This window comes from Triturus cristatus, chromosome 6 (genome assembly GCF_964204655.1).
Source record: "Triturus cristatus chromosome 6, aTriCri1.1, whole genome shotgun sequence".
Classification (NCBI taxonomy): domain Eukaryota; kingdom Metazoa; phylum Chordata; class Amphibia; order Caudata; family Salamandridae; genus Triturus; species Triturus cristatus.
Window position 1 is genome coordinate 1932598951 of NC_140589.1, and position 144179 is coordinate 1932743129.

Below are 144179 nucleotides of genomic sequence, written 5' to 3' on the forward strand. Positions count from 1 at the left end.
CCATGTTGACCAGGTAGGTGACGGGGCTCTTTCTCTCTTCCACCTTGAAGGGCCCGGTCCATTTGTCCTGGAGAGCACAGGGGTCAACGGGCGACATGACCCAGACCTGCTGGCCTGGCTCAAACTCGATGGAGGAGGCGTTCTGGTCATACCAGCGTTTAATTTCCTCCTGCCTGGCCTCGAGGTTGGCTTCGGCCAGTTCCCTGAATTTCCGGGTTTGATTCCGCAGGGTCAGGAGGTACCGGTAGACATCGGGAGGAGCATCCTGGACGGTAGTCTCCCAGCCTTCCTTGACCAGGCTGAGGGGGCCTCGGACCGGGTGTCCGTACAAGAGTTTGAAGGGGCTGAACCCCAGAGACTTCTGCGGGACCTCCCGATAGGCAAACAGGAGGCAGGGCAGCAGGACGTCCCATTTGCATCTCAGGGGCTCCTCCAGGCCCTTGATCATTCCTTTCAATGTCCGGTTAAATCGTTCGACTAGTCCGTTCCCCTGGGGGTGGTACGGGGTGGTGAACTTGTAGGTGACCCCGCATTGTTGCCACAGGGACCGCATATACTTTGAGATGAAGTTCGTGCCTCGGTCGCTCACGACCTCCCGGGGGAAACCCACTCTGGAGAAGATTCCCATCAAGGCCCGGCCCACCACGGGGGCCGTCACTGTTCGGAGAGGGATGGCCTCAGGGTATCGGGTGGCGTGATTGACCAGGACGAGGATGAAGCGATGTCCTTGGGAGGTTCGGGGGTCCAGGGGCCCCACGATGTCGATCCCCACTCGCTCGAACGGGGTATTTACTATTGGAAAGGGCTGGAGAGGGGCTTTGACCCTTCCCCCACTCTTCCCGCTGGCTTGGCAGGTCGGGCAGGTTCGGCAATGATTGTCCACATCCTTCCGCAGTAGAAGTGGGTCACCAGGCGGCTGTAGGTTTTGTCTTGCCCCAGGTGCCCGGCGAGGGGCACATCATGCGCCAGATTGAGGAGGAAGTCTCTGAATCGGAGGGGGACCACCAGCACTCGGCTGGCCCCCAGTTCTGCGGTCTTCTGCTCGCTGTAGAGGAGGTCATTGTCCCAATAGACCCAGTTGGTCCCCGTTTGATCTCCGGTGGCCTGGGCGGCTGCTTGCCTTCGGGTCCCTTCGAGGGAGGGGCAGGTCTTCTGTTCTTGGCGGAACTGCTCCCTTGTGGGGCCACCTTCTTGGCGCCATTGGGCGAGTTCGGGGAGGTCGCCGAGTGCGGAGACCTCGTCCGGGGTGAGTTCTGGCGGCCCGGACTCAGCGTCGGCTTCTTCGATGGCGGGAGGTGGCGGTTCGGCCCACTCCGGCTCCTCGGGGGGAGCAGCTATGCTCGGCCGGATGGCCCGGACGGTCTTGGACTGGGTGGTTGCGCAGACCCACTCGGGCAGTCCCAGCATCCCCAGATGCTCTCGGCGCTCGACTTGGGCCCAGGGGGACTTTTCCAGGTCGTTCCCCAGGAGGCAGTCTACGTTATAATCATAGGTTGGATACGGTTTGTGTATATCCATTGTCTCTGGCTGTAAAACGCTTGAGTTTATGGTCTCCAGTTACAACGTTCCTTGATTGTTATGCTAAAATTTCACATGCTCGCAAGGTTTCGGAACAAGCGGTTTTAAAACCTCAACATTCTATTTCTTTCCCTCCATTGTCAACATTACCTGTATAGATTTAATGATTATGCTGTTGCGTTTTAGATAAATGACCAGATGCGTTTTGTATTTTCATGCATCTTTTTTTCTATTGTTAAACTACTCATTCATGTATATTTATGCTTTCATAACATAGTTCATATGTATCATTATTGTACTTCCTTCTCTTTTCCCTTTCCCTTTTACTTGAATAAACTTTTTACTTTTTTCAAACTTAAAAAATGAAGGGAAAACATGGCCTTTGAGGGGTTACTGCTATCTTTGATTGTAGAGCCAAAGTAGTCCACCCTGGACTTCCGTATTAGCTTGTGATAAGCCTACTGGTTGTGCTTTTAGCATCTGGATCATAGGCGTGTCTCCTAGCACGTTCTAACAACTTGCAGTTTTTTCCCACAAGGGTCAGGGATTCATTAAACCAAGAGTTTGACAGAGTTCTTTTCCTGTGGGTAAGCTTAGCGGGGATACAGCTATCAAAGGGGTGAGGAAGTCAATAATGGAAAAGATCATTTGCTGCTTCTATGTTGGGGCAGCTGGGGTTTTTGAGCTAACAATGTCGCTAAAATGGTCCTCATCTAGTTTGTGCAATGGATTTTTCACCGTAGGATGAGGGTAAAACTGCTGTGGATATCCTTGCTAGCGGAGGGACATAGAGTTAAGGAAATGGTCTGACCAGGCCATAGGAAGAGGAGCAAGGACCTTCATTGAGGGTAAGTTGGAGAATACAGGGTCTAACAAATGCCCTGCTAGATGAGTGGAGCTGGGAACTCATTACAACATCTGGCATGCTGCCAGGTCCACTAAAAAGTTGTCAATCTCCTTGCTGTGCCAATCTTCCAAATGGAGGTTAAGGTCCCCCAAGGAAAATTGGCAGATTTGCTAGCCAATATGGCAACCAGGTTAGACAACGCTTCCCTAAAAGTTCATTGGGCCTGGAGGTTGATAGATTAACAAGCTGGAAACAGTGAAATTGCAGTTGAGGGTGATTTTAAAGAGGGAAAAACGTGAGTTTGTTATCCAGTCTGCGCATTTGCAAAATTAGGAAAACATGTAAAACAAATTGACAGCTTTTGATAATTTTCGGCAAAGTAACATCTCCTACTGAGATTTCGGGAGGGCTATTATGCCCTCCCTGCTTTTTTGGTTTTTTTTTAACCTTTAAAATAAACCATTCGTGTGAGGGTGATACTGAGTAGTGAACTAGTAGCTCGCACCACATTTACCCACATAGACTAATTTCATGCCTGCATGCCTAAACGCTATCAGAACACCTGTTTAGGAAACCCAACACTGGCAAAGATGCCATAAAGTGCCTTTGCTAATGCAGGCACCTGTTTTATATTTTGAGCTGTAGAGGTTTAAAGGGACAATGTCACTTCTACCCAAGGTCTTGGAACTCCGAGTCGTTTAAAATTTTAGCTTGACCCTCCCCGCCCCCCATTAAATTAAAAAATGGAGGAATAAAATTATTCATTTAAAAACTATGTAGTTTCTCGCAAATTTATTCCCAACACTTTTGAAGTATCCCTGAAACAATAATCATCGGAGTTATAATGCTCTGTCGATGCATCAAAGTATTAAATGCTCAAAAATAGACTAGAATGAAAACAAAAAGGGTGTTACAGTCGCTTAATACCATGCTAAATACAAAAAGAATGAAAAGCAACTAATTTTACAAAGTTTACACTTTTCATTTTCAAGTTCAGGTGGGCTTTTGTGTCCAGTGTCATGGAACTCTGAGGGTAAAATTTCAGCTTGCCCCCCTTATGGAGGTCAACATTTTTTAAATGATCAAATCATTAAAAAATGTTATGGATGCAATGGCAGTGTCCTGAATGCTCCCCAAATTAATTTGAACACGTTTGGGGTATCCCTGATGGAAAAAAAATATTACATTCCCTCTTCATCTGTGCTTTGAAGTGATGAAACGTAACAAAAAGGTAAAAATTAAGAACGTATGCAAAAGTGACCTAATAACATGGTTAACAAAATGTATATCTCAACAAAATGTATGTCTCCAAAAATGTTTACATCCTTTGATAAAGGTACTTTTTCATGCACCACTAGTGAGATGGGTCAAGTGTAAAGCATCATTGGTGATGGGTGCAAGAAGCTCACTCTTCCCCAAAAATAAAATTGAGACTAATCACTTCAGACCAGTGCGTTTTACAGACTAGTCCGGATTCAGTCAATGTTATTCTCTTCCATTACAGTTTATAGTACACCGACTATTACTGGATGAAGGGAAATAATCTAAATTTATCTTGCAAGAGGTTCAGGAGTTACTAAGCAAAGGGGCAATGCAGAAGGTCCCAATCCAAGTTTCCTCAGCAACCTATTTCTTATAAAGAAGGCAGATGAGGGTTTTTGAACTATAATAAATCTCAAATTTCTGAAGAAAGTTTTGTATAGTGTGAGGAACTGATTTTGTTTTATGACCTGGCTGGAGGACATATCATGGAATACTCTCTCATAAACAGTCTCATCTGTATTACCTTTGCGCAGCCCTGGGTAGCTGTGGCTTCAAGCAGCAACTCTCACTGTTATAGGTTTGTGATCTTTCAAAGAAAACCGATGAACACAATATAATTCAAAGACAGTTGTTGTTTTTCAAAGTAGAGATACAAATTTAGTACAAGAACTTGAAAAAATTAACTTGTTGGGGTCTCAACTTTGAGTCACAGGATTTTTTTCTTCAAAATGTATGAATAAATCATGAATATTTTCACCGGGAACTTTGGCTGTAGAAGGCCTGTTCTTTAAGCACACAAAAAAGACAAATTATAGCATCAGTAAATGGTGCTGTGTGATTCTAAGTGAATTATGTTAATAGAGATGATTACATGTTTGGTTATTTTAGATATATGCAAAGTGCATAAAATCTAGAACTTTCAGTGGCCTAACACTGGAACAGTAGCTTCCAAAATGTATATGAATATTAGAGCATGCAAAACACAACAACTCCAAGGTGGTCTAAATTTATGACAGATGACTGTATACGAAAGTTAAAGGAATACATTTCACTTGGCATACCTTTGCTGTCTCTCTAAGTGGTTGTCTGCAATGTATAGTATCTTGTTTCAAGCATCTGCAAACAAACACAGATGGTAAGAATGCTACATGATCTAAATAAATTCCCTATTCAGGTCCCAGGTGCAACTCCTCCCACCCAGCTGCATGTAGATCTCTCTATTCAGCCCTGTGCTGACTCACCCTGTCTCCTGGAATCCCCCAGCCCTGTCACTCAAATTCCAGACAAGGAATACACAACCTAGCAGAGGCAGGCTTGGATGTTAGACAAACCACCTACTTTCTAAAAGTGGTATATTAAAACACAGGATGTTAAAACCAAGTTCAGGCATACTAAACACAAATGTATACCATGTTCCCTGAATCAGTTAGATTATAAGATGTAATAATCAAACTGCCCATTCTGGCCTCTGGGGAACAGGTAGCCTTGCAATAGTGAAAAATGAAAATGGCTGTAATTCACTATTAGGACTTGCCACACACACCAGGGCATGTCCTACCTTTATACTTACAATGCACCCTGCCCTTGGGCCTACCATAGGGGTGTCTGATATGAAGAAAAGATGAGGTTTAGGGACTGACAAGTGGGTGCACTTGCCCAGTCAGCATGGCAGTACCAAACTGCACACAGGCTCTGTGATGGCAAGCCTTAGACACACTTTACAGGCTGCTTCTGTGGGTGGCACAACCAGTGCTGCAAGCCCACTAGCAGCATTCAGATTACCAGCCCTGGTCGCTTCTGGTGCACTGTACTAGGGTCTGACAGGTAAACCAAACCAGCCAATCATGGAATCACTAATCCATACATCAATTTTCCATAGGGAGCACTTGCACTGTGGCACTGGATAGCAGTGGCACAGTGCCCAAAGCATCTAACACCAGCAAAAACACATGAGGCAACAGCAAAAAATTGAAGGGAGCCCCACGCCAAGATGCCAGGTCTAACACAGCACATATATTTTCCACTCATCATTTGATAATGCTTTTTTGCCGGGGAGTTGAATGAGCAATGCAAGGCTCTCTTCGGCATCCGTACAGTCTTTTAGTTGCTCTCTCAAACACTCATCTAGCTTGCTGACTTGTTACTGCATGTGAAACCTGCTCGTTATACTATAAATTAAAGTATTTTATATAAATTTATTAGTTATAAACAATGTTAAAGCCATCTCTTTGGATGCCAAATAATCCCCATCCATTGTAAACTTGTACACGACTGACTAATAGTAATCTGGGAATTCAAAACGGCACGGCCAGCATTGCAATAATACCTTCATGAAATCAATTAAGATCGTTTGAAGGGTTGTGTATATTGGATCCCCCTTTAACCATACAAAAAAATGTTCAATTGTTGATGCTGTCCTCTTTTTCATTAATATGTCAGGTCTCACCTTTGTAAAATATTGAGCAAACCACTGCAAGGAAAAGAAACAGTAATGAGGTCAGAGAGCAGGCATGCAGATGCATCAGGGGTCACATTCTGTAGTATTTACACAAGAGGAATGCTACTCAAATAAGCAGACTTTAAAGCAACATCCGGATGTGATGGCATTATCAAAATTGGTAGTACTGGGTGAATAAACAAAACATTTTTGTGGCTGCGCAAAAAATATGTATTGGGTATTAAAGGAATACCTGTTCATAACTTAAACAAAAGGAGGCCATCTGCTGGGCAGCAGCTTTGTGTTCCTTCACTGCAACAATCATGAAGTAGGCTCCCTCCTAATCGTGCTACGGTCTTCGTTCACGCCATTCATTAACCTGCAAAATTGTATGGTATGTATAATAATCTATTATAGTTTAAATATATTTTAAATGTACTTAATTTAGGAATTAAACATTAAGGGGCTGATCGTCAGTTCAGTGGTCCATGAGACTGCCGAATCCGTGATGACAGTTCAAGAACCAGCGGACTGGCGGTCTGCCCACCGTATACCAAATTAGTAGTTTAGACCCCCACTGGACCGCTGCAACTGGTAGGGATCCCACAGTGGTGGCACATCGGTCAGAGGCAGCAATATGTTGGTGTTGCCACTGCTGCACCCTCAAGCATCTTACGAGTTGCCTTACCAAGGCTGTAAGCCAGTGATTGAAAGGCTGGAGTTGAGGCAACAAAGCAAGGCCCTACAGGGCCCCCTTGTGGCTCTGGGCCTGGGAGGCCGGTTCCTGCATGGTGCCATGCAGGAATGAGCTGCGGCAGTATCTGTCTAAGGCATACCTATGGGCTTTTAGAAAGGCACGGCCGTGATACCACTCCAGCACCACCTGCCCACCAAGAATTACAATTCTAATCCGGCAGGTGGTAGGGGTACAGCTTTGGCAGTCTTCTGCGAGGCGCTGCCATGGAGGCACGCGGGACGACTACCAATGTCGTAATCAGGCCCTTAATATTTATACAGTGTTTATGCAGAGTGCTCATGAAGGCTTCAACGTAGATGCATTATTTGATTCCGGTTAGTGTCCTTGTTTACATACCTGAAAATATTCCACAAAAGTCTCTGCACATGCTTAAGAGAAATAGTACTTCTAAACCATACAATACCACAAGTGTATCCTGAAAGGATAATTCCTGATTGGCATTCAGCTTTTCAATCACTTTGAGGAAGTCTTTTTTTGTCTTGTCTGAAATCATTAAGCAGTGCCCAGGGGTGGTCTTTTCTGCTGTAAACTCCTTATATCCGTATTGTAGTCGGCCTCTTTTTTTTTTCCCCTTGGTCAGTTGGATTGAATAGTGAAATGTTTCATTAAACAAATGGTTCATAAATATGAGTATCTGAGATGCATGTGGGGCAAATAGATTTTGGTCATTTGAACTCACGGTTGATATAATTCTGCAGCTTTTTCCTCTTCTCTCAAATGTCCAGTCTGTGTTTTCATTGGGTGTTCAAGGAAGTCTCAAAATAAGGGATATAATTGAGTGATAAAGCATGAAGTGGGCAGCTGCAACAGTTAATAACACACAGGCTTCTTCAGATGACGGCACAACATGCACGGATGAATGAGTGTTCCTCACAAAGGTGAAGTCATGTGCTAGTAAAATAGAGAACATATATAAATTATAAAGTTTCAGGGTTAAACATTGTGTGACTTCATGTAACGCAGTAGATATGAAAATTGATTTGGCGATGCTAATGATGGCAAACTAATAATGAAAACAAAAAATATATATTTATTTTACTTGCATAAGAACTTGATCAACAGGCTTTCCAACAACAAAACCCCCATTTGTTTCCAGCATATTGATGACCGTATTTCTGGTATCTTCATTGAAAAGGAGCTTGAGATTATCATAAGAGTGTATTCTTCCATTTAGTAGATGAGCAATCATTGATTCTCTTGCCTCCTATACAACTGTTTGCAATCTCTTCAGGAGTGCTTTTCTTCATGCAAACTCTGGCCAGGCAAACTGACAACTGCTCACGATTTTGATAGCACTTTGTGCAAACCCACGGAATGTGATTCACTTTCCGGGAATGAAAACAGAAATTCCATGTAATGAGAATAAGACATTGTAGGACAAAATGTATTTCAGTATCCCTGTTATATGCTACAAAAACACTAATTCAATGCATACAAATATCACACATTGCAAAGAAAGCATATTACCTCAGAAGAGAATCCATTATAAAGGTTTTAACCCATTCGCCGCGGCAGGAATTCCGCCGCGGCGCTGGGGGGGGGGGGGTTTGGAGGCAGCGCGGTGGCGCTGTGCTCGTGACGGAACCGCTCCGTCAGGAGCCACGGTTGAGCTGTGCTCATGACGGAGTAGTTTCATCACGTCTCCGCCCACTGCGCTAATCGCCCGCACAGGTGGGGAATTAGCGCCGCGTGGGCGGAGCGGCGGCCAACGGCCGCAGCATGACGGAACCACTCCGTCATGAGCACAGCGCAACCGTGGCTCATGACGGAGTCGTTCCGTCATGAGCGGGGAAGGGGTTAAGGAAGAAAGGCATCTGGGTAGCACTAAACAATCCTGACCACCTGTATGCCCCTATACTCAGCAGAGCTCAAATACAGGATTTTAGTGGAAAAGGGCCTGTTACTTATACAGACATTCAGGGGGTGAAACATTACTTGCAAGGACAGTATTGGCTAATGTAGAGTAGGGTTACACCTCCCTAGTGTCAGCTCCTCCCACTAGCTGCCAGCTCAGACTGGGCAGATGGGAGCAAAGTCACACATCATTAGGGTCAGCTCCTCCTAGTTCACACCTCCCATGTATCAACTCCTCCTCCCAGCTCAGGTTATACAAATAGAATACATTTCTCACCTGCCTGAAGGAAAGTCTCACACCTTCATTGCAAGAACAGAGATGTGCTAAAGACATCCTTTGCAGTTTTAAAACAGCAAGTTTAAAATTTGTGGTTGTGTAATAAGAAAACTAACAAACCTGAATTTCAGTCGCAATTTTAAAAGATGCAAATATTTTCCTAATTTTGTTCCAGAAATTTCCATATGCGTTAGTGTTAAAGATATTTATACCACATAGCTGTAACCCAGAGGTGTCCTGGCGCTAGTTACATCTCCCTTGGCAAACAATGGAAGAAGTTTATTGGGGAAAGAGCCAGGTCTTTAAGCAAGGTGGTTTGTGATATTTCTTAATTGAAACGGCAGGTCGTTCCAGGCTTTGGCCGCACCGTATGTGAAACTTCTGCCTCCCCATCGCACTTCTTTTATGCGTGGAAATGAAAATTAACTAGGGTGGATTGATCTCCTCTACATTCTGAAAGTTAAATTAAGTTTCTAGCTTATGTGGTTCTTGAGATATGAATTTATTGTATGGTGTACTTTGGAGACTTTTTGCCTGAATTTAAAACATTTCAAATCTATACCTAGAGTATTTCAGTATCAGTGACACAGGCACATAAGTTAATTTTCATTAGATAGACCAATCTTAATAACCTCTTTTGCAGTAAAATATTTACTTTAAAAAATGCCAACTTGAATATTTTAAGCTGCTCTATCTGCCGTTTCTGCCAGGGCTTGCATTAGGTGTGAACTCCTCCCACAAGTAATAATTCCCCAACTCAGGATATGCAAATATGAGACACACATCTCCTAGAGTGCAGAGTGGTGTAGCCAATTGAATCACTGGAAGCAAGTCACCACCCACCTGGGTCTGCATAAATGCCAGGCTTATTCTACAGTAAAATGCAGTACTTCCTCATCTCTGAAGAGTACTGGCAGACGGGTGTTCAGAACAATTTGGTGCTTCCGAGATCTCCACTATCCAGTCTTGAAGCATGTATTTTTCTATGGGATATGTTTATAATGTGAAGTACAGGGAGCTATTGCAAAGATTTTCACCAATACACTTCCTTTGTGCAATGCCATCTATCACTGTCTAAGATGTAGGTAAGACATCCCTCTAGCAGGGTGCACCATACCACAGGTGTGGACATCTCTGCAGGTGGAGATATGACCCCACATTATTTAAGTCTAGTCTTAGATATTGTAACTGCCAGGGAGGTCACAGAGTTCATGGGCTGGAAACTCAACTCAATTTCCTCAGCACCATGAAGCCTTTTTTGAACCCAGGAGTGTTTACTACCAAACTACCCTCAATAAAGCCACACCAATGCCAGTTTAAGATGTATTGAAACATGTACTTGGAGGGTACCTCAGAGGTGCATCTCTGAAACCTAGCAGCCCTGGAGTGGTCAGAAGGGCTTTAGGCAGCCTGCCAACATGTTTCTGAACCTCTGAATCAAAGTACATGATGGGCAGAGATGTCACACTTCTCCCCAGAAGGGTTCAGTGCTCGAGCGGAAAGCTTCAAAGGCCTGCAGCCTCTGTAATGCAGCCTCCAACGTCTGCTGCTAGCAGCAAATGTCAGCCCCGGTTTACACCCTGGCTTTAGGCTCGAAAACCGGCATGAAAACCTAGCGGGATTGGCCAACTCCAGCCCTAAGGTGGGGAGGTGAGGTAAAGCACATCTTTCTGCCACTTCAATCTTGAAGATGGGGACACCCATCCAATTAGGGCTGGGACTATTCCCCCTCCCACAGGAGGGCGGCATAATTGAGGGTGTATTCACCCCAGGTAAGGTGCCCATCGACCATACCTGCTACTCCCCTATAACTACCCTAAATTTAGTATTTAGGTGGATCCCCCAACCTAGAAACTAGTTTCTGCTGACTAAGGTAGAGAAAGGACAAACGATGCATGCAGAAGAATACTGAAGATGCCTACTGACTTGGCCCTAGCCCTACCAGCCAGTCTGCAGCCCTCAAGAATCCTGCAAAGAAAGTACACCTGTCTGGCAGTCAGCAACCTCCAGAAACCCTGAGAGGACTGCCTACCTCTGAAGACCAGCACTCCCGAGGCTAGCGGTTCTTTCAACAAAGCAAAGCAAACCACACCAAAGACTATGGTGACCTCTGGACCCGCCAACCTTGACCACTCTGCACTTAATGCCTCTGGCCCATATCCAGGTGGCCCACCAATCCAGAACAGGTACCCCAGTGATTCTGACCTCAAATCAAATATTAGCTGACCCGTCCTGAACTCCACGATGTCACCTCCAGACTGAATCTAGCAAATCCCTGAATGAGACTAGCGAGAACGATCCGATGTCAAGCACCCATGCACCCAAAGCCCCTGGGCCTTGGTGAGAACAGACTGTGCTTCTACGATCCTCAGAACCTCAACTTACCTCTGCTGTTGCTGGCTTCCTCTGTGACAAATAGGCTACAGCCGTCAAACAGGAGGCTGCAAATTGATTCTGAGATCCACCAAAAAGATCTGTGTTGTGCTGGTCGAACATTCACGGTACTGCTATCGCAGTTGGAGAATCTTAAAACATTGAGAAAGGAAGAAGTGCAGAGTAAGTGTTTTGGTCTTTAAATAATCTTATAATGAGGGTGTAGAATTATAATTTTACATAACACTCAAGTACTGCTTTTTTTTATCTGCAGAACACTTTACAAGACTAACGCCGACAGAACGCCAAATCAACCATTTCTACAAGAAGATGGAATTGAGCAAGAACTTTCCAGGTGTACACGATATCATTGAAGTTTGGATTCCTACTGCAACTAGAAAATGGGACATAAGCAATAGCATCTTTGGTGGAGCATCAATCTTGGAGAGGCTTCATGTCACAACTGATGCCATGAAGAAAAAGTCATCACACTTGTGCCTTCAAGAAAGGAGAGATTATTTGTGATTACCATGGAATGGTAATAACTGCAGAGGACGGGAATCGAATGATGCAAGAGTCACAAGAAGAGACGGGATACTTATTCTTTCAGGAACCCTAAGAATTGTGTGAAGATGGAAAAACACAGCCCTGCATGTGTCACCCAAATATGAAAACAATAGGATGGCAATATATCATTCAAGGAAAAAGTGCAGCATTAAGCCTAATCTGGTAACACTAGTTGTATTTGGCAGTATTCAAAATGTAATCATTTTCACTTCATTGAGAGATATTAATATGGAAGAAGAGCTCTTATTTGATTATGGCGTTTCCAGGTAATCTTTTAAGGGAGAAGGAGCAGACTTGAGGTGTTTAGATAAATGAGCAAATAAAGATTAGGAAGCTCAGATCTGACGCATTGAAGGCGTTTATAACCTTATCAAAGTAACCACCATTAAAACAATTCATTTTAGATACAATCTATATCCTTTTAATTGTTCTTCCCTGACCACATCAAGAGCTCTCAGATCTCTGGTTGAGCCCACCCAGAAGACCATATCCGGGTGAGGAGTCCCGTGATGAAGCATGCCATGATGGAAATGTGGGAGAGGGCTCCTTTAAAACCCATGACAGTGTGTGGGTCCCTGTGGACATCAGGAACCCATATTATTCCTTAGGCGATATAGCAGCAGTATCTGAGACCCAATTCCAGCGTCCAACTACCTGTTTTAGTAATATTGTGACATTTTTAGGTGTACAGGGGACTGTCAATTCATTTACAGAAGGCTATGCAGCTCACAGTCAGGTAAGATTACAGGTTTTTCCCCTTGGCTGAAGGTGAAAACAAATCTTCATATAGTACGAAAGGTGCATAAACCTATTTAGAGTCTCAGATCTAAGCTTTCTAACAAGTGTATGTAGGTCCTGTGTACCCACAAAGTGACTCAGATATCCAGGGAGAGCTATTCACAAATTTAGCAAAACTTGGCAAAAACATATTTTTTGGCAGCTTTTGCAAATTTTTGGTATCCACCCTCATGACCCCTTTTGGGTCCCTGTGGATATCAGGAACCTATATTTAACCTCGGATGATATAGCAGCAGGGCCTGCCTCAAAATTGTAGCCTTTTGAACACTTTTGAAATTTCCCTGAAGCAAAAAATGCCTAATTCCCAATGCATCCTTGGTGCATCAATGTGTTCAAAAATGCTAAAAAAAAGATCCAAATGAAACAACAGTGTTGCAGTGGCCTAATGGCATTCTAAGCAGGTAATGAATGAACAGTTGTATAAATAAAGTTGAAATCCTAAATTTCAAGTTCAGCTTGACCCTCCTCTCCCCCCCCATGTAGGTAAAACATTTTAATAATACAAAATGTTAAAAGTATATAGGTGCAATTTCAGTGTCCTGAATGCTATGTAGGAGCAATTGTAGTGTGCGGTGTACCTCCAAAATAAATTTCTAACATTTAAGTCTCCCTGAAGCAGAAAATGACTAAGTCCCAAAACATCATTGGTGCATCAAAGTGTTAAACGCTCAAAAATGGTTTGAAAACAACAAGTTACAGTGGCCTAATAACATCCTAATCACTCAATGAAAGAAACAGAATGAATAGTTTCACACAAAGCCGAGCATTTGAATTTTGAATTTCATGAGGACAAGGTCACTTCTCTGTGAGGTTCTGGAACTCTGAGAGGTGTAAAAGAGCAATGCATCAAAATCATTAAACTACACGGGTGCAAGTGCAGTGTCCTGAATACGCCCCAAATGCATTTCCAGCACTTTTGAACTGTCCCTCATCACAAAAATCATCAATTTCCCAATCCATCCAAACGCTTCAAAATGCCATAAAATGGTCAAATATTGGGGGGAAAAAAGCATGCAACAACAGCGTAATAACATCCTTAACAAAGTATATCTCCATTTATTTTGAAATCCTTTAATAAAAGTTGCTTTTTCATGCATCACTGGTGATGCACACCAAATCTGCGATACAGCACTGGTGATGCACACCAAATCTGCGATACAGCACTGGTGATGCACACCAACTCTGCGATACAGCACTGGTGAAGCACACCAAATCTGTGATACAGCCCTGGTGATGCACACCCAATCTGCGATGCATCACTGGTGATGCACACCAAATCTGTGATTCAGCACTGGTGCTGCACACCCAATCTGCGATGCATCACTGGTGATGCACACCAACTCTGCGATACAGCACTGGTGCTGCACACCCAATCTGCGATACAGCACTGGTGATGCACACCCAATCTGCGATACAGCACTGGTGATGCACACCAAATCTGCGATACAGCACTGGTGATGCACACCCAATCTGCGATACAGCACTGGTGAAGCACACCCAATCTGCGATACAGCACTGGTGCTGCACACCAAATCTGCGATACAGCACTGGTGATGCACACCCAATCTGCGATACAGCACTGGTGATGCACACCCAATCTGCGATACAGCACTGGTGATGCACACCAAATCTGTGATTCAGCACTGGTGAAGTCTACATGAAGCCGAAAAAGAAAAACATACTTCGAGGGTACACTTAATTTGTACCTTTTTTCCTATAAGCCACAAACATCAGAATTGGTAAAATAAAGTGTACATACGTTAGCTACAATCTGCAATTCAAATTATTTACCTTATACGCTTCAAGAATTAAAGGGCACATTCTACTATGTATTGTATCCTATTCTTTTCAATGGGGTGACCTGATGGCCGGAAATTGAAAATCGCCTCGTATGGATTCCACTTCCATTTTGTGTACCTTGTGTGTGGGCCACATGCATTTAAATTGGCACACTGTAGCAGGCTATGCTATAGAATGTGAGTTTATGGTACCGGGCAACGGCGGACACAGAGACCGCACTACCTTCTGTTGTTCCCTTATTAATACTTAGTCATCAAAAGTGGAAAATGCGTGCACAAAAACAAACTCCAGCACTTGCCGTTGAAGAGTGCTAACTGCTTATGCAGACAAATGAAGAAACAGGTTGGTGGAGTGGTGCACTGCTCATTAAAACCTTGATAATAGTCAAAGAGTCAAATAAGCCTTAATAGGTGATAAGTTCCTTTTATTTTCAAAGAAGATTAGCCAGCCAACGCGTTTCGTTCAAAAATGAACTTCTTCAGGGCAAAATAAAGGCGCTCTTGTCACAATGGGTTCGAAAACACCTAGGTCTAGGTGGGCACAGGATCGCGCACGGGCCACCTTGATAAGGGCCTGAGTGCGTTATGTGCTGTACGCCGGAATAACAAGGACTCGTTCCTTCAGGAGAAATCAGAGTGGGTGCCTATGCTATAGAATGTGTTGCAGTTGCAAATTAAGCTCTATCTTGTATGAATCATGAATTATGACACAATATATGTGACACTTTTCCAAAACTGGAGGCAACATTCTAAAAATATGAATGGAATTAGTGAATGATTTGTACTGCTTCTAAACAAGACATATGCATACAAATAGACACGGAACAGTGGAATGGTGTCAGCATTATGCTCCCCCTTGATTTCTGGCTCCATATTGTATGGTTTTAGAATTATAGGCAAAAACATAGTGTTTTTCAACCTACCTGAAGCCGAAAAAGAAAAACCTACCTTGAGGGCACACCTATTTTGCACCTTTTTCCTATAAGCCACAAACATCAGAATTGGTCAAATAAAGTGTACATACCTTAGCTACAATCTGCAATTCAAATTAAGGCTTTACCTTATACGCTTCAAGTATTATAGGACACATTCTACTATGTATTGTATCCTATCCATTTCAACGGAGTGATCAGATGGCCGGGAATTGAAAATCGCCTCGGATGGATTCAACTTCTATTTTGTGTACCTTCTGTGTAGGCCACATGCATTTAAATTAGCACACTGTAGTAGGCTATGCTATAGAATGTGTTGCAGTTGCAAATTAAGCTCTATCTAGTATGGATCAATACCTTATACGCTTCGAATATTATAGGACACATTCTACTATGTATTGTATCCTATCCATTTCAATGGAGTGACCAGATGGCCTCCAGGGGTGACTTTTTGAAGTTTTGGGGTTTAAGGGGGCAAAGTCACTTCTTCCACCCAGCCCAAGGTGCTCAAAATCGGGTACAATATCAAGTTTTTCCCTTGGCTGGAAGCTGGAAAAAAAAACTTCAGATAATACCAAAGGTAGATAGATCACATGAAAGCATCAGACCTGACCTTTCTAAGAAGTGTATTTACATCTTGTGCACTCAAACAGTGTCTCTGATATCCAGTCTGAGCTATTTGACAAATTAGCAAACCTCGCTAGAAGTGCTCACTGTTAGCGAGTTTTGCTAATTTTCAGTACCAACCCTAATGACTATTTGCAGGGTGGGTGCTAGGACGGCCAGGGGCTGTCTGACGCACATGCCCACCATGACGTCAGACGGCTCCCAGCCGTCCGCCGCACGCAATGGGTTAAAGTACAGAGAATAGAACATCCACAATATCTTTGATGTAGTAAACCATCCTTAAAACTCTAAAAACTGTGGGGCTCATTACGATGATGGGTAGACTTGGCCCGCCTGCCACCATAGTGGTAATTGGGACCGGCGGCCAGACATGTGGCAGTCCCACCACTGCAATTAGTATACACCCTCCATACTGGCGGGCGCATCGTTGGCCTTTAACATTGTGGGTGGTGCTGCTGGCTGCAGCACCTTCCGCAATGTGAAAGGTGCTTGCACCTTATTTCCCTGCACCACTTGGCAGGCACCATGCGGTGCCTGCCACTTGGTGCAAGGAAATGCAGGGGGGTGCCATGGGTATCCCCAAGTGTAGCAACACCACCCCCCCCAAGGTTGGACCACAACGATCCCCCAAACCTAATCCCTGCCGGGCCAGCTGTGGCGATCCTCCCGCCATTGTAATGAGCCCCTAAGCCTTCTGTGAATTGTCCTTAATCAATGCAGGGTGGCACCTGGCCTCTGTGGGCTTTTGTTGATAGAACATAGTCATAAGTAAGATCACAACTGATCTGAATAGTTTGCAACGCAACAAATAAAATTACGTATCTCAGCTTTTCATCTCTTTCAAAAGTCTCAAGAACTGGTTTGGCGTTAAATTTCTCTTTTGATGTCCGCACTAGCTTTCCAGGAGTTTCCAGTAAGGGGTGATGACATGAGCATGGACTGTTTGTGGCATCCATGCAATACCGTTCCTTCCGATAATTGGTAAAAAAAATAAGCTGTTCATTTATTTTTTTAGGCAGCTCATTTAACTTCTGTATTCCTTCTGTTGCAGATATTAGCTCCCCATGAAAATCGCAGACCACCTCTCCTTTTTGAAATCTGCGTAATGCAACGGCCTTCCTTCTACCTTCTTCATCAACAACAGAAACTCCACTCCACCGTTGGTGACTCAGACATGAGTTAATTTGTTTATCACCCATTGGTGATGTGCTTTCTGTCATTGGTTTCCAATTCTGGATTAGCTCTGCAACTTCTGGTAGATTCTTTCTCCATTACATTTTATTATAAAACTTTAGTACACATTTTTCTCTTGGTTGCCTTCGCGGGAACTGTTCTGTGATTGAAAGAAACAAAATAAATTATCAGTTTCTAAAATTTTAACTTTTTAATATATTTCAGCATATCTAAATGTTTACTTATTGTTTCCACCTTTCTTAAAAGTTGCTGTTTCAGTCTCCACTTACCATATGCAAGCCGCTCGTGATCACCAACCAGTGCAATTCGGTCTTTTTTACCTGGTGGATTCCCATTCAGTGTCACAGGAAATTCTTTTTCAAAATGTATGAATACATCATGATTTTTTTTCACCAGGTTCTTTGGATGTAGAAGGCCCATTATGCTGTGCCCTTTAAGTACATAAAAAAGACAAAGTTAAGCATTAGTAAATGGTTCTGTGTTATAGAAAGTGAATATTTTTCATTTTGCATATATGCAAAGTGCATAAAATCTATAACTGTCAATAGCCTAAGACTGAAACAGTAGCTTACAAAATGTATCTGTAAATTAGACCATGCAAAACACATACGATCTACAAGGTGGTCATAATTTATGACAGATGATTGCATACGAAAAACAAAGCAGCACATTCTACGTAGCATACCTTTGCCGTCTCTTATCAAGTGGTTGTCTGCAATGTATAGTATTATCTTGTTTCAAGCATCTGCAAACAAACACAGATAGTAAGAATGGTTAACAAATGTTCAAAATATATGTCTAAATACAATAAATAGTTGCATTCAAAGCTGAAGGATTATGAGTAAAGTAACTGTTTTCTAAAAAATCAGTGAGATGAAAAACAATGACCTATTCTATTCTATTACCACTTCCGTAAGATTCCAGGTTTTTCCCCGTGAAAATAACATTCTTATAGTCCATAAGGTCTACAAACCCCTTCACAGTATTAGATCTGAGCTTTCTAACAAGTATATTTAGGTCCTGGGTACTCACAAAGTGACTGTGATATCCATTCTGAGCTATTTGGAAAATTAGCAAATTTTGTCAAACATTTTTTGACAATTTTTGCTAATTTTCAGTATCAACCCTCATGACTGTTTTCAGGTCCCTGTAGCCACCAGGACCCCATAATATATCTCAGATGATATAACAAGAGTGGCTAGGGCTCATTTCCAGCCTCCAGGTACATGTCTGACTCCTATTTGTGACATTTCAAGGTGTTTGGTGTCAAACTCATTTTTTCCATTATAGGCCATAGAGCTCAGAGTAACATCACATTTCTAGTTCTGGACCCAAGGTCCCCATAGTATACCTCAGATGACATACTAAGAGTGTCTAAGACCCATTTCTGGCCTCCAGGGATGACTTTTTGAAGTTTTGTGGTTTAAGGGGGCAAAGTCACTTTTTTCACCCAGCCCAAGGTGCTCATAATCTGGTACGATATCAGGTTTTTCCCTTTGCTGAAAGCTGAAAAAAAACTTCAGATATTACCAAAGGTACATAGATCACATGAAAACATCAGATCTGAGCTTTCTAACAAGTATATTTAGGTCCTGGGTACTCACAAAGTGACCATTCTGAGCTATTTGGAAAATTAGAAAATCTTGTCAAACACTTTTTTTTACAATTTTTGCTAATTTTTGGTATCCAGGCTCATGACAGTTTGTGGGTCCTTGTGGACATCAGGAACCCACATTATACCTCAGGTGATATACCAGCAATGTCGGAGACCCAATTCTAGCATCCAGCCACCTGTTTTAGTGATATTTGTCATATTTGTAGGTGTTCAGGGAACAGAGTCACTTCTTCTACAGAAGGCTATGGTGCTGCTCCATGTGCTCCAAGAGGTCAAAAAAATATTTAATACAAAATAATTTCAAAAGTATATAGGTACAATTGCAGTGTCTGGAATGCTATATAGGTGCACTTACAGTGTCCTGTGTACCTCCAAAATGAATTTCTAACACTTTTGAAGTGTACCTGAGGCAAAAAATGGCTAAGTCCCAAAACATCATTGAAAATAATTGAGTGTTACAGTGGCCTAATTACATTATAAACACACAATGAATGAAACAAAATGAATAGTCTCAACAATATTTTGGGGGGGGACAAGGTCACAGTTGTGTCTGAGGTCGTAGAACTCTGAGCTGTGTAAAAATTCAGCTTAAGGGCCCTCCCCATGGAGGTCAAAAATGTTAATCAAAATCATTTAAAAACTATATAGGTGTAATTGCAGCTTTCTGAATGGTATATAAATGCATTTGCACTGTTCTGTGTATTTCCAAAATGAATTTCTAACACATTTGAAGTCTCCATGAAAGGAAAAATTACTAAGTCCAAATACATCATTGGTGCATCATAGTGTCCAAAAACGGTCAAAATTGGGTTAAAATGAAAAATCAAAGTGCTACAGTGGCCCAATAGCATGCTAAACATATAATGAATGATATAGAATTAATAGTTTTACAAAAACATTGAAAATTGTTATTTTAAATTTCAGGGGGACAAGGTCACGGAAGTCATGGAACTCCGAGCCGTGTAAAATTTCAGCTTTTCCCCCTTATAGAGGTCAAAAATGTTATTACATCAAAATCATTTAAAAACAATATAGGTGTAATAGCAGTGTCCTGAATGCTATATAACTGCATTTGCACTGTTCTGTGTACCTCCAAAATGAATTTCTAACACTTTTGAAGTCTCCTGAAGCGAAAAATGACTATGTCCAAATACATCATTGTTGCATCAAAGTGTTCTAAAACGGTCAAAAATGGATTGGAATGAAAATAAATGAGTGTTAAAGTGGCCTTAGAGCATTATAAACACACAATGAATGAAACAGAATGAATAGCTTTACAAATAAAGATGAAAATTAGCATTTTCAATTTCAGGGGGACAAGGTCACTTTTGTGTACGAGGTCATGGAACTCCGAGTGGCGTAAAATTTCCGCTTGCCTCCCTTATGGAGGTTAAAATTTGTAATACTTCATAATCATTTTAAAACTATCTAGGTGTGATTGCAGTGTTCTGAATAGGTCCCAAATGTATTTTCAGCACTTTTGAATCATCCCTCATCACAAAAATCATCAATTTCCCAACTCATCACCAGTGCTTCAAAGTGTCATAAAATGCTCAAAAATGGTGGAAAATGGGAAAAAAGCATGGAACAGGTGCTTAACATCCTAAACAAAATGTATATCTCCATTTAGTTTTAAATCATTTAATAATAGAGTTACTTTTTCATGGACCACTAGTGATGCACACTAAATCTGAGACGCAGCACTGGTGATGCACACCAAACCTGCGATACAACACTGGTGTTGCATGGGAGAAGCTCATTTGTATCACCTTTGCACAACCCTGGGTAGCTGCGGGTTCAAGCAGCAAGGCTTGACAAAGGAACGCAGTGTAACGCATTCAACAGCACCAAACAACCAAGTAAGTCACACACCAATTTATAATACAGTAGACATGGGGCGTTTGTGGCAGCCATGCAGTAAAGACTCCCCAACTCTGTAAAAAGCAAGTCCTCTCTTTTCCAGTTCTTTAATCTGAAGTCCTTCCACTACAGATCTAAGCTCACCATTAGAATCGGACACAATCTCTTCTGTTTGAAATATGCCATTTGCAGTGACTTTCCTTCATCAATAACAGACTCCACTCCCCCATTAACTATGTGTACACGATTTAATGTGTTTATCAGCTGTTTGTTCGTAATGTGATTTCTGTGATGGGCTTCCAGCTCTGGATCATATCCTGTACATCTGCAGCATTCCTTATCTATTTGTTTTTATTTGAAAGCCTTAGTACCCTCTTTTCTGTTGATTGCCTTTGTGGAAAATGTTCTGAGATTTAAAGAAATACAATTATTTTTATTTCTAAAAAGTAACCTTGTCGAACCATTTCCCTATATGTTCACTTGTTGTTTCCTAATTTCGTATATATTGCTGTTTCATTCACTGCTTCTCATATGCTTGACAATCATGAACCCCAGCCACTGTAGTTTGTTCTTCTGTGCTCAGTGGGTTTCCAGTCAATGATAATAAATTCTTTTTCAATACTCGTAAGCAAACAATGCACATTTTTGCTGGACACTTTTGATGCAGGCTGCGCCTTTAGCAGTGCCATTTAAATAAAAAAAAAAAAGAAATATTGGCACAAGCGTATTACTATAGTGTTGTGTGGTTTAAAGTGAAATGATTTTGAAAGAGCATTCACATGTCTTGTTGTTGTAATTATGCTACATGCTTGAACATCCATAGGTGTCAGTAGCCTATTTCTAAAGCAGTAGCTTAAAAATGTATATGTAAATTAAAGAAGACAAATGTTCAATTCTTTGTGATCTTTAGTTGCTCATAACTTTAGGACAGATAATTGTATTTAAAAGATTGAGACACATTACATAGCGTACCTTTAACATCTCTTTAGATGCTGCTGCAATATGCATGGCCGGCTCTTGCTTCAAGCCTCTGCCATTGAACACAACCAATAATAGTTTGCGATTGTTTGAAATGGCTCTCTACATACAATAATTACTTGTCATTAAAGTATAAATATTATGGGTGTGGTTTTCTAAAGGTCAGATGGCAAAACAATTGTCTCACCATTTGCTTTCCATGGGTACGTTCATCTAGCAGTTTGGCTGCAGCACAGATATTTTCCAATCCTCATTCAATAATACTTTTCAGCAGTGGGAGTTGAATGTGCCATTTAAATTCACAAAAAGGCTCTTTTTAGCGTCAGTGCTGTCTTCTTTTTTTTTGTGTGCTGTCTCAAACTCGTCTAGCTTCCTGACTCGTAACTGAAGGGATATTGTACCTGTAAGAATTAACATGTGAATCCTGCTGGACATACTGTGAATATTCAAATATTTCTTCAAGGTATCATATGGATCGTGTGCTGATACCATTGTCAACAGAAGAAACACTACGGTCGTGTCTTTGAATATCAAATAACCCTCATCCAATGTAAACTAGTAGAGCTAAGAATATAAATGTAATCACTATTTAATGATACAAAATGTATCAAACGACTGCAGGAAAAGGACCTGGGTGTGTTATGATAGGCTGGGGGAGGGGCTTATCATGGAATACACGCACAAAAACTGTCTTGAGACCTGTCATGCTAGTCTTGATCACCTTTGCAGAACCTTGGTTAGCTGTGGCTTCAAGCAGCAAGGCTCGACAAAGGAACTTACTATAAAGCATTCAACAGCACCAAACCACAATAGGAGTCACACACCATGAAAAATCTATAAACAATCAGAATATTTTTAGACACTATGAGGAAAATCCACCAGAGTTTTTCGTAGATAGTTTTTTGAAGATATAAATTATTTTAAATGCAACCACAAACAAGCATTCGTCAACGAGTTTGGAAACCTTTGGAAAGTTTTAAAGAGTTAGTTCACAATCTGTAGCCGTGTTGGGTCAGCAAATCTGGCAGGATGGTGGTCTATGGGTCCAGAAAGGATACTTTGGGCAGTTAACTCATCGCTACAGCATTTTTACATCAAGTTCCAAACTTTTACAGGGCAAGCACCATAGACTATAAGAGTGGTCCTGGTGCATCGATTATAGGAGAAAACAAAAGATGCTCAGGAATGCCACAGTTGACGTGCTGTCGACAGGAGTGCATTTGTGGTAAGTTCTTGGTCCATGAGTGGTGTGGGGAGACTTTGGCCAAAGAGGTTGGGGTCCACGAAGTCCTCTTGGTTGCAGCAGTTGGCCAGCCAATGCTGGGTGTTAGAAATGGCGATTTATGGTTGGCTAGGGCTTGCGCCAAAGCCAGGCGGAAACCACCACTCTAGTCAGGGCTGGGGAGTTACACGCCAAAGATAACCCCTGCTCACCCCCTTGGTAGCTTGGCACGAGCAGTCAGGCTTATCCCGGAGGCAATGTGTAAAGTGTTTGCGCGCGCACACAACAACAACACCCAAGGCCCACCACAAAGGAAACTCCACACAAGGATATATAAAAATAGCCTTTGTATTATACCAAAACACATTAGATACTATTCACACAATTTACACTGTACCAACTGGCACTGGGCAGAATTTTACAAGGGATTATATGTACAGGGGACAGGGCCACATGGACCACTGTCAGGAATTAGCACTTTTAGAACTTAGCACTTAGAACATAGGATATAAAATTATTGTAGCACAAAATAACACATGTAGCACACAACCAGTAACTACTGGTAACAGGCAAGTACCACCTACGCAACCCTAACCACCTTAGGAGAATGTCACGCAGGGAACCAGGACCTCACTAGCACCACCTGTACTAGGGAGAATAACGACCTAAGTATCACAATACCTGTAGGGGTAGAAACACATTACACATGATGCATCACAACACATTCAGAGGTGTAGGTTGGGAACAATAGCGCAAAACTCACATTAGCCACCACCTGTGGCAGTCCCTAGGCCAACTGGCTTCGTAGGGGCTAGGACGCCCTGTGTCTCAATGTCGGGGGCCTAAACGGAGCAGCTGCCCACGAAGTGCTGGGCAGCTGTAGAACAATGGGGGGGGCAACGCTGGAGCCTTGCAGGCTCTGGCCAACTGACTGTCCCCTGAGCCCCTCTGGGCTCTAAACACAGGACTGGCCCCTTGGAGCCTCGCTGGGCTCAAACAACAAGAAATGCCCCCCTAGAGCCTCCGTGGCTCTGAACTACAATTATGCCCTGGGGCAACGTTGGAGCCTCGTGGGCTCTAAACAAACAATGCGCCGTCGTTGGAGTACCTCTGGACTCTGAGCAACAAATAATGCCCCCGGGGTTGGAGTCCCGCTCGGGGGCTCTGGACAGCTACTTCTGGCCTCGGGTGGAGCGCACTAGCGCTCTAGGATACTAACGCTTTTCCGGGGGCGAAAGGGCGCTCTCTTCAGTGCTGCCCCCGTCGGAGCAGCCTGCAACTGCGGCGCCGCTGTGGTGGACAGGGGGCAGAGACTACTACCACGTGGAGTCCCGCTTACCTGGGACTCCCGCGTTGTCTCCGCCTGGTCTCCTCGCCGGCGTCTTCCCCGATGCCGGTCTCCTCAGCCTGCAGTTCGACTTCCGTTTCGGGACGAGGCCCCACCCACGTCCCAACGAGAACTGCCTGACTTCCTGGATGCCACGGCGGTGATTTCAGTACGGCGGCAATGAGGGGTAGACCCCCTCTTCTTTAAACAGACGAGCGGGGTGGCCACCCGCTATGGGCGGCAATGTCCCTGGCAGGGTGGGCACCTGCCAGGGGGGCTTCAGGATCGGCCAAGAACGGGGCAAAACCGGGTGGGCACCGGCTTTCAGAAATAAAGCGCTCCTGGTGCTAAGGGTAAAGGTGAAAGCGCTCTCTGCGCTAAAGGCAAGTCCAGCGGTCCAGGCGCTGGAGGCTTCAGAAAAGCACCAAGTAAAGCGCTCCTCAATGCTGGGGTCCCAAATAAAGCGCTCCTAGCGCTATAAGTCAAATAAAAGCACTTCCAGGTGCTTTAGGGGAGAATATAAAAGTCCAGCAAAGTTCTCCTCTGTATGCAGCAAGGCAGGGGGGGGGCAAGGTTGGACCCAGAGCCAGCTCACTGGGCCTCCAGGCAGGGAGGTAGTCCAAGTGGCGGTCCTCTGGTCCAGCAACAGCAGTAGCCCCCCTCAGGCAGGATCCTGGAAGAGAACACATTCATGGGGTCACAGCCCCTTTTTATACATAGCTTTCCTTTGTCTCAAGGTGCAGGGAAGGGGCGAACCAGTTACAACTGGTTCCTGAGCACTTTGTTTTGCCCAGCCCCTCTCCCTATTCACAGGACAGGCCAGGGTCATCAGTCACACCACAGGGGGCGGAGCCAGCATTGTGTGGGGAGAGCCCAACCTTATTCAGGTCCTAGGTGTACTCCTCCCACCTATCTGGCTGCTGATCTTCCTATTCACCACTGGGTGACTCCTCCTGACTCTGGGGATTCCCTAGCCCGTCACATGACTTCAGCCAGCCAGTCACATGACAGGCAGTCACTGCACATTTATGCCAGCGTCTAGTAGTGGCGCTTTCACACTAGCTACATGGACACCGCACACATCATCGCGCAGCATTTAATCACACGAGTCCACACATACCAAACTCGCACCTGTACTTTCCACGCATCAGGAACTACCAGGGACACATACATTCCCCCATGCATTCCTATGGGAGGGCAGGCCTATCTCACCAAATACACTCAGAGTGCCCACGCACTTTACTCTGGGACACAGGGAAAGTGCGCAGAAACCAAAAATCACTACCACCAGGTCACCAGTAAAAGCAAAAAGTTTAGGGGTGAACCTGCCAGAAGGGCCAAGTCCAACACAACCCCCTTCCAGCCAAAAACGCAGGGCAGACCAATCACCACCGTGATGGACTTCCCTGCTTTGGACGATAGAACACGGACGCGGGCCCGCAACTGCAGGGACACCCTCCGGTTCTACGCCGCGGTGAACCCATGGGATTCCTTCTAAAACCACTGTCCGGACCAACTGGGCTACCCCACTGGTACTCCCAAGCTGTCCGCGGCCAAGACCAGGCCCTAGGCCACCCATGTGCCACCGGTCCTTGCCTAATCACGGAGTGGGGGGGTAGTAACCCCTGGCACATATCGGCCATTCTCCACTCTTCCTGTCTGCAAGACAGGACTAGACTGCCACTGGTTCTCCAGCCTAGGGTCTACAACCTCAGGCGGACCAGGAGTCTCAGGGAAGGCTCTCCTCCCTCTACCTCTACTCCTAGGGTTCCTCCTCCTCTGGCGAGGGGTACACCTAGAACGCGATTCCAACCCAGGGTTTAACCCCTCAGGTTGCACCGGGGTCAGAGGTGGGCTCTCCCACCCTCTGCACCCCCTTCCAGAGCCCTGCTCCCTACCAACTGGGGTGGTACCTCTGGAAGAAGAAGAACCGGTCGGGACGCTGGTTACAGACGTCCCACCCTTCAGGTCAGGCTGATCCTGAACCTGGCCCTCCAACCTCCGGTCTAGAACCTTTGGTGGAATAATCGCCTGGTACTCCAGGACTTCGGGGGATTTACACTCCATCCCCCTGAGGCTAACAAACGACACATGTCGTGTGACTGTCTGTCTGGCGCGGATCTCCCGTCCCCTGTCCACCTGACAGTGCGCAGAGATCCCCCTGAACAGAAGTGGTGTCACCATTGTCACTACACGGGATCCTAGCCCAACTGGGTTGTCCCTGACCCACTGGCTCTTCCACTGGGGAACTCATCCCCCAATCACTCCTCACGCTGGACTCCTGTACCCTCCCTACCGGAGTGGCACTGCCAGACTCTAGAACCACAGGAGCCCTGTTTACAGGTGCTCCAGGTCCTCTACTCACTAAGAGATCTTCCTCAAGTGGAGTAACAGGACAGCCTAGGTCCCCAACTTGGTGTTCCCTCATGAAACCATCCAAGTCCTGAGGCAGGGTTTCGTGCGTCTGGGGACCCTCGGTCACCCACTTACTCTTGCTCCACTGAGCCAGGCAGTAAGCCCCTACACCCTCCTCTCTATCCTGGGACCTAGCTGGGCTACACTGAGCCTCTTCCACCACGCTGGGCTGGAAGATACCTGAACCACTACTTTTGGAGTCACTCCCTAATGACTCTAGAGAACCTCTAGCACTTTCCCAGCGCTCTGCTTCCTCTGCAAGCTACCAAGGACAAAAAGAGTCGTACCTCAGCAGGTGTTGGCGCAACCCGGAAGAACAAATACTGAGCATCTGCTCTTTGGTAATCATCTTGAGCGCTCCATCCAAATCTTCTTCCGGGTTAACCCTCAGCCACTCCACCAGTGCATCATGACAGTCATCCACAAACAACCCCCACGACTGGTGACAGTTTCCTACTGCCCCTGAATTTTAACCTTAACTCCTCCTCCTGGGGAACAGGTACCCGACTGGGAGAACTGGGACTGTGATTTCCTACACTGAAAGCTATATAGCTGCCACCACTGGACTCAACCCTCCCTGGGGAGCCCACCCCCCAGAGCTACTTTGCCTCTGGTGGAGGCCCTCTCAGCCTCATCTATCCTCTCCTGCGCCGAGACCCTCTCAGTCTCTAGCTGTTGGTTCTTGACCTCCAGCTGCGCCATAGCCTGGGCATGCTCTAACCTGAGCTTTTCTAACGCCAGCTGGTGTTCCCTTTCTTTCCTCCTATCTTCCCACTCCTCTGGGGACAGGGAAAGGGATGAGGCGCTGCCTCCTACGCTGGACCCAGCAAGGGACTCACTACCTATGGGGTATTCACTCTCTACTGGCGTCCAGGTACTTTCATCTTCTTCCTCCTCTTCTTCCTCCTCAGGGCTCCCCACAGACCCACCACCCTCCAGGTGTGAGGCCCGGGCCCTTTCCATACTGCGCTCAAGATCCCTTTGATCCTTTTGCCATAGGATCAGGCTGCTTCTAAGCGCGGACTGAGTGTCTGACTCATCCACCCCTATGTCTCTCTCTTCACAGAACCTTACCAACTCCAACATACTGTACCCAAACAGATCACAGGAATCAAAAGCAGGCTCCATTTTGGCGGACGTTCTTGAGAAAAGATTACACAGGGAACCTAGGGTCTAAGCTTAACACAGGAGTACACAATTCACAAAAAGGATTCAGCAAGCTCTCTATCCCAGAGAACTCACACTTACTTGCCTAGTGCCACACACCATTCATCCACACACAACCCTCCCCTCGGACTGGTAAGGCAGTTTCTACCACCCCTGATTCCTCAACCTGACCACAAGTGACACAGGTTCCAACTCTGGGCGCAGGGCGGGGAACAAATGTACTGGACACTATATTATGCTGCCACCACTGGATCCCACCCTTACTGGTGAATCCAGAAACACATTTCCACAGAAATGACACTTAAGAACAAACGTAGCACAATAATCCCTATACCATGTGACTATCTAAATGCAGAGTTTTTGGTGCGGCCAATTGCTGCTTCAGTACAGCGCAAACGCAAGTCCTAATCCCACCGCTGATCACCAATGTTAGAAATGGCGATTTCTGGTTGGCTAGGGCTTGCGCCAAAGCCAGGCAGAAACCACCACTCTAGTCAGGGCTGGGGAGTTACACGCCAAAGATAACCCCTGCTCACCCCCTTGAGCAGGGGTTATCGGGACGGCCTTTTCGCTGCGGGCACCGGAGCTCGGGGTGGGTTCCCGTTGACTTCCGTTTCGGGACGAGGCCCCGCCCATGTCCTAACGAGAACTGCCTGACATCCTGGATGCCGCGGCGGTGATTTCAGTACGGCGGCAATGAGGGTGTAAGAGTTGGCAGAAACAGCGCGACACAGGCGTGGTAGTCTTATGATTGTTCAATGGGGAATAGTCAAAGGTCTCGGTGTAACAATAAAGAAATGTCAAAGTCAGGCATCAAAAGAACCCATAACGAAAGGGGGTGAGTCTTGTTCTTCTTCCTCCAGGGGGATAGGTTCTCCCTCTTTGAAGATGCTCGCCTTGTCCCCTCGACCAGGAATCACTCGTCCGGCGTTATGAGGGTAGAACAGAAATAGAAAGGAGACCGATTAGGAATATACAGGTCTTGTTTTGCTTAAGGGAAAGGGAGTGCGGGATGTCACCATCTATCGATTCTTGTTTTGTGAAGGGAGAGGGTCCACCACCTCAAAAGGATATTTGTAGAGGGAGAGAGTGAGAGAAACGCGCAGAGGTCAGGATTCCCTACCGGGCAGCCCCACTCCTCCCTCGGCTCTATGATCGACCCGCCTCCCGGTACCCAGCAAACGCTGCCGTACCTGTTCGAGCCACCGTCCTCTGGGACCATGGCAGGGCGCTTCACCGGATCGTTGGCCTCCAGGCTCCTCTGTACTCTCATCCTCCGGGGTCCTCGACACCACTGGATTCTTCGCGTCCTCGTCTCCTCTCCGTTGTTCGTCTCGGCGTTCTCCTTCCTCCTTCCCGCTGTAGACTACCTCTTCCTTGGCGGCCGGTCTTTTTACGTCAGATGACGCGATGGTGCTCCACCCCCGGGGGCGGAGTCCGTAGTCTTCCGTCTGTTCCTGAAAGGGCCAGTACCCGGAAGGGGGGGAACTATGATGATGCCGTCCAAAGCTTGGCAGGGTCCGGCGACTGAAAGGTGGAAACATCGGTGAGTGGGGGAGGAGAAGGTAACATCGGTGTCTCAGAACCCGGACCCTGACAGAGGGGTAGGCTCCCTCTTCTTTAAACATACGAGCGGGGTGGGCACCCGCTATGGGCGGCAATGTCCCTGGCAGGGTGGGCACCTGCCAGGGGGGCTTCAGGATCGGCCAAGAACGGGGCAAAGGCCGGGTGGGCACTGGCTTTCAGAAATAAAGCGCTCCTGGCGCTAAGGGTAAAGGTGAAAGCGCTCTCTGCGCTGAAGGCAAGTCCAGCGCTTCCAGGCGCTGGAGGCTTCAGCAAAGAACCAAGTAAAGTGCTCCTCGACGCTGGGGTCCCAAATAAAGCGCTCCTAGCGCTATAAGTCAAATAAAAGCACTTCCAGGCGCTTTAGGGGAGAATATAAAAGTCCAGCAAAGTTCTCCCCTGTATGCAGCAAGGCAGGGGGGTGGCAAGGCTGGACCCAGAGCCAGCTCACTGGGCCTCCAGGCAGGGAGGTAGTCCAAGTGGTGGTCCTCTTGTCCAGCAACAGCAGCAGCAGCCCCCCCTCAGGCAGGATCCTGGAAGAGAACACATTCATGGGGTCACAGCCCCTTTTTATACATAGCTTTCCTTTGTCTCAAGATGCAGGGAAGGGGCGATCGAGTTACAACTGGTTCCTGAGCACTTTGTTTTGCTCAGCCCCTCTCCCTATTCACAGGACAGGCCAGGGTCATCAGTCGCACCACAGGGGGCGGAGCCAGCATTGTGTGGGGAAAGCCCAGCCCTATTCAGGTCCTAGGTGTGCTCCTCACACCCATCTGGCTGCTGGTCTTCCTATTCACCACTGGGTGACTCCTCCTGACTCTGGGGATTTCCTAGCCCGTCACATGACTTCAGCCAGCCAATCACGTGACAGGCAGTCACTGAAAATGTATGCCAGCGTCTAGAAGTGGCGCTTCCACACTAGCTACATGGACACCGCACACATCATCGCGCAGCATTTAATCACACAAGTCCGCACATACCAAACTCGCACCTGCACTCCCCACGCATCAGGAACTACCAGGGACACATGCATTCCCCCATGTATTCCTATGGGAGGGCAGGCGTATCTCACCACATGCACTCAGAGTGCGCACGCACTTTACTCTGGGACACAGGGAAAGTGCGCAGAAACCAAAAATCACTACCACCAGGTCACCAGTAAAAGCAAAAAGTTTAGGGGTGAACCTGCCAGAAGGGCCAAGTCCAACACAACCCCCTTCCAGCCAAAAACGCAGGGCAGACCAATCACCACCGTGATGGACTTCCCTGCATTGGGAGATGGAACACGGACGCGGGCCCGCAACTGCAGGGACACCCTCCGGTTCTACGCCACGGTGAACCCATGGGATTCCTTCTAAAACCACTGTCCGGACCAACTGGGCTACCCCAATGGTACTCCCAAGCTGTCCGCGGCCAAGACCAGGCCCTAGGCCACCCATGTGCCACCGGTCCTTGGAAAGTGCGCAGAAACCAAAAATCACTACCACCAGGTCACCAGTAAAAGCAAAAAGTTTAGGGGTGAACCTGCCAGAAGGGCCAAGTCCAACACTGGGCTACTGGTCTCCTTGTACCATGGTCAGGGCAAAGTCCTTTGGCAGGTACTAGTATCCCTCTTGGGGGATGAATCCAGATTGACAGCTCTTCCAGCTTGGGTGCAACTTTTGGTCATTGTGGATTGGTCACTTTGTGTGCCCAGCAGCAGGTAGTGGCAAAACATCTGCGGTGACTACCAACTTGCCTGTTTCAGTTTCTTTAACTCAAGTCCCTGGAGCTGGTTCCAGGGGATCAGCCGACTGATCCTTGGAGTCACTGTTATGGTTTTGAGGCCCAGGAATCCACTTTTGCCTGGGTCAGGAGCTGCAGGCACAGTCCAAACCTGACTAGCGCAAACTGCAGCAGGTGTAGTCCTTCCAACAGTGCAGCCTCGCCTTGTGCAGTTTTAAGGGCAGCAGGCCGGTCCTTCTTTGGTCTTTTCTTCGAATCCAGAGTAATCTGATGTGCAGGGTGCCATAATTATCTCAGGAAAATGCCTGGAACGTACTGTCGTCATTAGCCAATGGGCTCCTGGGTCCCCCTCCTTTCTGGTGACATGTCTCCTGCAGTGTGTGGAATCTGGCTATCTTAGGGTACACTATTCAAGCCACTCTCAAAATGTTGTGGCCCGTCATTAGCTTGGTAGCCTACCCTAGAGCTGAGGCTACTTTTGGGGATGGGTATTCCCTCTCTGTCCCTGTCTAAAATGTGTCTGCATGAACAAAAGGCATCCTTCTGTGTTGTCACAGGTGACCTTCAAACGTGACTTCCCCTATGCAGCTCGCTTTTTGGGCTAACACTACGAGTGGCATTCCTGGGCGAGGAGTTAACACCTCACTCTGCAGCAACTGCCTTTTGTCCCTTAGCCTGGGAGTCATTCACACATCTCTCCAGGCAGGCAGAAAGTTGTCTGGCGCCTTTCTGAGGCCACTGGACTAGCTGGGCAAAGAGTGGCAACTTGCTAAAAGTTGCAAAACCTTAAATATGACAGTACCCTCAACCTGGGCATGAGTTCAAGTTCAACACACAAGTTAAAGGGTAGGAGGAAAAACGCCTTACTTTGACCTCCTATAAACACTTAAACACATCTAGAAGGGGGGCTTTGCATTTGAAGCTGCTGTGATCTAGGGGTGACAAAACACACCGGGGTGTTAAAACTGCCCTCACCCACAGAAATCTGTGGCATGCTTCATCATAGGGCTGCTAACACACAGACCAGACCAAAGCTGGAGGTGGAGCAATAGGGGAGGGGAAGACAATACAATACATAAAGAAACAGTGTGGGATCAAGTGTAAATGATGCAGAGAAACAATTTAAAATGGAGCAAGGGAATTTCAAATGTATACTTTAATAATGGATTCACTGATCAGAGTAAAAGGTCATTAATGGACCCATTGATGATGGTATGATAGGCTATGATGAACCCACTACCCCTCCACTCTACAAACTTTCGACATGTTTCATCCAGCTACCGTAATTACCCTGGCTTTCATCAGGACTAACAAAGATCCCATAGGTACTACCCCTACCGCTTCACTTCTATGGTAGAGTGTAGACACACGAATGAGTGAATACTCTGACAAAATCGAAGAGTAACTTGCTCTCCGTGGGATACCTGTAATAAAATCAACAAAACCTATATCAAACATACAGTGCCCTCTGTGAAAAAAATGTCAAAGGTGGTTTTGACCAACCCGATCAAAACAGCGATTCCAATTGGCGTCACAATATTAAAAAGACCACTAGTGCGAGTTGTAAGGCCTTGCGCCCCATTTGATGAGGATAGACTTCCCATTTGAGTGCTCAATACACACTTGTTCCTTGCATTAATAGTACCCAAAGAAGGCATCTGTGCTAAACGAAAGACAGTCATTAATTCGGCAAATCTTACTGAGTTTATTAAAATCAATGCTTGAATTGGCAGGGGAGCGAGGACAGCTCCATATAGTCACACACTTTTGGGATACGGAGATAAAAGAGGAGGAAATCCAATAGTTAACTACGTAATGAGTAGAAAAATTGGACCTGCCTCGGGGCCAATGCGGTAGTGTGCTCTGCTAAACCTAATCCCTGAGTAGGCATAGGGACTTGGTGTACCTTCTGTAGCGATAGCACAAAGTGCTTCCTCCACCCTCGGGGCGGCATTGGAGAGAAAGACTTACTTTGTCAAGGAGAGCTGTTGCAGACAAATTGTCTCTCCCGGCGCTGTGCAGTTGCAATGTGCGGTTGAAGCCGGTGATATCCATCCCTGGCCTGGTCCGCGTCATCACATGATAGACGTGCGCAACCGGTGGTTCGTTAGAGGCAGAGAGAAAGTTGCAGCGCTGACCACCTATCCCATATTGGGTGTAGGTTGTGTCAGGGTGCAGGTGCGTTTATCAAGGTGCAGGTGCGTGTATCAAGCTCATGGAAAAGTATATCTCATGCATGACACCATCAAAATAGATAATGTGCGCGTGCAGTGCCTGTCCGGTGTGCCCATATTACAAATATTCCTCATACCTGGTGTATGTTTGCTAGTCACTACCTTGGTGGGAAAAACATGCTATAATAAGTATATGCTAAAATAACGTGTGTGCAGCAACCAGATTATAATTGTAGTGACCTGTAACGTCCTGGCTTTCTCGGGGTTGGGACAAACAGACGACGGACCAGAGAAATGGAAGTTTAAGGATGATTTAATAAACAGATAAAGAACTACAGACAACAAAGAATACCGGTACTGGAATCACCAGTTAAAGTACGATACCCATTCACAGCTCTTTTAACCGTCCTCCGCATGCACACCGGGCACGGTATGCTCCAACGGAGGGCACAGTGCTAAGCAGTGGCCGACAATGCCACTCGACCGCTGTGAAGGGTAGTTCCAAGGTTGTGGAATCTACGGGGGGGCAGGTGGGAGTCACCCGGCCGGGCTCTCTACCACCTGGGAACAGCCGCTCTACCAGTATCCCCCAGAGTACTGCCACAACACAAAGACGCTGGGAACACCTCCTAGTGTGCATCTCTTGTATCCGGGTTTAAGTGATGATACCCAAGGTGGCGCAGAGAATGGATGGGAGCAGCCGCTCTACCTATACCAGTTCTCCTACGAGTGTTGATGGCTAAGACGCGGAAACACCTCCTGGATAGCGTCTTAGCTCTAAGCGTGTGTGTGAGAAGTTGGCCTGGTATATGATGTTCACTAGTTAAAGTGACCACCTTGTACCATGCCAAGCAACCCTTATGGTGTGGTTGTAAGTCAACCTTTTCGGACTAGCTGCCCTAGTGGTAGCGTAGGCTAAGCAGTCTTTGAGGCTAAACTCGTTAAAGGGTGTTAAGCAGGCTGTTTTACCAAATGTAACCCCCCTTTATACCAATGAAAGGACACCACACAGATATATATTCAAAATATATATGTATTTATTTCTCAAAGTATCCCCTAGACTCTTTATGAGCACAGGAGCACAAATCGTTAAACAAGACAACGTTATAATATACAGAAGTTGCACTTTATATGGATGGGCCCTGGTGGCCACTCATACCACTATTTTAGTATATGGTTTAAGTACCACGAACAGGAAAGGGAAAAGGCCTAGGGCCTCTAGAATCGCTGGGCCTACAAGGAGCTAACTTCAGTTAGTGACCAGGAGGTCCACGGGTCGCGTGTGCAGTGAGGAAAGTTACACGCGGGCTCCCATAGGTTTTCATTTGGTGCGTAAAAGTTTAAAAGTTACTGCAGAAAGGGTCTTCTGGATGGACTACGAGCCTAAGATTCAAAACATAGACACTAGAGATGTTTCTCTACACTTGGGCACCGGAGTACCAGCTTTACCTCACCCACAGGAAGCGGGTGCATAGGTCTCGAAGTGCGTCGGGTTTCTTCTATCGATTCAATGGAGCCTGATGACAAAGATGCTGCAGGCGGCCGGTCCAGAAGAGATGCGGTGGATCCAAGAGTGGATCGGAGTTGTAGAAGACCTGAAAGCAGAGGGGACAGTGTTCACAGTCACTAGCCAGTGACCGGCGTGGCACCAGGTAGGTACCATGCGATGTCGGGTGCAAACAGGTGAAGAGGTGTAGCTTGTCTCTGCAGCCACGTGGTCCCTGAAGGTCGACGACGTCCAGGAGTCGGTTCACGAGCTGTCCCATGCAGGCTCTCGCTGTCGGCGGTATCGGCGACTCGAAAGAAGCAAACAAGCCTTGGCAAAGGCAGGAGTCGTGGAAAGAGGAAAGCTGATTGTTCTGACCAGCAAGGTCATAGGGGCTGCTCTTTTGGAGAGCAGCTAGGGCCAGTCTGGAGCAAACAGACCAGCGTCGTTGATTTCAAAATAGGTCGCCAAAATGGCCACTAGCCAACGGGCAGGCGCGTCGAGATGCAAAGTGCAGAGGGGCCCCACGCAGATCGTGGAGATGCTGGAGGGCTCACCTTTGGTGCAGATGTTTCTCGGATGTTGGGCTTCTCAGGACCCAAAGCACAACTTGGAGGGAACCTCTGTCGTCGCGCTTGCAGCTTGTCGTCGGTCTTTCAAGATGGCTGGCTCCACGTGTCTCGGTGCCTTCACGGGTTCCTTCTTTTCAGGGACTGTGGATCGGGCGGTGAGAGGTCTGAAGGTCCAGGTCTTGTCGGGCTCTGGGCTCGGGCTCCGGCAGGAGGCGGCGGCAAAGCAGACGTTGAATAGCTGGTTGGTGCTTGCGTTAGCAAGATGGTCACTCCCTTACCATAGGGGAGATTTCCTTCTGTCCTCTATACAGCAGAGCGTCAAAGTTCCCGTCTTCTTTATTTCAAGTTGATTCCAGGATGTCTGAAGTCTTTGGACACAGCTCCTACCTTTAAGCGGATTCTAGGGGCCGGACTACCTGCTAGGTCCCTCCCTAAGGGTGGGACCAGGAAGGGGGGTGGTTACACCCCCAATCCTTTGTCCAGCTCGCCCCAGGTCCGGGGCTGGTGTGCCCCAGGACCGGTTTGAACTGGCATATGCACCGAGGCTCCTTGTGAGCCTCAGGCATGTCTGATTCCTTTCAAGCCCTACCTGACCAATACACAAAATCCTGTCTGGGGTGGTGCACGCACCTCCCCTGGCAGGAAACCCTTTGTCCACACCTCCCAAGCTGGAAGGACTCCCAGCAGCAGGAGGGCAGACTTGTGTCTGTGGTGGCAGCATCCATTTTGTGGAGCTGAGGCTATGTCTGATTTTACCCGGGTTTCAGGTACTGTACATGTCGTGTCCCTCTACAAGGGTGGAATGCTAACCCCGTCGCCAGAATTGGTGAGGGGTTAGTATTCCAATTTGTATGACACCTTACTCGACATGTTTTGATAAAGCCAAACCAAAGATAGCATTTAACCGCGAGGTTCATAATGCACTTAAGAGTATATGGTATGACGATATCTGGAAACGGTAGAAGGAAGTTGTTCCGACCACTGCAGACAGGCTCAGCTCATGCCAGAGCACCATCTCACATGGAACCAAGCACTCTGCCCTCAGGATTGTCAAGGCCTGCCATAGGAGTGACTTATAGGTTACCAGGTGTCCCATTTAAGGTTAGGTATAGGTATACTACACCTAAGTAAGAGGTGGTTACACCAACTTACCCCAGCTGAATGATCAGCCAGTTGTGTCAAATTGCTAGGCCAGACCAGGGGTGGCATAATACATGCTTCAGCCCCTGGTAGGCCTTAGATACACCAATGCCCTGTGTACCTAGTGTACACTGATACAGGGGCTCACAGGGTGATCCAATTCCAATAGGTTATGCACCTAGGGTGCACAGTGTCAATTTAGTAGAGAGAACAGCAGGCTGGGGGTCTGATAAGCAGGCCCACAGCCTCAATATGTCAAAAACCAGTGAAGCAAAAAGCAAAAATTTGGGGTGACCATAGGATAGCAGACCCTACTCTCCTACACAACCCCCCCCAAACGCAGGGACATTAAACTAGCCTTGACCAGTCTCGTCTTCATGTCCTAAGTGGAAGTACCTGGAGAGACCATCTGCATTCCCATGGTCTGTACCTGGCCGGTGCTCCACTGTAAAGTCCATCCCCTGTAGGGAAATGGACCACCTAAGCAGTTTGGGGTTTTCACCCTTCATCTGATTTAGCCACAAGAGGGGCTTATGGTCGGTCTGAATCTTTAAGTGAGTGCCAAACAAGTATGGCCTCAGCTTCTTCAGGGCCCACACCACAGCAAAGGCCTCCCTCTCAATAGCTGACCAATTCTTCTCTCTGGGGGTCAACCTTCTGCTAATAAAAGTAATGGGTTGGTCTTGACCATCTACATTAAGTTGTGACAGCACAGCTCCCACACCCAACTCGGAAGCATCTGTTTGGACAATAAACTCTTTGGAGTAGTCAGGACTTTTCAGGATAGGTGCAGAGCACATGGCCTTCAGGTCATCAAATGCCTTCTTTCAGCTTACTGTCCACTGAACCTTTTTGGGCATCTTCTTGGATGTCAGATCATTAAGGGGAGTCACAATGGACCCATAGTTCTTAACAAACTTCCTGTAGTACCCAGTCAAGCCCAAGAAAGCTCGAACTTGAGTCTGGGTGGTTGGAGGGGACCAGTCCTTGATGGATTGTATCTTACTCTCCAGTGGTTGAACTTGGCCTCCACCTACAAGGTAGCCCAAATACACAACCTTACTCTGCCCTATCTGGCACTTAGTAGCCTTGATAGTGAGGCCTGCCTTTTGCAGAGCCTCGAGTACTTTCTTCAGGTGGATCAGGTGATCCTCCCAGGTGGAGCTAAAGACAGCAATGTCATCAAGATATGCTGCACAAAAGTCATCCAACCCAGTAAGGACTTGATTCACCAACCTTTGGAAGGTGGCAGGTGCATTCTTCAGACCAAAGGGCATCACCAAAAATTGATAATGCCCACCTGGGGTTGAGAATGCCGTTTTGGCCTTGGACTCCTCAGCTAACCTGATTTGCCAATAGCCAGCTGTCAAATCAAATGTGCTCAAAAACTTAGCAGAAGCCAGTTTATCTATGAGCTCATCTGCCCTTGGAATAGGATGTGCATCTGTCCAAGTGACAGCATTGAGTCCTCTGTAATCCACACAGAACCTCATCTCTCTCTTGCCATCTTTGGTGTGAGGTTTGGGGACCAGAACCACTGGGCTAGCCCAGGGGCTCTCTGAGGGTTCAATGACACCCAATTCCAGCATTTTGTGTACCTCAGCCTTTATACAGTCCCTGACGTGGTCAGGTTGTCTGTAAAGTTTGTTCTTTACAGGAAGACTGTCACCAGTGTCCACCACATGGGTACACCAGTCAGTTTGACTAGGTATCAATGAAAACGTGTTGAAATGATTGTAGAACCTGTCTACATTCAATCTGCTGATGCTCAGTGAGGTTGCCTCCAAGGGTCACTGCTTCAACTGAGCCATCTTCAGGGTTCTGAGACAACAGGTCTGGGAGAGGGTCACTCTCTTCCTCCTGTCCCTCATCTGTAGCCATGAGCAAGCCCATGTCTGCCCTGTCAACATATGCTTTTAACCTGTTAACATGGAGTACCCTGTGGGGACTCCTGGGAGTTCCTAGGTCCACCAAGTAGGTAACCTCTCCCTTCTTTTCCAGGATTGTATGGGGTCCAGACCATTTGTCTTGGAGTGCTGCTGGGGCCACTGGCTCCAACACCCATACCTTCTGTCCTGGCTGAAACTCAACCAAGACAGCCTTTTGGTCATGCCAAGCTTTCTGTAAGGCCTGGCTTGCCTCAAGGTTTTTGGATGCCTTCTCCATATACTCAGCCATCCTGGAGCGGAGACCAAGTACATAGTCCACTATGTCTTGTTTAGGCTTTTTGAGAGGTAACTCCCATCCTTCCTTCACTAAACACAGTGGGCCTCTTACAGGGTGCCCAAACAACAATTCAAAGGGGCTGTAGCCAACCCCCTTTTGTGGGACCTCTCTGTAAGCAAACAGAAGGCAGGGTAGAAGGATGTCCCATCTTCGCCTGAGCTTTTCAGGTAATCCTTTGATCATACCCTTTAGGGTCTTGTTGAATCTCTCAACAAGCCCATTGCATTGTGGGTGATAAGGAGTGGTGAACATGTAGTTGACACCACATTCCTTCCGCATAGCTGTCAAGTATCCTGACATGAAGTTGGCACCTCTGTCAGAAACCACCTCCTTAGGAAACCCCACTCTAGAGAATACTCCCAGCAGGGCCCTGGCCACAACAGGAGCTGTAGTGGTCCTAAGGGGAATTGCCTCTGGATACCTGGTGGCATGATCCACTACACCAGTATAAATCTGTGCCCAGATGCAGTGGGAGGATCCATGGGACCCACTATATCTATTCCCACTCTTTCAAAGGGGACCCCCACCACAGGTAGTGGTATTAGGGGGGCCTTTGTTGTGCCACCTGATTTGCCACTGGCTTGGCAGGTTACACAGGAGCGACAAAACTCCTTGGTATCTTCATTCATGTGAGGCCAGTGAAAGTGAGGGACAAGCCTGTCCCAGGTCTTGTTCTGGCCTAAGTGTCCTGCTAGAGGAATATCATGGGCCAAGGTAAGAAGGAAGCCCCTAAATAACAGAGGTATAACCAACCTCCTGGTTGCACCAGGTTTTGGGTCTCTAGCCTCTGAATAAAGGAGCCCATCATCCCAATACACTTTATGGGTACCTTGAGCATTCCCAGCAACCTCAGCAGCAGCCAGCTGTCTGAGGGGTTCAAGAGATGGACAGGTTAACTGAGCCTGCCCCAAGTCAGCCCTGGAAGGTCCCCCTGTCCCCAGAAACTCAACCTGATCAGGTTCATGCTCTTCAGGGACAGTTCCTTCAGGGTTCTCTAGATCATCTTCCTGGGAAGGCTTATCATCACTTGGAGGCAGGGGGGAAGGCACAGCCTTAACCCTCCTGTTCTTCTTCTTGGTAGATGCTTGGTCCATTGTTCCAGGATCCAAGACCTGTGGTTCAGTAAGGCACTTTTTGGCCTGTGACCTGGTCACAGCAAGGACATGTGGTGATATACCTAACATCTCTGCATGTGTCCTGTACTCCACTTCTGACCATAGAGAACTCTCTAGGTCATTGCCCAACAAACATTCTACTGGGAGGTCTGCACTAACCACAACCCTTTTGAGGCCAGTTACCCCTCCCCATGAGAAGTTAACAACTGCCACACTATGTGAAGTAGTGGCATTGCTGGCATTGGTCACCAGGTAGTTCTCACCTGGTATGTACTGTCCAGGGTCCACAAAGCCTGGTGTCACCATAGTGACACTGGCACATGTGTCCCTGTAGGCTTGAGCCACTTTTGTATTAATCAATGGAGTCTGTCTGTACTTGCCCAGATTACTGGGGCTCACAGTCAGGGACAAATCCATGTCCCCATCACAGATCAAGACTGCCTGTGTCAGGGTTCTGTCCAAGTCAGAATCTCCTTCAGTTCCCATAGTGATTCCCACTACACCCTTTGTCTGGGGACCAACACTGCTAACAGTAGTACTGGGAGCAGGTGCCTTAGGGGCAACAGTGTTGGGGGCTTCACCCTTCTTACAATCACTAGTCCAGTGAGTTGTATTCTTGCAAGATTTGCACCAGGGTTTCTTTGGACCTTCTTTCTTCTTCCCTTTAGGCTGGGACCCACCCTCGTTGGTACTAGTTTGGAGCCCTGTTGAAGACTTCCGGTCTTTAGATTTCTGATCTCCACCCTTTTGGTCTGTTTTCTTCTGATCACCCCCTTGGCCCTGGTTCTGGTTCTTTTGCTTAACCCTGGTTCTGACCCATTTGTCTGCCTTCTTTCCCAATTCTTGGGGAGAGGTCAGATCTGAGTCAACCAAGTGTTGATGCAGTTGCTGGTTCTGACAGTTATTTAAAATCTGTTCTCTCATCATCAAATTGTACAATCCTGTATAATCAGATACCTTACTTCCCAGCAACCAACCTTCCAAAGCCTTAGTGACACATTCAGTGTATTCAGACCAGTCCTGAGTCTGTGTCTTCTGGGTGTCTCTGAACATTAACCTGTACTGTTCAGTGGTTAAGCCTAACCCATCAACTAGGACACTTCAGGGCTCTGTAGTTTCTGACATCCTCCTCCCTAACAGTGAGGAGTCTATCTCTGCCTCTTCCTTCAAAGGAGAGCCATAAGATTGCTGCCCACTGGTCTTCAGGAACCTGCTGCACTTTGCAGAATCTCTCAAGAGCAGTCATCCATTTGTGGATGTCCTCCCCACTTTTGTAGGGGGGCACAACCTTGGACAGGTTCCTATTATCAAAGACCCTATCTTTGTCCTTAGGGACAATGCTGCCACCAGTGGGTATAGACCCACTCTCTCTAGGTTGCCTAGCCTTACTCAGTTTCTCTTCCATCAGAGCTACTTCTAGCTCCTGTCTCCTGATTCTCAGCTGAGCTTCCTGCATTCTGGCCTCATGTTCCCTCCTCTGAGGGGTGGTCATCCTTCTTCTGGAGTGACCTTGAGAGCCTCTAGAGGCATGAGAAGCATTAGATTCACCTGAGTGATTCCTTTGCCTCCCAAGCCCCTGGTTAAGTCCACTAGGCAGATCCAATGGGATGATCCCATTGTGAGTCCCCAATAGCCTTAGGTTAGCTGGGCCACGTATAACACTTGGCACTGGGCTAGTTCTCCCTTCATCCCCACTAACATCTGTATCCCTATCACTTTCATCCTCTGTAGTATGAATCTCATCTAAGGGGTGACTATTGGAAAGGGGTACCTCAGTAGCATCTTCAGAAGGGGGGCCTCCTGTTCCAGTCCCTAAGGGGCCTAACTGGGAGGCTTTCTTGAGAGCTTTCTGATCTTCATCAGCTTGCAAAAGCTCTCTGAGTTCAGCAGAGGTAGGGTTCTTGGGCTGTTTAAGGCCCCTGATGTTTGCCAACTGCCTAAGCTCATTTTGGTTTAGGGTAGGAAAGATGGATGGTGCCCTCTGGGGGTCACTCTCAACAGAGATGGGTACATTGGACCCCTCTGCCCCAGCCATTGCTCTTAAGTGTGGGTGGAAGTGTTGCAACTACCTACACTTGGGGTTTCCTACTAAACCTATCTAGTAGTTGTAGTCAGGGTGTGCTACTCCCTTTGCTCTACAACAACTAAGTTCAGTAGAAATTAAGTATATCTATCTTGTTTTATATGTACCTACAGGTACCTATGTGATCTTTCAATTGGTAACCAAGAGATTACAATGGTAAAACACAGCAAGCTCAAATCCCACCGCTGCTCACCAATGTGAGAAGTTGGCCTGGTATATGATGTTCACTAGTTAAAGTGACCACCTTGTACCATGCCAAGCAACCCTTATGGTGTGGTTGTAAGTCAACCTTTTCGGACTAGCTGCCCTAGTGGTAGCGTAGGCTAAGCAGTCTTTGAGGCTAAACTCGTTAAAGCGTGTTAAGCAGGCTGTTTTACCAAATGTAACCCCCCTTTATACCAATGAAAGGACACCACACAGATATATATTCAAAATATATATGTATTTATTTCTCAAAGTATCCCCTAGACTCTTTATGAGCACAGGAGCACAAATCGTTAAACAAGACAACGTTATAATATACAGAAGTTGCACTTTATATGGATGGGCCCTGGTGGCCACTCATACCACTATTTTAGTATATGGTTTAAGTACCACGAACAGGAAAGGGAAAAGGCCTAGGGCCTCTAGAATCGCTGGGCCTACAAGGAGCTAACTTCAGTTAGTGACCAGGAGGTCCACGGGTCGCGTGTGCAGTGAGGAAAGTTACACGCGGGCTCCCATAGGTTTTCATTTGGTGCGTAAAAGTTTAAAAGTTACTGCAGAAAGGGTCTTCTGGATGGACTACGAGCCTAAGATTCAAAACATAGACACTAGAGATGTTTCTCTACACTTGGGCACCGGAGTACCAGCTTTACCTCACCCACAGGAAGCGGGTGCATAGGTCTCGAAGTGCGTCGGGTTTCTTCTATCGATTCAATGGAGCCTGATGACAAAGATGCTGCAGGCGGCCGGTCCAGAAGAGATGCGGTGGATCCAAGAGTGGATCGGAGTTGTAGAAGACCTGAAAGCAGAGGGGACAGTGTTCACAGTCACTAGCCAGTGACCGGCGTGGCACCAGGTAGGTACCATGCGATGTCGGGTGCAAACAGGTGAAGAGGTGTAGCTTGTCTCTGCAGCCACGTGGTCCCTGAAGGTCGACGACGTCCAGGAGTCGGTTCACGAGCTGTCCCATGCAGGCTCTCGCTGTCGGCGGTATCGGCGACTCGAAAGAAGCAAACAAGCCTTGGCAAAGGCAGGAGTCGTGGAAAGAGGAAAGCTGATTGTTCTGACCAGCAAGGTCAGAGGGGCTGCTCTTTTGGAGAGCAGCTAGGGCCAGTCTGGAGCAAACAGACCAGCGTCGTTGATTTCAAAATAGGTCGCCAAAATGGCCACTAGCCAACGGGCAGGCGCGTCGAGATGCAAAGTGCAGAGGGGCCCCACGCAGATCGTAGAGATGCTGGAGGGCTCACCTTTGGTGCAGATGCTTCTCGGATGTTGGGCTTCTCAGGACCCAAAGCACAACTTGGAAGGAGCCTCTGTCGTCGCGCTTGCAGCTTATCGTCGGTCTTTCAAGAGGGCTGGCTGCACGTGTCTCGGTGCCTCCACGGGTTTCTTCTTTTCAGGGACTGTGGATCAGGTGGTGAGAGGTCTGGAGGTCTGGAGGTCCAGGTCTTGTCGGGCTCTGGGCTCGGGCTCCGGCAGGAGGCGGCGGCAAAGCAGACGTTGAATAGCTGGTTGGTGCTTGCGTTAGCAAGATGGTCACTCCCTGACCATAGGGGAGATTTCCTTCTGTCCTCTGTGCAGCAGAGCGTCAAAGTTCCCGTCTTCTTCTTTATTTCAAGTTGATTCCAGGATGTCTGAAGTCTTTGGACACAGCTCCTACCTTTAAGCGGATTCTAGGGGCCGGACTACCTGCTAGGTCCCTCCCTAAGGGTGGGACCAGGAAGGGGGGTGGTTACACCCCCAATCCTTTGTCCAGCTCGCCCCAGGTCCGGGGCTGGTGTGCCCCAGGACCGGTTTGAACTGGCATATGCACCGAGGCTCCTTGTGAGCCTCAGGCATGTCTGATTCCTTTCAAGCCCTACCTGACCAATACACAAAATCCTGTCTGGGGTGGTGCACGCACCTCCCCTGGCAGGAAACCCTTTGTCCACACCTCCCAAGCTGGAAGGACTCCCAGCAGCAGGAGGGCAGACTTGTGTCTGTGGTGGCAGCATCCATTTTGTGGAGCTGAGGCTATGTCTGATTTTACCCGGGTTTCAGGTTCTGTACATGTCGTGTCCCTCTAGAAGGGTGGAATGATAACCCCGTCACCAGAATTGGTGAGGGGTTAGTATTCCAATTCGTATGACACCTTACTCGACATGTTTTGATAAAGCCAAACCAAAGATAGCATTTAACCGCGAGGTTCATAATGCACTTGAGTATATGGTATGACGATATCTGGAAACGGTAGAAGGAAGTTGTTCCGACCACTGCAGACAGGCTCAGCTCATGCCAGAGCACCATCTCACATGGAACCAAGCACTCTGCCTTCAGGAATGTCAAGGCCTGCCATAGGAGTGACTTATAGGTTACCAGGTGTCCCATTTAAGGTTAGGTATAGGTATACTACACCTAAGTAAGAGGTGGTTACACCAACTTACCCCAGCTGAGTGATCAGCCAGTTATGTCAAATTGCTAGGCCAGGCCAGGGGTGGCATAATACATGCTTCAGCCCCTGGTAGGCCTTAGATACACCAATGCCCTGGGTACCTAGTGTACACTGGTACAGGGGCTCACAGGGTGATCCAATTCCAATAGGTTATGCACCTAGGGTGCACAGTGTCAATTTAGTAGAGAGAACAGCAGGCTGGGGGTCTGATTAGCAGGCCCACAGCCTCAATATGTCAAAAACCAGTGAAGCGAAAAGCAAAAATTTGGGGTGACCATAGGATAGCAGACCCTACTCCTACAGTGTGTTTACCCAAGAAACGAGGGTTGGGAGCTTCGGCTCGCACCAACCACGTTTTCTCCAAATTGTCAGGCCGTTGGGAGCTTCGGCTCTACCAACGGGACTTGTGCCCAATGACGTTGAATACGGCTCTCAGAACGGGACAGGACACGGGCAGGAAGCACACGCCAGCACCTCTCCTCAGCTCCTTAGAATGTTCCTTCCGCCGCTCAACTCACCAACGGGTCCGTGTACCTCAACCAGGTACTCCTGCAAAGATCAGAATATCCGACGCCGAGTCCCAGTGATCTTCTCCTTAAGTAGTACTCTCGGCGTTGTATAACCATGACTCTTGAGTTGCATAACATGAAAACTAGGCGTTACCCTTGGTGTTATGTAACCAGAACTCTTGAGTTGCATAAGGCAATTGTTGCCGGAGGGCATTCTGGGAGTTGTAGTCCGCTCTCCTCCAAGCGCACCAGGTTCACGGAAGTGGCATCGTGGGAGGGAATCCATGTGCGGGAGGGGATTCCTGACAGTACATCCCCCTCCCATCAGCGCCCCCCATCAGGACCAGCACATGAAGGATATCGACGATGGAACAACGATACCAGACGAGGAGCGTGAACCCCCGCCGCAGGTTCCCATGACTGCTCCTCGGGTCCGTACCCCTTCCATGCCACCAGATACCATAGTTTGCCCCTGCGCCACTTGGAATCCAAGATACCGGCCACCTCGTACTCCACCTCCGAATCCACAGTCACCGACACCGGCGTACGAGGCCTCACCGTGTTCGCGGGTTTCAAGAGGGAAACATGGAACACGGGATGGATCCGCAGGGACTGGGGCAGGCACACTTTCACGTTCACCGGGCTGATGCATCGAAGGATCCTATATGGGCCCATGAAGCGGGGATGGAACACGCTACCTTTCTTGAATCTCATGTGCCGTGTAGAGACCCAGACGTAATCTCCAGGTTTGTAGACCGGTCCAGGCCTTCTCCTCCTATCAGAAAAGGCTTTATACGTGGCTTTAGCCCCCTCCAGGGCAACTCGAGAACTCATCAAGGCCTCCTTGATGCGGGCCACCCTCTTGGCTGTTGTCGGCAATCTGTCTTCCCTGACCGGGTGCTGAAACGGCAAGAACCGGGGATGATGGCCATAGTTACTATAAAAAGGGGAGGCCTTGGTGGAACAATGTGTGGCGTTGTATGCGATTTCCGCGATCCAAAGGAGGTCCACCCACTCATCCTTCCCTTGCTCTACAAAACAACGTAGATATTGTTTTGAGCGACTGGTTCAGGCGCTCCGTCTGGCCGTCAGTCTGCGGGTGATAACTCGTGGACATGGCAGATTTGACGTGTAACGCCGAACACCAAGTTTTCCAGAAGTGCGACGTGAACTGAGACCCCCTGTCCGACACGATCACGTTGGGTAGGCCATGTAGTCTCACTACATTCTTCAATAACAACGATGCCAGCTCTCCTGCTGAAGGTACCTGTTTGCAAGCGAGGAAGTGCCCCATCTTCGTGAGATAGTCCACCACCACCAGTATGGCCGTCTTTCCTTGATCCTTAGGTAGCCCGACAATGAAGTCTAAGGATATGTTTTCCCAGGGTTTGGTCGGTGTAGGAAGGGGTTGGAGGAGTCCTTGCAATCTTCTGTGGTCCGATTTCATGGATGCGCAAACGGTACATGATGAACACCAATTCCGAACGTCTGTTCTCATGGCAGGCCACCAGAACTGCCGTCCTAGGCTCGCTACCGTCTTTTCGACACCCAGATGGCCGGCACAGGGAGACACGTGGCACCAGGTGAAGGCCTGTTTTCGAAGCCTAGGCGTGGGTAACAACATACATCGTCCTTTCACCGGAATCCCGTCCTTCATTTGCCACTCCTAGTGACTGTGAAGCCACCTCCGCCACATGAAGTTATGGGTCTCCTTCTGGACACCCCTGAGGAACATCTGTGGTTGAATCACCCCTATCACAACTCCTGGAGGGATGATGGAATGTTCGGCAACTGGCTGCGGATCCCTGGCGTTCGATTGCCTCGAAAGCGCGTCCGCTTTCCTGTTCTCCGTACCGGGTCGGTATGTGATGTGGAAATTGAAACCGGAGAAAAAGATCATCCACCTCATTTGACGGGGAGACAAATGCCGCGCCGCTGTCAGAAACTGGAGGTTTCTGTGGTCCGTATACACTGTAACCACGTGTCTGGCCCCCATTAACAAATGCCTCCACTCAACAAATGCGTCCTTTATTGCGAGTAGTTCCTTCTCCGCAATATGGTAATTGCAATCCGCGTCGTTGAATTTACGAGACATGTACGCCACAGGATGGAGCAAACCCAACACCTCATTCCTCTGAGATAGAATGGCACCCAGCGCCACATCAGAGGCGTCCGCTTCTACCACATAGGGTAATTCCGGATTCGAGTGAGCTAGCACCGGGGCGTTGCTGAAGGCCTTCTTGAGGGCCATAAATGCTTTTTGTGCTTCCGGTCCCCACACGAACTCCTGAGACTTCCTTAGTAGTTGCGTGATCGGGGCAAGCAAGCCAGAAAACCCCTCAATAAAACGCCTATAAAAGTTGGCGAAGCCTATGAAGCTCTGGACTTCCTTTACTCCTTGGGGCACCGGCCACTCCTCCACCGCTCTGATCTTGCGTTCCGCCATCTCCTGTCCGTTGGGGCTCAGCATCACCCCAAGGAATTCCACTGATGTGACGTGGAAGTCACATTTGCTGAGTTTGCAGTATAGCATGTTTTCCCTCAGTTTTTTGAGAACCGCGGATACGTGCTGTACGTGTTCTTCCTCTGAGTTGGAGTAGATGAGTATGTCGTCTATGTAAACGACCACGTAGATATCCAATACCTCCCAGAACACCTCATTGAGGAAGTATTGGAAGGCGGCAGGGGCATTGCATAGTCCAAACGGCATGACGAGGTACTCAAAGAGCCCGAACCTGGTCTTAAAGGCGGTTTTCCATTCGTCGCCGTCCCTCATGCGCACAAGATGGTATGCCACCTTGAGATCAAACTTTGTGTATATTTGGGCCTTTTTTACCTGTTCCAGGAGAACGCTTATGAGAGGCAGGGGGTACCGGTTTTTTATGGTTATCGCGTTCAAGGCCCTGAAGTCCACGCAGGCCCTCAATTCGCCATTCGCCATTCGCTTTCGGAATGAAAAAGAGAGGCGATGCGGCAGGGGATTTCGACGGCCTGATGAACCCCAGCCCTAGTAACTTATCCAAATATCCCCGTAGATGTACGTTTTCGGGTTCTGTGAGCGCATACAGTCTGCCGCTGGGAACGCTAGCCCCCGGAACCAGGTCGATTTGGCAGTCGAACGGTCTATGTGGAGGGAGCACCTCCGCTCGGATTTCATCGAAGACGTCCCCGAAACTGTGATACACTCTGGGCAGCTTTACGCCCTTTTCTGCTGCCGTGGCGACCGTGTGACCTTCGCCTACCTCACCTTCGTGGGGGTCCTGCCGCATGCCGCACCATTGTTCACAAAACGGGGAAGTCATCTCAATGTGATGCGTAGGCCAATCCACCATTGGGTTATGTTTTTGGAGCCAGGGTAGACCCAATATGACCCCGTACTGCGGGGCTCTGATTATGCTAAAATCGATACGTTCGTTATGCAGTTTTCCGAACCTCACCGGTATTTCTCCTGTGTGCTGTCCGATAGGTCCGGTCACCAGACTTCTCCCATCCACTGCATACACCTCCTCTGGTATCTGTTTGGGAAGGAGAGTGAGACCCAGTCTCCGTGCTTCATTGTAGTCCATGAACATGCCCGTGGCTCCTGATCAATCATGGCTACCACAGGTATCCACTGGTCCTGCACTCCTACGTGTAAGGTAATAAACAAATGTCTTCGCCCTTCTTGATTCGGGCTCAACATGGAAGGGATGTGGGTGTGACTCCAAGATGCCCCTTCCCTAGACCCGGAGTCCCTCAGTTTTCCGCCGGTGCGTCCACCACTGCTGTCACCGTTTTGTTTGCTCGGTATCGTGAGGTTTTTGGCTTGGCTGGACACTCGCGTACATAGTGCCCCTTTTTTCCGCAGTAAAGGCAAAGGTCTTGCTTGCGGCGTGATTCTTTTTCAGTGGCTGTAAGGCTCGCCCTTATAGCTCCTATGTCCATGGGTTCCGTCCTGGTGGAGGAGTTGGTCTCAGGGCCACCCATCGAAACATACGATGGCAGCGCTTTCCCTTTCCTCTTGTGATCGCCCTTTCTTTCGTTCAATCTATGGTCCAGCCGTAGCACCAGGTTGATCAAGCCCTCACATGTCTTGGGTTGGGGGTCGATTTGTGCTACCACATCTTTGAGCTCTTCGCTCAAGCCCTGGTGAAACAGTGCGGTTTGTTTGGCTATGGGCCACTTGGTTTCGGCCACTAGCCTTCGAAAAGCATTAAGGTACTGCACCAGATCATTGTTGCTTTGCCTCAGCTCCAACATCTCTTGATCGGCAGTACACGAGTCTGCCCTTCGATCAAACACCTTCAAGAATTCCTCGTGGAAGGCTCCCCAATCACATAGGATAGGGTCGTCCCTGCTCACCAGTGGGACTGCCCAGTGCGCCGCGTTCCCAGCAAGATACGAGATCAGAAAGGCCACTCTGGCTTGGCTGGTAGGAAAGGCCTTTGGTTTGCAGGACAGATGCAGTGCTACTTGAGTGAGGAATACCTGCACTGTGTTGGGGTCTCTGGTGTACCTCTCTGGTGTTGCCAAAGGAAAGGCTACGGGCATCTATACCACAACCGCAGGAGCTGTGGCCGCGTGAGAGGCACCCTCCTGTAGCGGATCGTTCTGCAGAGCGTCCATTCTAGCCTTAACGTCTGCTGTTTCCTGTCTGGAAGCGGTGAGCTCGATTCGCATCGCGGCTAAGACGGCCATCACATCCTCAATCGTGGCCATGTCGTTCGCCCAACCAGGAGATGGTTATGGAAGAGGTCGGATATTATGTAACGTCCTGGCTTTCTCGGGGTTGGGACAAACAGACGACAGACCAGAGAAATGGAAGTTTAAGGATGATTTAATAAACAGATAAACAACTACAGACAACAAAGAATACCGGTACTGGAATCACCAGTTAAAGTACGATACCCATTCACAGCTCTTCTAACCGTCCTCCGCATGCACACCGGGCCCGGTATGCTCCAACGGAGGGCACAGTGCTAAGCAGTGGCCGACAATGCCACTGGACCGCTGTGAAGGGTAGTTCCAAGGTTGTGGAATCTACGGGGGGGCACGTGGGAGTCACCCGGCCGGGCTCTCTACCACCTGGGAACAGCCGCTCTACCAGTATCCCCCAGAGTACTGCCACAACACAAAGACGCTGGGAACACCTCCTAGTGTGCGTCTCTTGTATCCGGGTTTAAGTGATGATACCCAAGGTGGCGCAGAGAATGGATGGGAGCAGCCGCTCTACCTATCCCAGTTCTCCTACGAGTGTCGATGGCTAAGACGCGGAAACACCTCCTGGATAGCGTCTTAGCTCTAAGCGTGTGTTTACCCAAGGAACGAGGGTTGGGAGCTTCGGCTCGCACCAACCTCGTTTTCTCCAAATTGTCAGGCCGTTGGGAGCTTCGTCTCTACCAACGGGACTTGTGCCCAATGACGTTGAATACGGCTCTCAGAACGGGACAGGAAACGGGCAGGAAGCACACGCCAGCACCTCTCCTCCGCTCCTTAGAATGTTCCTTCCTCCGCTCAACTCACCAACGGGTCCGTGTACCTCAACCAGGTACTCCTGCAAAGATCAGAATATCCGACGCCGAGTCCCAGTGATCTTCTCCTTAAGTAGTACTCTCGGCGTTGTATAACCATGACTCTTGAGTTGCATAACATGAACACTAGGCGTTACCCTTGGTGTTATGTAACCAGAACTCTTGAGTTGCATAAGGCAATTGTTGCCGGAGGGCATTCTGGGAGTTGTAGTCCGCTCTCCTCCAAGCGCACCAGGTTCACGGAAGTGGCATCGTGGGAGGGAATCCACGTGCGGGAGGGGATTCCTGACATGACCAAAAACAAGAAATGATTGGTCCCTAGACTGGTACCGGCTCGTGCTGCATCTATAGGGTAGTGTCTGTCTACACATACAGTGGCCAATACTGAGTACATGTATGCTCCAAGAGGAAACAAAGTCCCAAGCAAAAAATAGGGCCCGACTCAAATGTGGTCCAGACGGGTGAAATGACTGAGAGGGACAGGGGGCCGAATCTGACTCCACATAAATGAGGTGATCCCAGATCCCTATGTGTATTGGATGTCATAAATAGTCCCCAACGTTCAAGGCTGCTCAGGGAGAGAAACCGGTGGCCCGAAGGTGTCTCCTAAGTTATTCAGTGCATTCCAAGGAATGTCATCGTTTAGGCCCTCAATGTGGCTGCAAACCCCATTTATCCAGTTTTGCTCCCTAATGAAGTGTTTTCTGGGTTACGGGCAGTGGCAGTGATATTGGGCTCATCCAGGACTGTCCAGAAAATTCTCAGCCATGTTTTTTTACTCCTTGTAGTGAGTTGTCAGGTGGGTAGTTGTCCTTTGGCATCTGATAGTGGATCTGAGTTCCATTATTCTATCCACAACACCAAACTCCCATAGTTTCGCTATGGCACTGTTCCACCCTCTCATAGGTAAGCCGTATTGGATTCCATCTCATATTACAATGCTCATTCAAACCGCCCACACATTTACCAGAGACGCAGGAACTGTCCCACCGGAAGGCTAACCCTCAATGACTTAGGGTGGAAGCTCTCAAAGAGGAGGAGACTTCCTGTCTGTGGAACACTCTAGTTTGTAGGCGTCCTTCGCTGGGGAAAATCACCAAGTCAAAAAAGGGGAAGCTCCCTGTAGTGATGGTAGATGTTAAATGTAAAGGGGGGTTTCCTGTTGTTCAACCACTCCAAGAAGTCTTGTATGGACTTTGCATTCCTCTCCAAGATCAAAAGGACGTCATCAATGTAGCTCCTCCACAAATTGATGTTTCTCCAGGAACTAGGGGGGGCGAAGACGTATTGGTCTTCATAAGCCGCTACATAGCCCCACAAGACTTGGGACAAAATTGCTCCCCCTGGAAGCCCCATGGGTTTGGAGATGGTATGTGCCCTGGAACGTAAAAAAGTTTACACAGTGCTATCTCTGCCAAGGTGTAAAATGAATGGTCTCTGGGTGTAGAATTCCGAGTCGAGGGTAAAAAGCATCTCCTCCACCACGCGTAGTCTCTCTCTTTGGGGTATGTTCACGTACAGTGACTCTACATCTAAACCCACCAGGAACTCTTTCTCTGGATCAAAAATCAGGTCCTTCAATAGGTGCAGTACATCGGTGGTGTACTTACGGTAGGCTGTGCTGCTTTGTACTAATGTCTTCAGGAAGAAATCAGAATTGTGAGAGGGGTTCCAATAGCCGCCTATGCCCGATACTATGGGTCTTCCTGGCGGAGGTCTTGTGCACCTTGGGAAGGGTGTAGAAGTATGGCGTCACCGGATCTTCTTGGCACAAGAATCTCCCTTCTTTTTCAGTGATCCATCCGTTATTCACCGCTTCCTCTGCCATGGAGGCTATCATTTTTGATGTCCGCAGTGGGATCCTTGTGAAGCAGGCTGTAATTTCTTTCATCTGAAAGGAGCCTCAGGCACTCTGCCTCATAAGTGATCTTCTGAAACACGATGGCTCCCCCTTGTCCTGCTGGTTTTATCACGATATTTTGGTTGTTCCTTAGTTCTTCCAGAGCCTCTTTTTCTTGTCTGGTCGGATTCTTGTAAGGGGAGGTTTCTTGTCCTGCAAGGGTTTCCACTTCATGGATGACTGCTCATTCAAATGTTTCCACTTCAATAGGAAGGGTACCAGTGGGGCATGTGAATTTGGATTTAGGGCGAAAAGTGGTGTCCCCTTTTGGCTCAGTGTTCTCCGACCTGTTTTCAAAGAAGACCCTGAGACTAATGTTGCGGAAGAAACCTGCCAGTTCCTGGTGGATCCTAAACACATCTAGGGTATTCGTCGGAACAAACCCAAGCCCCTTGTTGAGTGCTTCCTTGAGGACCTGTCAGGGCAGTGCTGGTTAGGTTCATTACTAGGGTGTTTACTGCTCGTCCCCGGTGATGGGTCGCTCTCCACGCTCCAGGTCACCCTCTGCTCCGGGTCCTCCCATTGTACACCTGTCGTTCCCTTCTGCTTGCCCATTCCTCTCCCTCGGCCTCTCCCTAAAAAAGGATTCGACATCTGAGAAAACTGTGCTGTCTGGCCTCCCTGTATCACTGGGAATTGATACGTGGGTGGCCACCCAAAGTTTTGACCAGAGAAGTTGGGGTACATAGGGTTAAGCAGGGGTGTGGACCTCCAAAGAAACCCCTTCCTCTACCTCTTCTACTTGGCTTTCTCACATAGACAGAACTAGCACAAGCAGTGGAGAGTGGAGGGGCAGGGTGTTAATCACAGCCTACCATGCCATGATCCACGGGTCCGTTAATGACCTTTTACTCTGATCAGGGAATCCATTATTAAAGTATACATTTGGAATTCCCGTGGTCAGTTTTAAATTTTCTTTGCAGCATTTCTTCTTGATCCCACACTGTTTCTTTATTGTCTTCCCTTCCCCTATTGCTCCATCTCCAGCGTTGGTCTGCGCAGAGGTGTGTTCGCAGCCCTATGATGAAGCATGCGTCCGATTTCTGTGGGTGAGGGCCGTTTTAACACCCCTGTGTTTTTTTCACCCCCTAGATCACAGCGATTTCAAGTGCGAAGCCCCCCTTCTACATATGTGTGTGTGTGTGTGTGTACATGAGTTCGAGTTCTGTACTACAATTAATTTGATACCTTGTGATATTGATATTGAATTTGATACCATGCTTTAGCCAATGGGGCTACTTACTTTTCCCAGCAAAACATTTTAAAAGTGTTTTTATTAAGAAATGTGAAAAATATAGGTCCTAACAAACTATAGCTCCCTGCCATAGGGCTCCATAGGCCTTCCTTAGGGGCAACTTACATATGCGGTTGAGTGATGGCTTTGTCATTCCTTTTTAAATATCTCAGTCGAACTGGCAGTGCAAACACTGCACTTCCTGTCTGTAGTGGCAAGCTGGGAGCCATGTGGACCTTTGTCACGCTCAGTGCTGCAGCCCTGGGTGGACCCTCTGCCCTGCATGCTCTGGGTACCGTGCACTAGGGACGTATAAGTAAGCCAGCATTTATGAATTGGGTATAGCCAATTTGACATACACTATGTAAGGGTATGAGCACTAGCATTAAGGTCTGGTCAGCTGTACTCCGTGCACTCTGAGTCGAAGAACCAGCAGCATGATGTGGGGATGAGCATTAATGAAGGCATTTCCGTACAAATAGACATTTAAAGAGAGAGGGAACGCATTGCTTAAGAGATTCCCATCTAAAAGACCATTGGATAATACAGAGATCTCATGGATGCTGATCTTTCCACTCCCATTCACCGGTCTCATTCTCTGCAATGCATTTTTCAGGCCGCAAATTTCAATTTCTCTCATTACCCTTTGACCCTTTCTGAGCACCATATTGTTCTCCAAACTGCTGGAACCAGTAATAGCTATGTTATGGCTTCATGGGGTATGCTTTGTAATCTACTCAGCAGGGCTAATTATAACAGATACTGTATCCTGATTGGGGGAAGGTACATGAGCTCACTGCTGAGCTAGAAAGCTGACCTTCATATTACTGGTCATATTTTTTCTTCCATGTTTGTTGTCTGTTTTTTTTTTTGCTGCTAAATTTTGAATTAAGAAGTCATAATCATCGCCTCTGATTCTTTAATAGAATCCAAACTTCATTTCACAATAGTGGGGAGAGTTGCATTAATGTGTACACTAAAGACTGTACCGGTCTTTGCGGTGGAGAGGGCCCACCGTACTCTGGGAGCGCGGCCACCGGTGGGGGCTCTTCCACGGCCTATATTGGCGAGAATCTTGAACTATCAGGATCGGGATGTGGCGCTGAGGCAGGCTCGTACGATGGGCACAATCACACACCAGGGCAACCAAGTCACCTTCTACCCGGATTTCACCCCAGGCGGTGCAGGCTGCTAGAAGAGAATTCTTACCGGCAAAGAAGATCCTATTGCAGGCACAGATACCATACTCTCTGCTCTACCCTGCCAAACTCAGTTTCCTATGACGGCTCGGCTCATTTTTTCACGGACACCAAATCAGCCTTGAAATTTGCCAAACATGTGGGTGGCAAGCTGAACAAGAAATGTCCAGGTCCAGCTGTGGCAGAGGAACGGCAGCTAAGTGATAATGACTAAATAATAGACATTTGTATTCTTTATGTAACGTGTGTTCTTTTTTCCCCCTACACAAATGCTCGTAATTCCACAAACTTACTTTCTGTGTATTTAGGTTCCAGAAGTCTATGTTCCGCTTTTCTATGTCACACACAAGTGCATTGAATTTTCTTATTGTTCTAATAATTGGTAATGGTTCATAACGCCATAGATTATAGATATCAGCTGCGCTCACACCTTATGCCTTTTTAACCTAGCGGGGTGAGACGGTTAAAGTGGGATAGATGATCGTAACCACATGATGAGAGATGGTTAAAGTGAATGTCGCCTTAAGACCACATGCTTTGTTTGGATAGATGCAGTATCTCGGCCACCCTGCTACGGTGGGGAAGTATGCCGGTACTCATACGTCCCCATGGAAAGTTTCCCTGAAACATTCAGTTTCGAGTTTTTTTTTGGGGGGGGGGGAATTGCTTCAACCTGATTGGGGGGTTGATGTGGGTGGGGGGTGGTTGTTTTTGGTGTGTTTGTTGGTGTGTGGCTGTCGATTGCTAGGACTGATTCAGGACGCAAAGACAGAACTATTTGTCTGATGGGGGGGGGGTGATGCACATGCACCTTTGCTGACGATCACAAGACTACGGTAAATTGTTTAACATGGAACATTAGAGACCTTAATGACAGTAAGAAGTCAAGGTTGGTCCATGCGTATCTCGCACTCCACAATGTCGACATATGCTTATTGCAGGAGACTCATCTCCGATCCCAGCACTCGACAAAACTCACATAGGCGTTGGGGCTCTTCATATGTGTCAGTATACTCTAATTTCTCTAGGGGAGTAGCTGTGCTGGTGCGGCGAGGCATAGATTGGAGGGAAAGAGACTTATGCTGACCCTGATGGCCGTTATGTCATACTCCTGGGCTATTTGGGGGGAACTTTACTGACAGTTGTAGCACTATATGGCCCCCAACACTGACTCCCTGGGGTCTTTCAGGACGTCTGGGCTAAAGTTAGGGCCACGGTCTGTACCACGTCCATCTGAGGTGGAATCTTCAATGCCATTATTCACGATGACGTAGACAGGCAAGGCACAGCTAGGACACATCACCCTGTGGCTAGCAGGGTATTAAATGCCCTGTTGGACGAAGGTGATATGGTGGACATATGGAGGCTTTGCAACCCACTGACTAAAGAGGGCACATGCTTCTCAGAACACCATTGTGCCTGGTCTAGGTTGGACAATTGGTTGATGTTGAAAGATGTGGCCAGCTGGGTGGAGGACGTTAAGCATCTGTCGAACTCTATCGGACCACTCACCATGCCTGCTGACCCTCTCCCTGCCCAACACTACAAGGAAGGCATTTTCTTGGAGGCTGCCCCCACAGGCGCTTTTAGATGAGGCATTCAAAGAACAAATATGCACTGAAATTATGGACTACTTCACACTTAACACGGGGTCCGTCGACACGGAGGCCTCACTATGGGAAGCGTTTAAAGCGGTCATTAGGGGTCAATGTATCTCGACAGGCGGGCGTCCTCAAGGCCATTAGAACAACTTTGTGCAGTATTGAGACACAAATTAAAGATTTGGAGGCGCGCATACAAGTGGATGGGGAAGCCGCCCTTTTGGCTGAGTTGAAGGTCAAGCTGCTGGAATATGAAGAGGAAGCACAAAGGAAGGTAAAGTTTCTGGGGAAATATGCAGAGGCCCGGAGGTACGAAGAAGGAGACAGACCGGGGAGAACACTGGCTGATATGCTTCGTGCCTCCCGCTCTGCAGCTTTTGTCCCGGAAATCATAAGTCCAGAGGGTGACGTTGTCAGGGGCTCCTCAGATTTCACATGAGTTTTCATTATTTTATGCAAATCTCTACACAGCCACAAAAACTGCTTGTCCGGAGGGTATGCAGGAATTCCTGGATTCAGTGGTGCTGGTGTGGTTTAATGATAGACACAGAGAATATATGCACCTACTGTTCTCAGTGGACGATGTTAAAGATGTTATTAATAGCCTGCCTTTGGATAAGGCCCCCGGTTCAGATGGTCTGACGACCGCATTTTACAAAACATACGTTGAACTGGCGCCCAAACTCCTTGCTGTGGATGGGGAGGCGCATGAAACGGGTATTCTGCCTCAGTCAATGCGTGAAGCTATCATTATCCCCTTACTCAAGCCAGGCAAGCCAGAAACCGAATTAGACTCATATAGACCACTGTCACGTATTAATTTAGACGTTAAAATCTTGGCAAAACTGATAGCGAATAGGCTGCAACCTTTTCTTCCAATGATGGCGCTACTGGCTCAATCGGGTTTCATACCTGGCAGATCCACATCTCACAACCTTAGGACGGTGTTTTCAGTCTTACATTATCTGTACCCTGCAGCGGTGGTATTCCTGGATGCTACAAAGGTATTCGACTCGCTTGAATGGCCATACCTCTTCCGAATTTTTGCACAAATGGGCATTGGCCCCCTGTTCATTAAATGGATACAATTGCTATACACTGAGCCATTGGCTAGGGTGCGAGTGAATGGTATGATCTCCGCCCCGTTCCATATAACACGAGGCACTAGGCAGGGATGCCCGTTGTCCCCTTTACTATTTGCTATTGCGATGGAGCCATTGGCAGCTCGCATCAGGCAACACCATACCGACAAAGGCATAGGATTTGGAGCTAGGAGTCTTTTGATTTAGCTGTATGCCAATGATATTACGTTGTATATTCTGCTTCCAATCTGGATGTAGTGCTAAGGGAACTCATCAAATTTGGGGGTCTCTCGGGAGTAAACATTAACTGGTCTAAATCTGTGATATTTCCACTCACCGACAATACTAAGGCAGTTACCTCGGAGGTACCGTTGCAATGGGTAACTGATACTGTGAAATACTTAGGAATTTGGATAAGCACAAATTTACAAGACTTATGGAATTTAAATTATGGTAAAGCCATTGCCTGGCTGGAGGACAAGGTGAACCTGTGGACTAAACTTAAACTTGGCCTCAAGGGTCTTGTGACCACAGTGACTGTCACTGTCACTCTTGGATGCTGAGACCCCAATGTCAAAATTTCCAGGCGTAAGGACCTCCTCCTGACAAATTTCTAGAACTTGATACTCCTCCTCACCGACCACCACAAACTCCCCAAGTTCCCATGGCAAATCATTTTTACGGTGGGGCAATATTATTAAACGGTGTTTAGCAAATTAAAGGTTTGTGGGTGACTGTGGTTCGGAGTCACAGGCTTACTACAGAGTTCAAACAAAAAGGCTCCAAAAAACAATGCTCAAAAATACATAGTACTTTTCCTAAACAAAACATAATTTGACAAAACTTGATCACACATTTCTGAACTAATGTGATGGGTTTGCCTGTTTTTCTCCAGAGAGATGGTCAGTCTATGGATGTATTTTTGCTACTGCCATCCTCTGGTTGTGTTCCACCTCAAGTTTTGAACGGCACTTCGTCTTTTAATACTGGCAATGCTGAGAACCCAATCTTGCATAAATATGATGTACTAAAAGGCAGAATAGTCTTGACTGAAATTTTTGACAAACATGAATGTCCTTCAGACATTTTTAGCCGAAAATTCCCCCAATGAGATTTTGCTGAATTGCATCTGGAGAACGCGATCTCTCTGGACCTCAATTAGGTCTCCCTGAAGGTGCAGTGGGAGATGAGTACCTGCATCCACTAGAAACGTTTGGAAGACCCAGTCATGATCAATGTCCTCAGGAAAGTACTTTTCTAAACAGTCCCTGAGAGAAGTCAAGTGATTTCTTATGCAGCACTTTCAAGTTCATATCCTGTGTCCTCAACAGCTTCTGATGAACATGGGAATGCCTCCATCAGGCCACATTGGATTGGTCTTTTCCACAACTGTTATGTTATGTTATGTTACTGGGTCTTGTAAAGCGCCTGGTTACACTAAAGCAGTGTGTCCCCGCGCTGCGGTGGGGTAGCAAGAGCAGATACTGAGGTCTATGTGTGGGGGAACAGGAGAGTCTTAAGCTTCTTCCTAAAGATACCTTCAACTGGTTCCAGTCGGAGGCACGCCGGTAGTTTATTCCAGGATTGGGCCACCAGAAGTCGAAAAGAGCGGCCTCCCATCCTGGCTCTTTTTATCATGGGAACACAGACTAGACCCAGTCCCTCTGATCGGAGGCGACGGGTGGGGGTGTAGGGAGTGAGAAGCTTACGCAGGTAGGCAGGAGCGGTCCCCTGCATAATGCGGTAGCATACACAAAGTGCTTTAAAGCGTGTTCGTTCCCGGATAGGGAGCCAGTGAAGGGAGGCAAGAGCCGGCTTAGAGGGAGCTCTCCTAGGGCGCTTCAGGACTAGACGGGCCTCTGCGTTCTGAACGCATTGGAGTCTCTGCAAGCACTTTTCTGTAGCCCCCAGAAGGAGAACATTCCCATAATCAAGACGGGAAGTTACAAGTGCGTGGATCATGGTCTTCCTGGCCGCAGTGGGAAGAATGTCGAGGGTTTTCCTGAGCCTTTTAAGAACTCCATAACGTGCCAGCAACCCGTCTGGTGTGATAGTCAAACGAGAGGTGGGTGTCAGTCCAAACTCCGAGGTTTTTTGCCTGGGCACACGGTATAGGAGTAGGGCCCAAATCTTGTGGCCACCACGCAGACGACCAGACAGAAGAGGCTTTCCCCACAATCAGCACTTCGGTCTTGTTGCCGTTGAGTTTTAAACAATTAGTATCCATCCAGGCTGCAAGTTCTTGGAGGCACGCCACCAGGTTGGGAGCTGCCAATTGTTGGTCTTGAGTCAGGGACACAACCAGCTGGGTGTCATTGGCATAGGACACCGCTCCGACCCCAAAACCTTCAGCAATCTCAGCCAAGGGAGCTGCGTACAGATTAAACAGGGTGGGGCTTAGGATTGAGCCCTGAGGGACTCCCTGCTGCAGTGCCATCACTTTAGAATAGAAATTCCCCTGCCTCACCTGGAAGCTGCGATTGTTCAAAAACGAAGTGAGCCAGCCCAAGGCCTTCCCGGATGCACCTCCCCTCTTCAGACGATCAATCAGTATCTTATGGGCCACAGTGTCAAAGGCCGCGCTGAGGTCGAGCAGAATCAGGGCAACAGTCTGACCCGCGTCCACAAATTGCCGGATGGTCTCAGTGGCCAGGAGGAGGGCGGACTCTGTCGAATGACATGAGCGGAAGCCCGACTGGGTGGGATGAAGAAGATGGAATTTCTCAATGTGTGCCGTGAGCTGCTGGTTGACCACTTTCTCTGCAATCTTGGCAAAGTAGGGAAGAAGAGAGATGGGTCGTAGGTTCTCGAGGCGCTCAAGGCCTAATTGCGTTTTTTTCGGGAGGGGGAGAACAACTGCCTCCTTCCAGCAGTTAGGAACGGTGCTGGTCTCAAATGAGATCTCCAAGAGATACCTGATGAAGGGTTCCAGAGCTTCTAAGCATCCCTCAAGTTTTTTCGGGGAGGCCAAGTCTTTGGGAGAGCCTGATTTTACACTCCGACAGATTTTGATCAAAATTTCAGGGGAAGGAATTAAGAAATTCTCAAGCCTTTCCTCCTGTGCTACAATTATATGGCGAGATGTAGCCCATCTGTCTTGGTCAGCTAGAGTCACAGCAGGGAAGGAGGATGTTAGACCTGGCACCTTGGCGTGAGTCTCCCTTCCACTTTTTGCTGATGTGCCTCATTGTGTTTTGTTGGTGTTAGCTGCTCAGAGCACTGTGACACTGCTGATCAGTGCCACAGTGCAAGTGCTCCCTTTTAAAAATGTATACATTGATTGGTGTCCATGATTGGTTCATTTGGTTTACTGTCAGCCCCTAGTAAAGTGCACCAGGAGTGCCAGGGCTTGTAAATACAAATGCTGCTGGTGGGCTTGCAGCACTGGTTGTGCCACCCACAGAAGCGGCCTAGTAAAATGTGTCTAGGATCTGCCACTGCAGAACCTGCGCGCAGTCTGGTACTGTCGCGCTGACTGCGCAAGTGCACCCACTTGCCAGTCCCTAAACCTTCCCTTAACTACATATTAGTCACCCCTCTGGTAGGCCCAAGGGCAGGGTGCATTGTAGGCATAAGGTAGGACATGCCCTGATGTGTGTGGCATGTCTTAATAGTGAATTACAGCCATTTTCGTTTTTCACTATTGAAGGCTACCTGCTCTCCATAGGCCAGAATGGGCTGCTGGAATTACTACACCCTGTAATCCCAGTGGACTCATAGAGCATGGTAGAAAGTCATGTTTAGTATGCCTGAACTCAGAATAATAAAATACTTCTTTTAGTAAAGTTTATTTTAATATCCTGTGTTTGTAAATACTACTTTTAGAAAGTTAGTATTTACTGATCTGGCCATTCAGTCCGCCTCTGCGCTGTGTGTGTGTGTGTTCTGCCTAGCAACAGTAAGGAGCAGGGCTGGGGAATTCCAGGAGACAGGTTGGCTGCCAGGTGGTGGGTAGGGAGATTACACTAGGATGGGTGGGAGGAGTACACCCTGACTCTTGAATAGACCTGTGCTCTGCCAGCACAAAACCGGCGCCGCCCCCTGTGGAGCGGCTGATGTCTCTGCCCTGCTGCTGAAAGGAAAGTGCAGAGTCACCACAACAAAGTGCTCCAAAAACTGGACTGAGCCAGGCCCAGGCCCCCTGGCGCTAAAGAACAAAAGAATTGGTGTATAAAAGTAGGAGCCTGGCTCCTAAGAAATCAGATCCTGTTTGCGCCAAGAAGAAACGCTGCCTGAAGGAGAAGGACCTGGAGAAGCTGAAGGAGGAATACTGTCTCTCTGCCTGAGAGACTGGCCTGCAGTGGGTGCCTGTCTGCTGGAAGGAGAAAGAAAGCCTGAAGAAAAAGACTTGAACTCCACTTGTGCCTTTGCAAACACTCTCCAAGGGCTTGCGTGTGAACTTGCCCCCTGATCTGCGCCCCAGGAACAGTGGGCGCTACTTTCCCAGAAGAAGAGGAGCTGCTGGAGGTGGCCTTGAACGCTGGCCCCCGAGTACCTGTGTGCCCCCCCTCTATCTGAGCACCGCGACTGCCGCCCACCGGGGCTGCTGTGAGCACCGTAAAGGCCTGACTGGCCCAAGCCCAGCAAGCAACTGCCCCCCGAGCCGTAGCTCGCACAGCGAAGAAGAAACTGACCAGGCTCCAAGCGCCGAGCCTCTGCGACCCCCGGGTGTGGAGGCCCCTGTGAGGACCTGCGACGCACAGAGCAACTCCTGAACTCAGCCGACAGCGCGACGCGCTGACAAAGTGCCTCCGAGGCTGCCCTCGACTTCTGACCCCGTGGGTAGGTGTGTCGCCGCGGAAGAGTGCCCCCACGAAGCATCCAGGTCCACGGAGGAGCCGGGACCCAGACGCGACGTGGGACACTCGTGTGCAACCACTGCAGACCGCAGCGAACATTTGCCCCCAATGAACAGAGTATTTCGCGCCCTATGCGTGCTTGACGCGCAGCCTACTGCCAGCCCAGTATCGGAAGCGGGTCTGCTCTCACCTTGAGCTTCGCCGCCCTGAACTGCCCAGTGAGGCCGTTCGCCTCTCACCTGCCTGCTGGTGCTCCTAGTGAACCGGCTCAGCCTCACAAAGTCACCCGGGAAGGAAGGGTCGATCACCCTGCACGGACCGTGCCTTCCGTGAAGCCCGCAGCAGCGCTCACGCGAGTAGCGTGAGCTTTGGCCTGCGTACGTTCGACGCGCCCTCTCCAGAGTACGGCCCGTGTGGTTCAAGGCCGGTAGTTGTGCGTCTCACGCGAGAAGCGTGGGAAACGGCACGGCGGCTGAAAAATAGCGGTAAGAAGCAGCTGAAAGCACTACAAAGCGTAGGAATACTCTAAAGACTTCCTTTGAAACCCAAGTGTGGCCTTTTAAGATCTATGGACTGCCCTTAAGCCTACAAAAGTAACTGGAACATAATATTGCCAAGTGAACTGTATTTATGCAACCTGCCTGAAAGAAGACCTTTTATATAAAGAATCATATTTTTGATAAATACAGCCTTGTATCTTTGTGTGGTGGGGAGGTGATTGTTGTGTGGGACAATTTGAACGCTTAACCTAGATGCCCTCTGGAAATTTAGCCTGACTGCTCGCGCCACGTTACCTAGAGGGTGAGCAGGGGTTATTTTTAAAGAGGTGATCCTTTGCCCTGACTTGGAGGAAAGGGTCCCTGCTTGTCGCAAGTGCATACCTGCGCCAAACAGAGACCCCGGATTCTAACAGAGGAGTATATTGTTATTACTTTCTCAGAGAAGAATTCCGCTATTTGGTTACAGCGGTCGGCTGAACCTACGACTGGCGGTGCTATAGAGTCTATAGAGGAAATCTCTCTATAGACCTTGAATAATTCTCCGGTGGAATTTTCCGCAGATCTGATTCTTTCTTGGTAATATTCAGCCTTGATTTTCCTGATAAGCCTATGATAGGCTTTTAGCGATGTTCTGTATTCATTTCTCCCTTGCATAGAGAAGTTCTTCCTCCATACTCGTTCCATGCGTTTACACTCAGCTTTAGCAATTTTCAGGACATTATTGAACCAAGGGGCAGATATTTTGGTTCTGGCTGGTGTTTTACATGCCCAGGGGGCAGTTATATTAAGAGCTTCTTCTATCCTCTTGTCCAATTCAAGACAGGCATTATCGGCATCCTTACCCCCGGGCGGGCCCCCCTTTAGAAGGGCACTCTTAAACCTGCCTGGGGAAAAGCCAGCCCATTTCCGACAGACTATACCCTCGTGTGAGTATTCTATCACCTTCGGGATGGAGGTCCGGAGCATGAAAGGGACTAGATAATGGTCCGTCCAGATCATAGGCAGGGGGGTGCTCACCATCACCTCCTCCCAGTTGGTAAAAATAGGGTCAAGCAGATGGCCCTTCTGATGGGTGGGGCCTGTGACATTAAGTTGAAATTGTAGTGTCACTAATTCTTGGTGCAAAGCTTGTGCCATTGTGCAGCTGGCGTCCTCAAAATGTAAATTGAGATCGCCCAGCAGAATGAACTTGTTATAGCGAAGCGCAGGTAGGGTGAGGTAGTCAACCAAGCTAGAAACAAACCTGGATGAGTACCCCGGAGGCCTATATGCCAGGAGGCCTTTAATAGTACACTTGTCATCAATCATGATCGTAAACAGACCGGCCTCGCAGTCAGTAATGGTAATATGCTCAAGCTTGCACTGAATGTCGTGTTTAAAGATTATAGCGACGCCACCTCCCCTACCGGAGTCCCTGTCAATATGGTTGATAGAGTACCCTACTGGCAATGTTTCGAGGAGTTCAGGAGCAGAATCCTCGTCCAGCCAGGTTTCGGTGAGGAACATAATGTCGACCTTATTGTCAATCAGGAGGTCGTGGATCTCTAATCTATGCTTCTTAAGAGAGCGGCAGTTAAGAAGACCGCAGGTTAGAGTGGGCGGGCCCGTCTTTATTTCAGGCATGGTATTAAATTTAAAGGGACAATGATTACAGGCTCTAGTTAGGCCATTAGCGTACATAGAATGAGTGCAAGTATCAGCAGTTTGGGGGCGAAGAGCAAAGAGGCTGTGACTGGTGTAGTACAATTCCCTGTTAAAACTACCAGGGGACTGGCCCCGGGCCCCGTACGGCCGCGGACGGGCGCAGACGGGCTTGCCTTTGGCGCGCCGGCCCGCTGCGCGCGTCCGCTGCGCGGGCGCCGGAGCATGCGCATTAAGGCTTCCTCAGAGGCCGACTGTCACCCGGAAGTGTCTTGTCCTGACCTTCTCCGCCCTCCGCGCAACGGTACTAGTTACCGCGTCGGACCAGGGCAGGAAGGAGGAATAAGGAACAAGGCACAAGAAACCCCAGGTGAGCTGCCAACAGTTTAAAAGTTTAATAGTTCTTTTAAAAATACAGTATTACAGTTTACAAGTTAAAATTAATGGACTCTTAATAAAAGCAAAGGCTCAGCTCACACTCCCAGCGTAATTCACCGTGTATCTGCCAAGCGGCTCAGGGTACTGCCACTGCCCTGTTCACTCCAGCTTCTTCTTGAAAGCAGATATTTTTTTTGCACATTATGAAAGATGTACTTTAAGCTCCTTGCAAAGACAAATTCAAGGAATTTAATTTATTTAAGATGTCTGTTCTGATTTGTATGTATCCAAATATAGAAGGAATTGCTGTAATTCATTTCTCAATTCAAAAATACCATCCAGAACCTTCCCTCTGGATAACCATCGGACTTTTGTATGGAAAAGAAAAAATTATGTTCAGCTCCCAATTCTGCACACACAATTGCAAACAGACCTCTAGTGGGGTGAGCCTTTATGAAATTAACAAATTTTCACAGCACAATCCAACACATCCCCAAGTTCTCTATCCATGTTTCAGACTGCAAGGGCTTCCCGGCGTATCATACAGTGGTTCCATAGAATACGAGGAGCCACTTTTAACACTACATGGAAGGAGCACCATCCGTAGAGATCCCAACCTAGTTGTCCCATTTTAAGCCATTGGAGCACAGGAAGTCATTGAATGTCAAACAGGGTTGATGCTGTTGCTTGTCCCTTGATTGGTTTACAGAATAACAAATCTTCCAATATTAGTTTTGTGGCAGTATCTGACATAAGCAATTAAATGAGCTTCCTTAGCTAAGTCAGTCGCTTCATCCAATTGCAAAGCAAACCAACTCGATTTCAAGTGTGCAAGAAGTAGTCTGTGGATATCCTCTGACATGTCGGATTCGGTGGCAAATTGTTGTGTCGGAGAGTGATACCATTTTCAACTTCTCTGCCGCTTTTTCACCAAGCATTGTCTTGGCCACATCAAGCATTGCTGGAAAAATCTTTTTCCCCATCTGTAAAAGACTTTTTTTGTTTTTGGCAATGTGGTACGCCACTTTGTAAGATGCTTTCAAGGCATTTGTTGATGTGAAGACCACGTTTTTCACAGTCTCTTTTTGGTGGATGATGTCTTCCAGCTTTCTGGCAAAATAATCTGTATTCTTTCCTACCTGCGACACATGTTTAGTTTCCATGTGGTGCTTTCATTGGTTTGGTTGCAGACTCTCGTTAACCAAGGTCATGCCACAAACCTCACACTGGCTTTATTTCACCATTTCTGGTGATATAGGTGAATCCAAGGTCCAGGTAGGAGGCATCATACTTCCTAATTTTTACAGCTCTTTTCACATCTGTTTCGGCCTTTTGTTTGAGTGACCTACCATCTTTTGGCAGCAGGAAACGAGCCATGTCAAATGTGTTTGACCTATGATACAAAATTCCAAAGTCCAATATCAATGATTACCACAGACTTGCTGCTGCATGCAGTTTGGTAGTCATTTTTTAGGAAAAATCTTTGCAATTTCACAAGAAACATAAAAAATCTTATCCTATCTAAAATGCGAACATCAGGTTCCTTCCACATGCTTAAAACAGAAATGGCAGCTGGTCCTGGCTTCCATTACGTGAGCTGGCGTTGTGGGACATTACCAAGGTTCCCTTTCCCCTGAGTGCACACACATTGATAGCAATAGGTGACATGGGTGGACAACATGTTTAAAATCCACCGCCGACTTGTTAATGAGATAACAAATCTGCCGTTTGTGCCCAAGTTGATTATTGTAGTGCTCTCTATATAGGCTAGTCCAACTCCTGATCTCCTGACACTTTCAAGAAAGGTAAAAGGACTACAAGGTTGTTGTCCGTGTCATAATTGATCTCAGAAGGAAGACCACTGAGATCCAGTAAAAGAAAGCCTTGTGGTGCTGACTTAGAAACCCTGCCAGACAAGTGTAGGCTGTTGTGGCAGACTCTATTCACTTTCTTGTCTTTGCTCTTATATTCTATCTCCTTCCTTGCATTTAAACTCTTTCACATCTTTCTTTCTCTTGAAGGAATGAATGTTTATACATGCATTCTGCCATTTTGTTAGACCTTCTGGTTCATCCCATTTGCCCCAAAATCACTTAAAATGCATTGGACTGTAAGACCACAGGGGGCTCTATGTTTTTGTTTTGCTTTTGCCAGCAGCACACTAGGGTCTGCTGAAGTGGGGATGTACCAAGAGGCCACTCACACACATAACAAGATGACTTATGTGCAGCACAGTTTACATTCAGTGGTCATGAAGACTTCGCTGCTGTATTCTGATGAGGATTATCTAGCAATCACAAAAAGCCCACTCAGAGTATGCACTCTCTCCCTCCCTGGAAATCCCCATTTCCTTGACAGGTTGGTGTCTGACCTTCCTCTCCTTCGGGACAGCCTGAGATGAAAGCTTGCAAAACTTATCTCCACCCTTGTTAGGTACCTACTATGCAAACTAGAGACCCCCAAATCTGTGACAAATAGGGACCCTTGTGTCTAGTAAGGGGCTACACTCCTAAAGTAACCCTGCTCACCCCCTTGGTTGCTTGGCATGAGCAGGCAGGTTTATCTCGGAGGCAGTGTGTAAAGCATTTGTGAACACATACAGTAATACAGTGACAACACTACAAATGGACACCACAAAGGTTGTATTATAAAAATAGGTATTTTTATATAGACTTAGACTTAACACAAGACCAAACAACACAAATCTACAATACTCTACTCAAAAATAGTCTCTCAAATATTATAAAATAGCTCAGTTCTCTCAAGTTGTAAATGCAACACTTTACTCTCCATGTACCTTAGATGTGTAGCGCAAAGAAAACAAAAGGGTTGCAGGGAAGGTGATGTGTCTGTTATTTACACGCTGGGGAGTGGATGCGTCGGTTCCTTACTGCTGCGCAGGGGAGTTGATGCTCGCTTCCTTACTGTGTGGGGAGTTGATGCGTTGGCTTATTACTGCTCTCCGGTGCGATGCGACAGCTGGCACCTCGATGCGATACTCTTCTCCGGTGCGATGCAACAAAATGGCGTCTTGGTTGCGATGCAACAACGTTGGTGTGATGTGTGCGCGCCCGCCGGCCGTGCGGCAACTCGATTACCTATTGGAGTTGAGACAGGCCCTGCGACGCCTTTCTCCGGTGATGCGACGATGACCTCTGTGGCAGCGTCCTGCTTCTCTGGTGATGTGCCGCGCTTCGGTCGATGCGATGATGACAGCGGTGGCTCGCTTCCTCGGCGATGCGATGACAGCGGGTGCGGCGGTGACATGCTTCTCATCGTTGCGTCGCGCTTCCAGCTCCCAGCGACAAGCAGTCTCTCAGAAGGAACAGCACAACAGCAGGCACTTCAATTCCCGGCAAGGGAATTCAGGGGGGAGCCGGTTGGTGAAGTCTTGTATCCCTGAGACTTCAGGCAGGAGGAAAGCTCGTGGAGATTCTTCTTCAAGGTGATAGAAAGCACACTCAGTCCTTTTCTCCTCTTTGGTAATGAAGCAACCACTGCAGACCAACCACCAAACACATAGCACAGGGGTAGTCTCTGCCTTCAGCTTCCTGGTTCTTCTCCTCAGCAAAGGTTTGTCTTGATTCCCAGAAGTGATCTAAAGTTCTTGGGTCTGGGTCCCAATATTTATACTCCTTTTCTCTTTGTTCTCTGAAGGCAGAGGCCTTTGCCTAGTTCAAACCAGTTCTGGTCAGTCATGGAGCAATTTGTTGACCTGTTTCCTACTTTCCTTTCACAGTGCAGGGCAGGGACATCAGACACACCACAGGAGGTGGAGCCAGCATTGTGGAGGGAAGGCCCAGCCCTAATCAGGTCCCAGGTGCAACCCTTCCCACCCATCTAGATGGAGATCTCTCTATTCAGCCCTGTGCTGACTCACCCTGTCTCTGGGAATTCCCCAGCCCCCGGGAATTCCCCAGCCCCTGTCACACAAACTCCAGACAAGGAATAGATAGCCTATCAAAGGCAGGTTTGGATGGTTAAACAAGAAAATGCCTACTTTCTAAAAGTATAGAAAATAGCAGCTCAGTGTGCACTCGTTTAAACTGAATTGTCAATTCCTCGATACTTAAACAAAATATCAAATAACGATACTCATCAATGTGTGCACCAGGTAGGTGGCACTGCCAGCCACCTGACTTGAACAAAAAATTGGGGATTCTAGAACAATGTCTAGAGATACCGAGTGCACTACCAAATGCCCGAAAGAGGCGTACTCACATGTAGCGATTTGTCAACAACAAATTTTCAAAACATTAGTGCAAAATATTGTCCAATTGAAACCAATTATTTGTGAAACGCAACACTGTAAAGAGAGGACACAATAATCCAAATAATTCAAAAAAAGTTCAGGAAAAGTTGAAGTCTTCTGCCTTTATTCTTGGTGTGTGCAGATAGCTTCTCATGCACGATAAACAGAACGTTGCTTGTAGTCAGCAAGGATGCATTCTGAAACCTTCACATAATAACAGAAAATCCCAATGCATTTCGGGTTATAGATTGAGCCCTTCATCAGGGGTATCTACGGATATAAACAATAATCATATGTGATTTGCAAATACGAGAACATGCCTTCAATGATGAACTTTACTTATTGTGGACTCGACAGGAGCCAGGGATTGATATATTATGAACATTCCATCAATTTAAGAGAGGAAGAAAGAATCCTCCGTGAAACAAACACAAGTAAAGTCCCACTACCACAAAGAAGCTCAAAAGTCGAAAAAAATCAACACCCGTGTGGACATAGAAGGTCTGATTTAGTATAGATCAACAGCAGCTGGGGAGCGTGCTTATCGTCCCGCAACCAAGATGGGACTAAGAGATTGTACAGGTCACGACTCGTTTATAGCTAGCAAATACATGGTGATAAAAATCACCAGCACCTAGGAGGCGTACCTTAGAATTACTGAAGTACGTGGGTTTCAGAGTTAAAAACACTGAATCGATCCACAAAAAGTGGGGTATTATCAGGACTATCCTTGACATGAATTGTCTGAAACAAAAAGAAACTACCTTAATGTCAGATGCCGATCACCAAAACCAGCTATGGCAAATATGCAACATTGTTCCCTTACCAGCAAGCGCCCAAAACGTAACGTCAACGTTAAGTGTATATAACGCCCGTCTTTGTGCCACAAAGAATATTTAACACTGGTATCTGTATCAAAAAAAATAGAAATGGAGAACCGTTTGCCTCAGAAATAAGGTATCTAACCGACTGATTTTACAATACAAGAATGCTTAAAAAATATATAACGCGCTTACCCACAAGATTGGGAAATATAGGCCCCTCCACGACCAAACACGCCGAGTTACTGGCTCGAACATCATTACGTGGCCACGGCTTGGTTTAAAAAAACTGGGAAACTAACATAGAGACAGGACTTAGCTGCTGTAATGCGCAACGGTGAACCTCAAAAGCAAGCTGTGGCAGCAGCCGCCATGTTAAAACGGGAGGACCATCACCACAGAAAAAGCGCAAGAAATCAGGAAACATCGTTCTCGAAACAAAGTTAGAATGAAAGGAAATGAGGATGCCTACAGAGAAAACAGTAGATGAACTATTTAACATGAAGATGTATAACAATATTAACATTGATACAGAATGTAACATTTATGAACAATGCTATGTCACAATGGAGTGAGCAATAAACAACTACTCACTTAATGATGTACATAATGCGCATTAGGAACCAACCACAGGGGATCATTTTCCAAAAAACATGCCAGTTCGAACTTATCATTTAACCCCTTTGGAAGTAAAGTTTGGAAAAACCAAATCCAGTGGGATTCACGATGAGACAGAAACTTTGTCATGTCCCTATCTAAACGTGGTTCGACTTTTTCAAGAACGCAGAATCTTAACTGCGCAATAGAGTGCTTCATCTCTGACCAGTGCGATGCTAATGGTGAACTAATGGTTTTGGTACGTATTCTACTCTTGTGCTCAGTTATGCGAATACGTAAAACCCCCTCAGTTTTCCCCACATCATACATATCGCACGGACATTTAATCAAGTAAATCACATGATGACTGTTACAATTTGCATCAAAATTCAACACTATCTTTTTTCCAGTCCACGGATGGGTAACAAATCTGCCACTTATAACATTGTTACAGTGTGAACAATTCGAACATTTTGTCATGCCTTTAAAAACTATTTCAGAACCAGCTGTGGTGCGATTCAAAATTTCTTTTAAGTTATTGGATCTTTTGTGAGCAAATAAGGGTAGTTCTGAAAAAATTCCTTTGAAATCAGATTCTGTTTGCAACAAGTCCCATCTATGTAAAATACTTTTTTTAACTGAATCAGAGTTAATAGAAAGAGTCGATACAAATACTTCACGGTTAGGTCCTTGTGGTTTATCTTGCTTTCGTAGTAAAGCCTCACGACTTTTCGTCGATCTAGTTTCGGCTTCATCAGTCACTTTCAAGGGGTAACCCCTCGCTAAAAATTTATTTCTAGAGACTTGAATAGTCTGCACGCATGACTCCGGGTTAGACAAGATACGTCTAATCCTTAGAAATTGTGAAAACGGAAGGTGTCTTTTCAATGACAAATGGGTGAAAGCTGTGGTATTGCAGGGCATTGTTGCGATCAGTGGGTTTTTTAAATACAGATGTCTCAATGGTATCTTCCAATCTGTTTAGTACACCATCTAGATAAGCAATGCTCTGAGGATGAATAGAATGAGTCAACTGAATCCTCGGGTTAATCTCATTCAGTTTATGAATTTGCAATTCAAGTTCACATCGTGTACCATGCCAAACAATTAGGATGTCGTCAATGTAGCGACGATATAAAATGAGCCTTGACGACCAAAGTGGATCAGAAAGAATGTTCTCAGATTCGAATTTGAGCATGAAGATGTTGGCATAGCTGGGCGCTCCAGAAAAGCCCATGGATGTACCGTTAGCTTGAAGATAAAATTGCCCCTTCCATTGGAAGTAGCTGTGGTACAAACAGAAATGCAAAAGTTCAACTAAAAACAGCTTGTGAGCCCTAATGGGATCATGCCTCAATAAGGCCCATTCAATGGCATCAATGCCCTCTTCGTGGGGAATCGAAGTGTACAGTGCCACAACGTCAATTGTACACAATAGGATCTCTGATTTAGGAATCTTGACATCATTCAACATATTAAGTAAGTGAGTGGTGTCTTGGAGATACGATGGACTTGACTGCACAATTGGCTGAAGGAAGGTATCAAGATACCGTCCTAATGGATCATGTAGCGACCCGCATCCAGAAACAATCGGTCTCAACGGGGGGTCAGTGACGTTCTTGTGAATTTTAGGTAACATGTATAGGGAAGGTCTACGGGGAAATCGTGTATATAGAAACTCCCTAGTTTTATTACTAATCCAAAGCATGTCAACAGCATGCTGTAGAATAGAGTCAAGTAAAGATGAAAACGAGCCCATTGGGTCTTCAGTTAACGGGATGTAAGTGGAGGAGTCTTGTAACATTAAAAGAACTTTTTGTTCATAATGATTCAAATCCATTACAACTAACGCCCCGCCTTTATCAGCCTTAGTGAAGTGTAGAGTGGTATTGTGTTTCAAAGAATCCAATGCCAATATTTCGCCTTTGGATAAGTTCAACGATTTGGGCTTGAAAGATAAACTTTCTGAGGAAAACGGTTCTCCATTTCTATTTTTTCCGATACAGATACCAGTGTTAAATATTCTTTGTGGCACAAAGACGGGCGTTGTATACACTTAACGTTGACGTTGCGTTTTGGGCGCTTGCTGGTAAGGGAACAATGTTGCATATTTGCCATAGCTGGTTTTGGTGATCGGCATCTGATATGAAGGTAGTTTCTTTTTGTTTCAGACAATTCATGTCAAGGATAGTCCTGATAATACCCCACTTTTTGTGGATCGATTCAGTGTTTTTAACTCTGAAACCCACGTACTTCAGTAATTCTATGGTACGCCTCCTAGGTGCTGGTGATTTTTATCAGCATGTATTTGCTAGCTCTAAACGAGTGGTGACCTGTACAATCTCTTAGTCCCATCTTGGTTGCGGGACAATAAGCACACTCCCCAGCTGCTGTTGATTTATACTAAATCGGACCTTCTATGTCCACACGGGTGTTGATTTTTTTCGAATTTTGAGCTTCTTTGTGGTAGTGGGAGTTTACTTGTGTTTGTTTCACAGTGGATTCTTTCTTCCTCTCTTAAATTGATGGAATGTTCATAATATATCAATCCCTGGCTCCTGTCGAGTCCACAATAAGTAAAGTTCCTCATTGAAGGCATGTTCTCGTATTTGCAAATCACATATGATTATTGTTTATATCCGTAGATACCTCTGATGAAGGGCTCAATCTATAACCCGAAATGCATTGGGATTTTCTGTTATTATGTGAAGCTTTCATAATGTATCATTGCTGACTACAAGCAACGTTCTGTTTATCGTGCATGAGAAGCTATCTGCACACACCAAGAATAAAGGCAGAAGACTTCAACTTTTCCTGAACTTTTTTTGAATTATTTGGATTATTGTATCCTCTCTTTACAGTGTTGCATTTCACAAATAATTGGTTTCAATTGGACAATATTTTGCACTAATGTTTGGAAAATTTGTTGTTGACAAATCGCTACATGTGAGTACGCCCCTTTCGGGCATTTCGTAGTGCACTGGGTATCTCTAGACATTGTTATAGAATCCACAATTTTTTGTACTTTCTAAAAGTGGCATTTTCAAACACAGAATGTTAAAACCAACTTCACTAAAAGATGTATTTTATCATTCTGAGTTCAGGCATACTAAACTCAAATTTCTACCATGTTCCCTGAGTCAGTTAGGATTATAAAATGTAATAATCAAACTGCCCATTCTGGCCTATGGAGAACAGGTAGCCTTGCAATAGTGATTTACAGCCATTTTCCGTTTTTCACTATTAGGACATGCCACACACACCAGGGCATGTCCTGCCTTTTACCTACAATGCACCCTCCCCTTGGGCCTACCATAGGGGTGACTAATATGTATAAAAGGGAAGGTTTAGGGATTGGCATGGGGTGCACTTGCCCAGTCAGCATGGCAGTACCAGACTGCACACAAGCTCTGCAATGGCAGAACAGAGACACACTTTACAAGCTGCTCCGGTGTGTGGCACAATCAGTGCTGCAAGTCCACCAGCAGCATTGGTTACAAACCCTGGGCACACACAGTGCACTGTACTAGGGTCTGACAAGTAAACCAATCAAGCCAATCATGGAGTCACTAATCCATACATCAATTTACCATAGAGAGCACTTGCACTATGGCACTGAACAGCAGTGACACAGTGCCCAAAGCATCTATAACCAGTAAAAACACATGAGGCAACAGCAAAAAATGGAAGGGAGACCCACGCCAATGGTGTCAGGTCTAAACCTTTGTCACCTATAGTTAGGATTTCTAAACCTGGCACCCAGCTTGACATTCTCTAGCTTCCTGTCAGTGCCACCAAGTGTCGCCTCCCCTCTCACTCATCACTGGAGCTCACTGAGCTTTAAGGGATATAGTATAAAGGGGACAATGGCGTTTACTGCGTGAGTGCAGCATATATGAGATCTTAAAAAGGGGCCCTTATTTGGAAAGCGGGGCTGTTTTTAAACTGTAATTGAGCGGTATGTGTTTTGTGTTAGAATTCAAGCTTCAGGTTAGAGCCTTAATGCATGATCAACGACTGTTAGTTCACAGAGCTTATAATTTTGTGACGGCCCCTAACTCTCAGAGGCCATCTCCCCCGTCAGCCAATGCTTGGCTTACTGTTCCTGACAAATGACCACGCCCCCTCCTTGTTCCGATCGAGATCCTGTTTCTTGTGGTATTGCTTCCTGCTTGCAGTCTTCGTCTCCCTATCTTGATACGCCTTGAAGACTTTAGCTAAAGTCCCCTGGAATCCTGCTTCATTTGGTTTCCTTGTGTTGGCGATTGGTGTTTTTCACAGCTTCTCCGCTCCATCCCTATCGGAGCCGGACAGCACGCCATGCCGCCTTTCCTCTTGAGGATCCCCAGCTGGGAAGCGTGTGCATGACTGTTCTACTCCTTTCTCCTAACCGGAGCCGGCCAGCACGCCATGCCGCATTCACTTTCTCTCCCTGCCTGAAAGCGTGTGCGCTGCTGATCCGCTCCTTCCACCTCCTGAGCCGGCCAGTGCCCCACGTCTTGAAATTCCCTTTTAGTTTATTTTAAAATAATTGCTGCTCCGCTCAACCTCTATCATTGGAGCCGGCTAGCATGCTGAAATTAAAGGCGCCTTAAGTTACCTCTCACACCTTTTCAATCCTTTTGGGATCCCACTCTTAAACACCTTGTTATTCCCCAAGTAGCCTTGTATGAGTGTGGATGTGAGTGTCATTACCTCGTCCCTTAAGTGCTCACTCTCCCAGTAGTCACCTCAGACTTCTCTCCAGGCTTATCATTGATATCAACTATTGCCTGTCACTTTCCATGAGATACTGAGACATTCCAGCTGGTAAGTGGACTATATTTAACTGGAATTGACATGCATTAATGTTCTAAGACTAGTTATTAGTTCATTGATAGTAACCAGTAAGACCTGTTTGTATTTTTTATCTTTTAGCACTCTGTCTATCCAGTTCCACACTACAACGTTACCTGTTGCCACATCTGGGGAAGAGTGGTGGTCACTCTATGATTTATTCCCCTCACTTTTTGGCGAGCAATTTCCTGTGAGTGAGTTACTATATATTCCTCCGGGGGTTGTTGTCTAGAAGTGTTTGGCCCAGCATCTTTGCTCCTGTGGAACCTCTCTTGGATCAGGCTGGGATTTAGGTTTCAGTCGTGACATTTTGCAAGGTATGGTAGACTGCATGCATTTGTGCTTCATGCAGACAATATTTGTGGTAATAGCACATAAATCAAGACCACTGACCTGACCTGCAACCCCTTTGGGCTTGACCAGCCTGCCCTATAGGCAGGGCTACTAAAATTATGAGGTAAAAGAGGACCGAATTATGCCACGGTTTTAAACTTGTGAGGCAGAGCGGTAGAGGTATTTTGCAAGGTCTGGTAGACTACATGCACTTGTGCATCCTGCAGACAATATTTGTGGTAATAGCACAAAAATGAAGAGTAAAAACAGCCCACCAGACTGTAAAACAAGTCCGCATGCATCAAGACAAAGCACACACGCTGACCTGACTGGCCTCCCCTGAGGGCACTGCCAGACTGCCCTATAGGAAGGGCTACTAAAATTATGAAGCAAGGGAGGACCAAATTTTACAGCAGGGTCGACTAAATTGTGTGGTAAGAAAATGTAAATAAAGCAATATGATGCGCAAATTTTGGGATACTACTGCTTTATTATTATTTTGACATTTCTCTATACACGGTAACAATGGCCAAAGGTTTCACCTCATCAGTACCAGTTTATAATTAAAATACAGCAATGAACAACAAAGATGTCAACTCAACCTTTGTAACGGGCCTTCCACTCTGCAAGAATATGTGTAGCCACATTAGAAGCTCCCCTGGCTGGGAGAAGTAGGGGGTCCCGTAAAACCCTGGAAGTCTTGTGCAGAGTTAAACAGTCCATGCACGCCTCTTTCATCCCACCCCCTCCCATCCATCCCTCCCATCCATCCCTCTGATCTGTCACTTAAAGTATGTCTGGCCCTGTCTCTCAATACCTAATAATCACACACAGGTCGGGCATTGTCTGTCCAGGCTCTTCACCTTCAGTCCATCAATGTCATGCCCCTGCCCACCCAGGCCCCCACCAAGCACACTGCCTTTCTGTCAGCCGCATAACGTGTATTTGTAAAGCACAAGTATCACCCAAGCTAGGGTCTCAAGGCGTTGAATAACAGATGTTTGTTCTTAACCAACTCAATGGTACTCATTTTATCAACCTGAGGTGGATGAAAGGCTAAGTGGGCCTGCCAGGATTTGAACCTGTGACCATGAGGTCGAACACAGACCCCTACAGTGGATGCATTAGTCTACTTAGCCACCAGACCCGGCTTGATAGCTGCACCATTTCAAAAGGGGGCAGAGCACCTGCAGCCTGCACCACAGGAGCACTGCCCCAACCCTGCCTCAGACAAAAAGGAAAAGGCACACTCTAGCCCTCAGAGCTAGAGTCCGAGTGCACACAACACATGATCTCTGGTTGGTTTCTACAACATACAGCTCCCGAGATATATCACTTTAAATCCATTTTTGGGAGTGGAACAATAAACCAGTACTCGCTTCTCCAAATTCAATTGCCACCGCGTCATCTCAGGGCACAAGTGCCCTGTGAAATAAAAGTTTGAACTGCTACAAGCTGTGTCCACCCTAGACTGCAGCTACCAATAAATACAGCCACTAACCACCCCATCCCAGGTGACCTTATTGTCTGGATATATTAACTCTACGTTAGTAGGGTGCAACCCCAAGTAACAGAACCTCTCGAAACAGCAGCTGAGAAAGTAGGGTAAGGCAGACCTTCCACAGCAATCCTGCTGTATCCTGAGAGGTTTGGAAAAACAAACCTTGGTAAAGAACAGGGACTCCCCATCAAAAGAGAATCTCCCATTCAATTGCCACCACTAATGAAAAACTGATGGCGAGAGTTTACAGGAGGCTGCCCACTTAACAGGATTGGCATATTGTGTCCCCTCCCCAGCTGCTTGGTCAAGTTGGTGATACAGGGGGGACAAAAGGCCTCAGATGAGGCAAGAAGAAAGTTTAACAAAGGACATCAGCCAAAGGTAATTTATCAGAGTTGCTCATTTTCCAGTGAGCTGCAGGTTGAGGAAATTGTAATCATGTGACAGTGCCACCATTTACAGAACAAAGGCAGGTAAACAGATGCCATTCACCTCTGCATACTAAGGCAAACCCCATTGTCAAAATCATCCATCCTTCATGTTTAGGGCCTAGCATGGTGCACATGAAGTCATAGTCAATAGACTTGTTTTGAAGGAGACTGCTAGGTTAGTAGGAATTGGCAAAATCATATTTACTGAAATATTTTCCCCTTATCACCTACAAATGTTGCTAATCTGAAATTATTTTTCCTGAAACAAAATCCAAAAGCAAGTCGCTGTTCCCCTCTGATGTGATTTCTAGTAGACCTAGTAGCTGATGTAGCACTGGCAGTAGTGAAATTAGTAGTAGCAGTCAGAGCAGTTGGAGAAGTAGGAATAGTTGCCTTGCGGGTAATCGTATTATTATCATTAATAAGTGTGCCGAGAAATAGTAATATGCCATCAAAGTATCCCCAGAGGACAATACAAAAATGCAAAAAACTGGGCCAGAATTAAAGGTCATGGAAAAAAGTGAAATAATTGTGCTAAGATTTAAAGTAAACATTTGCCGAGAAGCGAAGTTATATCAATGTAGAAGGGAAATGTTAAGCCAAATTCTACAACACATGCTAGGAAAAAAAAGAGGCAAATATTTTTTGCGACCCTTTTGACCTTTTATCTACACTTTTAAAGGGGATGTCTGGGGGGCCCATTTCTCCCCCTCTCAGGAGGCGCACTGACAGTGCCCGCGAAGCAGGCACGTTTGCCTGTTCGCCCCCGGGGCACTTTCTGTAATACGACCTCTGGCCTTCTAAGGTTTTTTGGGGCCTTCTAAGGTTTTTTGGGGCCTTCTAAGGTTTTTTGGGGCCTTCTAAGGTCTAGCATGGGAATGTGCTCTCTCAGGAGAAAGGACTGGTCATAAAGGCTGAACCTGGTTCCCCAGTTCGAAATTCGACAGCTTTGGCCAGAGTGCCACATCCTTTCCCCCACTGAACACCATACTGCCTGTGAGAAGTTGGCCTGGCATATGCTGTCCACTAGTTATAGGGGACACCTTGCACCAGTCCAATTCGACTAAGGTGATAGGTTGAAAGACAACCTTTAAAGAAAGCTATCCTAGTGGTAGCTGTGGAAAGCAGCCTTCAGGCTAAGTCTTGAAGGAGTGTTAAGCTTATTGTTTTACCATGGATAACCTCTTGAATAACCAAAAGAAAGAGTAGCCCACACAGGTATATATTCAAAATATATGTATTTATTCTAAGAACAAATCCCGCTAGTCTCTTTATGAGGCTGGAGGTAAAGATACAATTCAATGAAGCATTTATAGTTACAATAAATAGCACTGGAATCACAGGGCCCCGGGGGGGGACCAAACCATATATTAAAGTGGTATAAGAACCACAACAGTTCTTCAGACAGTGCCTAGGGCACTTAGGATCGCTGGCCCCTTACGAAACCACCCAAGGTAGTGAGGAAGGCGACCCACGGGGAGCGTGTGCAGTAGTGAAACTAAGGCCGGGTTCCCCGTTAAACCCTATGGGAAATGTCGCGGTTGGAAAATGCAGGAATCTAGACACTTCAAGCAAGAGTTCGAGTTCAGGAGTTTTAAGTTAAGCTCTTGGAGGTCCCACACCCATGATAGTACCGAGGTATCACTGTTACCTGCCCCAGGGAAGCCGGGTGCATGGGTTGTTTTCGGTGTCGCATCGATGTCTCGTTTTCTATGAAAAACGTGAAGAACTGCTGCTGGTGAGAAGCATCGTCGATGTCATGCAGGTTGAGGATGAAGATCTTGAAGGAGAGGACCTGAAAGCAGAGGGGACAGTCTGGGTCACTAGCCAGTGACCAGGGGCCTCAGGAGAGAGAGAGCCCTTGAATGTCGGGTGCTTCCAGGTCAAAGAAGGGCAGCTTGGATCAGCAGCCACGGGGTCCAGGAGGCGTCAAGGAAAGCCAGCTGCTGGAGGGCGACTGTCCCACAAAGAATGAAGGCCGCTGCAGTGTTAGTGTCCGGATTGGATCCACTAAGCCTTGGCAACCGCAACCCACGCATGGATAAAGAAACAGCTACGGTGCAGACCCACAAGGTTTGAACGAGGTCTCCAGTGAGGAGACTGAAGAGCAGGCCTTGAGCAACCAGGAGAGCTCGTTAAAGTGAAGATTGACCTTTGCCAGAGCCCACCAGTCGAGAGACAAGGGACCGCGGGAGGCAGCAATTTGGCGTGTGTAAAGATGTGCCCACGGGTCACCGGAGCAGGCTGGGGCATCGATCTTGGGCACAGATGATGCTGAGAGGTTGGCTCACAGATGGGCCAAAGCACAACTTCCCCACTTGCCGGGTTCGTGTGCTGGGCAAGAGGTGGCCGGTGTCCTGGGGGTATTGGGTATCTCGGCACCCACGGGGTACACGGTGCTCAGCCTTGCTGTGCACACTCACTGGCCTCTGGGATGCTTGGGAACCCACCTCAGGGTAGGCAGAATTCTTCGATGTCCGTAGGAGCAGCAGAGTGCCAACCGGGTCACTTGCAGTGTTTCAGGTACCTGCCAAGCAGGGGGGGTAACTCCTTTACCCCAAGGGAGATTTCTTCCGTCAGCTGAGCGGCAGCTCATCGAAGTTTCAAGTCTTTGAAGCAAAGTTCTCGTTCAAGATTAATCTGAGGCTCTGGGGACCCCACACCCACCTTTATCCAGTGATTAGGGGAGTGACAACCAGGGCCCTCCAATGGGAGTTCAGGCAGGAAAGGGTGGCTACACCCTCTCCCCTTTGCTTCAGACGGGTTCAGGGGCATCCTGTCCCCTGCCATGGCATGAAACACACAGTGTATGCAGAAGTAGGCACTGGAGGAGCCTATGTGCAAGTTTGAAAGGAATCCTAAAGTTCACCCACCCAGCTCCAATCCACATAGTCTGTCTGGGGAGGTGAGGGCACCTCCCTGCAACAGGATCCCTATTGTCCAGCTGCCGTGGCTGGAGTTCTGCCCAGCAACAGGCAGCCAGAATTGTGTGGGTGGCGGGTAGCATCCATTTTGTACTACGTGTGGTCTTTTAAATTGGTGTTTGAATCAACCGCTTTTACCATATCACCCCCCTAGCAGGGTGGAATCATGCCCTCCCTCCAATGGCTGGATTGGGGGTGTGATTCCAAGATGTTTGACACCAAACACGACATGGTTCTGTGCAGTCATTCTTAAGTTAGCATTCTACTGCGATTGATTTATAATGCGCTTAAGAGTATATGGTATGGCTGCACTACAAACAACCTCGCAATCGTTTTACGAAAGTTGCAGAGGGGCCCTACTCACGTAGGGGTTCCCCCTCACACATCTCAGCACCCTGCCTTGTAGGATTAGCAAGGCCTGCCTTAGGGGTGATTTATGAGGATATATGTGTTGTATTTAGGTGGGATACAGGATACCTACATCCTTGGAAGGGGTGCTAGCGCCACCTTACCCAGACTACAGTAGTGGTCTGGTGGTGTCAGTTTGTATGGCTGTCCCAGGGGTGGCACATTGAGTGCTTCAGCCCCTGGTAGGCCTAGGGTACCATCTACAAGGGGCTCATAGGGTGTCCTTAGTTTCAAATTGGTATGTACCTATGGTACTCACATCGGTTTAGAGAGGAAGCAGATAGGCTGGGGTCCTGGATAGCAGGGCCACAGCCTGGCTAGAGTCAAACAGTCAAAACATCAGCAAAAAGTTGGGGGCAACTTTGCAGTCAATGCCAATCTCCTACATGATCCCCCCACCCCCCAAACGCAGGGACATTAAACTAACCTTGACCAGTTGAGTCTTCATGTTCTAAGTGGAAATATCTGGAGAGGCCATCTGCATTGGCATGGTTGCTCCCAGGTCTATGTTCCACTGTATAGTCCATCCCCTGTAGGGAAATGGACCACCTGAGTAGTTTGGGGTTTTCACCCTTTATCTGTTTTAGCCATAGGAGGGGCTTATGGTCGGTTTGAACAATGAAGTGAGTGCCAAACAAGTATGGCCTCAGCTTCTTCAAGGCCCAGACCACAGCAAATGCCTCCCTCTCTATAGCTGACCAACGTTTCTCTCTGGGGGTCAACCTTCTGCTAATAAAAGTTACTGGTTGATCCTGGCCCTCTTCATTCAGTTGTGATAATACAGCACCTACCCCCACCTCAGATGCATCAGTTTGAACTATGAATTCTTTGGAGTAGTTGGGGCTTTGGAGCACTGGAGCAGAGCACATGGCCTGTTTTAGGTCATCAAAAGCTTTCTGACAGCTGACAGTCCACTGAACTTTCTTGGGCATCCTCTTAGAGGTTGTCATTTAAGGGGGTCACAATGGATCCATATCCCTTTACAAAAGGGAAAGCTCGGACCTGAGTCTGGGTGGTGGGAGCAACCCAGTCCATGATGGTCTGGATTTTGCTCTGTAGTGGTTGAACCTGGCCTCCACCTACAAGGTGGCCCAGGTACACAACCTGACTCTGCCCTATCTGGCACTTGGTAGCCTTGATAGTGAGTCCTGCCTTTTGCAGGGCTTCCAAAACTTTCCTTAGGTGGATCAGGTGATCCTCCCAGGTGGAGCTGAAGACAGCAATATCATCTAGATATGCTGCACTAAAGTCATCCAGGCCTGTGAGGACTTGGTTCACCAACCTTTTGAAAAGTGGCAGGTGCATTTTTCAAACCAAAGGGCATTACAATAAATTGATAATGCGCACCAGGGGTTGAAAATGCTGTTTTGGCTTTTGCAGATTCAGCTAACCTTATCTGCCAGTAGCCAGCTGTCAGATCAAATGTGCTCAGATATTTGGCTGAGGCCAATTTATCTATGAGCTCATCTGCTCTGGGAATGGGATGTGCATCAGTCCTAGTGACTGCATTGAGTCCTCTGTAGTCTACACAAAACCTCATCTCTTTCTTGCCACCCTGGGTGTGAGGTTTGGGTACCAGGACTACTGGGCTAGTATCTGAGGGCTCAATAACTCCCAATTCCAACATCTTTTGGGCTTCTTTCCTTATGCAGTCCCTGACATGGTCAGGTTGCCTGTAGATCTTATTCTTCACAGGCAGACTGTCACCAGTGTTCACTTCATGAGTGCACCAGGTGGTCTGACTTGGAGTCAGTGAAAACATACGTCTGAATGACTGGAGAACTTGTCTGCAGTCAGACTGTTGCTGGGCAGTGAGGCTGCCTGCCAAGGCTACACCATCTACTGACCCATCATCAGGGTTGTGAGAGCAGGTCTGGGAGAGGGTCACTCTCCTCCTCCTGTCTTTATCAGTTGCCATGAGGAAGCCCATGTCAGCCCTGTCCACATATGGTTTCAGTCTGTTTACGTGAAGTACCCTGTGGGGACTTCTGGGAGTGCCAAGGTCCACCAAGTAGGTGACCTCTCCCTTCGGTTCCAATATGGTATGGGGTCCACTCCATTTGTCTTGGAGGGCTGCTGGGGCCACTGGCTCCAACACCCATACCTTCTGTCCTGGCTGGTACACCACCAGTACAGCCTTTTGGTCATGCTAGGCTTTCTGTAATTCCTGACTTGCCTCAAGGTTTTTTGTCGCCTTCTTCATGTACTCAGCCATCCTGGAGCGGAGACTAAGTACATAGTCCACAATATCCTGTTTAGGGGGTTTGAGAGATAACTACCACCCCTCCTTCACTAGACAGAGTGGCCCTCTGACAAGGTGGCCAAACAAAAGTTCAAAAGGGCTGTAACCAACCCCCTTCTGTGGCACCTCCCTGTATGCAAAGAGAAGGCAGGACAGAAGAACATCCCATTTTCGCCTGAGCTTTTCTGGGAGTCCTTTGATCATATTCTTTAGGGTCTTGTTAAATCTTTCAACAAGCCCATTGCATTGAGGATGATAAGGGGTGGTGAACCTTTGAACTATTGTATGAATCATGAATTATGACACAATGTATGTGACACATTTTCCCAAAACTGGAAGCAACATTCTAAAAATATGAATCGAATTAGTGAATGATTTGTACTGCTTCTAAATATACCACATGCATGATAATTGACACAACAGTGGAATGGTGTCAGCATTATGCTCCCCTTTGAATTATGGTTCCATATTGTATGGTTTTAGAATTATAGGCAAAAACATAGTGTTTTTCAACCTACCTGAAGCCGAAAAAGAAAAACATACCTCGAGGTCATACCTAATTTGCACCTTTTTCCTATAAGCCACAAACATCAGAATTGGTCAAATAAAGTGTACATACCTTAGCTACAATCTGCAATTCAAATTAAGGCTTTACCTTATACGCTTCGAGTATTATAGGACACATTCTACTATGTATTGTATCCTATCCATTTCAATGGAGTGACCAGATGGCCTCCAGGGGTGACTTTTTGAAGTTTTGGGGTTTAAGGGGGCAAAGTCACTTCTTCCACCCAGCCCAAGGTGCTCAAAATCGGGTACAATATCAAGTTTTTCCCTTGGCTGGAAGCTGGAAAAAAAACTTCAGATAATACCAAAGGTAGATAGATCACATGAAAGCATCAGACCTGACCTTTCTAAGAAGTGTATTTATATCTTGTGCACTCAAACAGTGTCTCTGATATCCAGTCTGAGCTATTTGACAAATTAGCAAAACTCGCTAGAAGTGCTCACTATTAGCGAGTTTTGTTAATTTTCAGTACCAACCCTAATGACTGTTTGCAGGGTGGGTGCTAGGACGGCCAGGAGCTGTCTGACACACATGCCCACCAGGACGTCAGACGGCTCCCAGCCGTCCGTCGCACGCAATGGGTTAAAGAACAGAGAATAGAATATCCACAATATTTTTGATGCAGTTAACCATCCTTAAAACTCTAAAAACTGTGGGCTCATTACGATGATGGGTAGACTTGGTCCGCCTGCCACCATAGTGGTGATTGGGACCGGCTGCCAGACATGTGGCAGTCCCACCACTGCAATTAGTATACACCCTCCATACTGGCGGGCGCATCGTTGGCCTTTAACATTGTGGGTGGTGCTGCTGGCTGCAGCACCTTCCGCAATGTGAAAGGTGCTTGCACCTTATTTCCTGCACCACTTGGCAGGCACCATGCGGTGCCTGCCACTTGGTGCAAGGAAATGCAGGGGGGTGCCATGGGTATCCCCCAGTGTAGCAACACCCCCCCCCCAAGGTTGGACCACAACGATCCCCCAAACCCAATCCCTGCCGGGCCAGCTGTGGCGATCCTCCCGCCATTGTAATGAGCCCCTAAGCCTTCTGTGAATTGTCCTTAATCAATGCAGGGTGGCACCTGGCCTCTGTGGGCTTTTGTTGATAGAACATAGTCATAAGTAAGATCACAACTGATCTGAATAGTTTGCAACGCAACAAATAAAATAACGTATCTCAGCTTTTCATTTCTATCGAAGGTCTCAAGAACTGGTTTGACGTTAAATTTATTTTTTGATGTCCGCACTAGCTTTCCAGGAGTTTCCAGTAAGGGGTGACATGAGCATGGACTGTTTGTGGCATCCATGCAATACCGTTCCTTCCGATAGTTGGTAAAAAAAACATAAGCTGTTCATTTTTTTTTTTTAGGCAGCTCATTTAACTTCTGTATTCCTTCTGTTGCAGATATCCGCTCCCCATGAAAATCGCAGACCACCTCTCCTTTTTGAAATATGCATGATGCAACGGCCTTCCTTCTACCTTCTTCATCAACAACAGAAACTCCACTCCACCGTTGGTGACTCAGACATGAGTTAATTTGTTTATCACCCATTGGTGATGTGCTTTCTGTCATTGGTTTCCAATTCTGGATTAGCTCTGCAACTTCTGGTACATTCTTTCTCCATTGCATTTTATTATAAAACTTTAGTACACATTTTTCTTTTGGTTGCCTTCGCGGGAACTGTTCTGTGATTGAAAGAAACAAAATAAATTATCAGTTTCTAAAATTTTAACTTTTCAATATATTTCAGCATATCTAAATGTTTACTTACTCATTGTTACCTCCTTTCTTAGAAGTTGCTGTTTCAGTCTCCACTTATCATATGCAAGCCGCTCGTGATCACCAACCAGTGCAATTCGGTCTTTTTTACCTGGTGGATTCCCATTCAGTGTCACAGGAAATTCTTTTTCAAAATGTATGAATACATCATGATTTTTTTCACCAGGTACTTTGGATGTAGAAGGCCCATTATGCCGTGCCCTTTAAGTACATAAAGACAAAGTTAAGCATTAGTAAATGGTTCTGTGTTATAGAAAGTGAGTATTTTTCATTTTGCATATATGCAAAGTGCATAAAATCTATAACTGTCAGTAGCCTAATACTGAAACAGTAGCTTACAAAATGTATCTGTAAATTAGACCATGCAAAACACATACGATCTACAAGGTGGTCATAATTTATGACAGATGATTGCATACGAAAAACAAAGCAGCACATTCTACGTAGCATACCTTTGCCGTCTCTTATCCAGTGGTTGTCTGCAATGTATAGTATTATCTTTTTTCAAGCATCTGCAAACAAACACAGATAGTAAGAATGGTTAACAAATGTTCAAAATATGTCTAAATACAATAAATAGTTGCATTAAAAGCATAAGGATTATGAGTAAAGTAACTGTTTTCTAAAAATCAGTGAGATGAAAAACAATGACCTATTCTATTACCACTTCCGTAAGATTCCAGGTTTTTCCCCATGGCTGGAAGTGAAAAAAACCTTCTTATAGTCCAAAGGTCCACAAACCCCTTCAAAGTATTAGATCTGAGCTTTCTAACAAGTATATTTAGGTCCTGGGTACTCACAAAGTCACTGTGATATCCATTCTGAGCTATTTGGAAAATTAGCAAATTTTGTCAAACATTTTTTGACAATTTTTGCTAATTTTCAGTATCAACCCTCATGACTGTTTTCAGGTCCCTGTAGCCACCAGGACCCCATAATATATCTCAGGTGATATAACAAGAGTGGCTAGGGCTCATTTCCAGCCTCCAGGTACATGTCTGACTCCTATTTCTGACATTTCGAGGTGTTTTGTGTCAAACTTATTTTTTCCATTAAGGGCCATATAGCTCAGTCACATCACATTTCTAGTTCTAGACCCAAGGACCCCACAGTATACCTCAGATGGAATCACTGACACAATATCGAAAGACAAAAAATCGACCTACAAATATATCGATACAAAATAATCGATCACATTATTATCGACATCATATACTTATTTAAAACATTACAAAAATATCGAACACACAATTTCGAACTACATAAATATAGGTACACAAAATATCGGCAACACAAATATCGAAATCCTAAAATATCGATGCTCAATAATATACATATACTTCATAACAAAATATCGTAAACTAAAATATCGACCACTAAAATATCTCCATTTTACTAATATCGACTATATAACATTTAATGAAAACCTAAAATCAAACTACATAAACACCAAATAATGTCTTTTATCTCTACACAAAATTATTATTAAACAATTAAGGGGCCGATTACGATCCTGGAAAAACCCGGTACAAACCGTGGGTCGGAGCTTTTTCTCCGTCCGACTCGTACCGGGTTGTAAAACTTTACAAACATGCAATTACGATTCGTTCGGAAACACCATTCCCGTACGATTCGGAAAAAAGACCAACCGACAGAAAAATACATACAAATGTGATCTGGGACACCGCGGACGTGACGTCCGGACGGAGTTAGGCATGTTTTTACGTACCAGCAATTACGATTCGCACCGACTGCAGTCCGGATGGGAAAATTTTTACGGCACCTAAAAAGTGCCGGAAAAGCTAAGTACGCAGCGATGCGAGCTGATTAGGGGGCCCGGTACGCGCCGTACCCCCCCCCCGCCCCCCGTATGTACGGAGCGTACCCCCGTACCCCCCCGTATGTACGGAGCGTACCCCCGTACCCCCCAGCCCCCCGTATGTACGGAGCGTACCCCCACCCCCGTATGTACGGTGTGGACCCCCAGCGCTACGCGCTGGGGGTCCGCACCGTACATATGGGGGTGGGGGTGGGGGTACGCTCCATACATACGGGGGGCTGGGGGGTACGCTCCGTACATATGGGGGTGGGGGTACGCTCCGTACATACGGGGGGCTGGGGGGTACGCTCCGTACATATGGGGTGGGGGTGGGGGTACGCTCCGTACATACGGGGGGCTGGGGGGTACGCTCCGTACATATGGGGGTGGGGGTACGCTCCGTACATACGGGGGGCTGGGGGGTACGCTCCGTACATATGGGGGTGGGGGTACGCTCCGTACATACGGGGGGCTGGGGGTACGGCGCGCCCATCCGCGGGGGGGGCTGGGGGTACGGCGCGAACATACGGGGGACGGGGGGGGAGTACGGCGCGTACCAGGCACTTGTTTGGACATCTCCATGGTTGCTATGGGAGTTCGCTCCGGACGGTCTTTTTTCCATACAGTTGTACAATCGGACGGATGGGACGGATCGTAATTGCGCATTGGGACTTCAGTTTTCCCATTTGTACGTAAAAATGTCCGGGGACGTGTCGGAGACTTTTCCCGACCCGAGGACGTGTGGGGGAATTTTCCCAATGCGATTTGTAGGGACTTTTTCCCATACGAATCGTAATTGGCAGTTTGTACGGCGCTTTTACCATTTGTAAGGAAAAAAGTCCAGATTCAATTCGGTTGGGGAAATTTTTTCCAGGATCCTAATCGGCACCTATATATTTACTACATTTAAAAATGGATTTAAATAATTAACTCTTTACTAAAACATTATTAACAACATTCCTACATTAAACAACTATATTATTAAATTATACTTTATCAATTCATGCATCCAATACATAATATAATGTTTAGAAAAATACATATAGAATAATACACCACAAAACCACTAATTAGCGTTTTCCTTATTAGGAAACTAACTACCAGAAAAAAAAAAAAAAAATTCGAACTAACCAATAAAAACACTCCGAATTCAAACTGACCAATAAAACACATATTACAACATCCAAAGCACTATAAAAAGAAGTTCAACTTCATTCACAGTCCAAAACCAAAAAAACGAAATTGAATGAAGAGGAAAATCGACTGGATTGCAACTACAGATATAAGAAAATCAACATACAGGAAATGTTTAAAACTATCAAAAGTAAGTTAACTATATTATTCTCATGAAGACTCAAATAGAATAAATTGTAATTACAATATACATACACTATAAATAAATTAATGTCTTCTTTCTATTTCATGTTTTCACTACAGGAAACTCCAAAAGAAACTAAGAAAATACAGAACAGCACCAAAAAAGATACAACTAAAAAGTAAGTATTTCACAACCAAAAATCAACTAATAGATTAAAATACCACCCTAATTAAATCCCAATTGCAAATCCCCTAACCATTCCCTATAAAAATATAGAAACAATTATTACAACACATTTCCTTTTCTTTTCCAGACAAAGAAAATACTAGAGGAAAATCCCACAAATAAAGAATCAGGAGCATTCTACTCAAACACATCAAAACCAACGTTGTAAGTATATAGTAACTAAATCTTGTTTTTTTCTACTGAAAATTAATATAACATCATATATAATAACTATAATATATATTTTTCATAGATAAAGCTACATCAAAATGACTGAAGGAGCTGAATTCATAACAAGCCAGAAGGGAAAAATGTTACTATGCTATATGGGGTACACTTACACACAGGAAAAAGTGTATGGTTTAAAAGTTAACTGGAAATGCACTAAATACTACTCTAATAAGTGCTATGGGCGTGCTACAACACGACAAACAACAGTACTATACACTAGAGAACATAACCACCCACCAAACATTACTGAAATCGAAGTCAGATCTGCTTTAGAAACTATAAAGGAAGCTAGCACAAGTTCTCAAAAACCTACCAGTGTAATTTTAAAAGAGCAGCTTCCCAAAATTCCTAAAACTGCTACTACACAAATGCCATCTGTAACTTCACTCAAAAGAACTATTGCACGTACTAAAAAAACCACTACTACTTCAACCCCAATTCCTCACACATACAGTGAAGTTATTCTAAGTCCAGAACAAAGTATAACTTTCAACAAAGAACCATTTGTCATTTTTGATAATAAAAACAATGACAAAAGAATAATAATATTTGGAACAGCTAAAAATCTCTGTAAACTACAAGAATCACATAACTGGATGATGGATGGGACTTTTACCATATGTCCCAAACCATTTTTCCAACTATATACAATACATGTCATATATCACAATTGCAATATACCATTAATTTACACATTATTACCAAACAAACATAACTCCACATACACTGAACTATTAAATATAATAAAACAAAAAACAAATGACTTTTCCCCACAAAAAATAATCCTAGATTTTGAACATGCAATGATTAATTCTATATTAAAAACACACCCCCATACCTCCATACAAGGCTGTTACTATCATTTTAATCAATGCCTATGGAGACACATGCAAAAATCAGCCCTAAGCATTGAATATGCAACTAATTCATCTTTTGCATATCAAATAAAAAAACTCATAGCACTAGCTTATGTACCTGACACAGACGTAACAGAACATTACAACATTTTAATAGACAGCGCCTTCTACAAACAAAATGAAGAAAAACTAAGTTCACTATTGGACTATTTCGAAGATACATGGGTCGGCAGACTACATAGATCTGGCCACAGAAGAAACCCTAAATTCTTAATTCCCTGGTGGAACGTATACAGAAGCACCTTAAATGGAGAATCCAAAACTAATAACGCAGTTGAAGGATGGCATAACGCCTTCCTACAATCAACAGGCAGAACAAAACCAACACTAGAAAGATTTATATCATGCCTACAAAAAGAACAGAGTTATCAAGAGTTCCGAATGGAACAATCCATAACTCAGCTAACTCCAAAAACCTCAAAACAAACTAAACAAATGTATAAATATCTAGAGCAACAAGTAAAATTGTACCCTACTACCAAAGGCCTAGAATACCTAAACATCATAGCTAAAACACTTCTTTAAAGTACAAATACAAATAAATGACTAATTACCCATTTTCAATAATATCAAACACATAAAATATATGTATCTTATTACAAAAATAATTACTGTGTGTAACATATTTATACATATTGTCAAAAATATATTAACACACATTAATAATATTTGTAATAAAATAAAAATGAACAATAATATTAAACAATACCCACCCACAAGAAATAATAATAAATTAACTTACCACGTTTATTCCAAAGTCTGAAAAATCCATTTCCTGCTTACACAATCCAAACATTAAAAAAATGGTTCCCAAAAAAAAATGCAAAAATACAACTGGCGATTAAATCCATAAGCCATTCACCAAATATCCTTCGAAAATCCATGAAAAACCCGAAAATAGCTAAAAATATTAAAAAACGATCCATGAAAACCGAAACATTTAAAGTAGTGTAAAAACCATATTGTTCAATAAAACGAACACACACTTCTTTAAAAAAAAAAAAGAGTCCATCCGAAACGAATAACCTAGAAAAGAAATAGTAAAAACAAAGCAACTGACATTCCCACCCACATAAAACAACACATAAACACGTACTAACAATAATACTAGATTTAAAACACTTCTAAATATACATTAAACACCTTAAACCTAACTTTCGAAACATGCCTACACATCGTTAAAAACACGTAAAAACACAACACGCAACTCTAACACATAACATTTCCAAATATAACTAATATATGTACAGCTACACTAAACATTATCTAACTAGGCTCAAAAGTAAATTTAAAACCATCTAAAACACATAAAACAAACCTTACCTTTCACGACGCGAAGTAACTCCCAACCGCGAGCTTCCCTTCAAACCAAATGACCCAAAACAACATTACCCGGTTACAAAATAGAGTGTCCAAAACATAATAAAACATTTAACTATACTAAAAAGCCCTAAATAAATCAGGTAAAACAGTAAATTCACACACAAATATTTTATATTATTTAGTAAAAATATACCTATTTTTTTAATTTACCTACAAATTGTCAACAAATGTTCCTAATTTGTAAAATTATATTAATAAATATTTTAAAATTTAAAATATTTATTATTATAATTTCTAAAAAGATAATACTACAGAACAATGTATGAAAAATTGTTAAATTTTTTTTTGCATAAATGCTAAAATTTTATTTATGTTAAAAAGATGTTTGTTTCGAAAACATTGTAAAAATAATTAATATTAATATTTTACATATTAATATTAATAAAAAAGGTATAACATGTTTGTACTACAAATATTAAAATGTTTATATATGAAAATATTTGTTAAAAGTTTTGTATAAAGATTTACAAAACCTATTGCTATGTTAATTTTAATTTAAAACACTACATTGTACAACATTATTAATAATCTTTATAATTTACTTAAAAATGTTTGAAAATATACTTAATGTACATAAAATTTGTTCTGACCTATATTCAATATGTTTGAATGTAATTACAATGTAAATAATACTATTTCTGAATGATCTTACTCAAATGAATAAACAATAACAAATTTAAAAAACTACAATAAAAACCATGTTCTTGTCTTATGAATTGTGTTTCTCTGATTATTAATATTAATCTTCTATTATGAATATTTAACATATAGAATAATTATTTTATAAAAAATTACAAATCAATCAATATTATAAAATTACAGAATGCCATTACCCATTATTCCAATACAAAATATTCATATATTTTTCCTAATAATAATATTAAATATTCCAAACATATCAAATTAAAAGGTTACATGTATATATTATCCTAAACTATAAATATAGAATTAATTACTACAAATCCAATATATAAACATACAATACAAATAATATTCACTTAAATATATTTTTATAACTACTATATCAATGTAATTTAATTAAATTAAATACCAGACAGATTAGAGTAGTTGCTGGACACTGACCATAAACAATTTACTATTCCCACTCCACTCTATAATAAATAAAAGTAGATGCTTGACACTGACCATAAATAATTTACTATTCCCACTCCAGTCTATAATAAATTAGAGTAGGTGCTGGACACTAACCATAAATAATTTACTATTCCCACTCCAGTATATAAAAAATTAGAGTAGGTGCTGGACAGTGACCATAAATAATTTACTATTCCCACTCCAGTCTATAATAAATTAGAGTAGGTGCTGGACACTAACCATAAATAATTTACTATTCCCACTCCAGTCTATAATAAATTAGAGTAGGTGCTGGACACTGACCATCAATAATTTACTATTCCCACTCCAGTCTATAATAAAATAGAGTAGGTGCTGGACACTAACCATAAAAAATTTACTATTCCCACTCCAGTCTATAATAAATTAGAGTATGTGCTGGACACTGACCATAAATAATTTACTATTCCCACTCCAGTCTATAAAAAATTAGAGTAGGTGCTGGACAGTGACCATAAATAATTTACTATTCCCACTCCAGTCTATAATAAATTAGAGTAGGTGCTGGACACTGACCATAACTAATTTACTATTCCCACTCCAGTCTATAATAAATTAGAGTAGGTGCTGGACAGTGACCATAAATAATTTACTATTCCCACTCCAGTCTATAAAAAATTACAGTAGGTGCTGGACAGTGACCATAAATAATTTACTATTCCCACTCCAGTCTATAATAAATTAGAGTAGGTGCTGGACAGTGACCATAAATAATTTACTATTCCCACTCCAGTCTATAAAAAATTACAGTAGGTGCTGGACAGTGACCATAAATAATTTACTATTCCCACTCCAGTCTATAATAAATTAGAGTAGGTGCTGGACAGTGACCATAAATAATTTACTATTCCCACTCCAGTCTATAAAAAATTACAGTAGGTGCTGGACAGTGACCATAAATAATTTACTATTCCCACTCCAGTCTATAATAAATTAGAGTAGGTGCTGGACACTAACCATAACTAATTTACTATTCCCACTCCAGTCTATAATAAATTAGAGTAGGTGCTGTACACTGACCATAACTAATTTACTATTCCCACTCCAGTCTATAATAAATTAGAGTAGGTGCTGGACACTGACCATAAATAATTTACTATTCCCACTCCAGTCTATAATAAATTAGAGTAGGTGCTGGACACTAACCATAAAAAATTTACTATTCCCACTCCAGTCTACAATAAATTAGAGTATGTGCTGGACACTGACCATAACTAATTTACTATTCCCACTCCAGTCTATAATAAATTAGAGTAGGTGCTGGACACTGACCATAAATAATTTACTATTCCCACTCCAGTCTATAATACATTTGAGTAGGTGCTGGACAGTGACCATAAATAATTTACTATTCCCACTCCAGTCTATAAAAAATTACAGTAGGTGCTGGACAGTGACCATAAATAATTTACTATTCCCACTCCAATCTATATTGAATTAGGATTACTATATATGTTAGATTTTTTCAAACAATTACTAATTTGTAAACACTACCCACCCTTATCCCCTATAAATCCTACATCACTCTTATTAAATGAATTATCTTCTTAAAATTGTTAAATGTTAATTAAAATAACATTTCTAAATGGAAATAATTTTTTATGAATAATAAAATTTTGATATATTTATAAAACACTCCCCACCCTTATCCCCTATAACCCCAAAATACCACTTATGAAATTTTTTTTATTATTAAAAATATTAAAATTTACTTTTATTAAGAAATTAGAACTTTGCATTATATTTTTCAAAAATAAAATATTACATATATTTTGAATGCACTCCCCACCCTTATCCCCTATAACCCCCAATTCCCACTTATGAAATTTATTGTATTAGTAATTTATTTAATTTTAATTTTTAAACTCAAAAATTAAATTTCCAATTTTTTTTTATAAAATATTAAATATTTCTCAAAAACACTCCCCACCCTTATCCCCTATAACCCCAAAATCCCACTTATTAAATGTATTTTATTAGTAAAATGTTTAATTGTAAATTTTAATACAAAATTTTAAATGTAAATTTTTTTGAATTCAATATTAAATAATAAATATATATCTAAAACACTCCCCAGCCTTATCCCCTTTAACCCCAAAATCCCACGTATTACATTTATTTTCTTATTACAATTTTCACATGTAAAATTTTAAAACTAATTTGAAATGTTTTTATTTCTAAATATAATATTTCAAAATTTATATCATAAATTATTAAATTTTATTACTAAAATTTTTAATTTTAAATTTTCATACCAAATTTGAATTTTTTTTTTTAAATTAAATATTAAATATTAAATATATATCTAATACACTCCCCACCCTTATCCCCTATAACCCCAAAATCCCACTGATTACATTTATTTTATTATTACAATTTTCACATTTAAAATTTAAAAACACATTTGAATTTTTTTATTTTTTTTTAAATATAATATTTCTAAATTTATATCCTAAAATATTAAATTTAATATTTATTTCCAAAACACTCCCCACCCTTAACCCCTATATACACAACATCCCACTAACAATATTTTTTTTCATTATTAAAATTTAAATATTACTATTTTGTTCAAAATTTAAATTCAAATTATACAAATATTTATTAAAATATTTTATTTCTAATATATATTTTTAAAACACTCCCCACCCTTATCCCCTATAAACCCAACATCCCGCTCCTAAAATTATATATCCAAATTTAAAAAATTATATTAATAATAGTTAAATAATTATATCCTAAAATATTAAATATAATATTTATTTCCAAAATACTCCCCACCCTTAACCCCTATATACACAACATCCCACTAAAAAATTTTTTTTTCACAATTAAATTTTAAATAATTGAATTTTGTTCAAAATTTAAATTTAAATTCTACAAAAATTTATTAAAATATTTTATTTCAAATATATTTTTTTAAAACACTCCCCACCCTTATCCCCTATAAACCCAACATCCCGCTCCTAAAATTATATATCAAAATTTAAAAAATTATATTAATAGAAAGAAAATTGTTATTTTTAATACACTTAAATAAACATTTGCTGACACTTCTAAACAATAATTTTTTACAAATCACAAAGTGACTTAATACTATACTTTTTCGATATTTTTACTACACGATATTATGTCTTTCGATATACTATACCTCGATATTTTACTACACATCACAATCTCGACATTTTTTACATCGATATTGTTGACAGAGATATATTGTTCCATCGATATTTTGACTTCGATATTTCTGTATATCGATATTACATTTCCGATATTTTGTCTACTCACCCCTCAGATGACATACCAAGAGTGTCTAAGACCCATTTCTGGCCTCCAGGGATGACTTTTTGAAGTTTTTGGGTTTAAGGGGCAAAGTCACTTCTTTCACCCAGCCCAAGGTGTTCAAAATCCCCTTGGCTGGAAGCTGAAAAAAAACTTGAGATAATACCAAAGGTACATAGATCACATGAAAACATCAGATCTGAGCCTTCTAACAAGTATGTTTAGGTCCTGGGTACTCACAAAGTGACCGTGGTATCCATTCTGAGCTATTTGGAAAATTAGCAAATCTTGTCAAACGCTTTTTTGGACAATTTTTGCAAGTTTTTGGTATCAACTCTCATGACAGGTTGTGGGTCCTTGTGGACATCAGGAACCCACATTATACCTCAGGTGATATACCAGCAATGTCTGAGACCCAATTCTAGCATCCAGCCACCTGTTTTAGTGATATTCGTCATATGTTTAGGTGTTCAGGGAACAGAGTCACTTCTTCTACAGAAGGCTATGGTGCTGCTCCATGTGCTCCAAGAGGTCAAAAAAATATTTAATACAAAATCATTTCAAAACTATATAGGTACAATTGCAGTGTCTGGAATGCTATATAGGTGCACTTACAGTGTCCTGTGTACCTCCAAAATGAATTTCTAAGACTTTTGAAGTGTACCTGAGCCAAAAAATGGCTAAGACCCAAAACATCATTGATGCACCAAAGTGTTAAATGCTAAAAAATGGATGAAAATGGAAATAATTGAGTGTTACAGTGGCCTAATTACATTATAAACACACAATGAATGAAACAAAATTAATAGTCTCAAAAATATTTTGGGGGGGGGACAAGGTCACAGTTGTGTCCGAGGTCGTGGAACTCTGAGCTGGGTAAAAGTTCAGCTTAAGAGCCCTCCCCATGGAGGTCGAAAATGTTAATACATCAAAATCATTTAAAAAGTATATAGGTGTAATTGCAGCTTTCTGAATGGTATATAAATGCATTTGCACTGTTCTGTGTATTTCCAAAATGAATTTCTAACACTTTTGAAGTCTCCATGAAAGCGAAAAAGGACTACGTCCAAATTCATAATTGGTGCATCATAGTGTCCAAAAACGGTCAAAATTGGGTTAAAATGAAAAAAACAAAGTGCTACAGTGGCCCAATAGCATGTTAAACATATAATGAATGATATAGAATTAATAGTTTTACAAAAACATTGAAAATTGTTATTTTAAATTTCAGGGGGACAAGGTCACGGAAGTCCGAGCCGTGTAAAATTTCAGCTTTCCCCCCTTATGGAGGTCAAAAATGTTATTGCATCAAAAACAATATAGGTGTAATAGCAGTGTCCTGAATGCTATATAACTGTATTTGCACTGTTCTGTGTACCTCCAAAATGAATTCCTAACACTTTTGAAGTCTCCTGAAGCGAAAAACGACTACGTCCAAATACATCATTGGTGCATCAAAGTGCTCTAAAACGGTCAAAAATGGATTGGAATGAAAATAAATGAGTGTTAAAGTGGCCTTAGAGCATTATAAACACACAATGAATGAAACAGAATGAATAGCTTTACAAATAAAGATGAAAATTAGCATTTTAAATTTCAGGGGCACAAGGTCACTTTTGTGTCCGAGGTGATGGAACTCCGAGTGGGGTAAAATTTCAGCTTGCCTCCCTCATGGAGGTTAAAATTGTTAATACTTCAAAATCATTTTAAAACTATATAGGTGTGATTGCAGTGTTCTGAATAGTTCCCAAATGTATTTTCAGCACTTTTGAATCATCCCTCATCACAAAAATCATCAATTTCTCAACTCATCACCAGTGCTTCAAAGTGTCATAAAATACTCAAAAATGGTGGAAAATGGAAAAAAAAGCATGGTGCTTAATAACATCCTAAACAAAATGTATATCTCCATTTAGTTTTAAATCATTTAATAATAGTTACTTTTTCATGCATCACTAGTGATGCACACTAAATCTGAGACGCAACACTGGTGATGCACACCAAATCTGCGATACAACACTGGTGATGCATGGGAGAAGCTCATTTGTATCACCATTTCACAACCCTGGGTAGCTGCGGCTTCAAGCAGCAAGGCTTGACAAAGGAACGCAGTGTAAAGCATTCAGCAGCACCAAACAACCAAGTAAGTCACACACCAATTTATAATACAGTATACATGGGGCGTTTGTGGCAGCCATGCAGTAAAGACTCCCCAACTCTTTGTAAAAAGCAAGTCCTCTTTTCCAGTTCTTTAATCTGAAGTCCTTCCACTACAGATCTAAGCTCACCATTAGAATCAGACACACTCTCTTCTGTTTGAAATATGCCATTTGCAGTGACTTTCCTTCATCAATAACAGACTCCACTCCACCATTAACTATGTGTACATGATTTAATGTGTTTATCAGCTGTTAGTTCGTAATGTGATTTCTGTGATGGGCTTCCAGCTCTGGATCATATCCTGTACATCTGCAGCATTCCTTATCTATTTGTTTTTATTTGAAAGCCTTAGTACCCTCTTTTCTGTTGATTGCCTTTGTGGAAAATATTCCGAGATTTAAAGAAATAAAATTATTTTTATTTCTAAAAAGTAAACTTGTCAAACCATTTCCCTATATGTTCACTTGTTGTTTCCTAATTTCGTATAAATTGCTGTTTCATTCACTGCTTCTCATATGCTTGACAATCATGAACCCCAACCATTAGTTTGTTCTTCTGTGCTCAGTGGGTTTCTAGTCAATGATAATAGAAATTCTTTTTCAATACTCGTGAGCAAACAAAGCACATTTTTGCTGGACACTTTTGATGCAGGCTGCGCCTTTTGCAGTGCCATTTAAATAAAAAAAAAAAAAAAAAATATTGGCACAAGTGTATTACTATAGTGTTGTGTGGTTTAAAGTGAAATGATTTTGTTATTGTAATTATGCTACATGCTTGAACATCTATAGGTGTCAGTCGCCTATTTCTAAAGCAGTAGCTTAAAAATGTATATGTAAATTAAAGAACACAAATGTTTAATTCTTTGTGATCTTTAGTTGCTCATAACTTTAGGACAGATAATTGTATTTAAAAGATTGAGACACGTTACATAGCGTACCTTTAACATCTCTTTAGATGCTGCTGCAATATGCATGGCAGGCTCTTGCTGCAAGCCTCTGCCAATGAACACAACCAATAATAATAGTTTGTGATTGTTTGAAATGGCGCTCTGCATACAATAATTACTTGTCATTAAAGCATAAATATTATGGGTATGGTTTTCTAAAGGTCAGATGGCAAAACAATAGCCTCACCTTTTGCTTTCCATGGGTACGTTCATCTAGCAGTTTGGCTGCAGCACAGATATTTTCCAATCATCATTCAATAATACTTTTCAGCAGTGGGAGTTGAATGTGCCATTTAAATTCACAAAGGCTCTTTTTAGCGTCCGTGCAGTCTTCTTCTTCTTCTTCTTTTTTTTTTTTTTTTTTTTTGTGTGCTGTCTCAAACTCGTCTAGCTTCCTGACTCGTAACTGAAGGGATATTGTACCTGTAAGAATTAACATGTGAATCCTGCTGGACATACTGTGAATATTCAAATATTTCTTCAAGGTATCATATGGATCGTGTGCTGATACCATTGTCAACAGAAGAAACACTACGGTCGTGTCTTTGAATATCAAATAACCCTCATCCAATGTAAACTAGTAGAGCTAAGAATATAAATTTAATCACTATTTAATGATACAAAATGTATCAAACGACTGCAGGAAAAGGACCTGGGTGTGTTATGATAAGCTGGGGGAGGGGCTTATCATGGAATACACGCACCAAAACTGTCTTGAGACCTGTCATGCTAGTCTTGATCACCTTTGCAGAACCTTGGTTAGCTGTGGCTTCAAGCAGCAAGGCTTGACAAAGGAACTTACTATAAAGCATTCAACTGCACCAAACCACAATAAGAGTCACACACCATGAAAAATCTATAAACAATCAGAATATTTTTAGACACTATGAGGAAAATCCACCAGAGTTTTTCGTAGATAGTTTTTTGAAGATATAAATTATTTTAAATGCAACCACAAACAAGCATTCGTCAACGAGTTTAAAACTTTCCAAAGGTTTCCAAAGAGTTAGTTCACCATCTGTAGCCCGGCTTGGGTCAGCAAATCTGGCAGGATGGTGGTCTATGGGTCCAGAAAGGATACTTTGGGCAGTTAACTCATCGCTACAGCATTTTTACATCAAGTTCCAAACTTTTACAGGGCAAGCACCATAGACTATAAGAGTGGTCCTGATGCATCGATTATAGGAGAAAACAAAAGATGCTCAGGAATGCCACAGTTGATGTGCTGTCGACAGGAGTGCATTTGTGGTAAGTTCTTGGTCCATGAGTGGTGTGGGGAGACTTTGGCCAAAGAGGTTGGGGTCCACGAAGTCCTCTTGGTTGCAGCAGTTGGCCAGCCAATGCTGGGTGTTAGAAATGGCGATTTCTGGTTGGCTAGGGCTTGCGCCAAAGCCAGGCAGAAACCACCACTCTAGTCAGAGCTGGGGTGTTACACGCCAAAGATAACCCCTGCTCACCCCCTTGGTAACTTGGCACAAGCAGTCAGGCTTATCCCGGAGGCAATGTGTAAAGTGTTTGCGTGCGCACACAGCAACAACACCCAAGGCCCACCACAAAGGAAACTCCACACAAGGTTATATAAAAATAGCCTTTGTATTATACCAAAACACATTAGATACTATTCACACAATTTACATTGTACCAACTGGCACTGGGCAGAATTTCCAAGGGATTATATGTACAGGGGACAGGGCCACATGGACCACTGTCAGGAATTAGCACTTTTAGAACTTAGCACTTAGAACATAGGATATAAAATTATTGTAGCACAAAATAACACCTGTTACTGGTTGTGTGCTACATGTAAGTACCACCTACGCAACCCAAACCACCTTAGGAGAATGTCACGCAGGGAACCAGGACCTCACTAGCACCACCTGTACTAGGGAGAATAACCACCTAAGTATCACAATACCTGTAGGGGTAGAAACACATTACACATGATGCATCACAACACATTCAGTGGTGTAGGTTGGGAACAATAGCGCAAAACTCACATTAGCCACCACCTGTGGCAGTCCCTAGGCCAACTGGTTTCGTAGGGTCTAGGACGCCCTGTGTCCCAATGTCGGGGGCCTAAACGGAGCAGCTGCCCACGAAGTGCTGGGCAGCTGTAGAACAATGGGGGGGCCAACGCTGGAGCCTTGCAGGCTCTGGCCAACTGACTGTCCCCTGAGCCCCTCTGGGCTCTAAACACAGGACTGGCCCCTTGGAGCCTCGCTGGGCTCAAACAACAAGAGATGCCCCCCTAGAGTCTCCGTGGCTCTGAACTACAAATTTGCCCTGGGGCAACGTTGGAGCCTCGTGGGCTCTAAACAAACAATGCGCCGTCGTTGGAGTCCCTCTGGACTCTGAGCAACAAATAATGCCCCCGGGGTTGGAGTCCCGCTCGGGGGCTCTGGACAGCTACTTCTGGCCTCGGGTGGAGCGCACTAGCGCTCTAGGATACTAACGCCTCTCCGGGGGCGAAGGGGCGCTCTCTTCAGTGTTGCCCCCGTCGGAGCAGCCTGCAACTGCGGCGCCGCTGTGGGGGACAGGGGGCAGAGACTACTACCATGTGGAGTCCCGCTTACCTGGGACTCCCGTGTTGTCTCCGCCTGGTCTCCTCACCGGCGTCTTGCCCGCTGCCGGTCTTCTCAGCCTGCAGTTCTCTTGGGGAGCCTCAGAGGCTCCAGGCACACCGGACTCTTCGGGGGCAGTACGACGGCCACAAGAGAGCTCCCGCTCCTCGGGGGCTCTCTCCTTCGGGACGGCCTTTTCGCTGAGGGCACCGGAGCGCGGGGTGGGCTCCCGTCGACTTCCATTTCGGGACGAGGCCCCGCCCACGTCCTAACGAGAACTGCCTGACTTCCTGGATGCCGCGGCGGTGATTTCAGTACGGCGGCAATGAGGGGTAGGCCCCCTCTTCTTTAAACATACGAGCGGGATGGGCACCCGCTATGGGCGGCAATGTCCCTGGCAGGGTGGGCACCTGCCAGGGGTGCTTCAGGATCGGTCAAGAACGGGGCAAAGGTCGGGTGGGCACCGGCTTTCAGAAATAAAGCGCTCCTGGCGCTAAGGGTAAAGGTGAAAGCGCTCTCGGCGCTAAAGGCAAGTCCAGCGCTTCCAGGCGCTGGAGGCTTCAGCAAAGCACCAAGTAAAGCGCTCCTCGACGCTGGGGTCCCAAATAAAGCGTTCTTAGCGCTATAAGTCAAATAAAAGCACTTGCAGGCGCTTTAGGGGAGAATATAAAAGTCCAGCAAAGTTCTCCTCTGTATGCAGCAAGGCAGGGGGGGGCAAGGCTGGACCCAGAGCCAGCTCACTGGGCCTCCATGCAGGGAGGTAGTCCAAGTGGCGGTCCTCTGGTCCAGCAACAGCAGCAGCCCCCCTCAGGCAGGATCCTGGAAGAGAACACATTCATGGGGTCACAGCCCCTTTTTATACATAGCTTTCCTTTGTCTCAAGGTGCAGGGAAGGGGCGAACCAGTTACAACTGGTTCCTGAGCACTTTGTTTTGCTCAGCCCCTCTCCCTATTCACAGGACAGGCCAGGGTCATCAGTCGCACCACAGGGGGCGGAGCCAGCATTGTGTGGGGAGAGCCCATCCCTATTCAGGTCCTAGGTGTACTCCTCCCACCCATCTGGCTGCTGATCTTCCTATTCACCACTGGGTGACTCCTCCTGACTCTGGGGATTCCCTAGCCCGTCACATGACTTCAGCCAGCCAATCACACGACAGGTAGTCACTGCACATTTATGCCAGCGTCTAGAAGTGGCGCTTCCACACTAGCTACATGGACACCGCACACATCATCGCGCAGCATTTAATCACACGAGTCTGCACATCCCAAACTCGCACCTGCACTCCCCATGCATCAGGAACTACCAGGGACACATACATTCCCCCATGCATTCCTATGGGAGGGCAGGCCTATCTCACCAAATGTACTCAGAGTGCCCACGCACTTTACTCTGGGACACAGGGAAAGTGCGCAGAAACCAAAACTCACTACCACCAGGTCACCAGTAAAAGCAAAAAGTTTAGGGGTGAACCTGCCAGAAGGGCCAAGTCCAACACAACCCCCTTCCACCCAAAAACGCAGGGCAGACCAATCACCACCGTGATGGACTTCCCTGCTTTGGGCGATAGAACACGGACGCGGGCCCGCAACTGCAGGGACACCCTCCGGTTCTACGCCACGGTGAACCCATGGGATTCCTTCTAAAACCACTGTCCGGACCAACTGGGCTACCCCAATGGTACTCTCAAGCTGTCCGCGGCCAACACCAGGCCCTAGGCCACCCATGTGCCACCGGTCCTTGCCTAATCACGGAGTGGGGGGTAATAACCCCTGGCACATATCGGCCATTCTCCACTCTTCCTGTCTGCAAGACAGGACTAGACTGCCACTGGTTCTCCAGCCTAGGGTCTAGAACCTCAGGCGGACCAGGAGTCTCAGGGAAGGGTCTCCTCCCCCTACCTCTTCTCCTGGGGTTCCTCCTCCTCTGGCGAGGGGTACACCTAGAACACCATTCCAACCCAGGGTTTAACCCCTCAGGTTGCACCGGGGTCAGAGGTGGGCTCTCCCACCCTCTGCACCCCCTTCCAGAGCCCTTCTCCCTACCAACTGGGGTGGTACCTCTGGAAGAAGAACCGGTCGGGACGCTGGTTACAGACGTCCCACCCTTCAGGTCAGGCTGATCCTGAACCTGGCCCTCCAACCTCCGGTCTAGAACCTTTGGTGGAATAATCGCCTGGCACTCCAGGACTTCGGGGGATTTACACTCCATCCCCCCGAGGCTAACAAACGACACATATGTCGTGTGACTGTCTGTCTGTCTGGCGTGGATCTCCCGTCCCCTGTCCACCTGACAGTACGCAGAGATCCCCCCGAACAGAAGTGGTGTCACCATGGTCACTACACGGGATCCTAGCCCAACTGGGTAGTCCCTGACCCACTGGCTCTTCCACTGGGGAACTCATCCCCCAATCACTCCTCACGCTGGACTCCTGTACCCTCCCTACCGGAGCGGCACTGCCAGACTCTAGAACCACAGGAGCCCTGTTTACAGGTGCTCCAGGTCCTCTACTCACTAAGAGATCTTCCTCAAGTGGGGTAACAGGACAGCCTAGGTCCCCAACTTGGTGTTCCCTCATGAAACCATCCAAGTCCTGAGGCAGGGTTTCGTGCATCTGGGGACCCTCGGTCACCCACTTACTCCCGCTCCACTGAGCCAGGCAGTAAGCCCCTACACCCTCCTCGCTATTCTGGGACCTAGCTGGGCTACACTGAGCCTCTTCCACCATGCTGGGCTGGAAGATACCTGAACCACTACTTTTGGAGTCACTCCCTAATGACTCTAGAGAACCTCTAGCACTTTCCCAGCGCTCTGCTTCCTCTGCAAGCTCCCAAGGACAAAAAGAGTCGTACCTCAGCAGGTGTTGGCGCAACCCGGAAGAACAAATACTGAGCATCTGCTCTTTGGTAATCATCTTGAGCGCTCCATCCAAATCTTCTTCCGGGTTAACCCTCAGCCACTCCACCAGTGCATCATGACAGTCATCCACAAACAACCCCCACGACTGGTGAGACAGTTTCCTACTGCCCCTGAATTTTAACCTTAACTCCTCCTCCTGGGGAACAGGTACCCGACTGGGGGAACTGGGACTGTGATTTCCTACACTGAAATCTATATAGCTGCCACCACTGGACTCAACCCTCCCTGGGGAGCCCAGAAAATTAAAACTGCGTGCAGGCGATAGCCTCCCCAGAGCTACTTTGCCTCTGGTGGAGGCCCTTTCAGCCTCCTCTATCCTCTCCTGCGCCGAGACCCTTTCAGTCTCTAGCTGTTGCTTCATGACCTCCAGCTGCGCCATAGCCTGGGCATGCTCTAACCTGAGCTTTTCTAACGCCAGCTGGTGTTCCCTTTCTTTCCTCCTATCTTCCCACTCCTCTGGGGACAGGGAAAGGGATGAGGCGCTGCCTCCTACGCTGGACCCAGCAAGGGACTCCCTACCTATGGGGTCTTCACTCTCTACTGGCGTCCAGGTACTGTCATCTTCTTCCTCCTCTTCTGAATCCTCAGGGCTCCCCACAGACCCACCACCCTCTAGGTGTGAGGCCCGGGCCCTTTCCCTACTGTGTCACTAGCACCACCTGTACTAGGGAGAATAACCACCTAAGTATCACAATACCTGTAGGGGTAGAAACACATTACACATGATGCATCACAACACACTCAGAGGTGTAGGTTGGGAACAATAGCGCAAAACTCACATTAACCACCACCTGTGGCAGTCCCTAGGCCAACTGGCTTCGTAGGGGCTAGGACGCCCTGTGTCCCAATGTCAGGGGCCTAAACGGACCAGCTGCCCATGAAGTGCTGGGCAGCTGTAGAACAATGGGGGGGCCAACGCCGGTACCTTGCAGGCTCTGGCCAACTGACTGTCCCCTGAGCCCCTCTGGGCTCTAAACACAGGACTGGCCCCTTGGAGCCTCGCTGGGCTCAAACAACAAGAAATGCCCCCCTAGAGCCTCCGTGGCTCTGAACTACAAATATGCCCTGGGGCAACGTTGGAGCCTCGTGGGCTCTAAACAAACAATGCGCCGTCGTTGGAGTCCCTCTGGACTCTGAGCAACAAATAATGCCCCCGGGGTTGGAGTCCCGCTCGGGGGCTCTGGACAGCTACTTCTGGCCTCGGGTGGAGCGCACTAGCGCTCTAGGATACTAACGCCTCTCCGGGGGTGAAGGGGCGCTCTCTTCAGTGTTGCCCCCGTCGGAGCAGCCTGCAACTGCGGTGCCGCTGTGGGGGACAGGGGGCAGAGACTACTACCACGTGGAGTCCCGCTTACCTGGGACTCCCGCGTTGTCTCCGCCTAGTCTCCTCGCCGGCGTCTTCCCCTCTGCCGGTCTCCTCAGCCTGCAGTTCTCTTGGGGAGCCTCCGAGGCTCCAGGCACACCGGACTCTTCGGGGGCAGTACGACGGCCACAAGAGAGCTCCCGCTCCTCGGGGGCTCTCTCCTTCGGGACGGCCTTTTCGCTGCGGGCACCGGAGCTCGGGGTGGGCTCCCGTTGACTTCCGTTTCGGGACGAGGCCCCGCCCACGTCCTAACGAGAACTGCCTGACTTCCTGGATGCCGCGGTGGTGATTTCAGTACGGCGGCAATGAGGGTGTAAGAGTTGGCAGAAACAGCGCGACACAGGCGTGGTAGTCTTATGATTGTTTAAAGGGGAATAGTCAAAGGTCTCGGTGTAACAATAAAGAAATGTCAAAGTCAGGCATCAAAAGAACCCAAAACGAAAGGGGGTGAGTCTTGTTCTTCTTCCTCCAGGGGGATAGGTTCTCCCTCTTTGAAGATGCTCGCCTTGTCCCCTCGACCAGGAATCACTCGTCCGGCGTTGTTATGAGGGTGAGAACAGAAATAGAAAGGAGACCGATTAGGAATATACAGGTCTTGTTTTGCTTAAGGGAAAGGGAGTGCGGGATGTGACCATCTATCGATTCTTGTTTCGTGAAGGGAGAGGGTCCACCACCTCAAAAGGATCTTTGTAGAGGGAGAGAGTGAGAGAAGTGCGCAGAGGTCAGGATTCCCCACCGGGCAGCCCCACTCCTCCCTCTGCTCTATGATCGACCCGCCTCCCGGTACCCAGCAAACGCTGCCGTACCTGTTCGAGCCACCGTCCTCCGAGACCGTGGCAGGGCGCTTCACGGGATTGTTGGCCTCCAGGCTCCTCTGTACTCTCATCCTCCGGGGTCCTCGACACCACTGGATTCTTCGCGTCCTCGTCTCCTCTCCGTTGTTCGTCTCGGTGTTCTCCTTCCTCCTTCCCGCTGTCGACGACCTCTTCCTTGGCGGCCGGTCTTTTTACGTCAGATGACGTGATGGTGCTCCACCCCCGGGGGCGGAGTCCGTAGTCTTCCGTCTGTTCCTGAAAGGGCCAGTACCCGGAAGGGGGGAACTCTGATGATGCCGTCCAAAGCGTGGCAGGGTCCGGCGACTGAAAGGTGGAAACATCGGTGAGTGGGGGAGGAGAAGGTAACATCGGTGTCTCAGAACCAGAACCCGAACCCGGACCCTGACACATCCCTAGCCTAGATTTGTCCTGATCGGGGCCGAATGGAAAACGGGACAAGAAGTCCGCATTCGCGTTAAGGGTACCCTTCCTGTGGCAGACCTCGAAGGAAAAGGGTTGGAGGGACAGGAACCATCTCATCACCCTAGGATTGTTTCCCTTGGTTCTACTCATCCACACGAGAGGAGCGTGATCGGTATTTAAAATAAAATAGGTACCCTCGAGGTAATACCGCAGTTTGTCAATGGCCCATTTGATGGCGAGACACTCCTTCTTGATGGTGGGATACTGTCGCTCTCGCAAAAAGAGCTTTCTGCTGACATAAAGGACCGGACGTTCCGTACCGTCAAAGGTGATCTGTGAGAGGACTAGGCCTGGGCAAAAATTTCGTTCCGTTCGCGGAAATTGCGATAATTTGACATTTTTGCGTTCCGCGGAGAGCGCGAAAATGTCAAAAATTCCGGTTTCCGCAGCTTGGCGATAATTTGTTTCTTGCTCGCGCTGTAAAATGATACAGTCCCGCGCGCGCGCGATCTCCTTACCTGAATCCCTGCGTTCGCCGACAAGTTTTCTTGATCCGGTCGCGTTCTCCATGAGATGTTGTATTGTTTTTAGCCATTTGCGCTGTCTCGCGACAGTTCGCGCCCGCAGTGACGTCATGCGTCGCGCGATCACGTCTTTCTTCTCGCGATCATGCACCGCGAGAACAACTCAAAACGAGATGGCCGCGCCCGCAAGCAACCACATGGGTAAGTTGGCGACCCGCAACCATGCAGAAAATCTCGCGAACATGCCGGAAAAAAACTTCCGCATCTTCGCGATATTTCTGCTTGTTTGCGATAATTTTAAACATTCTCGCGATAATTTGCGAAGGTTAATTCCGCAAATTCCGCCCACCCCTAGAGAGGACGGCACCAATACCCACATCGGAGGCGTCCGTCTGGAGTATGAACAGACGTGAATGGTCGGGTGAAATCAGCACGGGATGGCTAGTGATAGCCGTTTTCAAGGAGTTGAAAGCAGTAAGAACTGCGGGAGAAGAAATTCGCAAGGCCTTATTGGGGACCCCCTTTCGTAACAGATTGGTAAGGGGAGCGGAAATGTCAGAGTATTGAGGAATGAATCGGTGATAATAGCCAGTGAGACCCAAGAAGGCCCGGATTTCACGTTTTGAGGAGAGTACGGGTGTGTTGGTTATGGCTTTTATCTTTTCTTCCTGAGGTTCGAGACACCCGTTCCCGAGCACGTACCCCAGAAATCTCACTTTGTTGAACCCCACGCGGGATTTCTTGGCGTTAATATGTTGTCCGGCTGTTTTTAGCGCTTGCAGTATCTGGTGAAAATGTCTAAGATGGTCTTTCCAGGTGGGGCTGTAAATAATGATGTCATTCAGATATGCTGCTGCATACTGTTGATGGGGGTACAGTATCTTATTCATCAGTCTCTGAAAAGTTGCCGGGGCCCCGTGTAGACCAAAGGTGAGAACTGTAAACTCGAACAGGCCCTCAGGAGTAGAGAAAGCCGTTTTCTCCTGATCTGTTGGTCTCAGGGGTACCTGCCAATACCCTTTTGTTAGGTCTAAGGTTGTAATGTATTGGGCTTCGCCCAGTCTCTCGACCAGTTCATCTACTCTAGGGAGAGGGTAAGCGTCTAGCTTGGATATAGCGTTCACCCCACGGAAATCAATACAAAATCGTATTGACCCATCAGGTTTCGGCACCAGCTCGATAGGGGAGGACCACTCACTTTGTGAGGGTTTGATAACCCCCATACGCAGCATGTTGTGGACCTCTTCAGTGACTGCTCTCCTTCTAGAGGCCGGAATGCGATATGGTTTTTGTTTTATGACCTTTCCCTCCTCGGTTATTATGCTATGTTCTAGAACTCTGGTTTTTCCGGGGAGGTCTGAAAAGAGGGATCTGAATTTGAGGGTAACCTCTAACATTTCCTTTTGTTGGTCTACGGTTAATTCTTGGTTAACCACCAGGTTTTCCAGAGAGCATTCTGGTATAGCCGGAGATGTCACTAGATGATTGGCTACGGGAAGGGGTCCCAACCACTTCTTTAGGATGTTAATATGGTATAATTGGGTCTTGTTAGGGCCTATGCGGATCCTATAGGTGGTCTTCCCAATGGTTTCTATGACTTTGAAGGGACCCTTCCATTCGTTTATTCCCTTGGAGAGAGAGGAGGGTAATCGAATCAGAACCCAATCATCTACCCTCAGAGTTCTCCATTTTTTTCCTTTATCATATCCCTGTTTTTGACTGAGTTGTTTTCTCTCTAGGTTGGCGTGGGCTAGGTCTCGGAGCTTCCCTATCTTGGAGCGCAGGTGTTGGGCATATTCAAGCAAGCTGTAGGTGTTTTGGTGATCCTTTTCCCAGGTTTCTCTTGTCATCTGTAACAGGGTCCTCGGCTGTCGCCCATATAATAATTCGAAAGAGGAACAACCGAGGCTACTTTGTACCTGTCCCCGTATGACAAAGAGAGCTAGGGGAAGGAGCCTGTCCCCTGCCTTGCCCTCGCTGCTCAACATCTTCTTCAGGGTCAATTTCAAGGTCCCATTGTAATGTTCCACTAAGCCATCGGTCTGGGGATGATACACTGATGTTTTAATGTGTTTTACATCCAACATCCTGCAGACCTGAGACATGAGTTTCGAAACAAACGGGGTTCCTTGATCCGTAAGTATTTGTCTGGGAAACCCCACGCGGGAGAAGTATTCAATTAACTTATCAGCTATGTTGGAAGTAGTGGGGGCCCGGAGGGGAAAAGCTTCTGGGAATCTGGTGCAATAGTCTACTAAGACCAACACATACTGGAACCCTTTTGGTGATCTAGGTAGTGGTCCGATGATGTCTAGGCCCACCCGCTCAAAGGGTTTTCCCACTATAGGAAGAGGTTGTAGGGGAACAGGAGGGGGAGTGTACGGATTCTTTTTTTGACAGATTGGGCATTCCCTACAGTATTGTTTGGTCTGGGCGTAGATTCCAGGCCAATAGAAATGTCGTAGTAGCCCCTGGGTGGTTTTCTCGGCCCCTACGTGGCCGGCCAATAAATGGGAATGAGCAAAAAACAAAAGTTGCTCCCGAAATTCGCGGGGAACCAGTAACTGTGGTTTATCACGGGGTCCCGCCAACCGGAATAATAAGTCATGGGATATAAGAAATAGGGATATGATCGTGGGTGGTCCTTTGGCGCGGTTCTGGCTTCTTCCCAGGCGTGGGTGAGAGAAGCATCATTATGTTGAGCCCAACGGAAGTCTTTATCGGTTAGCCATGGTTCCTACGTTAAAAAGGCTGGTTTCTCTTTTCCCGCGGAGTTTCTGAGGTTCGTTTGCCTCAGGGTGTCCATAAACAAGGCCAAAAAGTCTGGATTATCTACTCCTATAATAACCTCTTTGGGTAGAGTCTTTAAGACCCCTACGGACACCATCGTACGTAATCCTTTTGGGGTTTCCAAGGAGACACGGGCCAGCGGGTAAGAACGTACGTCCCCATGAACACACAGTATGAGTACAGTTCTTTTAGGGAGGATTTGATCTGGTCGTACCAAGGATGCCTGAATTACAGACTGTCTACACCCCGAGTCCAAAAGGGCTAATACTCTTTCCCCATTAACCCTTAAACTTACGTGGAAGCACGACCCCACTTCGGTGGTGTACATGAGACTTCCAGGAAGATAGCTGACATCCATAGGTTCCTCGGTCTTTTTCCGAGGACACGCCCGTGCAATATGGCCCCACTCTCCGCACTCAAAGCATTGGGGTCCACGAGGTATGGGAGGCTCGTAACGACCCTGACGCACCCTCTCTGGTTCTCTGATGGGTCGGAGGGCTTTCCTAGGTACAGGAGGAGCTTTGGTAGATTTTTCCGGCTCCCAGGAGGGGGACTGGGGCTGAGCACGGGAGTAGGAAGTGGCCATGTCAACTGCTTGTTCAACGGACAGGTTAGCGTGCTGGCGTAACCACCTTTGTGTATTAAAGGGTAGGGAGTCTAAAAACTGCTCAAGGATGACGGTATTCATAAGTTCTTCTTTGGAGTGGTCTGCGGGCTTAAGCCATTTTTCGGCCGCCAGTTTAAGTTTATAATAGAGAGTCTTGGGTGTATCACCAGGGGCTCCCTTTTCCTTCCGCAGTCGATAGGCTTCAGAGTCCAGGCCTAAATGATCCAAGATTAGTGCCTTGATCTCCTCATATGGCGTGACTCCCCCTGCGTTAGCCACCTGATACGCTGCTTGCGCTTCGCCTGTCAGGAGGGGGGCCAAATAGAAGGGCCACTTCGCCACTGGCCAGCCAGACGCTCGGGCCACTCTTTCAAAATTTAGTAGAAAGGCGTCCGGATCTTCCCCTATGGTATATTTTTGTATGGATACAGTAGGTAACGCAGAGACACCCCGTTGTGCTCTCTGACTGGCTGGGGAGGTTGTGGGTTCCTCAACGACCTTAATGAGAGTCTCTAGCTGAACCTTCATGAGATCACGGAAAGTGTTGCGGTCCGCCTGGGCGACGGATAGCTGCCGCTCTACTGCCCATTCGAGCTTCTTCTGCCCCTCTACTATGTGCTGTATTAGGTTCTCCATGATAATGCCGGCTACGGGAGGTTATCGTGCCCGCATTCTCCACCACTTGTAAGAGTAGGCAGAAACAGCGCGACACAGGCGTGGTAGTCTTATGATTGTTTAATGGGGAATAGTCAAAGGTCTCGGTGTAACAATAAAGAAATGTCAAAGTCAGGCATCAAAAGAACCCATAACGAAAGGGGGTGAGTCTTGTTCTTCTTCCTCCAGGGGGATAGGTTCTCCCTCTTTGAAGATGCTCGCCTTGTCCCCTCGACCAGGAATCACTCGTCCGGCGTTGTTATGAGGGTAGAACAGAAATAGAAAGGAGACCGGTTAGGAATATACAGGTCTTGTTTTGCTTAAGGGAAAGGGAGTGCGGGATGTCACCATCTATCGATTCTTGTTTCGTGAAGGGAGAGGGTCCACCACCTCAAAAGGATCTTTGTAGAGGGAGAGAGTGAGAGAAGCACGCAGAGGTCAGGATTCCCCACCGGGCAGCCCCACTCCTCCCTCGGCTCTATGATCGACCCGCCTCCCGGTACCCAGCAAACGCTGCCGTACCTGTTCGAGCCACCGTCCTCCGGGACCATGGCAGGGCGCTTCACGGGATCGTTGGCCTCCAGGCTCCTCTGTACTCTCGTCCTCCAGGGTCCTCGACACCACTGGATTCTTCGCGTCCTCGTCTCCTCTCCGTTGTTCGTCTCGGCGTTCTCCTTCCTCCTTCCTGCTGTCGACGACCTCTTCCTTGGCGGCCGGTCTTTTTGCGTCAGATGACGCGATGGTGTTCCACCCCCGGGGGCGGAGTCCGTAGTCTTCCGTCTGTTCCTGAAAGGGACAGTACCCGGAAGGGGGGAACTCTGATGATGCAGTCCAAAGCGTGGCAGGGTCCGGCGACTGAAAGGTGGAAACATCAGTGAGTGGGGGAGGAGAAGGTAACATCGGTGTCTCAGAACCCGGACCCTGACAGAGGGGTAGGCTCCCTCTTCTTTAAACATACGAGCGGGATGGGCACCCGCTATGGGCGGCAATGTCCCTGGCAGGGTGGGCACCTGCCAGGGGGGCTTCAGGATCGGCCAAGAACGGGGCAAAGGCCGGGTGGGCACCGGCTTTCAGAAATAAAGCGCTCCTGGCGCTAAGGGTAAAGGTGAAAGCGCTCTCTGCGCTAAAGGCAAGTCCAGCACTTCCAGGCGCTGGAGGCTTCAGCAAAGCACCAAGTAAAGCGCTCCTCGACGCTGGGGTCCCAAATAAAGCGCTCCTGGCAGGGGAGCGAGGACAGCTCCATATAGTCACACACTTTGGGGATACGGAGATAAAAGAGGAGGAAATCCAATAGTAAACTACGTAATGAGTAGAAAAATTGGACCTGCCTCGGGGCCGACGCGGTAGTCTGCTCTGCTAAACCTATTCCCTGAGTAGGCATAGGGATTTGGCGAACCTTCTGTAGCGATAGCACAAAGTGCTTCCTCCACCCTCGGGGCGTCATTGGAGAGAAAGACTTACTTTGTCAAGGAGAGCTGTTGCAGACAAATTGTCTCTCCCGGCGCTGTGCAGTTGCAATGTGTGGTTGAAGCCGGTGATATCCATCCCTGGCCTGGTCCGCGTCATCACATGATAGACGTGCGCAACCGGTGGTTCGTTAGAGGCAGAGAGAGAAAGTTGCAGCGTTGACCACCCATCCCATATTGGGTGTAGCTTGTGTCAGGGTGCAGGTGCTTGTATCAACCTCATGGAAAAGTATATCATGCATGACACCCTCAAAATAGATAATGTGCGCGTGCAGTGCCTGTCCGGTGTGCCCATATTACAAATATTCCTCATACCTGGTGTATGTATGCTAGTCACTACCTTGGTGGGAAAAACACGCTATCATAAGTATATGCTAAAATAACGTGTGTGCAGCAACCAGATTATAATTGTAGTGACCAAAAACAAGAAATGATTGGTCCCTAGACTGGTACCGGCTCGTGCTGCATCTATAGGGTAGTGTCTCTCTACACATACAGTGGCCAATACTGAGTACATGTATGCTCAAAGAGAAAACACAGTCCCAAGCAAAAAATAGGGCCTGACTCAAATGTGGTCCAGACGGGTGAAATGACTGGGAGGGACAGGGGGCCGTATCTGACACCACATAAATGAGGTGATCCCAGATCCCTCTGCATATGTGTATTGGATGTCATAAATAGTCCCCAACGTTCAAGGCTGGGCAAGGAGGGAAAACGGTGGCCCGAAGGTGTCTCATAAGTTATTCAGTGCATTCCAAGGAATGTCATCGTTTAGGCCCTCAATGTGGCTGCAAACCCCATTTATCCAGTTTTGCTCCCTAATGAAGTGTTTTCTGGGTTACGGGCAGTGGCTGTGATATTGGGCTCATCCAGGAGTGTCCAGAAAATTCTCAGCCATGTTTTTTTCATCCTTGTAGTAAGTTGTCAGGTGGGTAGTTGTCCTTTGGCATCTGATAGTGGATCTGAGTTCCATTATCCTGACTTTTACCCTGCGGGTGGTCATCCCGATGTAGATAAGAACGCATGGGCATTTGAGCATGTATGACATTGGTCATGCTGCAGTTGGTATGCTTTTGTTGTTCCCATGGGTAATTAAGACCAATGTCCAGTCTGTGTTTGCAGTCAGGTGACAAATGTCACATGTCCCACACCTCGTGTGCCCTGTCACTAGTGGGAGACCCCATGCATTCTTCTGGCCCAGGACTGCGACATGTCTTGCTGATGTATTCCTAGGTCTGGTATGAACCAGTAAGTCCCTTATGTTCTGGCTCCTTTTGAAAACCTATACAATAAGGAGCAATAGATGGTTCTACAAATCAGACCGCCCTCCACGCAAAATCAAATAAAGACCTGATCTGCTGCTGGACTAGTATTTTCAAAAAAACAAACTTGGCTGCTATACTGATAAAATAGCGTCTGAGATGTGTAAAGCGCATGGCTGTAGCAGTAAAGAGACGTCCCAGCGCTGAGAAGCAGGGAAAGATATAAAAGTGATAGAAGTTACAGGAACAGCCATATCTTTACTGCCTTTCTAAATATCAGAAGATAAGAAATCCTCCTGATAGAGAGGCAGTGAGTTCCATAAAGTAGGAGCCAACACTTTGAAGGAACGTCCTCCAGTTCTGGCTCTACGGAAGCGAGGTACATACATCAAATTAAGGTCTGCATAGCGTAGAGCATGAGATGGGACATCTTGATAGCCTAAATTATTGAGGATAACCGGGTCGAAGCCCGTCAGAACTTTATGAATAACAAAGTGCTTTGTACTTAACTCTCTGATCCACGCGGAGCCAGTGGAGTTGACGCAGTACCCCTGACACTGGACTACACTTAGGCAGAGCAAGTACCATGTGAGCTGCCGCATTCATAGTGCATTGAAGCCTATTTATCACAGACTTATTAGCCCCTAACAGGAGGCTGTTACAATAGTCGAACCTAGACAGGATTGTGGCTTGAACAACTAGCTGGCGTGTTCGAGGGACAAACAGACCCAAAATGGGTTTGAGTCCGCGCAGAATTCTGAAACAGGTCCTTGCCACAGATTTTAGCATTTTCCTCAAATGAGAGCAGTATCCAACCTTACGCTGAGATTTTTCACCATGTTTTTGGGTGTGGGGGGGATTGCCCAATATAGACAGCCACCAGTTGTTGCCCCACCGATGTGAGTCTCTGCCGAGAAATAGAAATTCTGTTTTGGATGATTTGAGTTGGAGACAATTTCCCTCCATCCACCCATCTCTAGCTGCCAAATCTTCCTGAAATGTAGTCCTGCCTTGACTGGAGTCTTTAGTACAGGAAAAAATGTGTTCCATATCGTCCGCATAGGATTCCATCTGTATGTTGCTGGTATTGGCTATCAAGGCCAGCGGAGAAACATAAATGTTAAACAATGTTGGGCTCAAAGCCGACCCCTGTGGGACTCCATAACGCACATGGTGCGTCAAAGAATGAAATGGAGGGGCAATGACCTGAAATGACTTGTCACCCAAAAAGGAAGAGCCAGTCGAGGGCATGGCCTTCAATACCAATCTCAAGCAGCCGATGGAGCAAAATACTGTGTGAGACTGTATAGAAGGCCACGCCAAGGTCAAGCAGGAGGAGTGCTATTCCAAATAGGGTATTGCTGTCCAGATTTAAGAAAAGTGGGTCTATCTCCCCTACTTGTATCCCCTACTACAAGTGCCCAAATGAAAAAAATGAAAAAAATGTGTGGTCTGAAAGTACTTCACGTAAGCACAACCTCAGGAGCTGCTGGTAGGTACTCACCAGTATGCTCACATCTTCATCGGTATCTTTCAAGACCAAAAATGAAATGTGTGAAGAATAGTGTAAAGCAAGAATACTCTAATAGTGTGTGAACAGAATAGACTGCACACGTAAATCGTGCTACCTTATTATGACCCCATAGTGCAGAGCAAATGAAAAGAAAAAATACGTATGTTTCGCTTCTCAAAGCTAAAAAGGAGCGGGAACTGACGAGACTGCCAACTTTAATCAATGCAGTTGACCTACTCCAATTAAAAATGGCCCAATGTTGCAAACCACGGCAATTTCGTCAGGGCTCGGGGTCAGTCGTCAACGCATTAGTATTCCTTTTTTGATCCTAGGGAGATAGACAAACATTCAAGACACAACACATGCCACATGGTTAGGACATCGCAACATAATTAAAACAATACCACGCATTTGGCGTATCAGTTAAATATTGTTCAGAGGCCATAAATATTTACCAGGTGGTTGCTCTCAATGCGCATGCTGGTAACCCACCCTATGGGGATGTCTGATTTCTGCAATATGTATTTCATACTGCCCTGGCGTGTATTCACGGTTGCTTCTTGTCAACCTGCAATATTCATGTCAGATGCGGTATATTCCAACACTTTTTTACTCTATAGTTCCAAGTCTCAAGCATATATGTACGGAGCTACGAACTCCTGTAAGTAGAGCCACACACTTCACATGTCCTTAGCTTGCTTGCGTCTAAGGGAACCACCCACAAAGGATGGGGCAATTCTTTTGCTTGTACCGACCCGTACTTGTTACTGCAACTAAGTGGTTACGTATTCTAACTTCGTTCTGGTTCTATCCGCAACACCAAACTCCCATAGTTTCGCTATGGCACTGTTCTACCCTCTCATAGGTAAGCCGTATTGGATTCCATCTCATATTACAATGCTCATTCAAACCGCCCACACATTTACCAGAGACGCAGGAACTGTCCCACCGGAAGGCTAACCCTCAATGACTTAGGGTGGAAGCTCTCAAAGAGGAGGAGACTTCCTGTCTGTGGAACACCATAGTTTGTAGGCGTCCTTCGCTGGGGAAAATCACCAAGTCAAAAAAGGGGAAGCTCCCTGTAGTGATGGTAAATGTAAAGGGAGGTTCCTGTTGTTCAACCACTCCAAGAAGTCTTGTATGGACTTTGCATTCCTCTCCAAGATCAAAAGGACGTCATCAATGTAGCTCCTCCACACCTTGATGTTTCTCCAGGAACTAGCGGTGGTGAAGACGTATTGGTCTTCATAAGCCTCTACATAGCCCCACAAGACTTGGGGCAAAAATGCTCCCCCTGGAAGCCCCATGGGTTTGGAGATGGTATGTGCCCTGGAACGTAAAAAAGTTTATGCAGTGCTATCTCTGCCAAGGTGTAAAATGAATGGTCTCTGGGTGAAGAATTCTCAGTCGAGGGTAAAAAGCATCTCCTCCACCACGCGTAGTCTCTCTTTGGGGTATATTCACGTACAGTGACTCTACGTCTAAACCCACCAGGAACTTTCTCTGGATCAAAAATCAGGTCCTTCAATAGGTGCAGTACATCGGTGGTGTGCTTACGGTAGGCTGTGCTGCTTTGTACCAATGGCTTCAGGAAGAAATCAGAATTGTGAGAGGGGTTCCAATAGCCACCTATGCCCGATACTATGGGTCTTCCTGGCGGAGGTCTTGTCTGTTTGTGCACCTTGGGAAGGGTGTAGAAGTACGGCGTCACCGGATCTTCTTGGCACAAGAAACTCCCTTCTTTGTCAGTGATCCATCCGTTATTCACCGCTTCCTCTACCATGGAGGCTATCATTTTTGATGTCCGCAGTGGGATCCCTGCGAAGCAGGCTGTAATTTCTTTCATCTGAAAGGAGCCTCAGGCACTCTGCCTCATAAGTGATCTTCTGAATCACGATGGCTCCCCCTTGTCCTGCTGGTTTTATCACGATATTTTGGTTGTTCCTTAGTTCTTCCAGAGCCTCCTTTTCTAGTCTGGTCGGATTCTTGTAAGGGGAGTTTTCTTGTCCTGCAAGGGTTTCCACTTCATGGATGACTGCTCATTCAAATGTTTCCACTTCAATAGGAAGGGTACCAGTGGGGGTGTGTGAATTTGGATTTAGGGCGGAAAGTGGTGTCCCCTTTTGGCTCAGTGTTCTCCGACCTGTTTTTAAAAAAGACCCTTAGACTAATGTTGCCGAAGAAACCTGCCAGTTCCTGGCGGATCCTAAACACATCTAGGGTATTCGTCGGAACAAAACCAAGCCCCTTGTTGAGTGCTTCCTTGAGGACCTGTCAGGGCAGTGCTGGTTAGGTTCATTACTAGGGTGTTTACTCGCTGCTCGTCCCCGGTGATGGGTCGCTCTCCACGCTCCAGGTCACCCTCTGCTCCGGGTCCTCCCATTGTACACCTGTTGGTCCCTTCTGCTTGCCCATTCCTCTCCCTCGGCCTCTCCCTAAAAAAGGATTCGACATCTGAGAAAACTGTGCTGTCTGGCCTCCCTGCATCACTGGGAATTGATACGTGGGTGGCCACCCAAAGTTTTGACCAGAGAAGTTGGGGTACATAGGGTTAAACAGGGGTGTGGACCTCCAAAGAAGCCCCTTCCTCTACCCCTTTTACTTGGCTTTCTCACATAGACAGAAGTAGCACAAGCAGTGGAGAGTGGAGGGGCAGGGTGTTAATCATAGCCTACCATGCCATCATCCACGGGTCCGTTAATGACCTTTTTACTCTGATCAGGGAATCCATTATTAAAGTATACATTTGGAATTCCCATGGTCAGTTTTACATTTTCTATGCAGCATTTCTACTTGATCCCACACTGTTTCTGTGTTGTCTTCCCTTCCCCTATTGCTCCATCTCCAGCGTTGGTCTGTGCAGAGGTGTTAGCAGCCCTATGATGAAGCATGCTTCAGATTTATGTGGGTGAGGGCCGTTTTAACATCCCTGTGTGTTTTTTTCACCCCCTAGATCACAGCGATTTCAAGTGCGAAGCCCCCCTTCTACGTGTGTGTGTTTGTGTGTACATGAGTTCGAGTTCTGTACTACAATTAATTTGATACCTTGTGATATTGATATTTAATTTGATACCATGCTTTAGCCAATGGGGCTACTTACTTTTCCCAGCAAAACATTTTAAAAGTGTTTTTTATTAAGAAATGTGAAAAATATAGGTCATAACAAACTATAGCTCCCTGCCATAGGGCTCCATAGGTCTTCCTTAGGGGCAACTTACATATGCGGTTGAGTGATGGCTTTGTCATTCCTTTTTAAATATCTCAGTCGAACTGGCAGTGCAAACACTGCACTTCCTGTCTGCAATGCAAGCTGGGAGCCCTTTGGACCTTTGTCACACTGTGCTGCAGCCCTGGGTGGACACTCTGCCCTACATGCTCTGGGTACCGTGTATAGGGACGTATAAGTTAGTCGGCATTTATGAATTGGGTATAGCCAATTTGACATACACTATGTAAGGGTATGAGCACTAGCATTAAGGTCTGGTCAGCTGTACTCCGTGCACTCTGAGTCGAAGAACCAGCAGCATGATGTGGGGATGAGCATTAATGAAGGCATTTCCTTACAAATAGACATTTAAAGATAGAGGGAGCGCATTGCTTCAGAGATTCCCATCTAAAAGACGATTGGATAATACAGAGATCTCAAGGATGCTGATCTTTCCACTCCCATTCACCCGTCTCAATCTCTGCAATTCGTTTTTCCGGCCGCAAATTTCAATTTCTCTCATTAACCTTTGACCCTTTCTGAGCACCATATTGTTTTTCAAACTGCTGGAACCAGTAATAGCTGTGTTATGGCTTCATGGGGTATGCTTTGTAATCTACTCAGCAGGGCTAATTATAGCAGATACTGTATCCTGATTGGGGGAAGGTACATGAGCTCACTGCGGAGCTAGAAAGCTGACCTTCATATTACTGGTCATATTTTTTCTTCCATGTTTGTTGTCTGTTTTTTTTTTTTTTTTCTTTTGTTTTTTTTTTTTGCTGCTAAATTTTGAACTAAGAAGTCATAATCATCGCCTCTGATTCTTTAATAGAATCCAAACCTAATTTCACATTAGTGGGGGAGAGTTACTGTTAGATTTGGGGGTCTCTGGTTGGCACAGGTGGGCACTTGTGACAAGCAGGGACCCTCTCCTCTAGTCAGGATAAGGGGATCACCCTTTCAAATAACCCCTGCTCACCTGTTAGGTAGTGTGGCGCAAGCAGACAAGGCTAATCTCTGGGCGTCATAGGCTAAGCATTAGTAAGATATATACAGTAACCCAAATGACCCCACCACAAATGGACACCCGGCTGTGCTTTATAACAAAATATGTAACCTTTATATGAAAATATACTTTCTTAGGCAGACTTAGATACAAGACCATAAATAACGTATTTGTCCTTTGTTGCACACTATCTTTTTGATGCGGGGTGTGTGGCTTCCCTATGCAGGGTCTTTAGTTCGTGGACAGGGTTTTGAGATGCCCCCAAATCGTCCTGCTCGTGACTATGGGTCTCTTCTCCGTTAAGGGGGGGCGAAAGCGGTTCTTCTGCGCTCGTGCGCGTCCTCCTGATGGTGCGGGACGTGACGGGAGTCAATTTCAGCAAGCCCGAAGGCGGGGCTCTGCCACAACCGGACTCTCTGGTCCGGGGTGCACTAGGCAGAGTTCCGGTCTCCCCAGAGGCGGCAAGGTGGCACGGGGCGGCCTGTACTCGACGTACAGTGCGGCTCCCTTCGTGCGGCGTGGCCTCGGAGACAAGGGCTGAGTAGTACGCTTCAGGCGTACGGCACGGACTTGAAGATCATCTGCGAGGTGGTAGGAGACGTCCCTGGGGTGCTGCGTGGCTTTCGGGTAGGTCTCTTCCCCCCCCCCCCCCCCCAGTGGGGATACGGCGGCCAATACGGTGCACCCTTCAACAGGAGGGCGAAGCGGGTGTGGGCAGCCCAGCGACACGGTGTGGACACGGCTCGTTGGCAGAGCGGGTCACACGGTGCGGGCAGACACAGGTCGGCTTCACGGCAGTCCGGTGTTATGGGGAGGCACTTGGGGCGGCTCCAGCAGCAGGGGGAGAGGTCAGCGATGTCTTCGCGGTTTCTGCAGCACGTCCTTGGGGGGGGGGGGGGGGTTCTTCTAAGGTGTTGACGGCGGTTTCTTCGTAATTTCACCAGCAGGATCTGATCTTTAGGAGCAGGGCTCCTGCCTTTATACCCAGTTTCTTTTGTGTTTCCAGGCCAGGGGGCCTGAGCCTGGTTTCACCCAGTTTTTGGAGCACTTTGTTGTGGAGCCTCTGGTGGTTTCTTTGAAGGGGCAGGGCAGGGACACCAGACACTCCGCAGGAGGTGGTGCCAGCATTGAGGTGGCAGAGCACAGCCCTATTCAGAGTCAAGGGGCACTCCTCCCACCTATCCTGGGGGTAATCCCTTTATTCACCACCTGGCAGCCCAGACTGTCCCCTGGAATCCCCCAGCCCTGTCACTCACAGAAACCAGACAGCAGATACACATCCTAGCAGAGGTGGGCTGAACAATCAGGCAAGCAAATGCTAACTTTCTAAAAGTAGCATTTGCGAACACAGGATATTAAAATAAACTTTACTAAATGGAGTATTTTATTTTGAGTTCAGGCATACTAAACTTGACTTTCTACCATGTTCCCTGAGCCTGCTGGGATTATAGAGTGTAATAATTCCAGCAGCCCATTCTGGCCTATGAGAACAGGTAGCCTTACAATAGTGAAAAACGAAAATGGCTGTAATTCACTACTAAGACATGCCACACACATCAGGGCATGTCCTACCTTATGCCTACAATGCACCCTGCCCGTGGGCCTACCAGAGGGGTGACTAATATGTAGTTAAGGGAAGGTTTAGGGGCTGGCAAGTGTGTGCACTTGGCCAGTCAGCATGACAGAACCAGACTGCACGCAGGTGCTGCAATGGCAGACCTTAGACATATTTTAAAAGGCTGCTTCTGTGGGTGGCACAACCAGTGCTGCAGACCCACTAGCAGCATTTGTATTTACAAGCCCTGGCACTCCTGGTGCACTATACTAGGGACTGACAGTAAACCAAATAGGCCAATCATGGAAATCAATTATAGGTACACTTTTCATAGGGAGCACTTGCACTGTGGCACTGATTGGCAGTGGCACAGTGCCCTGAGCAGATAACACCAGCAAAAAGTGGAAGGGAGACTCACGCCAAGGTGCCAGGTCTAACAGTTACATTCATGTGTACAGCTAAGACTGTACCGGTCTTTGCGGTGGAGAGGGCCCACCGTACTCTGGGAGCGCGGCCACCGGTGGGGGCTCTTCCACGGCCTATATTGGCGAGAATCTTGAACTATCAGGATCGGGATGTGGTGCTGAGGCAGGCTCGTACGATGGGCACAATCACACACCAGGGCAACCAAGTCGCCTTCCACCCGGACTTCACCCCGGCGGTGCAGGCTGCTAGAGAATTCTTACAGGCAAAGAAGATCCTATTGCAGGCACAGATACAGTACTCTCTGCTCTACCCTGCCAAACTCAGTTTCCTATGACGGCTCGGCTCATTTTTCCACGGACACCAAATCAGCCTTGAAATTTGCCAAACATGTGGGTGGCAAGCTGAACAAGAAATGTCCAGGTCCAGCTGTGGCAGAGGAACGGCAGCTAAGTGATGACTAAATAAGAGACATTTGTATTCTTTATGTAACGTGTGTTCTTTTTTCCCCCTACACAAATGCTCGTAATTCCACAAACTGACATTCTGTGTATTTAGGTTCCAGAAGTCTATGTTCCGCTTTTCTATGTCACATACAAGTGCATTGAATTTTCTTATTATTCTAATAATTGGTAATGGTTCATAACGCCATAGATTTTAGATATCAGCTGCGCTCACACCTTATGCCTTTTTAACCTAGCGAGGTGAGACGGTTAAAGTGGGATAGATGATCGTAACCACATGATGGTTAAAGTGAATGTCGCCTTAAGACCACATGCTTTGTTTGGATAGATGCAGTGCAGGTTTGGTCTCTTGCAGTATCTCGGCCACCCTGCTACGGTAGGGAAGGATGCCGGTACTCATACGTCCCCATGGGAAGTTTCCCTGAAACATTCAGTTTTAAGTTTTTTGGGGGGGAATTGTTTCAACCTGATTGGGGGGTTGATGTGGGTGGGGGGTAGGGTTTGTTTTGGGTGTGTTTGTTGGTGTGTGGCTGTCGATTGCTAGAACTGATTCAGGACGCAAAGACAATTTGTCCGATGGGGCAGGGGGGGGTGATACGCATGTACCTTTGCCGACGATCACGAGACTACGGTAAATTGTTTAACATGGAACATTAGAGGCCTTAATGACAGTAAGTCGTCGAGGTTGGTCCATGCGTATCTCGCACGCCACAATGTCGACATATGCTTATTGCAGGAGAATTATCTCCGATCCCAGCACTCGACAAAACTCACATAGGCGTTGGGGCTCTTCAAATGTGTCAGTATACTCGAATTTCTCTAGGGGAGTAGCTGTGCTGGTGCGGCGAGGCATATATTGGAGGGAAGGAGACTTCTGCTGACCCTGATGGACATTATGTCATACCCCTGGGCTATTTGGGGGCACTTTACTGACAGTTGTAGCACTATATGGCTCCCAACACTGACTCCCTGGGTTCTTTCAGGACGTCTGGGCTAAAGTTAGGGCCACGGTCTGTACCACGTCCCTCTGGAGTGGAATCTTCAATGCCATTATTCACGATGACTTAGACAGGCAAGGCACAGCTAGGACACATCACCCTGTGGCTAGCAGGGTATTAAATGCCCTGTTGGATGAAAGTGATATGGTGGACATATGGAGGCTCTGCAACCCACTGACTAAAGAGGGCACATGCTTCTCAGAACACCATCGTGCCTGGTCTAGGTTGGACAATTGGTTGATGTTGAAAGATGTGGCCAGCTGGGTGGAGGACGTTAAGCATCTGTCGAACTCTATCGGACCACTCGCCATGCCTGCTGACCCTCTCCCTGCCCGCTGACCCTCTCCCTGCCCAACACTACAAGGAAGGCATTTTCTTGGAGGCTGCCCCCACAGGCGCTTTTAGATGAAGCATTCAAAGAAAAAATACGCCGACACGGAGGCCTCACTATGGGAAGTGTTTAAAGCGGTCATTAGGGGTCAATGTATCTCGACAGGCAGGCGTCCTCAAGGCCATTAGAACTAGGGGTGGGCGGAATTTGCGTAATCGCGTTACGCAAATCTCCGCGAAACGGTAAAAAATCTCCGCGAACACGCAGAAATTCCGCGAACACACGGAATTGCTTGTTCGCGATGCTTTTTTCCTGTTCACAATCGCTGTTTGCGTGCTCGGGGAGAAATATCTCGCGAACACGCATTTTGAGAACACGAACAAGCAAAAAATTTCGCGAAGTTGCGGAAAGCAGAATTTTGGGCAATTTTGCGTTCTCCGCGGAACGCGAAATTACCCAAATTCTGCAAATTCCGCGAGCGGAACGGAATTTGCCGCCCAGGCCTAATTAGAACAACTTTGTGCAGTATTGAGACACAAATTAAAGATTTGGAGGCGCGTATACAAGTGGATGGGGAAGCCGCCCTTTTGGCTGAGTTGAAGGTCAAGCTGCTGGAATATGAAGAGGAAGCACAGAGGAAGGTAAAGTTTCTGGGGAAATATGCAGAGGCCCGGAGGTATGGGGAAGCAGACAGACCGGGGAGAACACTGGCTGATATGCTTCGTGCCCCCCACTCTGCAGCTTTTGTCCCGGAAATCATAAGTCCAGAGGGTGACGTTGTCAGGGGCTCCTCAGATTTTACATGAGTTTTCATTATTTTATGCAAATCTCTACACAGCCACAAAAACTGCTTGTCCGGAGGGTATGCAGGAATTCCTGGATTCAGTGGTGCTGGTGTGGTTTAATGATAGACACAGAGAATATATGCACCTACCGTTCTCAGTGGACGATGTCAAAGATGTTATTAATAGCCTGCCTTTGGATAAGGCCCCCGGTTCAGATGGTCTGACGACCGCATTTTACAAAACATACGTTGAAGAACTGGCGCCCAAACTCCTTGCTGTGTATGGGGAGGCGCATTAAACGGGTATTCTGCCTCAGTCAATGCGCGAAGCTCTCATTATCCCCTTACTCAAGCCAGGCAAGCCAGAAACCGAATTAGACTCATATAGACCACTATCACGTATGAATGTAGACGTTAAAATCTTGGCAAAACTGTTTGCGAATCGGCTGCAACCTTTACTTCCAATGATGGCGCTACCGGATCAATCAGGTTTCATACCTGGCAAATCCACATCTCAAAACCTTAGGACGGTGTTTTCAGTCTTGCATTATCTGCACCCTGATGTTCACGCAGCGGGTGTATTCCTGGATGCTACAAAGGCCTTCGACTCGCTTGAATGGCCATACCTCTTCCGAATTTTGGCAGGAATGGGCATTGGCCCCCTGTTCATTAAATGGATACCACTGCTATACACTGAGCCATTGGCTAGGGTGCGAGTGAATGGTATGATCTCCGCCCCGTTCCATATAACGCGAGGCACTAGGCAGGGATGCCCGTTGTCCCCTTTACTATTTGCTTTTGCGATGGAGCCATTGGCAGCTCGCATCAGGCAACACCATACCGAAAAAGGCATAGGATTTGGAGCTAGGAGTCTATTGATTTCGCTATATGTCGATGATATTACGCTGTATATTCTGCGTCCAATCTGGATGTAGTGCTAAGGGAACTCCTCAAATTTGGGGGTCTCTCGGGAGTAAACATTAACTGGTCTAAATCTGTGATATTTCCACTCACCGACAAATACTAAGGCAGTTACCTCGGAGTTCCCGTTGCAATGGGTAAATGATGCTGTGAAATACTTAGGAATTTGGATAAGCAGGAATTTACAAGACTTATGGAATTTAAATTATGGCAAAGCCATTGCCTGGCTGGAGGACAAGGTGAACCTGTGGGCTAAACTTAAACTTGGCCTCAAGGGTCTTGTGACCTCAGTGTCAGTGACAGTCACTGTCACTCTTGGATGCTGAGACCCCAATGTCAAAATTTCCAGGCGTAAGGACCTCCTCCTGACAAATTTCTAGAGCTTGATACTCCTCCTCACCGACCACCACAAACTCCCCCAGTTCCCATGGCAAATCATGTTTACGGTGGGGCAATATTATTAAACGGTGTTTAGCAAATTAAAGGTTTGTTGGTGACTGTGGTTCGGAGTCACAGGTTTACTACAGAGCTCAAACAAAAAGGCTCCAAAAAGAAATGCCCAAAAATACATAGTACTTTTCCTAAGCAAAACATAATTTGACAAAACTTGGTCACACATTTCTGAACTAATGTGATGGGTTTGCCTGTTTTTCTCCAGAGAGATGGTCAGTCTGTGGATGTATTTTTGCTACTGCCATACTCTAGTTGTGTTCCACATCAAGTTTTGAACGGTACTTCGTCTTTTAATACTGGCAATGCTGAGAACCCAATCTTGCATAAATATGATGAACTAAAAGGCAGAATAGTCTTGACTGACATTTTTGACAAACATGAATGTCCTTCAGACATTTTTAGCCAAAAATTCCCCCAATGAGATTTTGCTGAATTGCATCTGGAGAACGCGATCTGTCTGGACCTCAATTAGGTCTTCCTGAAGGTGCAGTGGGAGATGAGTACCTGCATCCACTAGAAACGGTTGAAAGACCCAGTCATGATCAATGTCCTCAGGAAAGTACTTTTCTAAACCGTCCCTGAGAGAAGTCAAGTGATTTCTTATGACCTCAGCAGCACTTTATGCTGTGTCCTCAACAGCTTCTGATGAACATGGGAATGCCTCCATCAGGCCACATTGGATTGGTCTTTTCCACAACTCCAGCTTCTTCTTGAAAGCAGATAATTTATTTTTTTGCACATTATGAAAGATGTACTTTAAGCTCCTTGCAAAGACAAATTCAAGGAATGTAATTTATTTAAGATGTCTGTTCTGCTTTGTATGTATCCAAATATAGAAGGAATTGCTGTAATTCATTTCTCAATTCAAAAATACCATTCAGAACCTTCCCTCTCGATAACCATCGGACTTCTTTATGGAGAAGAAAACAATTATGTTCAGCTCCCAATTCTGCACACACAATTGCAAACAGACCTCTAGTGGGGTGAGCCTTTAAGAAATTAACAATTTTCACAGCACAATCCAACACATCCCCAAGTTCTCTATCCATGTTTCAGACTGCAAGGGCTTCCCGGCGTATCATACAGTGGTTCCATAGAATACGAGGAGCCACTTTTAACACTACATGGAAGGAGCACCATCCGTACAGATCCCAACATAGTTGTCCCATTTTAAGCCATTGGAGCACAGGAAGTCACTGAGAATGTCAAACAGGGTTGATGCTGTTGCTTGTCCCTTGATTGGTTTACAGAATAACAAATCTTCCAATATTAGTTTTGTGGCAGTATCTGACATAAGCAATTAAATGAGCTTCCTTAGCTAAGTCAGTCGCTTCATCCAATTGCAAAGCAAACCAACTCGATTTCAAGTGTGCAAGAAGTAGTCTGTGGATATCCTCTGACATGTCAGATTCGGCGGCAAATTGTTGTGTCTGAGAGTGATACCATTTTCAACTTCTCTGCCACTTTTTCACCAAGCATTGTCTTGGCCACATAAAGCATTGCTGGAAAAATCTTTTCCCCCATCTGTAAAAGACTTTTTTTGTTTTTGGCAATGTGGTACGCCACTTGGTAAGATGCTTTCAAGGCATTTGTTGATGTGAAGACCACATTTTTCACAGTCTCTTTTTGGTGGATGATGTCTTCCAGCTTTCTTGCAAAATAATCTGTATTCTTTCCTACCTGCGACACATGTTTAGTTTCTATGTGGTGCTTTCATTGGTTTGGTTGCAGACTCTCGTTAACCAAGGTCATGCCACAAACCACACACTGGCTTTATTTCACCATTTATGGTGATATAGGTGAATCCAAGGTCCAGGTAGGAGGCATCATACTTCCTAATTTTTACAGCTCTTTTCACATCTGTTTCGGCTTTTGTTTGAGTGACCTACCATCTATTGGCAGCAGGAAACGAGCCATGTCAAATGTGTTTGACCTATGATACAAAATTCCAACCTCCAATATCAATGATTACCACAGACTTCCTGCTGCATGCAGTTTGGTAGTCATTTTTTAGGAAAACTCTTTGCAATTTCACAAGAAACCTAAAAAATCGTATCCTATCTAAAATGCGAACATCTGGTTCCTTCCACATGCTTAAAACAGAAATGGCAGCTGGTCCTGGCTTCCATTACGTGAGCTGGCGTTGTGGGACATTACCAAGGTTCCCCTTCACTTGAGTGCACACACATTGATAGCAATAGGTGACATGGGTGGACAACATGTTTAAAATCCACCGCCGACTTGTTAATGAGATAACAAATCTGCTGTTTGTGCCCAAATTGATTATTGTAGTGCTCTCTATATAGGCTAGTCCAACTCCTGATCTCCTGACACTTTCAAGAAGGGTAAAAGGACTACAAGGTTGTTGTCCGTGTCATAATTGATCTCAGAAGGAAGACCACTGAGATCCAGTAAAAGAAAGCCTTGTGGTGCTGACTTAGAAACCCTGCCAGACAATTGTAGGCTGTTGTGGCAGACTCTATTCACTTTCTTGTCTTTGCTCTTATATTCTATCTCCTTCCTTGCATTTAACCTCTTTCATATCGCTCTTTCTCTTGAAGGAATTAATGTTCATACATGCATTCTGCCATTTTGTTAGACCATCTGGTTCATCCTATTTGCCCCAAAATCACTTATAATGCATTGGACAACTGTAAGACCACAGGGGGCTCTTTGTTTTTGTTTTGCTTTGCCAGCAGCACACCAGGCTCTGCTGAAGTGGGGAAGTACCAAGAGGCCACTCACACACACAACAAGATGACTTATGTGCAGCAGTTTACATTCAGTGGTCATGAAGACTTCGCTGCTGTATTCTGATGAGGATTATCTAGCAATCACAAAAAGCCCACTCAAAGAGTATGCACTCTCTCCCTGGAAATCCCCATTTCCTTGACAGGTTGGTGTCTGACCTTCCTCTCCTTCGTGACAGCCTGAGATGAAAGCTTGCAAAAATTATCTCCACCCTTGTTAGATTTGGGGGTCTATAGTTTGCATAGGTATGTACTTGTGACAAATAGGGACCCTTGTGTCTAGTCAGGGTAAGGGGCTACACTCCTAAAATAACCCTGCTCACCCCCTTGGTAGCTTGGCATGAGCAGGCAGGCTTATCTCGGAGGCAGTGTGTAAAGCATTTGTGAACACATACAGTAATACAGTGACAACACTACAAATGGACACCACACAGGTTGTATTATAAAAATAGGTATTTTTATATAGACTTAACACATGACCAAACGACAAAAATCCACAATACTGTACTCAAAAATAGTCTCTCAAATATTATAAAATAGCTCAGTTCTCTCAAGTTGTAAATTCAACACTTTACTCTCAATGTACCTTAGATGTGTAGCGCAAAGAAAACAAAAGGGTTGCAGGGAAGGTGATGTGACGGTTCTTTACACGCTGGGGAGTGGATGCGTCGGTTCCTTACTGCTGCGCAGGGGTGTTGATGCTCGCTTCCTTACTGTGTGGGGAGTTGATGCGTTGGCTTCTTACTGCTCTCTGGTGCGAGGCAACCGCTGGCACCTCGATGCGATGCTCTTCATCGGTGCGATGCGACAAAATGGCGTCTTGGTTGCGATGCGACAAAATGGCGTCTTGGTTGCTATGTGACAACGTTGGTGTGATGTGTGCACGCCCGACGGCCGTGCGGCGACTCGATTACCTTTTGGAGCTGCGACAGGCCCTGCGACGCCTTTCTCCGGTGATGCGATGATGACCTCTGTGGCAGCGTCCCGCTTCTCTGGCGATGCCCCGCTCTTCAAATTTCTGAGTCAGTTAGGATTATAAGATGTAATAATCAAACTGCCCATTCTGGCCTATGGGGAACAGGTAGCCTCGCAATAGTGAAAAACGAAAAAGGGCTGTAATTCACTATTAGGACATGCCACACACACCAGGGCATGTCCTACCTTTTACCTACAATGCACCTTGCCCTTGGGCCTACCATAGGGGTGACTAATATGTATAAAAGGGAAGGTTTAGGGATTGGCATGTGGGTGCACTTGCCCAGTCAGCATGGCAGTGTCAAGAATTCCTGTCATGCGAGGGGAGGAAAACGGTAACCAGCGAAAACGGACTACATCTCCCAGGATGCTTAGCGGTTGAGAGGTTATGTAAACAGGAGAGCTGTTACATAACTCAAGGAAAACACGCCCTTATGTAAACAGGAGAGCTGTTACATAACTCAAGGAAAACACGCCCTTATGTAAACAGGAGAGCTGTTACATAACTCAAGGAAAGCACGCCCTTATGTAAACAGGAGAGCTGTTACATAACTCAAGGAAAACACGCCCTTATGTAAACAGGAGAGCTGTTCCATAACTCAAGGAAAACACGCCCTATAAAGGGAGGAACCGGGAGGTACAACGCTGTCGGATATTGTGTTTACACCGACGTACCTGCTTCGTGAAGAGCAGTGTTCCGGAGTGGAGCTCCAGTAAGGCAAGAACGGAGGTAGGTCGAGTCATTACTCCCTGGGCCGTGTCTTGCCCCATCGTCACCTGTGAAGGACCCGGAAGCTCTACCGGTCAACCATTGAGCTTCGCTTTTTGACTCGGCTGAGTCAAAGCGCAGTGGCGCTTTTGCTGGTTGGAGTCGTAACTCCCAGCCCGACCAGAGATACAGGGACTGCCAGCTGTAACGCACACCAGGAGGTGTTTGCCGCGTTACAGACTCGGAAGTCCACAGGATCGATCGAGCGGCTGCTCTCGGTTCAGTCTTCTTGGTTTTGATTGGGGTATCGGTGACGCATCACCAGGAGGTGACTCCGCGTCCCGGTGCAGTCTGAGGAAGAGGTTGAGCGGCTGCTCCCTTCAGGTAGAGACCCCGGCTGGGTGTTTCCCTGACTCCTCGATTCTCCCCACCACTCTTCGTGCCCCTCACAGCCTACCGATTGGTATTGTCGGCCATTTCATTTCTGCCCTCTGTTGGCATACGCCGGGACCGGCGTATATGCAGAGGACGGTTAGGACCACCCGTGCTGTGGGCTGGTAACGTACTTAGCCTGGAGGATTCCAGTGACTATAACTCTTGTTTCTTCTTTGTGTTATTTTTGCCTTCATTAAAATAACTAACCCTTCACAAGTGGTTGGGTCCTCATTATCGTGTCTGTTAAACGATCCCGAGACGTTCAGGGTGTTACAAAATATCCGACCTTAAATAACACTAACTGTCTCCCGGTCGATAACAGACATGGCAACACTTGATGATGTGCTGGCTGCTTTAGCGACCGTGCAAGCTGAAGTGGCTGCCTCTAGGCAAGAAACAGCCGATGTAAAAGCCAGACTGGATGCTATCCAATTGGACCCGCTCACGCCCAGCACCTCCCTCACGAACCCGACCCCTGCGGTAGTAGTGGAAATGCCGGTAGCCATCCCCTTGGCAACACCAGAGAGGTACAGTGGGGATCCTAACACAGTGCAGGTATTCCTCACACAAGTGGCGCTACATTTAACGTGCAAACCAAGGGCGTTCCCCACGAGTCAGGCTCGTGTGGCTTTCCTTATTTCCTATTTGGCTGGAAACGCGGCACAATGGGCCGTACCTCTGGTAAGCAGGGACGACCCCATCTTATGTGATTGGGGTGCTTTTCGCGAGGAATTCCTGAAGGTGTTCGACAGAAGGGCTGACTCGTACACGGCGGACCGTGAAATGCTTGAGTTGAGACAGGGATCCAACGACCTGGTGCAGTATCTCAACGCGTTCCGAAGGCTGGTTGCGGAAACCAAGTGGCCTGTTGCTAAACAGACGGCGCTCTTCTATCAAGGGCTGTGTGATGAGCTCAAGGACGCCGTCGCTCATATTGACCCTCAACCCAAGACATGTGAGGGCCTTATCAACCTGGTATTACGGCTGGAACATAGGCTAAGTGAAAGAAAGGGGGATCATGGGAGAAAAGGAAAATCCCTTCCATCCTATGTGACGGTGGGAAGTCCTGAAACTTCCACCGCATCCAAGGGAGAACCCATGGACATCGGCGCAATACGAGCGAGCCTCACAGCCACGGAGAAAGAGTCACGCCGTAAACAAGGATTGTGCCTATATTGTGGCAAAAAAGGCCACTACGTACGTGAATGCCCTGCCAAACCGAAGACGTCACGTTATCGGGCCAACCGGTCGGTAACAGCCGTGGTGGACATACCGGCGGAAAACTAGAGGACTCCCAGACCAAAGAAGGGGCATCTCGGAGTCACTCATCCATCCCTTCACTTTCCAACTCGGTCACTAAGGGACAATGACACCTGTTTCTCACGGTGCACGTGGGAGTGCATGACCAGTGGATACCCGTTGTGGCCATGGTGGATTCAGGGGCCACTGGCATGTTTATGGACCACAACGAGGCATGCAGGCTAGGGCTAGTGCTTCTTCCCAAAGCTGTACCCGAAGACGTCTATGCTGTAGACGGAAGGCGATTGGTGACGGGGCCCATCGGGCAGCACACGGGGGTCCTTCCGATGAGATATGGGAGGAACCATTTGGAACAAATCGATTTTAACATCATCCGAGCGCCCCAATATGGCGTCATATTGGGATTGCCGTGGCTACAGAAACACAACCCCTCTGTGGATTGGCCAACACATCGCCTCGAAATGACGTCACCGTATTGCATCCTGCATTGTGGAATAAGAACGGAATCCCTTGACGCAGATGAGAGCGGGAGTCAGACGGTGGCTACAGCGGCAGAAAAAGATGTGGCTCTCCCCCAGGCTTATCACAGTTTTGAGGATGTATTTGATGAGGTGAAGGCGGAAGTGCTACCACCACATAGACAGTTTGACTGCCAGATCGACCTGGTGCCAGGGGCCAGCGTTCCCAGCGGCAGGCTGTATGCCCTGACGGAGCCTGAAAACGTGCATCTCCGGGGGTACCTGGATAAACTCCTCAAGCTAGGATTCATCCGCCCGTCCAAGTCTCCGGCCGCCTCGCCACTCTTCTTCATCCCGAAGGCTAACGGGGAGCTGAGAGCCTGTGTGGACTTTAGGGCATTGAATGCGATAACCATAAAAAATCGGTACCCCTTGCCTCTCATCAGTGTACTTCTGGAACAGGTCAAGAAAGCTCGTATCTACACCAAGTTGGATTTGAAAGGGGCATACCATCTGGTGCGCATGAGGGACGGAGACGAGTGGAAGACCGCCTTTAAGACCAGGTTTGGCCTTTTTGAGTACCTCGTCATGCCGTTCGGACTGCAACGCCCCGGCAGCCTTTCAGTACTTTTTGAATGAGGTATTCAGAGAGGAGTTGGATATCTACGTGGTCGTATATATCGACGACATCCTCATCTATTCGTCCAGTGAGGAGGAGCACGTACACCACGTCACAGCTGTGCTCCACAAGCTGAGGGAAAACATGCTGTTTTGTAAACTCAGCAAGTGTGACTTCCACGTCACATCCGTGGAATTCCTCGGAGTGATGCTGAGTCCAGAGGGACAGGAGATGGCAGAACGAAAGATCAAGGCGGTGAAAGAATGGCCGGTGCCCCAAAGCGTGAAGGACGTCCAAAGTTTCATTGGCTTCGCCAACTTTTACAGGCGGTTTATAGATGGATTTTCAGGATTGGTGGCCCCAATCACACAGCTACTGAGGAAGTCCAAGGAGTTTGTCTGGTCCCCTGAGGCGAACAAAGCCTTTGAGGCCCTGAAAAGCGCCTTTGGTAAGGCGCCGGTGTTGGCTCACCCCGATCCGGATCTCCCCTACGTGGTGGAAGCGGACGCATCGGATGTGGCGCTGGGGGCTATCTTGTCCCAACGCAACCACGACACAGGGGTGCTTCATCCCGTTGCGTACATGTCCCGCAAACTCAACGACGCCGAACGCAACTACCATATTGCGGAGAAGGAGCTTCTCGCAATCAAGGACGCCTTCACCGAATGGAGGCATTGGTTGATGGGGGCAAGACATGTGGTACACGGACCATCGGAACCTGCAGTTCATGACGGCCACAAGACACCTTTCTCCCAGGCAGCTGCGGTGGATGATCTTCTTTGCGGGGTTCTACTTCCGCATCACATATCGGCCGGGGACGGAAAACCGGAAGGCGGACGCCCTGTCCCGTCAATCTGCAGTTAAGGAACCATTGCCTGTGACCGAGCGTTCCATCATTTCCCCGAGGATGGTATTGGGGGTTATCCAACCGGATACTTTCCTGAGGGGAATAAAGAGAGGGATCAGGTCGTTCGCATGGCGGAGGTGGCTCCTCAGTCACAGAGAATGGCAGCTGAAGGACGGGATACCCCTGAAGGGCAGGTGCCTATTGATACCCACGCCTAGGCTAAGGAAACAAGCATTCATCTGGTGCCATGACTCTCCATGCGCAGGTCATTTGGGCTTTGAAAAAACGGTGGCTAGCATGGGACGGCATTTCTGGTGGCCAACCATGAGAGTGGATGTCAGGAGGTGGGGACAGGAGTGTCCTACGTGTGCTACCATGAAGACCGACCATGGCCGAACCCAAGGGCTCTTACATCCACTTCCGACCCCGGATAGACCATGGGATAGCATATCACTGGACTTCGTGGTGGGCCTACCGGTAGACCAGGGGATGACGGCGATACTGGTGGTGGTGGATTACTTGATGAAAATGGGGCACTTCATGCCCTGCAAGAGAGTCCCTACGGCCGGGGAATTGGCGTCACTACTCCTAAAGAATGTGGTACGACTGCATGGATTACCGGGGGTGATCGTGTCGGACCGAGGGTCGCAGTTTACTGCGCAATTCTGGGAGACTTGGTGCACTGCGCTGCATGTTAAGACTGCCCTGTCCACCAGCTACCACCCTCAAACGGACGGCCAAACCGAGCGCCTGAACCAAACGCTCAAACAGTATCTGCGATGTTTTGTGGACCAGGGCAGGGAAGAATGGGTCGACTTGCTATGGGTTCCAGAGATAGCCTATAACAACGCCACTCACAGCTCCACACAGTCATCTCCGTTCTATAGCAACTATGGCCAACATCCCAGGTTCTTGCCATTTCTACATCCGTTCAGAGAGGACAGGATTCCCGCCACAGCGGACAGGGTGGCACACATAAAAGACACGTTGATGCGCTCAAGGGCTGTCCTAATTGAGGCCAAGAGAAGATACAAGGCTGCGGCAGACAGGAAGAGAAGGCCCGGGCCACTGTACCGCACTGGAGACTACGTCTGGATATCCACAAGAAACATGAGGTTTCGAAAGAACAGTGTGTTCCATCCCAAGTACATGGGCCCCTATCGAATTACCAAGTGTATGGGTCCCGTGAACGTGAAGGTGTGCTTGCCCCAGTCATTGCGGATACACCCTGTCTTTCATGTATCATTGTTCAAACCAGCACCCTCCAAGCCGTCTGGGACACCTAGGCCGGTATGCGTGGAGTCGGAGGTGGAGTATAAAGTGTCGGGCATACGGGCGTCCAAATGGCGCAGGGGGAAGGTGTGGTACCTGGTGGCGTGGAAAGGCTATGGCCCGGAGGAGCAATCATGGGAACCGGCTGAAGGGGTTCATGCTCCGCGCTTGGTCTCCTTGTTCCATCGGCGTTTTCCTGCCTGCGCTGGACCCGTGGGGAGCCACTGAGAGGGAGGATGTACTGTCAAGAATTCCTGTCATGCGAGGGGAGGAAAACGGTAACCAGCGAAAACGGACTACATCTCCCAGGATGCTTAGCGGTTGAGAGGTTATGTAAACAGGAGAGCTGTTACATAACTCAAGGAAACACGCCCTTATGTAAACAGGAGAGCTGTTACATAACTCAAGGAAAACACGCCCTTATGTAAACAGGAGAGCTGTTACATGATTCAAGGAAAGCACACCCTTATGTAAACAGGAGAGCTGTTACATAACTCAAGGAAAACACGCCCTTATGTAAACAGGAGAGCTGTTCCATAACTCAAGGAAAACACGCCCTATAAAGGGAGGAACCGGGAGGTACAACGCTGTTGGATATTGTGTTTACACCGACGTACCTGCTTCGTGAAGAGCAGTGTTCCGGAGTGGAGCTCCAGTAAGGCAAGAACGGAGGTAGGTCGAGTCGTTACTCCCTGGGCCGTGTCTTGCCCCATCGTCACCTGTGAAGGACCCGGAAGCTCTACCGGTCAACCCTTGAGCTTCGCTTTTTGACTCGGCTGAGTCAAAGCGCAGTGGCGCTTTTGCTGGTTGGAGTCGTAACTCCCAGCCCGACCAGAGATACAGGGACTGCCAGCTGTAACGCACACCAGGAGGTGTTTGCCGCGTTACAGACTCGGAAGTCCACAGGATCGATCGAGCGGCTGCTCTCGGTTCAGTCTTCTTGGTTTTGATTGGGGTATCGGTGACGCATCACCAGGAGGTGACTCCGCGTCCCGGTGCAGTCTGAGGAAGAGGTTGAGCGGCTGCTCCCTTCAGGTAGAGACCCCGGCTGGGTGTTTCCCTGACTCCTCTATTCTCCCCAACACTCTTCGTGCCCCTCACAGCCTACCGATTGGTATTGTCGGCCATTTCATTTCTGCCCTCTGTTGGCATACGCCGGGACCGGAGTATATGCAGAGGACGGTTAGGACCACCCGTGCTGTGGGCTGGTAACGTACTTAGCCTGGAGGATTCCAGTGACTATAACTTTTGTTTCTTCTTTGTGTTATTTTTGCCTTCATTAAAATAACTAACCCTTCACAAGTGGTTGCGTCCTCATTATCGTGTCTGTTAAACGATCCCGAGACGTTCAGGGCGTTACAGGCAGTACCAGACTGCACACAAGCTCTGCAATGGCAGACCTGAGACACACTTTACAAGCTGCTCCGGTGTGTGGCACAATCAGTGCTGCAAGCCCACCAGCAGCATTGGTTACAAGCCCTGGGCACACACAGTGCACTGTACTAGGGTCTGACAAGTAAACCAGTTAAGCCAATCATGGAGTCACTAATCCATACATCAATTTACCATAGGGAGCACTTGCACTGTGGCACTGAACAGCAGTGGCACAGTGCCCAAAGCATCTATAACCAGTAAAAACACATGAGGCAACAGCAAAAAATGGAAGGAAGTCCCACGCCAATGGTGTCAGGTCTGACAACCTTTGTCACCTATAGTTAGGATTTCTAAACCTGGCACCCAGCTTGACATTCTCTAGCTTCCTGCCAGTGCCACCAAGTGTCGCCTCCCCTCTCATCACTGGAGCTCACTGAGCTTTAAGGGATATAGTGCAAAGAGGACCATGACGTTTACTGCGTGAGTGCAGCATATATGAGATCTTAAAAAGGGGCCCATATTTGGAAAGCGGGGCTGTTTGTAAACTGTAATTGAGCGGTATGTGATTTGTGTTAGGATTCAAGCTTCAGGTAGCACAGCCGGGGTACATAGAATGTTAGAGCCTTAATGCATGATCAACGACTTTGTTAGTTCACTGAGCTTATCATATTGTGAAGGCCCCAAACTCTCAGAGGCCATCTCCCCCGTAAGCCGATGCTTGGCTTACTGTTCCTGACAAGTGACCACGCCCCTCCTTGTTCCGATCGAGTTCCTGTTTCTTGTGGTATTGCTTCCTGCTTGCAGTCTTCGTCTCCCTATCTTGATACGCCTTGAAGACTTTAGCTAAAGTCCCCTGGAATCCTGCTTCATTTGGTTTCCTTGTGTTGGCGTTTGGTGTTTTTCACAGCTGCTCCGCTCCATCCCCATCGGAGCCGGACAGCACGCCATGCCGCCTTTCCTCTTGAGGATCACCAGCTGGGAAGCGTGTGCATGACTGTTCTGCTCCTTTCCCCTAACCGGAGCCGGCCAGCATGCCATGCCGCATTCACTTTCTCTCCCTGCCTGAAAGCGTGTGCACTGCTGATCCGCTCCTTTCCCCCTCCTGAGCCGGCCAGTGCGCCACGTCTTGAAATTCCCTTTTAGTTTCTTTTAAAAGAATTGCTGCTCCGCTCAACCTCTATCATTGGAGCCGGCTAGCACGCTGATTTAAAGGCGCCTTAGGTTACCTCTCACACCTTTTCAATCCTTTTGGGATCCCACTCTTAAACACCTTGTTATTCCCTAAGTAACCTTGTATGAGTGTGGATGTGAGTGTCATTACCTCGTCCCTTAAGTGCTCACTCTCCCAGTAGTCACCTCAGACTTCTCTCCAGGCTTATCATTGATATCAACTATTGCCTGTCACTTTCCATGAGATACTGGGACATTCCAGCTGGTAAGTGGACTATATTTAACTGGAATTGACATGCATTAATGTTCTAAGACTAGTTATCTTTTAGCACTCTGTCTATCCAGTTCCACACTACAACGTTACCTGTTGCCACATCTGGGGAAGAGTGGTGGTCACTCTATGATTTATTCCCTTCACTTTTTGGCGAGCAATTTCCTGTGAGTGAGTTACTATATATTCCTCCGGGAGTTGTTGTCTAGAAGTGTTTGGCCCAGCATCTTTGCTCCTGTGGAACCTCACTTGGATCAGGCTGGGATTTAGGTTTCAGTTGCGACGTTTTGCAAGGTATGGTAGACTGCATGCATTTGTGCTTCATGCAGACAATATTTGTGGTAATAGCACATAAATCAAGACCACTGACCTGACCTGCAAGCCCTTTGGGCGTGACCAGACTGCCCTATAGGCAGGGCTACTAAAATTATGAGGTAACAGAGGACCGAATTATGCCACAGTTTTAAACTTGTGAGGCAGAGCTGTGGAGGTATTTTGCAAGGTCTGGTAGACTACATGCACTTGTGCATCCTGCAGACCATATTTGTGGTAATAGCACAAAAATTAAGAGTAAAAACAGCCCACCAGACTGTAAAACAAGTCAGCATGCATCAAAACAAAGCACACACGCTGACCTGACTGCCCTCCCCTTAGGGCACTGCCAGACTGCCCTATAGGAAGGGCTACTAAAATTATGAGGCAAGGGAGGACCAAATTATAAAGCAGGGTCGACTAAATTGTGTGGTAAGAAAATGTAAATAAAGCAATGTGGTGCGCATATTTTGGGATACTACTGCTTTATTATTTTGACATTTCTCTATACACGGTAACAATGGCCAAAGGTTTCACCTCATCAGTACCAGTTTATAATTAAAATACAGCAATGAACAACAAAGATGTCAACTCAACCTTTGTAAAGGGCCTTCCACTCTGCAAGAATATATGTAGCCACATTAGAAGCTCCCCTGGCTGGGAGAAGTAGGGTGTCCCGTAAAACCCTGGAAGTCTTGTGCAGAGTTAAACAGTTCACACATGCCTTTTTCATCCCATCCATCCATCCCATCCATCCATCCAATCCATCCCATCCAATCCATCCCATCCAATCCATCCCATCCATCCATCCCATCCATCCAGCCATCCATCCATCTCTGGCCCTGTCTCTCAATACCTAATAATCACACACAGGTCTGGCATTGTCTGTCCAGGCTCTTCACCTTCATCCCATCAATGTCATGCCCCTGCCACCCAGGCCCCCACGAAGCACACTGCCTTTCTGTCAGCCGCATAACGTGTATTTGTAAAGCACAAGTATCACCCAAGCTAGGGTCTCAAGGCGCTGAATAACAGATGTTTGTTCTTATCCAACTCAATGGTACTCATTTTATCAACCTGAGGTGGATAAAAGGCTAAGTGGACCCGCCAGGATTTGAACCTGTGACCATGAGGTCGAACACAGACGCCTGCAGTGGATGCATTAGTCTACTTAGCCACCAGACCCGGCTTGATAGCAGCACCATTTCAAAAGGGGGCTGAGCACCTGCAGCCTGCACCACAGGAGCACTGCCCCAACCCTGCCTCAGACAAAAAGGAAAAGGCACACTCCCCTAGCCCTCAGAGCTAGAGTCCGAGTGCACACAACACATGATCTCTGGTTGGTTTCTACAACATACAGCTCCCGAGATACATCACTTTAAATCCATTTTTGGGAGTGGAACAAGAAACCAGTACTCGCCTCTCCAAATTAAATTGCCCCTGAGTCATCTCTGGACACAAGTGCCCTGTGAAATAAAAGTTTGAACTGCTACAAGCTGTGTCCACCCTAGACTGCAGCTACCAATAAATACAGCCACTAACCACCCCATCCCAGGTGACCTTATTGTCTGGATATATTAACTCTACGTTAGTAGGGTGCAACCCTAAGTAAGAGAACCTCTCGAAACAGCAGCTGAGAAAGTAGGGTAAGGCAGACCTTCCACAGCAATCCTGTTGTATCCTGAGAGGTTTGGAAAAACAAACCTTGGTAAAGAACAGGGACTCCCCATCAAAAGAGAATCTCCCACTCAATTGCCACCACTAATGAAAGAAACAGATGGCGAGAGTTTACAGGAGGCTGCCCACTAAACAGGATTGGCATATTGTGTCCCCTCCCCAGCTGCTTGGTCAAGTTGGTGATACAGGGGGACATGAGGCCTCAGATGAGGCAAGAAGAAAATTTAACAAAGGACATCAGCCAAAGGTAATTTATCAGAGTTGCTCATTTTCCAGTGAGCTGCAGGTTGAGGAAATTGTAATCATGTGACAGTGCCACCATTTACAGAACAAAGGCAGGTAAACAGATGCCATTCACCTCTGCATACTAAGGCAAAAGCCATTTTCAAAATCATCCATCACTTCATGTTTAGGGCCTAGCATGGTGCACATGAGGTCATAGCCAATAGACTTGTTTTTGAAGGAGAATGCTAGGTTAGTAGGAATTGGCAAAATCAGATTTACAAAAATATTTTCCCCTTATCTCCTACAAATGTTGCTAATCTGAAATGATTTTTCCTGAAAACAAATCCAAAAGCATGTAGCTGTTCCCCTCTGATATGATTTCTAGTAGAGCTAGAAGCTGTTGTAGCGCTGGCAGTAGTGAAATTAGTAGTAGCGGTCAGAGCAGTCGGAGAAGTAGGAATAGTTGCCTTAGGGGTAATCGTATTATTATCATTAATAGGTTTGATGTGCGAGAAATAGTAATATGCCATCAAAGTATCCCCAGAGGACAATACAAAAATGCAAAGAACTGGGCCAGAATTAAAGGTCATGGGAAAAAGTGAAATAATTGTGCTAAGATTTAAAGTAAACATTTGCTGAGAAGCGAAGTTATATCAATGTAGAAGGGAAATGTTGAGCCAAATTCACAACACATGCTAGGAAAAAAAAGAGGCAAATATTTTTTGCGACCCTTTTGACCTTTTATCTACACTTTTAAAGTCGATGTCTGGGGGGCTGTGAGAAGTTGGCCTGGTACATGATGTTCACTAATTAAAGTGACCACCTTGTACCATGCCAAGCAACCCTTATGGTGTGGTTGTAAGTCAACCTTTTCGGACCAGCTGCCCTAGTGGTCGCGTAGGCTAAGCAGTCTTTGAGGCTAAACTCGTTTAGGCATGTTAAGCAAGCTGTTTTACCATATGTAACCCCCCTTTATACCAATGAAAGGACACCACACAGATATATATTCAAAATATATATGTATTTATTACTCAAAGTATCCCCTAGACTCTTTATGAGCACAGGAGCACAAATCGTTAAACAAGAAAGTATCACAATATACGAAAGTTGCACTTTATATGGATAGGCCCTGGTGGCCGCTCAAACCATATACTAGAATAGTGGTATAAGTACCACGAACAGGAAAGGGAGAAGGCCTAGGGCATCTAGAATCGCTGGGCCTACAAGGAGCTAACTTTAGTTAGTGACCAGGAGGTCCACGGGTCGCGTGTGCAGTGAGGAAAGTTACACGCGGGCGCCCATAGGTTTTCAATGGGTGCGTAATTGTTCAAAAGTTACTGCTAGAAGGGTCTTCTGGTTAGACTACGAATTCAAGGCTTCAAACCTAGACATTAGAGATGTTACTCTACACTTGTGCACCGGAGTGCCAGCTTTACCTCACCCACAGGAAGCGGGTGCATAGGGCTCGAAGTGCGTCGGGTTTCGTCTATCTGTTCAATGGAGCCTGACGACAAAGATGCTGCAGGCGGTCGGTCCAGAAGAGATGCGGTGGATCCAAGGATGGATCGGAAGTGTAGAAGACCTGTAAGCAGAGGGGACAGTGTTCACAGTCACTAGCCAGTGACCGGCGTGGCACCAGGTAGGTACCAGGCGATGTCGGGTGCAAACAAGTGAAGAGGTGTCGCTCGTCTCTGCAGCCACGTGGTCCCTGAAGGTTGACGACGTCCAGGAGTCGGTTCACACGCTGTCCCACGCAGGCTCTCGCTGTCGGCAGTGTCGGCGACTCAGAAGAAGCAAACAAGCCTTGGCAAAAGCAGGAGTCGCAGGAATCAAAAAAACCTGTTCGCTCTGACCAGCAAGGTCAGAGGGGCTGCTCCTTTGGAGGGAAGCAGGGGCCAGTCTGGAGCAACTAGACCAGCATCGTAGTTTTTCAAGATGGTCGCCAAGATGGCCACTAGTCAACGGACCAGTAACCGGTTAGGCGCGTCGAGTCGCGAAGTGCAGAGGGGCCCCACGCAGATCGTGTAGATGCTGGAGGGCTCACCTTTGGTGCAGATGCTGCTCGGATGTTGGGCTTCTCAGGACCCAAAGCACAACTTGGAGGGAGCCTCTGTTGTTGCACTTTCAGCTAATCGAGTGTCATCCAAGATGGATGGCTCCACCTGTCTCGCTGCCTCCACGGGTTCCTTCTTTGCAGGGACTGTGGATCGGGCGGTGAGAGTTCTGGAGGTCCAGTCCTTGTTGGTCTCTGGGCTTGGGCTCCGGCGGGAGGCGGCGGCAAAGCAGACGTCGATTCGCTGGATGGTGCTTGCGTTAGCAAGATGGTCACTCCCTGACCATAGGGGAGATTTCCTTCAGTCTTCTGTGCAGCAGAACATCGAAGTTCCCGTCTTCTTCTTAGTTACAAGTTGATTCCAGGATGTCTGAAGTCTTTGGACACAGCTCCTACCTTTAAGCGGATTCTAGTTGCCGGACTACCTGCTAGGTCCCTCCGTAAGGGTGGGACCAGGAAGGGGGGTGGTTACACCCCCAATCCTTTGTCCAGCTCGCCCCAGGTCTGGGGCTGGTGTGCCCCAGGACCGGATTGAACTGGCATATGCACCGAGGCTCCTTGTGAGCCTCAGGCATGTCTGTTTCCTTTCAAGCCCTACCTGACCAATACACAAAATCCTGTCTGGGGTGGTGCTCGCACCTCCCCTGGCAGGAAACCCTTTGTCCACGTCTCCCAAGCAGGAAGGACTCCCAGCAGCAGGAGGGCAGACTTGTGTCTGTGGTGGCAGCGTCCCTTTTGTGGAGCTGAGGCTATGTCTGATTTCACCCGGGTTTCAGGTTCTGTACAGGTCGTGTCCCCCTAGGAGGGTGGAATGCTAACCCCGTTGCCAGAATTGGCGAGGGGTAAGTATTCCAATTCGTATGACACCTTACTCGACATGTTTCGATAAAGCCAAACCAAAGAGCATTCAACCGCGAGGTTCATAATGCACTTAAGAGTATATGGTATGGCGATATCTGGAAACGGTAGAAGGAAGTTGTTCCGACCACTGCAGACAGGCTCAGCTCATGCCAGAGCACCATCTCACATGGAACCAAGCACTCTGCCTTCAGGATTGTTAAGGCCTGCCATAGGAGTGACTTATAGGTTAACATGTGTTCCATTTAAGGTTAGGTATAGGCATACTACACCTAAGTAAGAGGTGGATACACCAACTTACCCCAGCTGAGTGATCAGCCAGTTGTGTCAAATTGCTAGGCCAGGCCAGGGGTGGCACAATACATGCTTCAGCCCCTGGTAGGCCTCAGATACACCAATGCCCTGAGTACCTAGGGTACACTAGTACAGGGGCTCACAGGGTGATCCAGTTCCAATGGGTCATGCACCTAAAGTGCATAGTGTCAATTTAGCAGAGAGAACAGCAGGCTGGGGGTCTGATTAGCAGGCCCACAGCCTCAATACGTCAAAAACCAGTGAAGCAAAAAGCAAAAATTTGGGGTGACCATAGGATAGCAGACCCTACTCTCCTACAGGGGCCCATTTCTCCCCCTCTCAGGAGGCGCACTGACAGTGCCCGCGAAGCAGGCACGAATGCCTGTTCGCCCCCGGGGCACTTTCTGGGCTTCTAAGGTCTTTTGGAGCCTTCTAAGGTCTTTTGGAGCCTTCTAAGGTCTTTTGGGGCCTTCTAAGGTCTAGCATGGGAATGTGCTCTCTCAGGAGAAAGGACTGGTCATAAAGGCTGAACCTGGTTCCCCAGTTCAAAATTCGACAGCTCTGGCCAGAGTGCCACA